Genomic DNA, 144,179 nt, shown 5'->3' with positions numbered 1-144,179 from the left:
TTTTAGACAATCGTCCTATGTTGACCTTTTGGCCTGTGTTGACCTCAAAAATAATTGGTGGTTGAATTCAGTGACCTGATGTGCAAAACCTCTTCAAATTTCAAGTCTCTTCTTCTTCTTCTTCTTCTTCTTCTTCTTCTTCTTCTTCTTCTTCTTCTTCTTCTTCTTCTTCTTCTTCTTCTTCTTCTTCTTCTTCTTCTTCTTCTTCTTTCGGCTGCTCCCATTAGGGGTTGCCACAGCGGATCATCCGTTATGATCCGCATAATGATTTGGCACAGGTTTTATGCCGGATGCCCTTTCTGACGCAACCCTGGTCGCCTCTTATGGCACAGGGATAAGGTACACCTATTCTAATCGGGGCATACCCTCTTCAAATTTCAAGTCTATGGGATGAAAATTGAGGATTTTAGAAATACCACCTCAGTTGTTGACCTTGAGCCTATGTTGACCTTTTGGTCGATGTTGACCTCAAACATAATTTGCTGGTTGAATTCAGTGACCTTAAATATAAATCCTCTTCAAATTTCAAGTCAAATGGATGAAAATTGAGGATTTTTGGAAATCTCACCTAAGTTGTTCACCTTTGGCCGATGTTGACCTTTTGATATTTTGACCTCAAACAATAGGCTTCTTCCTTATGACACTCCACCATTGGGTGAAGTTTCATGAATATCAGTTTAAAATTGTGTCCTGTAGGTGATTGTCAAACAGACAAACAAGAAAAAGACATCGTGCAGAGCACGAAACTTGCAAAATCCACCCCTTCTCCAAAGGTTGCCAGAGACACATCAAATTGTCCATTTCAAGATTAAAATTGACAATCTTAATCAAAGCTCAGGTAAATCGGATGAAAATTAATGATTTTTCAGATTGAAATTGATGATTTTATATGTTTGACCTTGAGTTGACCTTTGACCTCAAAAATAGTTCGTCTCCAAATTCAGTGATGCACGATGCACTTTCTGCTTAATTTTCACGTTAATCGGATGAAAATTGACGATTTTTCACAGGAAAATTTATGATTTTAGAAGTTTGACCGAGTTGACCTTTTGACTTCAAAAATAGTTGCTTTCCCAATTCAGTGATGGACTATGCAAATCCTGTTCAACTTTCAAGATAATAGGATGTAAATGGACTTTTTCAGTTGAAAAAAAGATTTTTAAAGTTTGACCTTGAGTTGACCTTTTGATCTCAAAAATAGTTGCTTTCCCAATTCAGTAATGTACTATGCAAATGCTGTTTTAATTGTCAAGTGAATTGGATGAAAAATGACTATTTTAGAAAGTTGACCAAGATGACCTTTGACCTAAATCAATAGGTTTCTTAGTTGAGATTACCTCTTCAACTCGGTCAAGTTTCATGATGACCGGTTTAGAATTGTGACTTGTCGGTGATGGACAGACAGAAAAACAAAATCGACTGACCAATATACTTGAACATCTTCGATTTTGCAAGTAACAAGACGACGATGTCATGCAGAGCACGAGACTTGCAAAATCCACCCCCCTCTCCAAAGGTTGCCATGGATACATCAAATTGTCCATTTCATCAAGATTAAAATTGACAATCTTAATCAAAGCTCAGGTCAATCGGATGAAAATTTATTATTTTTCAGATTGAAATTGATGATTTTATAAGTTTGACCTTCAAACTTTTGACCTCAAAAATAGTTCGTTTCTAAAATCAGTGATGCACTATGCAATTGCTGCTTAATTTTCAGGTTAATCAGATGAATATTAATGATTTTTCAGAGGAAATTTGATGATTTTAAAAGTTTGACCTTGAGTTGACCCTTGGCCTCAAAAATAGTTGCTTTCCCAATTCATTGATTGACTATGCAAATCCTGTTCAACTTTCAAGTAAAAAGGATGTAAATTGACTTTCAGTTGAAAATTGATGATCATTTCGGGATAAAATGGTCCACAAAAAAAAAAAATTGATGATGTCATCGGCCATGCGATTAGACAGCCATATCGTCAAAAAAAAATAATTAAAAAAAACCTTCAAAAATACTATCTAGAACGGCTGGACAGATCAAGGGGAAACTTCACACAAATGTTCCCCAAGCCTTGGGTGTACAAGTTTGTTGAGGAATAATTGAAAGGAAACATGGTTTGGCAGCCATATTGGATTGAAGAAAAATATTAAATCATATTTTCTCTGAAACTGCTTAATCAATCGATGTGAAACTTCACAGTTCTGATCTTGAAGTGATGGGGAATAAATGTTTTAAATTTCAACTTAACCGGACACATGTCTGGCAGCCAGGATTATTTAATTTTTTGATCTGAGTTCTTTTTTTATTTTTATTGATAATTTCTTTATGTTTTTTAGTGAGGCTCACTTGGCTGTGTTGGATGGGTTGAGGGTGGAGGAGTAGCAGCTGAAATGTGAATCCTATCCAGGGTCCTCCTGATGATTTCATCCTTGCTTTTTGCTTGTTTGGGTTCCTTCTGATGACTCCTTTGCAGGACTGTACCTATTTGGTCTTCCATTTCATTTGGATTTAATTTATTGTGATCCCATTCCAAAGTCAATTGAATAATAATAAACGTCATGGGCCAGGGTCAGGGCCAGGTGTCCAATCAAAGCGGGATGTCTTGGTACCCGGTCATCACTGCCAGCAGTTACAAAGCGGCAGTTCGAGTTATGTCTCATATTAATTACGTAACACACCAGTACACAAATACCACACAAAACAAGTCCTGGCGAGGGTCTCCAATCTCCGATTGCTTTTTTTCTTGTTATTATTGCCATGACTATTGCGAGTCAAAGATTATTCGAAAAACAAGAGCTTTCTAATAGAAATGTCATAGAACCCAGGCAAGACAGCTCAGAGACAAGTGCACATATCTCTTAAGCTGTCCTGCAGGCAGCCATGAGAGGCAGGCTCGAACGATCACTAATTGGATCCCATTGAGAGTTGGTATTGTCGGTTGTCTATTTGCTTGCAGAGATTCAGCAAGTCATGATTTTTTTTTCGACTCTCGTTTACTCATTAATATGCTGATGTGAAACCTTTTAGCTGCTCATTGTGACATTCTCTTATTATATGACAGGACATGACATTGATAAGTTTATGACAGTAGTTAATAAACCATCAGTTCATTGTTACCTTTGTCATTAGCACCCACACACAAAGCGAAAAGCAGTGTTAAGCAATCAGTTTATGATCGAGGAACAGCTTGTTTATATTGAATGTTATATTTTGAATACTAATCGCAACATCAATCAGAAAACAAACCTGCTGTTAAGGCCTAAGTCACATTTGCTCTATGGCTCGGATACGGCGGCCGTACCCCCCCTGAATTGACAGAAACGTGCGGCGGCCGCAGAGTTTCTGAGGTGGCCTCAGGGTGGCCCTACGCCATATGGCTATGTTTTACATGCCATAGGGGTCGCCGTGGAATTATAGCGCGGAGTTATAACTTTTTTCATTTCTATGTTGGCCGTAACAATTCGACAAGCCAAGCTGTGACATAGATGTGTTCCACGTCGACCGTACGTAGGGCGTACGGTGGGCTTGCGTTATTCGTGCGGCTGCCGTAGGCTCTTATCAATGAAAAATGAATTTTGCCAACCCCCCAAAAATTACGGCGGCCGCACTATTTCCACAGTCGCCGTAGGGTAGTCCTAAGGCATCCCTGTGTTCAACGTACGGTGGCCTTGCGGTCTGTGTGACTACCTGCGGGCAACGCAGGGTTGACGCACGGTTCCCCTACGCCCGCCGTGCGTCCTACGTACGGCCTCCGTGGCAGTCTGCGTCGACCGTGCGCTACCGCGAGAGATCGGAGTATAGGTGTTTGCCTATACTCTGAACTGGTATATTCAGTTATATATATTATAGTAAGAGTATATTCAGTTATATATACTGGTATATTCCGAACTGTTATTTTTATTTCAGTAAAAAAAGAACTGGTATATATACCCACTCGTTACCATCCGTCTGGCCGCACATTCACCTTAGGGCCCCCCTGCGGTCCCCTTGCGGGCACCTTGACTCTACCTTGCATCTGCCTTGAAAATTCTATGGCCGCCGCAGGGACGCTCTAAGGTCACCGTGCGACATCAAATCAAAGACCGTACGGCACCCCCACGTTTTCGGTCTCCACAATTTCTAAATACGCCGTGCGGCTCCCCGAAAAATAAAAACATATGTGACTGTTACATTGTGTGACCGTGGAAATACTGTGGCCGCCCTATAATTGCTAGTGGCCGTAGATTTTGTAGACCCTACGGCCGCCGTGCCAAATGTGACTTAGGCCTTAACAGTACTTTGTCTCTGAATTTGGCCCGATCGCACATGCACAAAGACGAATGAGATGTTTTTACTCTGTCTGCCTGTCTGGCAGTCAAATAAAATTGAAAATCATTCCGAACAGGAAACTTACTGTTTTTAATGACCTCATAAAGGACACAAACAATAGGCATGAATAACGAATGCAATGTGTTGGGCAGGGTGGTGTAATTGACTGTAAAAATGGTGAAATGGTGGTAAATTCTGGAATTATTTTATTTATACAACTTTTACAATCTTTATTTTATTTTAATTAAATTAAACTAGTACGTGCCCATAAAAAATAAATAAATATTCAAACCGAGCAAGAAACAACAACCACACAGGCCGTTTCTTCGCTCTCGCGTGCCCATACGTGCGTGGCCCGGAAGTTCGCATATCGCAGTCACGATTATTCGCAATTTAGTTTTAATGGCCAGTTTTTCAATTAGCGCCAACTTATTTTGCCTTTACGCAATGTCGTTGCAAGGAAAAACAAAAAGAGAAGAGAAGAGAGAAGAAAAAAAATTTACTTCCTGGTTCGGAGCATACCAGCTCACTCTGATGTTACCGAAATTTATGCACCGTCTAATATGAAAACGATCATAACTTGGGGCATTGTGTTATCTATTAATGCGCATAAGAACTCGAGAAACTATTAGAATACACGAAGTCATCACTCTCCGGAAGTCCATATGTTGTAACCCGTAATGGGGAGCGCGGCTGAGCTTCCCTTCCCCCATCGGCCACGCCCACGCAACAACATGTCTTGTCATTGATTTGGTAAATAAATGGCCATAACTTGGGAGGCACTTGTTCGATTAATATCAAACTGTGAAAAGGCACATCCTCAGGTCCCCAGCAATATACCTGGCAAGTTTCAATTAGATCGGACCAGTGGTTGTCGAGAAACAGCGGTCACACACACACACACACACACACACACACACACACACACACACACACACACACACACACACACACACACACACACACACACACACACACACACACACACACACACACACACACACACACACACACACACACACATTGCTGGAATTATAGATAGATTATATACTTGAACTCTGAAGAACACAAATCCCGAAGGGTGGTCCATAACACGGCTTCAATAATGTTAAACTTCCAGGTTTTTGTTTTTAACAATCTTTACTATCATTATTTTATTTAAATTGAAGGATATATTTGAACACTGTGTGGGGTATCGTGTTCTACGAACTCTCAAGTTGTTTATGATAAACAAAACTGCCTGTATCAAACCATCATGTAAATTTGTCATGAAATCACATTTCCTGAAGAGTCAAAACCAGACTAACTGACTCGGCAAACTCATGAGATTAATGGCTAACACACCTCAAAAAGACCTTTCATAGTTACACAACTTTAATTAAAGTAGCCCATAAGCCTCCTTTAATATTGAGAAATTTATATATTTTATGTCACTGACATATTTTGCCAACATAGTAGACCATAGCCTAACTTTAATATCTTAAAATAGACACATTATTATAACATACCAAAAACTGTCAAAGCAAAACGAAAATAGATTGCATGATAAACAAACAGAAATAATGTGTTGTGCACTTGGGGATGGTTTGTTGACATTGTTTATTGTGTGATCTGTCTCTCTATGGGCAGGTTTCAACTCGCTCGTTGGGGGTTTGATGGGGTTCAGCATGCTGGCGAGTGCGGAGATATATGCCTCCAATCCAAATGTCTGGTACATCGACGGCGCAATTGGCCTGATCATTGCAATTGTCATCCTTGCTTATGGCATCAGGTAGATTTGAGTTGTTTCCTTATATTCAGATCATTACTGAAAAGGTCTAACACTGTACCCAACTTCCCTTCCCTCCATCTTCTCCCTTGTGGGCTTATCTCCAAGCTGGCTTTAAAAAGCAATCCAAGACGAGATCTATAAATTCCTGTCTATGTTTTCCTTGTTCCTGCACCCAATCTACCCCTGGCAAATAAAAGATCCCGAATAATCAGTAGTCTTCCTGAATTATTCATGAACCCTTCTATAATGCTCTTCCCTCACACAAGCAGTCCAATGAAATCATCCTCGAGTACATTAACATTCTTAACTTCCATAATCTCAACCCACACACAATCCTCCACATCAATATCCTCCTTAATGTCACCCCTTTTCTTTGGAGACAATATTTTTCCAGATTTTTACACCTCGTATCTTATTACCCTCACTGAAGGAGAGGGTATTGCGTTTGGGTCCATTTGTTTATCTGTTTCTTTGTTTGTCCGCACAGAACTTTCGTGTTTTTCTCTGCAACTGCTTGTCGGGTCGAGACGAAATTTTCTCCATCGGTGCGACTCCTCATGTAAAATGATTGTCATAATTATGACGTCATAGGTCACGTGGTGTGATGGCCATGTTGGAAAAATGGAAAAACTTTGGACCTCTGTATCTTCGAAACCGCACCGAGGAAAGAAATTAAAATTTGGCACATAGCAAGTACTCCTCATTGGGGAATGTGATTTTTTTTTCTTTTGACATCAAAGGTGCCTTCATCATGACATAATTACACATGTACAACGCTACATCTGATTGGTATGAAAAATTTTGAGGGTCATCTAGGGATAAAATGGTCTGCAGAAATTCTTTTGATGGCATCATCGGTCATGTGATTCGGCAGCCATATTGTTTTTTTTTTTGTTTTTTTTAAACCTTCAAAAATCTTCCCTGAAATGGCTTAACAGATTGAGGCAAAACTTTACACATATTACTGCCTATCCACGAGGAACAAAAGATTCACACATATGACATCATAGGTCACATGGTTTGGCATCCATATTGGATTTACCCAAAAACCTATAAAAAAATCTTCTCCAGAACGGCTGTCCAGATCAAGGGGAAACTTCACACAAATGTTTCCCAAACCTTGGCTGAACAAGTTTGTTAAGGAATAATTGACAGGTCACATGGTTTGGCAGCCACATTGGAATGAAGAAAATATTAAATAATGTTTTCTCTTCCGCTAAATCAATCGACATGAAACTTCACAATTATGATCTGGCGGTGATGGGGAATACGTTTTAAATTTTACCTTCATCAGACACATGGTCTGGCAGCTAGAGTTATTTAATATTTTTTGATGTGGGTTCTTTTTTAAAATTTTTATTTTTGAATAAGGCTCACTTGGCTGTGCCTGGATGTGTTTGAGGGTGGAGGAGTAGCATCTGACATGCAAATCCAATGCAGGTTCCTCCTGATGACTTCATCTTCGCTGTTTGCTTGTTTGGGTTCCTTCTGATTTCTCCAATGTAGGACTGTACCTATTTGGTCTTCCATTTGATTTGAATTGAATTAATTTTAATCCCATTCTAAAATCAATGGAATAATTATGAAAAACGTCACGGGTCAACGTCAGGTGTCCAATCAAAGCGGGACGTCTTGGTACCCAGTCATCACTGCCAGCAGTTAAAAGTAGCAGTTCTAATTATGTCTCTTATTAATTACCAAACACACCAGCACAGAAACGCCACGCAAAATATACCACCAAAACTACACAAACACCACACAACACACGACACAAAACAAGTCCAAGCAAAGGTCTGCAATCTCTGATTGCTCTTTTTCTTCTTGTTCTTGTGCTCTCCTCCAGTTGCTCTCCTCATTAAACCATGTCTCATTTATTGCAACTATACTAAACTTCTCACTTCAGGTTCAAGCTCTTCCATCTTGTTATTTAACACTTTTGTATGTTTAATTGTATTTAACACTTTGTAACAACATTCCAACACTTTTGTGTGTTCATTTTACAAATTAAAATCACATGACTTCATGAATAGTCAAATATGGAGTAGTTGGTGCACACAATTTTAGTGGAATCTAAAACGTGCTATGGTAGCAAACTTAGGAAAGCTTTCAATTTTTGAAATAGAGTTCATAACACTCAAACATAAATTAATTCCATTATTTTAACTCGACACAATTGCACAAACACTGGACTACCTTTTTTTTTTTCCATGTGTGAAGAGCTACGCTTTGTTATGATTGTTGGGGTGACAAAATTAGTGAGCTATTTGATATATTTATTTTGTTTATAGTATATAGACAAAAACTTTACTTTACATAATTAACTCCACCACAGGTGGACAGAGGTTTTGTTTTCAACCCAGTCTGTCTGTCTGTGACCAGGATATCTCAAAAAGTTAGGGACGGATTTGAACGAAACTTGGTAGACAGACAGGTTGTGCATGTGACGAGGACGAGTCAATTTGATTTTGGTGAAGATCCAGATCCGGATCTTGAAAAGAGAATTTTTAAGTGATTCTTCACCATTGAGAGATAGGGCCAAAAATGATACATCGCGTGATATTTCAAAAAGTTGTACATTAATTTGGTAGGTGACAAGAACAAGCTGACTAGATTTTGGTGAAGGTCCGGAAGCAGATCCAGCCAATCAATGGGATACAAAACATAAACTGTTTAGCTTGGCAGAGGTATGCACTCAACCAAGGGCCGTTCTAGTTTGCTTAGTGTGTTTCCTGTCCAAGATTCGAGCAAATTTGTCCGATACACTGTATCTTATTTTGTCTGAATATTTCCATTTAGTGATTGAAAACTAATATGCAAGATGCTTCAAATTTTAATTGTTCTCTCCAGCAAGCAGGAAGCGGGTATTCCTACTGCAACAATCTGGACTACATCTTAAATCTAACTGGTTCTCTCCAGAGTGCCGCTCATCGATTTATTTTCAAAGGATGAATATTCTATTCACAATCTTAACATAGTCGGGTCAATTTATGACAAACAACCACCAAACCCACAACAAATTGCAACAAAAGGTTTCTCAGTGGTTTTCATTCCTACTGGATATACTGATCAATAGAAAAAAAGTCTACCAAAATCTGACATCCAGAAATGTGCAAAACAGTCATTTTCAAGATGGCTGCCACCAGGCTTTGAAATAACTAAAACAGCTATAACTTCTTCAATAATTGTGATAAAAACATAATTGTTGGTTCTGGTCCATGGTTTTAATGGATCAGCAATCCACTGGTGTCCATAAAATTTAGATCTGATCAGTATTTAACCTGAACTCCAAGATGGCGGCAAAAAATGTATTCGTCCTTGCTAACGGGTGACATCTCTCTTGAAAGTCTTGAAGAATCAGCTGCAATTGTGAAGATCACTGATGAACTTGAAAAAAAGAAATCTGAACTTGCTGCACAATCCAAAACGAGTAAGCTGCGGCTGGGTTATCAGAAAATGCTCCATACTGCTCGGGCAATGATCAAGGCAGATCGCACTGAGTCTTGGAAGGATCACTTGCAAGCTGTTGCTGATGCCTTGCCAATATTTGCAGCAGCTGGACACGACAACTACCAGAAGTCCGCTTATCTCTACGTACAAGAAATGAGTGAACTGGAGAGCAAACACCCAGATGTGTATGAGAAGTTTCAAAATGGCTTCCATGTGATCCGGCGAACAAACCAGTCTTGGGCAGGCCTCAGCTGTGATCAAGTCATCGAACAAACACTCATGAGATCAACAAAGAGTACCGGTGGCTTGACTCATGGCAGTAAGATGACAGAGGAACACCTAGCATTGTGGACAATGTCAGTCTCCATAACATCTGAGGTCAACGTCGCCATGCAGGACTTCAATGATCTCACATACGCAACAAGCGAACAGCATAAAGAAGCAACTGGTGCCAGAATTGAAAGACATGCATTCGACCTCTCGAAGATAAGCACAAAGCTGAATGCATTTTCACCTTTCTCCTCTGATCCTACATTGAGGAATATCATAAATGGTATCGTGGCAAGCGAAGACGTCAACGTGCATGAATATGAAGCTGTTGGGAACAAAATCATCGAGAGAATGATTGGACTACCTGTGTTTTCCTTCTACATCAAGAGGACAGAGAAAGCAAAGACCCTGGAAAATTCTAATGCTCTCCAGGTTGCTTCTCACAGAACCATCGACTCCAGTGTGCCATTCCAGCGATTCCTGGTGGTATCCCAGATAGGTGATTTGTCACTTGAGGACGTGATGAGTTTTGAGCTCAGTCCATACCCTCCATCCCTCTTTGAGGACAACAAGATCTTGAGGAAGGCCAACAAACCTCAACTCGCTCAAGCCATCAATGACCACTGTACCAAGGCACTGGCATGTGAAGGAGTACCTAACACTACACCTTCAGCACACCTTAAGACTGAAAGGTATGTTCTTGATGGTGGATCCTTGCTGTACAAGCTCAAGTGGAAGAAGGGAGATACATATGGCAAAATAGCCAGAGCATATGCGCACTTCACAACAAAACGCTATGGGACAGCAACTGTTGTCTTTGATGGCTATGGTGCAGGCCCTTCGATAAAGGATAACACTCAGCAGAGACGGGGACAAGCCAACAGCTATCCGACTGTGAACTTCACCGGAGAAACTGACTTTGACGGAAAGAGAGATGAATTCCTATATGTCGGCAGTAACAAGCAACAGCTGATCACCTTAATAGGTGATCAGCTGAAGAAAGTGGGCTGCACAGTTATTCAGGCAGAAGGGGACGCTGATGTGGAGATTGCCAAGACATCCGTAAACAGCACAATTCTGCATTCCACCACATTAATCGGAGAGGACACAGATTTGTTGATGCTTTTGCTCCATTACTGTATTCCAGATGGAAAACCACTATATTTCAGATCAGACAACCAGTCAAGAAGCAATCTGAAAGTATATGACATCAATCGGATGAAGCATCTTCTTGGGAATAAGTTGTGCACTCAACTATTATTCCTGCACGCCTTCACAGGATGCGATTCAACATCTCGTGTGTATGGCATTGGGAAAAAATCAGTCTTTCAGAAACTCGTGGAAGATGATCAAGGCCTCCAGTTGTGTGCAGATATGTTCACTTTGAGAGGCATCAGCCACGCTGAAATAAAGAAACTTGGCAGCCAAGCGATGGCCGTTATATTTGGTGGGGAGAGCACAAGTTCTCTGGCAGCCATGCGTTACAAGATATTCACAAAGAAGGTCGCTGCTGCTAAGTCTTTCATTACACCTGAACGTCTTCCCCCAACGGAATCTGCCACCAAGTTTCATTGTCTCCGAGTGTACTACCAGGTCATGGTTTGGACGGGGATGGAGGGTGACCTCGATCCTCTGGACTGGAGCTGGGGACTTGAAGACAATCGATTTGTACCTATCATGACTGCCATGAATGCTGCACCAGACACTCTTCTGAAGATGATACACTGCAACTGCACCACAGCTTGTGATACACCCCGTTGCAGCTGCAGAAAGAATGGGCTTCCGTGTACGTCTGCATGTGGATCATGCCAAGTGACATTTTGTGACAATCCACTAAATCAAGCCTCTGAGGAACTAGATGAGAGGATAGTGATGAGGACTGAAATTGTAACCTAAACTGCCATTATGTAATGTTTACAAATAAATGTTTCAGTGGCACCAGGTGTTCAGTGATTTTGGTTCAGATGGAAAATTTATTGATTTTTGCACTCTTGAATTTTGCCACCATCTTGGATTTCATGTTAAATACTGATCAGATCTAAATTTTATTGACACCAGTGGATTGCTGATCCATTAAAACCATGGGCCAGAACCAACAATTATGTTTTTATCACAATTATTGAAGAAGTTATAGCTGTTTTAGTTATTTCAAAGCCCGGTGGCAGCCATCTTGAAAATGACTGTTTTAACCCATTTCGGGATGTCAGATTTTGGTAGACTTTTTTTTTCTGTTGATCAGTATATACAGTAGGAATGAAAACCACTGAAAAACCTTTTGTTGCAATTTGTTGTGGGTGAGGTGGTATTTTTACCTGACTAACAAGCAAAATATGCTGGGTACATGTGTGCAAATTTGTGGAATAGGAAATAAGATCCCACAAATACATGTGGGCTTTGAGCTTCATCTGCCACATGTCCTGCAATGTTACACATCTGGTTGGGTAGGTGAAATGAGTGATGTTTTGTATTGGGAGAGTGCTGGCAAATGAGTAAGGGGGAGCCTCACTCTTCGAGCCATGCTGGAATAAAAGACTGTAAGCCTTCAGGAGGAATGATCAGTGAGAATCTAGCACCAACAAAGACCAGACCATGTGAAGCAGCAACATGGAGCAGGCTGGATCATTGTGGGGCGCAATGAGAACACAATTGAATGTGGTTGAATCTCGGCAGGTATTTGACTCCGAGGCCCAAACCTAATCCCGGCAGTGCTCAAGGCAATATCCAGTGTTCTTGCAACACAGAGAAGCTTTTTGTCATGTGGCATGTCAATGCAAGACAGCATGACAAACACGGCTCTATACACGATCAGAAATAGATCACTTTCTCACCTCGTTAGAGAAACAAGTTTTTAATTTTAATATTTTGTTTTATCCTCACACAAGATTAAGTGCATATGGTTACCAAGGCATCGTTTATTAGGCTATGGTTATAATCCTGGATGGGTCGCCACTCCAATAAAGGATACTCAACGAAGAGTGCTTTCCAGCTATCCTACATCTAATCCAGCACTCTGCATTTATATTTTGGCAACTGTTTTTTTTTCTTTTTATAAGATACTCCTAATTGCCAGCATTTGCAGAGTTGCAAAGCAAATGATGCCAGGTACTGATTTTTTAGGTTGTGCTCTTAAACATTTCTGTGTTCTCATCATCTCTGCATTCTGTCTATTTGCAGGTTACTGTTTGATGTGGTTCCTCGTGTTTGGAGAGTTCGACACTATGAAAACATTGCTTAATAGCTCTATTTTTAAAAATTTGATATTATAAAATAATATTTTTTATTGCAAATGCATATTATATGAATCAATCGATACAATTCCAAACATTGGAAGGAAGAGCAGATTTTTATGTAGTCCATCTATGTTAAGGCACTGGGGTTAGATTACTATTAAACAAGTAAAAAAAAGACATAAAATGTCAGAGCCCACATTGTTTTCGTAATTTTGCTGCATGGAGTTAAAGGGCTAGCCCATATTTATTTACAACTGAAATGGCCGCCAATCTACCAGTCGGCCATCTTTGATCAGATTGCAAAATAAAGTGAGGCGAACGTGTGCGCCATCATGTATTGTGCTTTTGCCAAGTTTGAATAAAATCAGACCATGCACGTCTTAGAAATGGTTTGCTGGGTGTGCGCTGCCACTCGCCACGTCGCCACAGGACGAATCCCCCTTACCTGTGGCTAATATTTTAAACCACCCATTAGCCACTGTGGCTTATCCATGTTTTAGTGTTTTTTTTTTTTTTTACCAGTTTTAGACGAATTTTGGGTGATTTTAGCACAGAATTCAACCTTCGTTGAGACGGCCGAGACGGCTGCCATTTTGTATGTTTTGATTGCGGGAATCACGCGTGATTTCGTACAAGCTTATATATACTAACTTTAGTAGTTTTAAACTAGTTTCTAGTTTAAAAAATCGACCGAAATTACACATGATTCCCATGATTCTCATCTCAAAATTTTATTTTAATTTTTTTGAAATTATTATTTTTATTTTTTTCCCGGAATGATTCGGCGCTACTCGGCGCTACATGCTTCGTTGGGTCAGTGGTTGCCAGGTGAGTTTTGTCACAATCAGTAGTAGGACGAGTTTGTTTGGATGAGAGAGTTTATTTGGATGAGTGAGTTTGATGTGTGAGATTGGTTGGATGAGTGAGTTTGATGTGTGAGATTGATTGGATGAGTGAAGTTGTTGGGTGAGATTGGTTGGATGAGTGAGTTTGACTGGCATGAGGTTGGTCCACAACCACCCCCATCCCCCACTACCACCTCCTAAAGGCACAATGACCATACCCCCCCCCACACACACATACCATCACCACCACCACCACCACCATCCCTCACAATCACCACCTTCCCTGTTGGTCGTTCATTCAACCAATCTCACACGTCAAACTCACTCATCCAACCAATCTGAACAATCCAACTCACTCATCCAACCAACCTCACCCATCAAACTCACACATCTGCCTTAACATTAACTTATTATTTCATATTGCTAAAAGAAAACTTTTGAATAAAATATGTGGCTATTTCCTTTCTCCTGTGGCTAATCATTCTAAACCTGGATTAGCCACAGTGGCTCATTCCTTTTGAAAGCCAGAGCACACCCAGGTTGGGGACAAGTAACAAAATGGCCACCAGTCAGCCATCTTGGATCTGATCTTGGAAAGGAAAAAAAAATGACGTGCATATGTAAGCCATTATTCTTTATCTGTGTGCTAAGTTTGAACACCATCAGTAAATGCATGTCTGAGAAATGGCTGAAGACGTGTTCAACATCAGGGTTTTTTTTAACGACTAAAATGACCACCCGTCGGCCATCTTTGATTGCATCTCAAAACAAAATGATGTGCATATGTATGCTATAATGTGTTGTCTTTGTGCCAAATACGAATAAAATTGGTCCATACATGTCCGAGATATGGTTGCGGATGCACGCACGCACACGAAAATCGAGACCAAATCCAAAAACATGTTTTGGACCATTTCTAACGGGGGCTAATAAAGTGACGATAACTGCAGGTTTTGGATGTCAAACTGTTGAACTTGTCATCTGGTATCAAACTATATAAGGCAAAAGTTTTTTTTCTTCATCACATCTCTGAGCACGTCCACAGATCAAAAATAACTATCAAGCTTGCCAAGAAACATGTGGATAGACCACTGATGAAGAAAGCAATGCTTTGTTGGTGATATAAAAGCTTAGAGGATAGTCAAAGTTGAAATATTTCTCACACACACACACACACACACACACACCTTTCGGAATGCAAAAAACTTCTCAGAACAACTTTACAGACAATGGCACAACAAAGTACGTGAAGCGATTCATTGGCATATCTGCAAAAAATTTCAACATCCCAGTTCCAGAAAACTCATGGAAACACGAATCAAGGGCAATCATTGAAAATAAGGACGTCATGCTAATGTACGACCTGATGACCCCATCGAGCGTGAACATAGAAAACAAAGCCTTGTGACCAGACACCGTTCTCAGGAACAAATGAAAAGACGGCATTGCTGATTGAGAAATCAGTGCCCAGCGATTTTGGCTGAAATAATGCAAAAATCAAGAAAACTAACAAGTACCAAATACTCTTCTTCTTCTTTCGGCTGCTCCCGTTAGGGGTCGCCACAGCGGATCATCCGTGTGATCCGCATAGTGATTTGGCACATGTTTTACGCCGGATGCCCTTCCTGACGCAACCCTGGTCGCCTCTTACGACACAGGGATATGGTACACCTATTTTAACCGGGGTATACACCGGCCCAGTATACTGGTAGTATACTGGTACTCATTTCGCCGACCTCGGAAGGATGACAGGCTGAGTCAACCCCCTGGTGTATTAATTCAGTGGCCTAACGGGGCTTGAACTCAGGACCTTTTGGATCCCAAGCCGCTGCCCTAACCACTGCGCCAACACCAGGCTGGTTGTTACCAGGCCAACAAGTACCAAATACCAGGACCTCAAAAATGAGATCAAGAGATCTTGGAAGCTGAAGGGGGTCAAAAATTGCATCATTGATAATTGGAGCAACAGCAATAATAAAGAACCACTTCACTGAGATTTTGAAAACCATCCCTGGGAATATTGTTGTTGATTCGGCGGAGCTTAACAGCACTGCAGTCTCAGGGGTTATATCGCCGGCTTGTCCAGCATAGGTCTCAGGTCACGCGCCTAAGATCACGATACCAAAGTACCCCTGTGCCTTGCCAGTTGGGGATATACACCCCGGCTACAGACTGGGTTTGATCAGAGACCGAGCGAAGTCTGCCGCAGTCCGTAGCCAGTTTGGTTTTAAATACAAATGGAGCGATTGTTCTTCAGCGCGACACGAAAAAATTCAGGGCGGCAAATTTTGTATGAATCAGCCACATTTATTGGGGAAACATCGAGGAACACGACACAAGCAAAGCATTCACGATAATGTTATAATTAATTGATAACCCGTTCTTATCTCGGGAGCTATGGATACGGGTTTCGCAGGGGGACCCAAGCAAAATAAGCCTTCGGCCATGACAACATGCATACAAGACACGGAGTACTTGGTGGTGCCTCATGGACGAGAGGAAAAGTGTTGAAGGCACGAATGCGGCTCGTGGCAAGCCGATGTCGCTGGATTCGAGCACCGAGCCCGAGCATGCAGCGTGGCAAGATGGCGGCGACGTCCTATTGGCCCCGCTAACGCATGCATCGTGGCAAAATGGCCGCGACATCCTCCTATCGGCACAGCCCACGCATGCGGCGTCGGTGCGTCCAGCCCCTGTGAGGTCGACGGCACAAGAGAGAAAGATCTATGGTGTGTTCCAGCTGGTTCTTCACAAGGTGCAGTATGCAAATCCAGGCCTGGCCTGTACACCAGATTAGGCCAAATCTGGGTGTTGGACCCTGCAGGTGGATCGATAGGACGAAAAGACGTGGTCGAGCTGTGCAGGGAGTAAGGACAGTCAGAGGCTTTGTGGTTGGATTCAGGATGAACCTGTGGATGACCTGCATGCTGGATCCATGGCCACGGAGGAACAACTCGTCAAGTCACTCCTCATAAAGCAGATCGCAGACAGGACAAGACAGTAAGTTCCTCTTGCCTTTCGGGGCGGGCTTTTCGGACCACCTCCGGGGACCCGCGATTGGTCCATCGTTCGAGTTTGCAGCAGCTCTCCGCCAATGGGTTGCTGGCACGTCTTGTTGACTGACTCTGTTGTAGCAGAGCATTTACAAAATTTACAAGCATAAATGCAGCAAAGCATTTACATTGCTTATGATCTTAAAGGGGAATATAATTTCAACTTTTGGGCGAACCACGTGCTTTCCAAGTAACACCTTCAAAGCCGGCTGTGTACAGAGGCACTTAATGTATGAATTCCAAGACAATTATTACAATCCACAGATGAATACATATCTCATCACACATTCTGCCAGCGAACAGAACCTGCACTGCCGTGAACCAGACACTTCTCAGGTGAATTTCAAACAAAATGACCAAATTTTCTGGATTTTAATTAAATACTCGAGTCATTTAAATAATTTAATTAAATAAATTTAATTTAATTAAATACTCCAGAAGGCGACCGACAGCAGCAGAGGACGTGTTCTCATCAATTGGGAGGGTATAGAATAACCGCTGCCCCTCAGTTCCTCAGCAGTGTATAAAGTAATGCTCGCTTACTCGCAGCAGAAAGTGTGACGCCATTTCCCGCCAACATGAAGTTCTCGAACATGCGCATCCTGAGGTAAAAGGTCTCGAAGGTTCATCCAGACTCGGTGAGGATACAGCAGGTGGTGAAAGAGAAAGGTTCGCCATGTTCGTCTCCGATATGTTGTGTTACAAAGTGAACCCATACGTGGAGACGATGAAACACCATTTATTCCACCAACAGCGACCTCACTCGGCCGGACACGATACTGGAGGGAACACGGACATTGGAGCGTGAGGTGATGAACAACGTGGTCACGTGACGGTGTTGAGGATCAACCTCTCTCTGAGAGAACACACGGTGGAACCTGGTGAGAAAACGGGTCCACAATAATGAGGATCACTCGGTACCGACAGATTTCGGTTTGAATCTGTAATTAGTTCAGGATTCCGCAGATAACTCGCCTCCTCTCCACGACAATACCACGTGACATCACGTACGTCCATCAACGGCTTGTGTCGGCACACTGGTCGTCCTTGTCTGTCCGTGAAGGAGGGTTGGTCTGGGCGTGTGTGAACCAATCATTGTTGTCTATTTATTATGTACGGTTCCTCGCGAGTGACGTCAGCACCTCTGTTGACGGTGACGCGCCAGTGTCGTCACAATGTGCAGTGCGAAGTTTCCTTGGTTACCGACACGTTGACTCCACGTCTCTTCGTGGGTTCTGTTTTTCCTTTCATCTGGACATTGGAGCCGCAGTTTGGATCGTTTGTGATCGTTTCCCATTTAAACGACATCTCTGGATCTTCAACTTCTGTGAGTGTCCATGTTTGAGGGGGTTTGAGGGCTTTGCTGTGGTTCTTGAAGTGACGCTGAACATGCTTCGTGGACATTTTGTCACACAATGTGATAACGTCGTTATATATATATATATATATATATATATATATATATATATATATATATATATATATATATATATATATATATATATATATATATATATATATATATATATATATATACATACTTGCAGAGTACCCGCCATCCTACGGGCGGTCATTATGACACATGAAATGAAAAGCACAAAAAATGTACAATGCAAACAATTTCGTGTTGCCTCCAATTGTTGTTTTATTTATTCTTCGTATTGATCATCATCCATAAGACTTCAGGGTGTACTACATTGTTAATAAGAGTATTTCCTGACACCCAAGGATTTGCATGAATTTTGATATAGCCACTATTTCCCACTCTACTCATGAGTCATGACGACATCGAGCTGGCCATTGCTGAAAAAGTCACTTTTCAAATATAGTCCAACTTTTTTCAATGTTTGTCCCTGGGCCTTATTCGCGGTCATACGAAAACACAGACGGACAGGAAATTGTTTTCTTTGCATTTGGAATGGAAATAGGTCCTCTGATGGTACTATTGGTATCCGAGGGATGAACAGTCTATTCCCAGTATGGGGTCCGGAAGATAGTCGTGCATCTATGATGTTAGGAAGTAGGTTCTGTACGATATGTCGGCTTCCATTACAATGTCCGTTTTTTGGGTCAAAATTCGGTAGTAACATAATTGGTGCCATAATTTTCAACCGTAATTCATGAGGTGGCATTCCAGATGCAGAGATAGAGTTCAGAAACTCACATGGATATTGATGCGCGTTCTCAACATCAATGATGTTGTCACTACTCAAATAAATTTTTTCCTCGCCTGGAAATTCACGAAGTATGATTGTATTTATTTATGTGATGGCATCACTGGTTGGGCACAGTATAGTCTTGCTACACAGCCATGTAGGATCTCGATAGCGATGAGCGAGGTCATCGAAAATGAAATCGATGAGAGATTTTATATTTTGAAGGAAGTACTTTTCCTCGATTTGCACTTTGAATTCTCCGACGTGTGAGAGGATAGGTGGGTAGTCGACCCTCGCCAATCTGAAGGATAGTATTCGCGAATTCATTATCGAAGCCGGCGTTTTGAACTCGCATATTGACCGTCAAATGATAAACATGGACGTGTTTCCAAAGCACAGATTGCTTAATCGTGGCTCGGATAGTGTGTGCCCGTCCGCCGCGTCTGATCACTGGAAGTATCTGCCGTCAGTCTCCAGAGAAGATAATGGTTATTCTGCCGAATGGTTTATCGACTCCTCGGACATCTCGGAATGTTCTGTCAGCTGCTTCGATGATACATCTATCACACATAGAAACCTCATCAATAACTAAGAGATGACATTTCTGAATGAGTATACCAGTACTGCCCCTTTTAGTGATGCTACATACAGAATTTTCCTTCAATGATAATGGCACCTTACACCGCGAATGAAGAGTACGGCCATTAGGGAGCAGTGTCGCCGCAATTCTGCTCATCGTTATGGCGAGAGCAACCTTACCTTCAGATCTGACTCGAGCTAAGAGTAACGTCAGCAAGAAGGTTTTCCCAGTACCCCCTGGGGCAGCGTTTCTCAACCTTTGATGGCCCATGGTCCCCCTACCGAGTCGCTTAACATTCGTGGTCTCCTGCCCTTCAATAAAAGATGCAGATTTCGTTTTATAAAATTTATTTACTCAGTCTTAAAAAATAAATCAAAGTAAACATTTTTCTAAGCAATACAATCAATGAGACTCTTGCTGTTGGGCTTGTCTGACGAGGCCTCTTATGTCCGGCTCCGTCTTGGACACAGCAAGGCGAATATCATTCCCAACGTCAAGACGGTTTCTGGACTTCGTTTTAATGGTCGCAAGGTCAGAAAATCCAGATTCGCAAAGATATGTTGTGGCGAATTGAATGAGCATCACGGATGCCTTCTTGCTGAGTAGTGCATACGCATCCTCAACAGACAACCAGAAAGTGGAGTGGTCTTCTTTGTTACTGAAGACCAGCTTCATTGCTTTTGAAACCTTCAACTCTGCCAGCTCCTCTGCTTCATCTTCAGTAGGTTCAATTTTGGCGTTAAACGGGTCTTTGTGCCATGGTACATCCAACGGTGCATCGTCGAAATACGATTTGAACTCGGCGGAGAGATTTATGAGATGTCTAGTGATGCAATATTTGATGCCGACGGGAAGCTCAATCCTCTGCGTCTGCAGGTGTTCGTCCAAGAAAGGAAACGAGGCAGTGGACCCGGTCTTGATTAATGCCTGCCAGACTTCCATTCTAGCAGACAGTCCGGCAAGCTTGTCTTGAACGTCACTGACTGTCACATCACGGCCTTTCAAGGACTGGTTCATTTCGTTGAGTCGGCCGAATATATCGGCCAGGTAGGCGAGCATCATGACGAACTCTTCATTGTCGAAGTGGACATGGACGTTGTTTTCGTTGTCTCGCAGGAAGATTTCCACCTCAACCCGGAGTTCATACAGCCGAGAGAGGCATTTCCCCCTCGATAGCCAACGGACTTTGGTGTGGAACAGAAGTCCAACATGTTCCGCTCCCATTTTGTTGGCCAGGAGTTGGAAGAGCCGATGATTTTTGGCCTTTGCACGAATGAAGTTGATCACTTTGACAGCGACGTCCATGACTTCCAGCAAGCGAGGCGGAAGAGTCTTTGACGCAAGAGCGTATCGGTGTGGCGAACAGTGGGAGGACGTCACATGGGGCCATTCGTTCTTCACAAGCGTGAAGAACCCTCCTCTGACGCAGACCATCGCTGGGGCACTATCAGTACAAATGTGCTTGAAATTCTGCCAACCGAGTCCATTAGCTTCAAAAAAAAAAAGAGTCCACAATAGCTTTGATATCTGCAGCTGTCGTTGTGGTTGGTAGGGTATTGCAGAACAAGAACTCTTCCTTCATCTTTCCCTTTCTCTCGTAGCGAGCAAAGGTGATCAACTGGCTCTCCAGGGCGGTGTTGGTAGACTCGTCTAATTGAAGGCGAGCCTGGAGCATGCTTTGTTTGATTTCGGAGCAAACTTGACGGCACACATCAGCGGCCATGTCATCAATCCGTCGTCGGATCGTGTCATTAGAGAGCGAAACTTGCTGGATCTTCTTTTTCGCCTCTGGTCCGATCATCAATTCCACCATTTTCTCTGAACATGGCTTGATAAGGTCCTCAGCAATAGTGTGCGGCTTCTTGCACTTCGCAATTCGGTATGCCACTTCGTAGCTGGATTGAAGAGCAGGTTTTTCTTCTGGCCGGAATCCAAATTTGGGAAGTGTCGCTTCACGGTCATATCGTGATCGTTTCGCAGACAGAGCGTCGATATTATCTTCCTTCCTTCCGGGATGCATCTTGTCGCGATGGTTTGAAAGTTTGGAAGGACGTAGTGATGCATTTGACATCACGACCGAGCAGTGCAGACATTGCGCGCAGTCCACGCCATCTCGACTGACATTCGTGAATCCAAACTTGACATCGCTGTCATTCCATTTTCGAACCTTCGACATCTGAGAAAAAAAATGAAAAAACAAAATTCTAACGTTTTTTAAACATTGGTTTACTATGAATGCTCTGTGGGCTCCGCCTTCTCTTTTAAAATCGTGGTTAAACTCATCTACCCTTTTTACTTTGACCGGAGACTCGTCACCTTAATTGTACATTACAAGCTTCTGCATCCTGAATCGCAGTTTTTCGGCGTCCGCTCATGGCCCCCCGGTCGAAGGCCGATGGCCCCCTTGGGGGGCCACGGGCCCCCGGTTGAGAAACGCTGCCCTGGGGCATCTACACTGAATAGCCGACCCTGGTTAGAATCCACAGAGTCCATAACAGTGCTGAAGATGATTCGTTGTTCGTTATTCAGTAACTGCATGTTCACAGATACATAGTCGTTTTGTTCCTGGACATCATAGTTAGTTTCCTCACTCACAACTTGGACTGGCTCCAATTGCTCCGCTATTACTGGATCAGGCTCTTGAATGTGGAAGTCTCTTTCAATATCTAATCCATGCCGAACTAAAATCATCTGCATCATCAACAGTGTTGTGTGGATCATAGGCTCTGTTTTTTTTTTTTTGTAGACCTTGTCGAGGCTCGTATGAGAGCTAACACACAATGCACATCGAGGGGGGCATGAGACAGGAGGGGAGGGAGTGGGAAGGACAAAATAGTGGGGAACAGAGACATTTGGAGATCTGTGGAAGGGAGAGGGATGGGATGGAGAACATGGGGAATAGAAGATTGACATCACAGGGGCTTTCAGGAAGGAAAGCAGGGAATTTGAAGGAGGTGGGCTTGGGTGGATTATCGGGGGTAAAAAAGATCCAGGATTTGGATGGGAGATGATAAGAGGTGGTGGTGAACAGCCGTTTTGAAGGCCTGGAGGGAAGAATGGGAATGAATCGAGTGAGGGAGTTTATTCAAAAGGCGGGGAAAAAGAGGAATGAAAGAGTGAAGGTGAGCAGTGATTCGTGATTTTGGTTGTTTTACCAGAAGGGGGTTGTTGGCGGACCTTGAGCGCCCTGCGGAAATGTGGTGGGGACAAATCGCAGAGAGAGCAGGGGTGGCGAGGGTGGAGAGGAGACAGTAGAAGACAGAAAGACCACCGACCAACCTGCGGTGATTGAGTGAGAGGCCCAAAGACATCCTCATTGCGGGAGATGCCAATGATCCGAAATGCCTTGATTTCTACAGCGTGAAGCCGAGAAAGGTGGGAGGCAGGAGCACCAGCCCAGAGGGGAGAGCATTACTCTATCAGGCTGGGAACGAAAGCTTTGTAAGTGGTCAGGAGCTCAGGTGGGGCGAGGAAGGACTTTGCACGACGGAGGATTCCCAGTCGGCGACTGGCTTTGGAGGCGAGGTTTGAAATGTGGATTTCCCAGGAAAGGTCATGGCAGATAGTGAGACGCAGAAGCTTGAAAGAAAGGACTTCTTCCAGTGGATTGTTGAGAAAGTGGATGGGGGGGGGGGGGGAGGGTTTCTAAACGGTCCTTTTGAAGAGACATAGTGAGAGTGTGAGATTTGTCCGGATTGAAAGACATAACATGTTCCACGTGTTGGACCAGTTTGTGATTTTATCCAGATCAGTAGTGAGCGAAGAAGCTGCTGCTTGCTGGTCTGAGGAATGACAGATGGTACGGCAGAGGGTGGAGTCATCAGCAAAGAGATATAGAGGATTTTCCAGAGAGTCGGAGAGATCATTGATGAAAACCAGAAAAAGAACAGGGCCCAGAACGCTACCTTGTGGAACTCCAGCCTGGACAGGAAGGGGGGATGAAAGAACTCTATTTAGGGACACATGTTGACTGCGACAGGAGAGGAAGTTTGCGAGCCATGAGTGGAGATTGCCTTGGATACCATAGGTAGAGAGTTTGGTGAGCAGGGCAGGGTGCCAGACTGTGTCAAAAGCACGTGATATGTCCAGGGATACGGCTCTGATTTCCTGTGTGGTATAGAGGACCTCCATCCATTGTTGGGAGAGCAGAAGCAGAATATCCAGGGTAGAGTGACCTGGTCTGAAACCAAATTGATGATCAGAAATTAAGCCATTGGAGAAAAGGAAGGATTTGATATCTGAAGCGATGATGGATTCCATAACCTTGCTGATGATTGGGAGAAGGCTGATTGGTCTGTAGTTGCAGGGATCTGTTTTTGCACCTTTTTATGCAGGGCAGTGATGTTTGCTGATTTCCAAGCAGATGGCAGATGGCCTTGAGCAAATGAGAGGGTGAATAGAACAGAGAGAGGGCGACCAAGAGCAGAAGAGCAGGCTTTGAGGACACGTGGGCTGATGCCGTCTGGACCGGTTGCAGAATCTGTTGGTTGATTTACACCATATTTTTGAAGAAGGTCTTCCATGAGAAGAAGCTTGTGTTTATTCCAAAATTCATTTGGATTTGATGGTCGGACAAAGATGAGTATTTTAGCGAACACCTCGCGAAGAGTTGAACCGAACCGTGCAGAGGCAGATTCCTCCATTGCCTTGTCGACTTCTGAGTCATCATCTAATAACCCCAAGGCAAGGCAGGCAAGTTGATAGGTCGGATAAACTACACCGTTGTGAGTACGAAGGTCTTCATAAGATGTGGGTCGAGCAACTATGTGTAGTAACATCCGCAAATAGGACAACTCGCTCTGTTTGGAAGAGAGGTTGATAACCGGAATGCGACCAATCGTGTCCGAGTAAACCTTTTTATGATCATTCATCTCAGACTCTTCATCACGGTTCAGTCTTGTCACATGAGCTCGCCTCTTCCAGGTATTTCCGGACCATGTAAAGTACTTGAAAATGTTTGGATATGTGATGTTCAGTTCACTATTTCGATTTAGTTTGAAAAACTCTGTCAACTTGGTCTTTGGCGGGCCATTGGATCGAAGAGTGTTTACTTCACCAGGCTGGAATGGCACGGTCTATTCATTGTCCAGATGTATAGGTAGTTTTTGTACAGATGGTTGCATTTGTTGAATGGGAAACTCATACAGTCTCCAGTCGGCTTCAGATGCACTGATGTACCGAGCATCCACAAAACGTTCAATTTGATCATTGGTTTTGTCCTTCTCCTGTCCATTGGCCAATCTGATAGTCACGCCATCACTTCCTTTTGTAACATATTTGTTGATGTACTTTACACTGGAGACGGAATTGACGATTTCTACGTTTATGTGAGCTGAGTATTTTAGAGACAGAAACGGGTTGAAAGGGACTCCCCAGCTATTTTCAACGATGACGTCTTGACCTCTTATTTTATTAGTATGCGTCCGACCGCCGTCATTGGGGGATCGCTGTCGATACGTGGGATAAGTAGATTGTGACACTGCAGTACGGTCCACAAACCGCTTTGGGAAGTCTTTTTCGCAATGTCGGTGGTCTCCTTGACCCACCATGCACGGAGAGGCTTGGTTTAGTTCCCCGCATGGACCGTGGATATCATTACGGGTGATTATATCATATAATATTGAGTTGGTTTGAGGATCCAGAATTTCTGCACACAATCTTATCAATGCCATCTAGTTCACATGGTTTGTCTTCATCCGCGAGTATCGCCAGGATATGACAGTGGGGAAGACCACGCTTCTGATCCTCCTTCATACCGAAATAACCCTGAATTCTTCCTAGTATTCCACTTTTCAGGTCGTTAATCAAGTCCTTCAGTTTCAGGTGAAAAACTCTAGCACATATATCTGGCCGGTCACTTGGTTGCTCCCCTGGGAACAACGAAGCGGTTATTTCAGGCCACGACAGATTGGGAGTAAAAGTAATGAAAAGGTCCGGCTTTCCCAGTGAACGAACAATAGCCATAGCATCCTGGAACGCGTCGGCGTACCATCGGGGAGAACCGTAAATAGATGGTGGTAAGATGATCTTCGTTCCAGCATTCAGTTCGTCATGATGGTCCACTGCGTCCAAAAGTCCCCGATTATTTTTCAGCTCGAATAGTTCTCTTATTTAGGCGTGCCCATCTTCATCGAGCTATTTCAGCTTTGACATATTGATCACATGCATATTGCTGAGTGAGTCGGCGACACTTTATTACCTGATTGAAGTGGTCGTATCTCACTTGTAAACGGTATCGAGCAAATTCAGTTGGTGAGACACTACCACGACCGGTCCGATGTGGGATATTGTGCTTGTATCCTTCTTCTCTATAAGGAAACATCAAAACATAATGAAGAGGATCATAGCTTCTGTGTAGTTCCGTAATGGCCTGCAGTGTTTCATGACGCTGATGAAGAAGGACATTGAGGTGATCCATGTGTTCACCAGGTAATATTACAGACACTTCACTGGCCTCTGCCAAATTATAGCGTCGAAAGTGTTCATCAGATGGTCACTTCTTGGCATCGATAACCATCTTGATTGAGTTGTCAATGTTAGTCAACTCAATGGCAGATTTGAGAGAATAAATGTCAGGATTTCTTTGTCGGAGTAAATTCTGTAGTTCAGTCAGTATTCCAGCATCAAGCATTGCGTTATGTCATAATCTGTTGTACAATTCATCACTATCATGAAACCAAATTTGTGCAAATTTGGGATGATCATCATCATTTGGGAGCAATGATCCAATGCGATGATAAATTTTACCCTGCAATTTTACAACAGGGCTGAATCCTGGCATACTATGTTCATGTATGCCTTTCGATGCCATTGCCAAAGAATTGTTATATTTGTCGTATATGGTCAATGAAATTTTTCCGAATCAACAAATCCTTCAATTTGTTGGGACAGTTCTCAAGCAAATCAATTGCAATCTTGCCTTTTTCACAACAGAAGCCAGGTCGCTCCACTGGCCAGCACAGAGCTTTACAGAAGTCACACTTGTGGCCATTATCAAGGTTTGGAAGAATGTGTTGTTTCTTCACGTACAATGACTCGTTAAACAAATGGGTGTCTATTGCTGCACACCGTCTGTTCTTGGGTTGATTGTTTTTTGTTTGACCTTACATCCAGCTTGTCGTGCCATTCTTTTTCGCTTGCTATCTGGAGTGGTGGTTGAAAGACATATTTTCTTGGGTGGCATTGTTGAATTCTGAAAAAGATTGCACATTGTTAAATTACTTCCTTCGCTCTAGTGTCCTTCCACAATTCTTCGCCAAAGACAATTTGTATTTAATTTGAATTTGACACATGGGCGATTTTACGTGATTTTCGACGAAAATTTCACCTTTTTCTCTGACCTCTCCTCGGATAGAAACGGAAGTAAAGTTTCAACAACTTCCAGCATAATATATAATAATATAAAGCGAGAGCAGAGCTGTGATGGGTTCAATCATAAAAAATTAAATGGCAGATTTATATTTTTTTGGTCAATAATAAAACATGTATAAATGGGATATAAGAAGAAGACAGCCAGAATGAGGTTTCATAATACACCTATAATATGTGCAGGTGGTGTAAGAATAGCTGGACATCAACACCGTGTTGACCCGTTCAGCCGTTTCAGAGTCTATAGCAGACATAATGGATGAATTATAGTATGTGTGTGTAAGATGAGATGATGATTATGATGATGATGATGATGCAATGTTTCTTGTTCCATTTTTTGTGTCAATTGCACCTTCTGAGGTCGTCAGCATGTGCAAAAGAGGGTTTTACATTGCAGACACTGTTTTCTCGGAGTGGCATTACACCTCTCAGCGGTGACGTCACACGTCGCCATGCAAATGAATGTAAAAATTAGAAAATCGCCAAAAATTCCCAAACCTGTCCGTCTGGCGCGATCTCACATGGCCTATGATGTACATCTGACCACAGAGCAACCGCATGCCGAAAGTGGCGACAATCCGTTCAGCCGTTTCGGAGTCTTTAGCGGACATAATCGGTGAATTATAGTATGATACTTGCAAAGTACCTGTCTTCGACGGGTAATTCATAAATGAAAGCATATGTCAGTGACTCACAGTTTCTGTGGAGTCAATTTTGTTACGAACGGGTCTCTTCGGTCGTCTCCTGAAGCACATTTTTAAAAACAACGTTCCTCGTTTTCTTGTCTGGGGCATGCACGTGCAGCTTTGATCTTGATCCTTGAAGTACTTCAGTGGGTCTTCCAAGTCCTGAAGTGGGGTTTCCAAGTCCATAAAAGTGACTTACCGGTATGTAGTCAGATCTTGCAAGCTCACAAACTGATTTTCAGGAACAATTTCACTTGATGGTCAGCTAAAAAGGAGAGTGAATAACTTTACTTTTATTTTACTTTATTTGGAGCAGGAAGACACCTCCAAACAGGGTGGGTAGCTGTACAATTTTTGCTCAGTCGTGACTGATGACTGAGTTTGTGAGTCAGTTGATAAAGAAAAAATAATCTTAGCTTGACAATTTGAGGATGGTAGTATAATTTGAGTCAATTGGACAATTTGAAGTTGATTACAGGCTGAGAGTGATTGGATCAGAAAAGTATGCTGGTAAGCAAACCACCTGCATCTTTCATTCTACTTTTCAAATGCAAAACTACCGAATATAACACTATCTTTTTGCACTGTTGACTGTTCAAATCAAGAGCAAACCTAACGTGCATCTTTTTTGCACTGTTCAAATGTTATGCAAATCTGCATCTTTGTTTCACTGTTTAAATGTTTTGCACTGTTGAACAGTAGCTTGCTGGCTTTCAGGATAAGGCTGAAAGGAAGGCAAGCTAGATAGCAATCTTTGTTCAGTTTTGGCTTTTCAGTTTTGGTTTTTTTCTTCTGTTGTCTACAAATAAAGGTGTGTAAGGGATGGTTATGAAGTGCAAGTCAGGAAAGAAAAAAAAAATTACTCACCTGAATGAATGCGAGGAAACCTCATTGCTCGTTCCATCGATAAAAGAAACATTTTTCCGTCGATAATCACAATTCTCAATGAACATGGTAGGTGGTTTTACTTTCTTATTCAATGAAAGTGGTAACGGTTCTACTTCCTTCTTAAGAGCATTGGGTGTGTCCTGCCCATTTTCACCCCCAAAATTCACAATAGATAACAGTTAGTTCATAACGAAAAGTACATCTAGCCACCTTCCCGATAGGAAATTAAATACCTGCCAATTTTCAGGAGGATACGATTTGATTTGACGTCGCAAAACGGGAACAAAATTCGGCGTTTCTCTCTTATTGTATATATTGTATGGATGTATATATATATATATATATATATATATATATATATATATATATATATATATATATATATATATATATATATATATATATATATATATATATATCTGACTGTGTGTATATAATGTACAGGATTTAAAATGACGTCCGTTTGATGATGTGAGTGCTGTAAACAGTCAAAGGATGAGTACGTGTAAGCAAGGGGGTGCTCTGCACAAAATGGCTTGATCAGAATCAAGGGTGAAACTTTAATATCAGTGAAAACGAAGATAAAACTTGTTAATAGACAAGAAGTGGGTTTATTCGTTTTAAAATCGAACCGTTTCAGATCCACCTGTCCTTGGTATGTAAGTGAATGGGTATCATCACGAGGGAGGTTCATTGTGATCTCTTGAAGAATCGTCCGTGAAGTGGTGAACGTGGTGTCTGTGTTTGCTTCATCCAGGATGGCTTCATATAAAACCAGATCAATGGTGAAACATTGGACGTTCATGGGACGATAAGGGGTTCAATCCCGTAAATTCGATGGAAAGTTTTCAAAATTCAACTTAAGCCTTCAATGGCACACCTGCACTCCGATCCACCTCCAAGGCTTTCACCCACAGTTCAATGGAGTAATGTTTCCCTCTGGGCTGGCTCCCCTGCTTCATGCCGAACTCAGCTTGTTGCCATGGAAACCACGGCCTTCACCCACAGCTCCATGGAGTACTGTTTCCCTCTGGGCTGGCTCCCTTGCCTCACATTGAGCTCAGCTTGGCGCCATAGAAACCAAGGCATTCAAAATTATTGGAATCTCCCGCGTTGAAGTTTAATCTGCACACCTATCTTTCTCACTTCGCCATCGCAGACAACTCCGTGGTCTCTCGGTCTTCTCCCACCTACTTTCTGGTCTTGCACATGGAAATATTGCGGGAGTGGGGGGGGGGGGATTCAGCTGTAGTTCTATCACTCCTCCTCATCATCATCAAGACACATTTAAATGCATCCGTCGGCATAAACAAAGTCTGTATCCATCTTGCGAGCTAAGGATACAACACATTAAACTAGAACGGCATTCGGTCGAGCGCACACCTCTGACAGGCTGAACAGTTCACGAGTATCTATGATACTAATCTTTCAATAATCTTGTCTGTATTCGTTTATGATTGTCTGATTTATTCTCAAGAGTGTGTCAAGACATGGGGGAAATAACAGCGCACCAAACAGTGGCCCTCTATATATTGCTCGTTTTTAAAATTATTATTATTTTATTTTTTATACACTCGATCCAGGCCTGCGAACATCGAAAAGCGATCCGCACCCCAGGCATCGATCTGGCTGCATGGGACCTGCCGCACTTCGGTGGTTTGACTGGTTTAACTCTGGATCTCAAAGCGACAACCAAGTGGCTGTACACGAAACTGGTGTCTTCTGAAGTTTCATCACAGTTCAAAGAAATGATGAACGTTCCAATGAGCAAGAGTGCACATCCGTACTTGGAGGGATAAAAACCCAAAGCTGTTGACGACATAATCGAGTGCATCACACAGAACATGATGAACCATTTTCAAGTCAATTTGATCGACATGCCTCATATAGCAACATGACATGCAGCAACTGAAGTCATTCTTCTTCTTCTTTTGTGTGGTCCGATCGTCACTCATTCAAGATATAAACCTGGCAGATGTCACCCATTGTCGGGATTGATGATCAAATTGTGCAAGAGTGTTCCAGCCTCCTACCAACTGGTACATGGCACACTCTTCCACTGAGTGTTCTGCAGTTTGGGGCTCTCCACGATCACAGCTTGCTGTGTCAGCCAGGTTTCAGGTATACGTGCAAGCCTTAAAGAATCCAATGCCTGTACGCAGTCTGTTCAGGCATCGCCATTCCTTTCTTGGAAGTCTGCAGCCAGCTGGAGAAGTGGAAATGGGTGGCAGATGCTGCAGTCTGCCTTCAGATAGCCTCCTTTTCCAATCTGAGAGGAGCCACTGTCGGCTGCTCTCTTGAGCTGTCAGCTTCAATGTACGACTGGACTGCCCTGCTGAATGAAAGGTTTCCGACTATTGAGTCGTTGAGTTTGCAGTGGTTTGTGCATCTTGTTGTGGAAGGGATGAACTTCAGTCAAAAGCTTTCAGAGTGAATTTTTATAAGATAGGCCCAAAATGGTAACATTTGAAGATTGATGTCTTAAGATATTTTTCAAATTTTTATCCCATGTTGTGTGTGGTCTAAAACTCAGCCAAATTTTTGATGTGATTGACCCATTCCCCACCGTTTGGGCCACACCCAATGTTTGGAGATTTTGACACCCTTGAAATTTTTTTTCCATTTTCAAAGTGAATTATTTCGAATAACCATCAATTTCCCAAGGAAATTCCTTTACAAACTTATTTTATGGTTTGGGTACTATAATATTTTGAACAAAAATCTTTGGGATCTGGATGGTTGTGGATAGTGGTACCACCTATAATCCCTTTCGGCAAACATTCACTTCAGACTTTCTCTGGCCATATTTTTAATAACCATCAAGGTCCCATGGATTTTATTTGTGCATAAGATGGTACAAGTACTGTACTATCCTAAGAAAGAAAAACATTAATGGGACCTTGGTGGTTATGGCAGGAAAGGGGGTCTCAAGACCACTTCGGGCTATATGAAGCCCTTTTTCGAGCCACGCCCACTCCCATAACCATCCTGATATTTTGAAACTAATATTATCATATGAAAGTTCCATATCTATACGAACAAAACCAATAGTAAAATCCATGGGACCTTTTAAAAACAAAGAATAAAACAGGTCCAAAGTTCCCTTGTTTGACAGATAATGTACATATCGATGTACGTATATGTACACGACATGTACATTGTACATGGTCTGCCTCTGTCACCAATTTCCATCACTTGCTACAGAAGTCCACTATATTCCATTACTGATTCAAGAGTAAAGTACTTTCACTAAATGTCTTATCTGTTTTTGGGCCATCCATCCTAAAATTCTGTTTGTTTCCTTTAACCCCATGCTGTTTTGAATGTGGCCGAGATCAGTAGAAAAATGTTTTCTCGATGTGAATCTTTTACTTTCCAAAAAGTTTGAAGAAAATCCATGAAATATTTCGATACAATTTACGTAACTCTTGGGTAGGATGGTTTGTAAGAAATACAGTATTTTTAGGATGGTCCGTGGGAATCTGTCCACATTTTTTCTCTGCTAAACCTTTGATGTACGCCTTGGCATCTTCATAATCTTTCTTTTGGAAGATCAGCTGGTATCGATTGTTGATAACTGTTGGCGGATGCATCTTGCACAGAACTGTTGAAATTGGGTGTTCTTCGATCTCTGGTGTGCTGGGCCAAATTAATAATTCCTTTCCACACAAATGAAGGAATGAAACCTTGACAGCCTCTCCATTCTCCAGAATTCAGTGATGCTATACTGGTGAGCGAGTGAGCACTTTGTGGCAGAAATGGGCCGCAAATACCATGATTTCCGTTGTTGAAAATGCAAGATCTATATGCCATGGCTGAATGATGTCCCCTGAAACAAAGAGATGCATTTCCTGTCGAGCAAAAGTATGTGTTTGGAGAAGTCGGCCTAAACTTTTATTGGTGCCTCAATGAAAGGATTGTTTTCGATAAGATTTTATTTAGCCTATGTTTTTTGAGAATGGACTGAATATGAACAGCAGGAAGCAATGTTCAAATCACCCCATTTTACTACTGGCTTTCATTCAACAAACCAAAATATAAATAAATCAACGAAACATGAACTCGACTCAGCCATGCTATTCCTGACACCATGGCATTAGTATGACCTACATTCATAATGTCTAATGATAGAACTATGCTAATTTCACATAGGAACAGACAGTAAACACATGGTATCCTGGATTGAATTGATGCTGGATTTAAAAACGGCTAATCCCAGATAACCTTTGACCATTTATGAGCAGACAAATGTGGGAAATTGTAACTTACCAGGTATGATATAGAAGGATTGGGGGGGATATAAATTCAGCTTTCTTTTTTTACATGTTCTTTCATCTTGCCAAGACAATGAAAAGGAAATGACAAATGGCATGATGGGGAAAAAGTCATGTAAGGCGGCAAATACAAAATAAAAGAAATCACCTTGCGTCTCATAATTACGTGGCTTCAAGGTAAAGATTGTATACAAAAGACAAAATTTGCTCAAAACAGCATTTATTTCATGGTACATACATATTTTACAGTTTCAAATGGAATCAGCAATGGAATATAGTGGACTTCTGTAGCAAGTGATGGAAATTGGTGACAGAGGCAGACCATGTACATGTCATGTACATCGCTATGTACATTATTTGTCAAACAAGGCAACTTTGGACCTGTTTTATACTTTGTTTTTAAAAGGTCCCATGGATTTTACTATTGGTTTTGTTGGTGTAGATATGGAACTTTCATTTGATAATATTAGTTTTAAAATATGAGGATGGTTTTGGGAGTGGGTGTGGCTCGAAAAAGGGCTTCGTATAGCCCGAAGTGGTCTTGAGACCCCCTGTACTGCCATAACCACCAAGGTCCCATGAATGTTTTACTTTCAGAGGATAGTACAGTACTTTTACTATCTTATGCACTAATAAAATACATGGGACCTTGATGGTTATTAAAAATATGGCCAGAGAAAGTCTGAAGTGAATGTTTGCCAAAAGGGATTAGAGGTGGCGCCATTCTCCATAACCATCCAGATCCCATAGATTTTTGTACAAAATATTTTAGCACCCAAACCATATAAGTTTGTGAAGGAATTTCTTTGGGGAACTGATGGTTATTCTAAATAATTCACTTTGAAAATGGGAAAAAATTTCAAGGGTGTCAAAATCTCCAAAATTTGGGTGTGGCCCAAACGGCGGGGAATGGGTCAATCACATCAAAAATTTGGCTTTCTGAGTTTTGGACCACACAACCTAGGATAAAAATTTGAAAAATATCTGAAGACATCAATGTTCATGGGTGGGCCTATCTTATAAAAAATTCACTCTTAAGTGCAGTATGTCTGTTTGCTGCTTCTCGCCTTCGGTTGTAAGGCGGGATGCCAGCGAGGAGAGGTAGGTGGTGGGTGGGTGTCGGTCTGAGGCAGGCATTGGTGATAGGCATCTTCGGGCATAATTGAGCTGGACATCCACTTTCCTTGTGTGCATGCTTCTACCCCAAGCAGCAGCATAGTACTCTGCTGGAGCATGCACCAATGCTGGTGTAGGTTGAGCATAGGGTTATGAAATCTGGTCCCCAGTCATTGCTTGCTAATTTCCTTAGCAGGTTGACACTTGATGCCAGTTTTCAAGTTACATTCTCCGAATGGTTGTAGAAAGTAAGTAAGGGTGATGTGACTCAGTGGAGCATCAGCTGTGCAGAAATCCAGTGTGGATATCGCAAGAAACACCGATACGACATCAATGCCTATCGAAGATTTAATGATGGTCATTTTCAGATTCTGTCATGTTATTCTGCATCGGGAGTGAGACCTTAATGAATCAAACACTACCATTTTCTTATATATGTTGAGTTCCTCTGTTGGTCACATATGAGACAACTCCCAATTCATTGCCAAAGCATACAATTTTAACATGTAAAGAAGAAAATAAGAATAAACAAGAGCGAAGTCAATGGAACGCCATCGCAATTCCTTACACTTCCCACCGAAAGCAAAGTTGAAAGTTGACAAAAGGTTCTACCAGGAATGACCCAATATTAAATTTTGAGTTGAAAAAAAAATTCTGTTTTAACCCTTGTAACCCCAAGTCCCCTCCTCTGGGGTATGAACTGGGGTCAAATCCAAAAAATTGTTGCATATTTCATGCACCACCAATGTTGATTGAATATGCAAGGTTCCATTAAAAAAGAGCCCGTAATTGCATTTTTTGGTATTTCAATTTTTGATCCCACCCCAGGAGCGAGTAAAAAAATGATAATGCTCTTGCACCTTCTTGCCATGTGGTGATCATAACTACCAAGTTTGGTAAATTTATCCACAACCGTTTCGGGCTAGGCGATAGCATGATGGACAGACAGACAAACAGACAGACAGAGGCAATTTCAATATCCCCCTGCTTTTTTTTCAAAAGGCATGGAGATAACCCTCAAAAAGAGATAAAAGATGACCAGATAAAAATGCCCAGCATTCCATGCTCAAAGTTTGAAACCAATTTAAAAAGTCTCAAGGATTAATTATGCAGTTGTGGCAATAGGATTGCTTCTCATGTCAAACTCGGCTGCCCATTGCAGCGTTTTTTTTGTTTGTTTGTTTCTTTTTTGTATACATTGTTGAGGCTCGTGTAACAGCCAGCTAACACACAGTACATATAACAAGGCAGGAGACAAGAGGGGTGGGAGAGGGAAGCATAAAACAGTGGGGAACAGAGACATTGAGAGATCTGTGGAAGGGAGCGGGATGGGGCGGGGTACATGGGGTAAACAAGATGGACACCACAGGGACTTTCAGAAAGGAAAACATAGACTTTGAAGGTGGTGGGATGGGTGGATTAACGCGGTAGAAAAGATCAAGGTTTTGGATGGGGGAAGATATGAGATGGTGGTGAACAGCTGTTTGGAATACCTTGAGGGAGCAGTGGGATTGATGAGTGTGTGGGAGTTTGTTCCAGAGACAGGAAAAAAGAGGAATGAAAGGGGTAAAGTGAGCAGTGATTCTTGATTTTGGCAGTTTCACCAGACCTTGAGTGCCCTGTGGAAAGATAAGGGGGACAGAGCAGGGAAGTAAGGCCAGAGAGGAGACGGCAGAAAATAGAGGCGACAGAGAGGGAGAGAGTGAGAGAGAGGCACAGAGGAAGGGAGGGAGAGAGAGAGGCACAGAGGAAGGGAGAGAGAGAGAGAGAGGGAGAGAGAGAAAGAGAGAGAGAGAGGGAGAGAGATAGAGATAGAGAGAGAGAGAGAGAGAGAGAGAGAGAGAGAGAGAGAGAGAGAGAGAGAGAGAGAGAGAGAGAGAGAGAGAGAGAGAGAGAGAGAGAGAGAGAGAGAGAGAGAGAGAGGAGGGACAGGGAGAGATAGAGAGGGGAGGGACAGGGAGAGAGGATGACAGAAAGAGAGAGAGGGGGGACACACAGAGAGAGAGAGAGAGAGAGAGAGAGAGAGAGGAGAGAGGACAGAGAGAGAGAGGAGAGAGGACAGAGAGAGAGAGGAGAGAGGACAGAGAGAGAGAGGAGAGAGGACAGAGAGAGAGAGGAGAGAGGACAGAGAGAGAGAGAGGAGAGAGGACAGAGAGAGAGAGGAGAGAGGACAGAGAGAGAGAGGAGAGAGACAGGAGAGAGAGGAGAGAGACAGGAGAGAGAGTCCCAGAGACTCAGTTTCATCACGGGAGATACCAATTATCCCAAACACCTTGGTTTCCACAGCGTGAGGCTGAGCGAGGTGTGAGGCAGGGGCACCACTCCAGAAGGGAGAGCAGTACTCCATCAGGCAGCAGATGAAATCTTTGTCTGTCGTCAGGATTTCAGGTGTGCTGAGGACAGGACTTTGCATAACAGAGGCTGCCCGGTCGGTGACTGGCTTTGGGGCCAGCTTGGAAATGTGGCTTTCCCAAGAAAGATCATGGTGGATAGTGAGGCCCAAAAGCTTGAATGAAAGGACTTCTTTAAGGGGATTGCTGAGAAAGTAGGGGGGGGGGGGTTCCAGAAGGTCCTTTCAGAGAGACAGTGAGATTTGTCAAGACTGAAAGACATGTTCCAAGTGTTTGACCAGCTTGTGATTTTATCCAGCTCTGCAAAGAGTGAAGAGGCTGCTGCTTGCCGATCAGAGGGATGAGAGATGGTTCAGCAGAGGGTGGAGTCATGTATTCAGCAAAGAGTCGGAAAGAGTTCCTGTATTCAGCAAAGAGAAAGAGGATTTTCCAGAGTCGGAGAGATCATCGATGAAAACCAGAAAAGCACAGGGCCCTGAACACTGCCTTGAGGAACTCCAGCCTGGACAGCAAGAGGAGATGAGAGAGAGGGCTATGAAGAGTCAAGCATTGACTGTGATAGGAGAGGAAGTCCACTAGCCACGAGTGGAGATTGCCTTGGATACCATAGGAAGAGAGTTTGGTGACCAGTGTGGGATGCCAGACTGTATCGAAAACTTGCGATATGGCTTTGTTCTCATGTCTGGCATTAACGACCTCCATCCATTGTTGGGAAAACATAAACAGCATGTCTAGGCTAGAGTGACCTGGTCTGAATCTAAATTCATGATCGGAAATCAAGCCATTGGAGAAGAGAAAGGATTTGATGTCGGAAGTGATGATGGATTCCAAGACTTTGCTGATGATTGGGAGCAAGCCGATTGATTTTTTGTTGCAGGGATATGTTTTTGCACATTTTTCATGCAGATCGGTAATGTTTGCCGATTTCCAAGCAGATGGAAGATGACCTTGAGCAAATGAGAGGGTGAATCGAACAGAGAGAGGGTGAGAAAGAGCAGAAGAGCAGGTTTTTCAGATAAGTGGGTCAAGGTCTTCGCCGTTGGGACCGGTTGCAGAATGAGTTGAAGTTTCAAAGCAAGCTCTCCACCTGATCAGGAGAAAAGGGCACAGAGTCCTGGAACAGCTGGGTGCGACTGGGTAAGGTGGATTCAGAAAGCGATGGGTTTGGGACAAGATTTAAAAGCAAACACAGAGTTTAGGCATTCAGTGTGCACTGTGAGCTGTGCAGCCATTTGAGGAAAGGGAGGGGATGTAGGGCGAACATACTCCAGAAGGTGACCGACAGCAGCAGAGTTCGTGTCCCCATCATTTGGGAGGGTAGAGAATAAATGCTGCCCTTCAGTTCCTCGGCACCCCGGTGTGTACGCCGGTCAGAATAGGTACACCGTATCCCTGCGTGTCGTAAAAGGCGACTAAAAGGGTTGGCGTCAGGAAGGGCATCCAGCCATAAAAACATCGCCTCAAAAGGAAACCATGATGAGTACAACTAATGGGCAGGGTACAGCCCGAAGTACCCCGTGGGGGTCCTCACCCCCTCTCGTTAAAACTCAAGGTGGGGAACCCGATCGAAGCAAGGGAGGAAATTTTTCCATTTATGATGACCAATCGTCTGATGCCCCACGTGGAGATCGGTTTCTGAGGTTTGGTACATGGAATGTAGGGACAATGACAGGGAGATCTGGAGAAGTGGTTGAAACATTGGTCAGAAGAAGAGTGGACATATGTTGTGTGCAGGAGACACGGTGGAAGGGAAGTGGTGTGAGAATGGTGAAGGAAAGGCAGGGGAAGAAGTACAAGTTTATGTGGCAAGGGTGCCCGGAAGGTGTGCATGGTGTTGGTGTAATGTTTTCTGAGTTTGTAGACAGTGTAGTGAGTGTGACTAGAGTGAGTGAAAGGTTGATGATGGTGAGAATTGTGATCGGAAATCTCTTCGTGAACGTCATCTCGGGATATGCCCCGCAGGTCAGTCGAAGCGATGAAGAGAAGAACATGTACTGGTGTGCGATGGAGAAGTTGATGGAAAATGTGAAAGATGAGGAAGTTGTTGTGGTTGGAGGAGACTTGAATGGACATGTGGGAAGGAGTCCAGATGGTTTTGAGGGAGTCCATGGGGGTTATGGATATGGTGTGAGAAATGGAGAAGGTGAAAGGATCTTGGAGTTTGCTGATGGAGCCTATTTGTTGTTCTGTAATACTCAATTCCAGAAAGCGGATAATAAGCTTATTACATACACGTCAGGTGGGTCGATGGCAACCATTGACTACCTGATGGTGCGTCAGCGAGATAGGGGAAACCTCCAGGACACAAAGGTGATCCCAGGGGAGGAGACTGTTTCGCAGCACCACCTGGTTGTCTGCGATATAAGGGTGAAAGGTGCGCGGATAATTCGGCGGGTGAAGTACCAACCGAGGATGAAGGTGTGGAGGTTGAAAGAGGCGACAGTGAAGGAAGCATTAAGAGAGAGGCTGAGTATGGTTTAAGATGATGTGGTTGAGCTTGAAAGTGGTTGGATGTCAATGAAAGATAGTCTATTGGGAGCCGTTGGTGAGGTATGTGGATGGACAAAAGGACCACCGAGGCACTCGGAAACCTGGTGGTGGGGTGATGAAGTTGGAAAGACGATTGAAGAGAAGAGGAAGAAGTTCAAGGAATGGCAAAAGGCAAAGGATACGGTGGAAGAAGAGGCAGCACATGAAAGTTATAAGGAAGCCAAGAAGGCTGCAAAGAAAGAGGTTGCAAAGGCGCAGGAGGCCCATAGGAAAATGTTCGGAGAACGCTTGGATTCGGAGGAGGGTAAGAGAGCGGTATTCAGGATTGCAAAGCAGATAGCGAGAGAGAGATTTGATGTGACAGGGGTGAGTTGCTTGAAGGATGAAGTGGGACAAATTGTTGCAGACTCAGATGGAATTAAAGGAAGATGGAAGAGATATATGGAAAGGCTGTTGAATGTAGAAAATGAATGGGATAGCAACATCGAGAGTAACCCGGTTTTAGGACCAGCAGAGAAGATAACTGAGAAGGAAGTTGAGGAAGCTATAAGAGCAATGAAGAGTAGAAAAGCAGGAGGGCCGACGGGAGTTGTGGGAGATAAGTTGAAGGCAGCGGGATGTTGGGGTGTGAAGAGAATGACAGAGATCTGTAATCTGGTGGTGAAAGAAGGCCGCATTCCAGTGGATTGGGAACTGAGTACCCTCGTCCCTCTGTACAAGGGGAAAGGTGACCCTCTGGACTGTGGCTCCAAAAGAGCAATAAAGTTATTGGAGCATGGAATGAAGGTATTGGAAAGGGTGTTGGAGAAGAGGATAAGGAAGAAGGTAAAGATTGACGAAATGCAGTTTGGATTTATGCCAGGAAGAGGAACGACGGATGCAATTTTTATTGTAAGGCAGTTGCAGGAGAAGTACATGGAGAAGAGGAAGAAGTTGTTTTTTGGGTTTGTTGATCTGGAGAAAGCATTTGATAGGGTTCCACGTGAAGTAATGACATGGGCATTGAGGAAGTTAGGAGTGGAGGAATGGTTGATCAGAGTAGTGATGGCCATGTACGAGAGAGCACGCACAGCTGTAAGGACGAAGGATGGGAACAGTGGTGAGTTTGAGGTGAGGGTAGGAGTGCATCAGGGTGTCGGTACTAAGTCCACTTCTATTTGTAGTTGTGATGGAGGTGCTGGCTCGGAGGGTAAAGGAGGGTTTACCGTGGAGCTGCTGTATGCAGATGATCTGGTGTTGATTGCAGAGAGTATGGATGGACTGAAGGAGAAGATGAACAAGTGGAAGGAATGTATGGAGGCAAAAGGTTTGAAGGTGAATATCGGAAAGACGAAGGTGATGGCAAGTGGTAAAGCATGTGGTGAGGTGGAAAGGACTGGGAAGTGGCCGTGTGCTGTGTGCAGGAAGGGTGTCGGAGTGAACTCCATTCAGTGTACAATGTGTGCTGAATGGGTTCATCAAAAATGTAGTGGGGTGAGAGGGTCATTAACCAGTGTGGCAGCTTCATTCAAGTGTAAGGTGTGCATCGAGGGAGCAGCAGATGAAGGAATTGTTGAGTTGGATCTTGGAGATGGTGTGAAGCTGGAAGAGGTGAAAACATTTTGCTATCTCGGAGACATGCTGAATGGAGAAGGTGGATCAGACTCTTCGACCGTTGCTAGAGTGAGATGTGCATGGAAGAAGTTTCAGGAACTGAGTGGCGTGCTGACGAAGAGGGGAGTGTCGTTGAAGCTGAAGGGAAAGGTGTATGCTACATGTGCGAGGAGTACGATGCTTTATGGGAGTGAGACATAGGTACTGAACATGGAGCAGCAACAAAAGCTGGAAAGGGTGGAAATGTGAATGGTTCGGTGGATGTGTGGAGTATCGTTGAGAGAGAGGAAGACAAATGATAACTTGCGGAAGATGATGGGAATAGAGTCTGTGATGGAGGTTGTGAAGAGAAACAGGTTGAGATGGTTGGGTCATGTGTTGAGGAAGGATGAAAGTGACTGGGTGAGAGGAGTGTTGGAAATGAGTGCAGTCGGAAGTTGAGGACGGGGAAGACCGAGAAAAACTTGGCTAAATGTGGTGGAAGAGGAAATGTGGGCAAGGGGATTAAGAAGGGGAGATGCAGAAAACAGGGTAAAGTGGAGAAGATTGTCATGGGGCCCGCAAGGCTAACCCCTGCTTTAGCGGGGAAAATGGCCTTTAAGTGTGTGTGTGTGTGTGTGTGTGTGTGTGTGTGTGTGTGTGTGTGTGTGTGTGTGTGTGTGTGTGTGTGTGTGTGTGTGTGTGTGTGTGTGTGTGTGTGTGTGTGTGCGTGCTTCAGTTCCTCGGCAGTGTAATAAGTAAAGCGCGGTTACTCGCATCAGAAAGTGTGTCGTCATTTTCCGCCAACATGAAGTTCTCGAACATACGCATCCTCGTGAGGTCCGTTAGATCGCTATTAACATAATATTGTGCACTTCCGGATATAAGCACCAAACTTGGCAGGTGGTGAGATATGATCATAATAAATAAATCCAGAAGGGGAGCCAATCGAAAAATTGCCATATTCCAAGATGGCCGCTGATGTGGATTTTTCACCTTGAACCTCGTAGTGATCGTTGTAGAACTCTTGCTGGTTGATTGTGGAATCTTATTTAACTTGCAGGGCTTAACATCGAGCCGATTCGGTTTTAAATGTATCCCTCGTACACTTCACAGCTTAGTACAAACAGAACCCCCATTTGTTGCAATATTATTTGGTTCTATTTTATTTATCTTAATTGAGTTAACCATTAAACCAACCCGATTAATTCACTTTCCACAGCTTAAGTACATTACATCAGAGAGTTTTGTTATTATTACTTGGTACTTGGTCAGTCCCAAGGAGTACAGGCCACTGAGATGCCATACATCACACGTGCTTGCACTAAAACAAGATTACATTTCAAGGCATTTATACTTTCATGGGAGAGTGGTGGGGATTGTTAACCCTAACTGCAGTACGTGTCTTCTAGGTGAGAAGCACACGACGTACATTTCAAGGCAAAGGTTTGCTGTTATCAGCCCCGGTCACACCGCTCCACAACAAGACATTTTATCAACATTTAGGGCAAAGGACTCTTGGCCAAAAGGAAAGGGGGCACTTATAGCATAGTCTGAAATCTCATTTGACAGCCAATTCGACTTGTAGCAAACATTTATATTTTTTAAAACACCAGCGCAATTACAATTTAGAATACATTTAAGATAATTATTTCCTCCACACCGCCAAACTCACTTTCGAACCATCATAACTCGCACAAATGAATGAAAATTATATTTCTGATTCGGTCAAACCCCACCAAATCAAGCTCGAGGATTCCGAATATGACACAAACTGACCTCACATGACCCCTTGGCCGCCATTTTCCAACATGTCCACCAAACTCGCCACATCAGGACGTGAGGCGACATTCAAAATCCGACTGAACGATATTATGGAGAAATTATAGTAGCATTACAGAACATGTCTTTCCGCGTAAATAGGCACCAAAATTTGAAAATCGGTTGATAAGTGGGCAAGTTACAGTAATTTGTGTACTGTATCCACAAGAAGTAATTTAATTGAAATGCGATTGTGTTGACTAAATTCCTATGAAGTCCTTCCACAGTTAAAATTTTCCATAACCACACTGCCCCATGGGTACACGTGGTTTACGAATCAACCACTAATGGCCTTTTAAAATCAGTAAAATTTATGAGTCGAGATTACATCATCACTCGGTAAAATCACTTTTTTATTTTCCTATTTTTTTCATTTTTTACCTTTGTATTCTCTTATTACCATAAAAAAAAACATGGAATGAACTAATTTTGCGTTTAACACACTAACCGAACATTTTTGGTTCACTCGGAATTTACTCGGTTTAAGTAAATCCTTCCATATAAAACAGGTTCCTTTGTGATATGTGGGATATCTTTTCTGGAAAATTGCCACAAAATATTTTTAATGGAAATTCCAAATAGAAAATGTGTCCAAAAACGAGGTCAAACACATTTTCAAGCCCATACACAAAAGTATGCGCCCAAAACAATGGACTTCAATGAAATGAGACTTACTGTCATTGAATGAGACAAAAAGTCACTTTCACTTCACATCGGTGAAGTTCCGGACTTTCACTGCATCCTGCAACAGTACCTTCATACATTGGTCGAATATCAACAAGACATTCTTGCCATCAGACTGTTCAGTGCAGTCATGAAAGTGTTCCAGGATCCGTTCCTTAAGTCTGGCTCGGTGGACGGATGTTGAAATACCTTGGTTGCTCAGACGAGTAGTATACAGGCTATGTAATTCTGACAACTTGAATATTTCAGTACCGGACGCTGATGAGGTATATATGTGATCCATTAGCTCGACGAACGCTGCACTTTCACCCATGCACTGGTCAATGTCCACGGTAGGAGGTTTCTTCCTTAGATGTGACCGATACCGGTTATTGAGGTTAACAAGGCAGGCAGTGTGGTACTTCCCGTCCATCGCTATTAAATCCCCTCCTCCGGACAGTCTTCTGAGCAAACTATCGTCTGTTAACTCAGCGGCGATCATTCTCACTCTCCTGTCCGCCTCCATCGTACTGAAATTACTCAGTGTTCCACCGTTCAAGCAGAAAAAGCAGACGTCTATTGCAATGCGCTGACGTTTAGGGTTGCTTGGTTCTGGATCACCAGTTGTACACCATGTCACTGGTCTCTTGTGTGGCCTGTTTCGTTCCCTGTCCAGCTTGGTGTTGTTGAACTTGAGGTAGCACGTTTTGTGCCACGATGCTCCATTATCGACGGAAGCAGACAGATCATTGAGGTCGAATCTAACGTTGCAGGGCAAGCATTGCAGTTTCCTGAACTCGCCAACATTTTGGAGGAAATTCACATAGGTTTTCTCAGCAGCGTCTGGACCTTGTGTCCTTTGTGGGGCATTTGAGAGACTCAGACGTTTTCTGCTGGCAGATGATACACTTCTTCCATTGGATGTCAGCGACGAGACTCGGAATCTGGAAGTGTAATCAGTAATTTCTTCAGTCCATAGCCCAAACACAATATGGTAGACATGTCATGTACTACACAATATGTACTATGTTCTTTCTAAATCTTATCATGGACCCCAATCCTTCACTGACTACCATCATCTACCTTAGTCCTGCACTGACGACCACCATCTACCTCAGTCCCCTTTCTACCACCATCATCCACCGCAGTCCCCCACCCAACCACCATCATCCACAGCAGTCCCCCAGCCAACCACCATTTTCCACAGCAGTGCCCCAGCCTACCACCATTATCCACCGCAGTCTCCCAGCCAACCACCATCATTTACAGCAGTGCGTCAGCCAACCACCATCATCCACCGCAGTCCCCCAGCCTACCACCATCATTTACAGCAGTCCCCCAGCCAACCACCAGCATCCACCGCATCCCCCACCCAACCACCATCATCTACAGCAGTGTGCCAGCCAACCACCATTATCCACCGCAGTCTCCCAGCCAACCACCATCACCTACAGCAGTGCGCCAGCCAACCACCATTATCCACCGCCGTCTCCCAGCCAACCACCATCATCTACAACAGTGCGCCAGCCAAGCACCATCATCCACCGCAGTCCCCCAGCCAACCACCATTTCCACAGCAGTGCCCCAGCCTACCACCATTATCCACCGCAGTCTCCCAGCCAACCACCATTATCCACTGCAGTCTCCCAGCCAACCACCATCATCTACAGCAGTGCGCCAGCCAACCACCATTATCCACCGCAGTCTCCCAGCCAACCACCATCATCTACAGCAGTGCGCCAGCCAAGCACCATCATCCACCGCAGTCCCCCAGCCAACCACCATTTTCCACAGCAGTGCCCCAGCCTACCACCATTATCCACCGCAGTCTCCCAGCCAACCACCATCATTTACAGCAGTGCGTCAGCCAACCACCATCATCCACCGCAGTCCCCCAGCCTACCACCATCATTTACAGCAGTCCCCCAGCCAACCACCAGCATCCACCGCATCCCCCACCCAACCACCATCATCCACAGCAGTCCCCCAGCCAACCACCATGATCCACTGCAGTCTCCCAGCCAACCACCATCATCTACAGCAGTGTGCCAGCCAACCACCATTATCCACCGCAGTCTCCCAGCCAACCACCATCATCTACAGCAGTGCGCCAGCCAAGCACCATCATCCACCGCATCCCCCACCCAACCACCATCATCCACAGCAGTCCCCCAGCCAACCACCATGATCCACTGCAGTCTCCCAGCCAACCACCATCATCTACAGCAGTGTGCCAGCCAACCACCATTATCCACCGCAGTCTCCCAGCCAACCACCATCATCTACAGCAGTGCGCCAGCCAAGCACCATCATCCACCGCAGTCCCCCAGCCAACCACCATTTCCACAGCAGTGCCCCAGCCTACCACCATTATCCACCGCAGTCTCCCAGCCAACCACCATTATCCACTGCAGTCTCCCAGCCAACCACCATCATCTACAGCAGTGCACCAGCCAACCACCATTATCCACCGCAGTCTCCCAGCCAACCACCATCATCTACAGCAGTGCGCCAGCCAAGCACCATCATCCACCGCAGTCCCCCAGCCAACCACCATTTTCCACAGCAGTGCCCCAGCCTACCACCATTATCCACCGCAGTCTCCCAGCCAACCACCATTATCCACCGCAGTCTCCCAGCCAACCACCATTATCCACCGCAGTCTCCCAGCCAACCACCTTTGTGCACCGCAGTCTCCCAGCCAACCACCATCATCTACAGCAGTCCCCCAGCCAACCACCATTATCCACTGCAGTCTCCCAGCCAACCACCATCATCTACAGCAGTCCCCCAGCCAACCACCATTATCCACTGCAGTCTCCCAGCCAACCATCATCATCTACAGCAGTCCCCCAGCCAACCACCATTATCCACTGCAGTCTCCCAGCCAACCACCATCATCTACAGCAGTCCCCCAGCCAACCACCATTATCGACTGCAGTCTCCCAGCCAAGCACCATTATCCACCGCAGTCTCCCATCCATCCTCCATTATCCACCTCAGTCTCCCAGCCAACCACCATTATCCACCGCAGTCTCCCAGCCATCCACCATCATCTACAGCAGTCCCCCAGCCAAGCACCATTATCCACCGCAGTCCCCCAGCCAACCACCATCATCCACCACAGTTCCCCAGCCTACCACCATTATCCACCGCAGTCTCCCAGCCAACCACCATCATCTACAGCAGTGCGCCAGCCAACCACCATTATCCACCGCAGTCTCCCAGCCAACCACCATCATTTACAGCAGTGCGCCAGCCAACCACCATCATCCACCGCAGTCCCCCAGCCTACCACCATTATCCACCGCAGTCTCCCAGCCAACCACCATCATTTACAGCAGTGCGCCAGCCAACCACCATCATCCACCGCAGTGCCCCAGCCTATCACCATTATCCACCGCAGTCTCCCAGCCAACCACCATCATTTACAGCAGTGCGCCAGCCAACCACCATCATCCACCGCAGTCCCCCAGCCTACCACCATCATTTACAGCAGTCCCCCAGCCAACCACCAGCATCCACCGCATCCCCCACCCAACCACCATCATCCACAGCAGTCCCCCAGCCAACCACCATTTTCCACAGCAGTGCCCCAGCCAAACACCATTATCCACCGCAGTCTCCCAGCCAACCACCATCATTGACAGCAGTGCGCCAGCCAACCACTATTATCCACCGCAGTCTCCCAGCCAACCACCATCATCTACAGCAGTGTGCCAGCCAACCACCATTATCCACCACAGTCTCCCAGCCAACCACCATCATCTACAGCAGTGTGCCAGCCAACCACCATTATCCACCGCAGTCTCCCAGCCAACCACCATCATCTACAGCAGTGCGCCAGCCAAGCACCATCATCCACCGCAGTCCCCCAGCCAACCACCATTTTCCACAGCAGTGCCCCAGCCTACCACCATTATCCACCGCAGTCTCCCAGCCAACCACCATTATCCACCGCAGTCTCCCAGCCAACCACCATCATCTACAGCAGTGCGCCAGCCAAGCACCATCATTTACAGCAGTCCCCCAGCCAACCACCAGCATCCACCGCAGTCCCCCACCCAACCACCATCATCCACAGCAGTCCCCCAGCCAACCACCATTTTCCACAGCAGTGCCCCAGCCTAACACCATTATCCACCGCAGTCTCCCAGCCAACCACCATCATTGACAGCAGTGCGCCAGCCAACCACCATTATCCACCGCAGTCTCCCAGCCAACCACCATCATCTACAGCAGTGCGCCAGCCAACCACCATTATCCACCGCAGTCTCCCAGCCAACCACCATCATCTACAGCAGTGCGCCAGCCAAGCACCATCATCCACCGCAGTCCCCCAGCCAACCACCATTTTCCACAGCAGTGCCCCATCCTACCACCATTATCCACCGCAGTCTCCCAGCCAAGCACCATCATCCACAGCAGTCCCCCAGCCAACCACCATCATCCACCGCAGTGCCCCAGCCTATCACCATTATCCACCGCAGTCTCCCAGGCAACCACCATCATTTACAGCAGTGCGCCAGCCAACCACCATCATCCACCGCAGTCCCCCAGCCTACCACCATCATTTACAGCAGTCCCCCAGCCAACCACCAGCATCCACCGCATCCCCCACCCAACCACCATCATCCACCGCAGTCCCCCACCCAACCACCATCATCCACCGCAGTCCCCCACCCAACCACCATCATCCACAGCAGTCCCCCAGCCAACCACCATTTTCCACAGCAGTGCGCCAGCCAACCACCATTATCCACTGCAGTCTCCCAGCCAACCACCATCATCTACAGCAGTGTGCCAGCCAACCACCATTATCCACCGCAGTCTCCCAGCCAACCACCATCATCTACAGCAGTGCGCCAGCCAACCACCATTATCCACCGCCGTCTCCCAGCCAACCACCATCATCTACAGCAGTGCGCCAGCCAAGCACCATCATCCACCGCAGTCCCCCAGCCAACCACCATTTCCACAGCAGTGCCCCAGCCTACCACCATTATCCACCGCAGTCTCCCAGCCAACCACCATTATCCACTGCAGTCTCCCAGCCAACCACCATCATCTACAGCAGTGCGCCAGCCAACCACCATTATCCACCGCAGTCTCCCAGCCAACCACCATCATCTACAGCAGTGCGCCAGCCAAGCACCATCATCCACCGCAGTCCCCCAGCCAACCACCATTTTCCACAGCAGTGCCCCAGCCTACCACCATTGTCCACCGCAGTCTCCCAGCCAACCACCATCATTTACAGCAGTGCGTCAGCCAACCACCATCATCCACCGCAGTCCCCCAGCCTACCACCATCATTTACAGCAGTCCCCCAGCCAACCACCAGCATCCACCGCATCCCCCACCCAACCACCATCATCCACAGCAGTCCCCCAGCCAACCACCATTTTCCACAGCAGTGCCCCAGCCAAACACCATTACCCACCGCAGTCTCCCAGCCAACCACCATCATTGACAGCAGTGCGCCAGCCAACCACCATTATCCACTGCAGTCTCCCAGCCAACCACCATCATCTACAGCAGTGTGCCAGCCAACCACCATTATCCACCGCAGTCTCCCAGCCAACCACCATCCTCTACAGCAGTGCGCCAGCCAAGCACCATCATCCACCGCAGTCCCCCAGCCAACCACCATTTCCACAGCAGTGCCCCAGCCTACCACCATTATCCACCGCAGTCTCCCAGCCAACCACCATTATCCACTGCAGTCTCCCAGCCAACCACCATCATCTACAGCAGTGCGCCAGCCAACCACCATTATCCACCGCAGTCTCCCAGCCAACCACCATCATCTACAGCAGTGCGCCAGCCAAGCACCATCATCCACCGCAGTCCCCCAGCCAACCACCATTTTCCACAGCAGTGCCCCAGCCTACCACCATTATCCACCGCAGTCTCCCAGCCAACCACCATTATCCACCGCAGTCTCCCAGCCAACCACCATTATCCACCGCAGTCTCCCAGCCAACCACCATCATCTACAGCATTCCCCCAGCCAACCACCATTATCCACCGCAGTCTCCCAGCCAACCACCATCATCTACAGCAGTCCCCCAGCCAACCACCATTATCCACTGCAGTCTCCCAGCCAACCATCATCATCTACAGCAGTCCCCCAGCCAACCACCATTATCCACTGCAGTCTCCCAGCCAACCACCATCATCTACAGCAGTCCCCCAGCCAACCACCATTATCCACTGCAGTCTCCCAGCCAACCACCATTATCCACCGCAGTCTCCCAGCCAACCACCATTATCCACCGCAGTCTCCCAGCCAACCACCATTATCCACCGCAGTCTCCCAGCCAACCACCATCATCTACAGCAGTCCCCCAGCCAACCACCATTATCCACTGCAGTCTCCCAGCCAACCATCATCATCCACCGCAGTCCTCCAGCCAAGCACCATTATCCACCGCAGTCCCCCAGCCAACCACCATCATCCACAGCAGTGCCCAAGCCAACCACCATCATCCACCGCAGTCCCCCAGCTTACCACCATTATCCACCGCAGTCTCCCAGCCAACCACCATCATCAACAGCAGTCCCCCAGCCAAGCACCATCATCCACAGCAGTCCCCCAGCCAACCACCATCATCCACCGCAGTGCCCCAGCCTATCACCATTATCCACCGCAGTCTCCCAGGCAACCACCATCATTTACAGCAGTGCGCCAGCCAACCACCATCATCCACCGCAGTCCCCCAGCCTACCACCATCATTTACAGCAGTCCCCCAGCCAACCACCAGCATCCACCGCATCCCCCACCCAACCACCATCATCCACCACAGTCCCCCACCCAACCACCATCATCCACCGCAGTCCCCCACCCAACCACCATCATCCACAGCAGTCCCCCAGCCAACCACCATTTTCCACAGCAGTGCCCCCGCCAAACACCATTATCCACCGCAGTCTCCCACGCAACCACCATCATCTACAGCAGTGCGCCAGCCAACCACCATTATCCACCGCAGTCTCCCAGCCAACCACCATCATCTACAGCAGTGCGCCAGCCAACCACCATTATCCACCGCAGTCTCCCAGCCAACCACCATCATCTACAGCAGTGTGCCAGCCAACCACCATTATCCACCGCAGTCTCCCAGCCAACCACCATCATCTACAGCAGTGCGCCAGCCAAGCACCATCATCCACTGCAGTCCCCCAGCCAACCACCATTTTCCACAGCAGTGCTCCAGCCTACCACCATTATCCACCACAGTCTCCCAGCCAACCACCATTATCCACCGCAGTCTCCCAGCCAACCACCATCATCTACAGCAGTCCCCCAGCCAACCACCATCATCCACCGCAGTCTCCCAGCCAACCACCATCATCTACAGCAGTGCGCCAGCCAAGCACCATCATTTACAGCAGTCCCCCAGCCAACCACCAGCATCCACCGCAGTCCCCCACCCAACCACCATCATCCACAGCAGTCCCCCAGCCAACCACCATTTTCCACAGCAGTGCCCCAGCCTAACACCATTACCCACCGCAGTCTCCCAGCCAACCACCATCATTGACAGCAGTGCGCCAGCCAACCACCATTATCCACCGCAGTCTCCCAGCCAACCACCATCATCTACAGCAGTGCGCCAGCCAACCACCATTATCCACCGCAGTCTCCCAGCCAACCACCATCATCTACAGCAGTGCGCCAGCCAAGCACCATCATCCACCGCAGTCCCCCAGCCAACCACCATTTTCCACAGCAGTGCCCCATCCTACCACCATTATCCACCGCAGTCTCCCAGCCAACCACCATTATCCACTGCAGTCTCCCAGCCAACCACCATCATCTACAGCAGTGCGCCAGCCAACCACCATTATCCACCGCAGTCTCCCAGCCAACCACCATCATCTACAGCAGTGCGCCAGCCAAGCACCATCATCCACCGCAGTCCCCCAGCCAACCACCATTTTCCACAGCAGTGCCCCATCCTACCACCATTATCCACCGCAGTCTCCCAGCCAACCACCATTATCCACTGCAGTCTCCCAGCCAACCACCATCATCTACAGCAGTGCGCCAGCCAACCACCATTATCCACAGCAGTCTCCCAGCCAACCACCATCATCTACAGCAGTGCGCCAGCCAAGCACCATCATCCACCGCAGTCCCCCAGCCAAGCACCATCATCCACCGCAGTCCCCCAGCCAACCACCATTTTCCACAGCAGTGCCCCATCCTACCACCATTATCCACCGCAGTCTCCCAGCCAACGACCATTATCCACTGCAGTCTCCCAGCCAACCACCATCATCTGCAGCAGTGCGCCAGCCAACCACCATTATCCACAGCAGTCTCCCTGCCAACCACCATCATCCACCGCAGTCCCCCAGCCAAGCACCATCATCCACCGCAGTCCCCCAGCCAAGCACCATCATCCACCGCAGTCCCCCAGCCAACCACCATTTTCCACAGCAGTGCCCCAGCCTACCACCATTATCCACCGCAGTCTCCCAGCCAACCACCATTATCCACTGCAGTCTCCCAGCCAACCACCATCATCTACAGCAGTGCGCCAGCCAACCACCATTATCCACAGCAGTCTCCCAGCCAACCACCATTATCCACTGCAGTCTCCCAGCCAACCACCATTATCCACTGCTGTCTCCCAGCCAACCACCATCATCTACAGCAGTGCCCCATCCTACCACCATTATCCACCGCAGTCTCCCAGCCAACCACCATTATCCACTGCAGTCTCCCAGCCAACCACCATCATCTACAGCAGTGCGCCAGCCAAGCACCATTCTCCACTGCAGTCTCCCAGCCAATCACCATCATCTACAGCAGTGCGCCAGCCAACCACCATTATCCACAGCAGTCTCCCTGCCAACCACCATCATCCACCGCAGTCCCCCAGCCAAGCACCATCATCCACCGCAGTCCCCCAGCCAACCACCATTTTCCACAGCAGTGCCCCAGCCTACCACCATTATCCACCGCAGTCTCCCAGCCAACCACCATCATCCACCGCAGTCCCCCAGCCAGCCACCATTATCCAGCGCAGTCTCCCAGCCGACCACCATCATCCACAGCAATCCCCCAGCCAACCACCATCATCTACAGAAATCCCCCAGCCAACCACCATTATCCACCGCAGTCTCCCAGCCAACCACCATCATCTACAGCAGTCCCCCAGCCAACCACCATTATCCACCGCAGTCTCCCAGCCAACCACCATCATCTACAGCAGTCCCCCAGCCAACCACCATTATCCACTGCAGTCTCCCAGCCAACCATCATCATCTACAGCAGTCCCCCAGCCAACCACCATTATCCACTGCAGTCTCCCAGCCAACCACCATCATCTACAGCAGTCCCCCAGCCAACCACCATTATCCACTGCAGTCTCCCAGCCAACCACCATTATCCACCGCAGTCTCCCAGCCAACCACCATTATCCACCGCAGTCTCCCAGCCAACCACCATTATCCACCGCAGTCTCCCAGCCAACCACCATCATCTACAGCAGTCCCCCAGCCAACCACCATTATCCACTGCAGTCTCCCAGCCAACCATCATCATCCACCGCAGTCCTCCAGCCAAGCACCATTATCCACCGCAGTCCCCCAGCCAACCACCATCATCCACAGCAGTGCCCAAGCCAACCACCATCATCCACCGCAGTCCCCCAGCTTACCACCATTATCCACCGCAGTCTCCCAGCCAACCACCATCATCAACAGCAGTCCCCCAGCCAAGCACCATCATCCACAGCAGTCCCCCAGCCAACCACCATCATCCACCGCAGTGCCCCAGCCTATCACCATTATCCACCGCAGTCTCCCAGGCAACCACCATCATTTACAGCAGTGCGCCAGCCAACCACCATCATCCACCGCAGTCCCCCAGCCTACCACCATCATTTACAGCAGTCCCCCAGCCAACCACCAGCATCCACCGCAGCCCCCACCCCACCCCCACCACCCCCCACAGTCCCCCCCCCACCCACCATCATCCACCGCAGTCCCCCACCCAACCACCATCATCCACAGCAGTCCCCAGCCAACCACCATTTTCCACAGCAGTGCCCCAGCCAAACACCATTATCCACCGCAGTCTCCCAGCCAACCACCATCATCTACAGCAGTGCGCCAGCCAACCACCATTATCCACCGCAGTCTCCCAGCCAACCACCATCATCTACAGCAGTGTGCCAGCCAACCACCATTATCCACCGCAGTCTCCCAGCCAACCACCATCATCTACAGCAGTGCGCCAGCCAAGCACCATCATCCACTGCAGTCCCCCAGCCAACCACCATTTTCCACAGCAGTGCTCCAGCCTACCACCATTATCCACCACAGTCTCCCAGCCAACCACCATTATCCACCGCAGTCTCCCAGCCAACCACCATCATCTACAGCAGTCCCCCAGCCAACCACCATCATCCACCGCAGTCTCCCAGCCAACCACCATCATCTACAGCAGTGCGCCAGCCAAGCACCATCATTTACAGCAGTCCCCCAGCCAACCACCAGCATCCACCGCAGTCCCCCACCCAACCACCATCATCCACAGCAGTCCCCCAGCCAACCACCATTTTCCACAGCAGTGCCCCAGCCTAACACCATTACCCACCGCAGTCTCCCAGCCAACCACCATCATTGACAGCAGTGCGCCAGCCAACCACCATTATCCACCGCAGTCTCCCAGCCAACCACCATCATCTACAGCAGTGCGCCAGCCAACCACCATTATCCACCGCAGTCTCCCAGCCAACCACCATCATCTACAGCAGTGCGCCAGCCAAGCACCATCATCCACCGCAGTCCCCCAGCCAACCACCATTTTCCACAGCAGTGCCCCATCCTACCACCATTATCCACCGCAGTCTCCCAGCCAACCACCATTATCCACTGCAGTCTCCCAGCCAACCACCATCATCTACAGCAGTGCGCCAGCCAACCACCATTATCCACCGCAGTCTCCCAGCCAACCACCATCATCTACAGCAGTGCGCCAGCCAAGCACCATCATCCACCGCAGTCCCCCAGCCAACCACCATTTTCCACAGCAGTGCCCCATCCTACCACCATTATCCACCGCAGTCTCCCAGCCAACCACCATTATCCACTGCAGTCTCCCAGCCAACCACCATCATCTACAGCAGTGCGCCAGCCAACCACCATTATCCACAGCAGTCTCCCAGCCAACCACCATCATCTACAGCAGTGCGCCAGCCAAGCACCATCATCCACCGCAGTCCCCCAGCCAAGCACCATCATCCACCGCAGTCCCCCAGCCAACCACCATTTTCCACAGCAGTGCCCCATCCTACCACCATTATCCACCGCAGTCTCCCAGCCAACGACCATTATCCACTGCAGTCTCCCAGCCAACCACCATCATCTGCAGCAGTGCGCCAGCCAACCACCATTATCCACAGCAGTCTCCCTGCCAACCACCATCATCCACCGCAGTCCCCCAGCCAAGCACCATCATCCACCGCAGTCCCCCAGCCAAGCACCATCATCCACCGCAGTCCCCCAGCCAACCACCATTTTCCACAGCAGTGCCCCAGCCTACCACCATTATCCACCGCAGTCTCCCAGCCAACCACCATTATCCACTGCAGTCTCCCAGCCAACCACCATCATCTACAGCAGTGCGCCAGCCAACCACCATTATCCACAGCAGTCTCCCAGCCAACCACCATTATCCACTGCAGTCTCCCAGCCAACCACCATTATCCACTGCTGTCTCCCAGCCAACCACCATCATCTACAGCAGTGCCCCATCCTACCACCATTATCCACCGCAGTCTCCCAGCCAACCACCATTATCCACTGCAGTCTCCCAGCCAACCACCATCATCTACAGCAGTGCGCCAGCCAAGCACCATTCTCCACTGCAGTCTCCCAGCCAATCACCATCATCTACAGCAGTGCGCCAGCCAACCACCATTATCCACAGCAGTCTCCCTGCCAACCACCATCATCCACCGCAGTCCCCCAGCCAAGCACCATCATCCACCGCAGTCCCCCAGCCAACCACCATTTTCCACAGCAGTGCCCCAGCCTACCACCATTATCCACCGCAGTCTCCCAGCCAACCACCATCATCCACCGCAGTCCCCCAGCCAACCACCATTATCCACCGCAGTCTCCCAGCCAACCACCATCATCCACAGCAATCCCCCAGCCAACCACCATCATCTACAGAAATCCCCCAGCCAACCACCATTATCCACCACAGTCCCCCATTCTCAACCACCATCATCCACCTCGGTTCCCCAATCAAAAAATGCCACTGACATCGCATCGGACGACTGTGCTGTGTCGCGTGTCCCGATCGAAAATGAACGGGCATCAATTTGCCATATTTAGGCTAAAAACTCTCAAATAATCATTTTTTTTCGTCCAACAGATAAAATCCCTCATCCGTGATGAATCTTCCTCCATAACAGGATCAATGATGAATCCAAATCGTCGAAAAACAACCTTTTCATCTCCATTCGTTTCCTCCATTGAAATGTGAATCATTTTCAGGGTGTGTGCCCCATCCCTCCACCACAAAAAGATTAATTTACCGAGAGATTAATTAAAAAATAAGGCAATTTTTTCGATTGGCTCCTCTCCTCGATTTATTTATTATCATCATCATATGGAACCACCTGCCAAGTTTGGTGCTTATTATATCCGGAAATGCAACATAAAATTATTACTAACAGACAACACGATCCTGAGGTAAAAGGTCTCGAAGGTTCATCCAGACTCGGTGAGGATACAGCAGGTGGTGAAAGAGAAAGGTTCGCCAAGTTCGTCTCTGATATGTTGTGTTACAAAGTGAACCCACACGTGGAGACGATGAAACGCCATTTATTCCACCAACAGCGACCTCACTCGGCCGGACACAATACTGGAGGGAACACGGACATTGGAACGTGAGGTGATGAACAACGTGGTCACGTGACGGTGTTGAGGATCAACCTCTCTCTGAGAGAACACACGGTGGAACCTGGTGGGAAAACGGGTCCACAATATGAGGATCACTCGGTACCGACAGATTTCGGTTGGAATCTGTAAATTAATTCTGGATGCCCGAGATAACTCGCCTCCTCTCCACGAAATACCACGTGACATCACGAACGTCCATCAACGACTTGTGTCGACACACTGGTCGTCCTTGTCTGTCCGTGAAGGAGGGTTGGTCTGGGCGTGTGTGAACCAATCATTCTTATCTATTTATTATATACGGTTCCTCGCGAGTGACGTCAGCACCTCGGTTGGCGGTTCCTCGCGAGTGACGTCAGCACCTCGGTTGACGGTTCCTCGCGAGTGACGTCAGCACCTCGGTTGGCGGTTCCTCGCGAGTGACGTCAGCACCTCGGTTGACGGTTCCTCGCGAGTGACGTCAGCACCTCGGTTGGCGGTTCCTCGCGAGTGTCGTCACTATGTGCAGTGCGAAGTTTCCTTGGTTACCGACACGTTGACTCGACGTCTCTTCGTGGGTTCTGTTTTTCCTTTCATCTGGACATTGGAGCCGCAGTTTGGATCGTTTGTGATCGTTTCCCATTTAAACGACATCTCTGGATCTTCAACTCATGTGAGTGTCCATGTCTGAGGGGGTTTGAGGGCTTTGCTGTGGTTTTTGAAGTGACGCAGAACATGCTTCGTGGACATTTTGTCACACAATGTGATAACGTCGTTATATATATATTTCACCTCCGCCATCGAAGATGGACGGAGGTTACTGTTTTCATCCCTGTTTGTTTGTTTGTTTGTTTGTTTGTGAACAGTATTCCGGAAAAACTCCTGGACGGATTTCGACGAAGCTTGGTGGGGGGATTAGGTATGGTCCAAGGATCATGCCATTAGATTTTGGACTTGGTCTAAAGTCCAATATGGCTGCTACGGCGGCCATTTTGAAAAAAATATTTGAATTTTTGTTTTTGCATTTCTTTATGTTTTAAGTGATTTCCAACCAAAAATAAATAAATTTGTTGGAGAAAAAAAAATTTTTGCAACTTTTTTTCAAAATAATTTCGATTTTATTTGAAAAATATTTGATTTTTTTTTTTGCATTTCTACATGTTTTAAGTGATTTCCAACCCCAAAAAGTAATGTTGGAGAGAAAAAAAAACAAATTTTGCAACTTTTTTTCAAAAAAAATTCGATTTTATTTGAAAAATATTTGATTTTTTTTTTTTGCATTTCTACATGTTTTCAGTGATTTCCAACCCCAAAAAGTAATGTTAGAGAGAAAAAAACAAATTTTGCAACTTTTTTTTCAAAAAAATTTCGATTTTATTTTTTGGGCATTTCTTCATGCGTGTCGATCTTGTTTAGTTTATTCAAACGTGCTTCAGTAGAGTCTGATCCGTTTTGACCTACAATGAATAGGATATCAGGTTCACTTAAGTGACCCAGCACTATTGGCGGCGGAGGTTTTGCACTCTACCCAGTGCTCCCCCTCTAGTTATGTATGTATATATCTGACTGTCTGTGTGTATATAACTGTGTATTTAATGTACAGGATTTAAAATGACGTTCGTTTGATGATGTGAGTGCTGTAAACAGACAAAGGATGAGTAGGTGTAAACAAGGGGACGCTCTGCACGAAATGGCTTGATCGGAATCAGGGGTGAAACTTTAATAACTGTGAAAACGAAGATAAAACTTGTTAATAGACAAGAAGTGGGTTTATTCGTTTTAAAATCGAACCGATTCAGATCCACCTGTCCTTGGTTTGTAAGTGAATGGGTATCATCACGAGGGAGGTTCATTGTGATCTCTTGAACAATCGTCCCTGAAGTGGTGAACGTGGTGTTTGTGTTTGCTCCATCCAGGATGGCTTCATATAAAACCAGATCAATGGCGACGCATTGGACGTTCATGGGACGATAAGGGGTTCAATCCCGTAAATTCGATGTAAAGTTTTCAAAATTCAACTTGAGCCTTCGATGGCACACCTGTACTCCGATCCACCTACAAGGCCTTCACCCACAGCTGGACGGAGATTCGAGTCTCAAGAGTGTGTCAAGACATGGGGGAAATAACGGCGCACCAAACAGTGGCCCTCTATATATTGCTCGTTTTTTATTTAGAATTATTTTATTTTTTATACACTCGATCCCGGCCTGCGAACACCGAAAAGCGATCTGGACCCCTGGCATCGATCTGGCCGCATGGGACCTGCTGCACTTCGGTGGTTTGACTGGTTTAACTCTGGATGTCAAAGCTACAACCAAGTGGTTGTGCACAAAACTGGTGTCTTCTGAAGTTTCATCACAGTTCAAAGAAATGATAAACGTTCCAATGAGGAAGAGTACACATCCGTACTTGGAGGGATAAATACCCAAAGCTGTTGACGATGTAATTGAGTGCATCACACAGAACATGATGAACCATTTTCAAGTTAATTTGAATGACATGCCTCATCAGACAGAGTCCAGAGTCCACGACTGTGCTCCTCGCAGACAGAGTCCAGAGTCCACGACTGTGCTCCTCGCAGACAGAGTCCAGAGTCCACGACTGTGCTCCTCGCAGACAGAGTCCAGAGTCCACGACTGTGCTCCTCGCAGACAGAGTCCAGAGTCCACGACTGTGCTCCTCGCAGACAGAGTCCAGAGTCCACGACTGTGCTCCTCGCAGACAGAGTCCAGAGTCCACGACTGTGCTCCTCGCAGACAGAGTCCAGAGTCCACGACTGTGCTCCTCGCAGACAGAGTCCAGAGTCCACGACTGTGCTCCTCGCAGACAGAGTCCAGGGTCCACGACTGTGCTCCTCGCAGACAGAGTCCAGGGTCCACGACTGTGCTCCTCGCAGACAGAGTCCAGGGTCCACGACTGTGCTCCTCGCAGACAGAGTCCAGGGTCCACGACTGTGCTCCTCGCAGACAGAGTCCAGGGTCCACGACTGTGCTCCTCGCAGACAGAGTCCAGGGTCCACGACTGTGCTCCTCGCAGACAGAGTCCAGGGTCCACGACTGTGCTCCTCGCAGACAGAGTCCAGGGTCCACGACTGTGCTCCTCGCAGACAGAGTCCAGGGTCCACGACTGTGCTCCTCGCAGACAGAGTCCAGGGTCCACGACTGTGCTCCTCGCAGACAGAGTCCAGGGTCCACGACTGTGCTCCTCGCAGACAGAGTCCAGGGTCCACGACTGTGCTCCTCGCAGACAGAGTCCAGGGTCCACGACTGTGCTCCTCGCAGACAGAGTCCAGGGTCCACGACTGTGCTCCTCGCAGACAGAGTCCAGGGTCCACGACTGTGCTCTCGCAGACAGAGTCCAGGGTCCACGACTGTGCTCCTCGCAGACAGAGTCCAGGGTCCACGACTGTGCTCCTCGCAGACAGAGTCCAGGGTCCACGACTGTGCTCCTCGCAGACAGAGTCCAGGGTCCACGACTGTGCTCCTCGCAGACAGAGTCCAGGGTCCACGACTGTGCTCCTCGCAGACAGAGTCCAGGGTCCACGACTGTGCTCCTCGCAGACAGAGTCCAGGGTCCACGACTGTGCTCCTCGCAGACAGAGTCCAGGGTCCACGACTGTGCTCCTCGCAGACAGAGTCCAGGGTCCACGACTGTGCTCCTCGCAGACAGAGTCCAGGGTCCACGACTGTGCTCCTCGCAGACAGAGTCCAGGGTCCACGACTGTGCTCCTCGCAGACAGAGTCCAGGGTCCACGACTGTGCTCCTCGCAGACAGAGTCCAGGGTCCACGACTGTGCTCCTCGCAGACAGAGTCCAGGGTCCACGACTGTGCTCCTCGCAGACAGAGTCCAGGGTCCACGACTGTGCTCCTCGCAGACAGAGTCCAGGGTCCACGACTGTGCTCCTCGCAGACAGAGTCCAGGGTCCACGACTGTGCTCCTCGCAGACAGAGTCCAGGGTCCACGACTGTGCTCCTCGCAGACAGAGTCCAGGGTCCACGACTGTGCTCCTCGCAGACAGAGTCCAGGGTCCACGACTGTGCTCCTCGCAGACAGAGTCCAGGGTCCACGACTGTGCTCCTCGCAGACAGAGTCCAGGGTCCACGACTGTGCTCCTCGCAGACAGAGTCCAGGGTCCACGACTGTGCTCCTCGCAGACAGAGTCCAGGGTCCACGACTGTGCTCCTCGCAGACAGAGTCCAGGGTCCACGACTGTGCTCCTCGCAGACAGAGTCCAGGGTCCACGACTGTGCTCCTCGCAGACAGAGTCCAGGGTCCACGACTGTGCTCCTCGCAGACAGAGTCCAGGGTCCACGACTGTGCTCCTCGCAGACAGAGTCCAGGGTCCACGACTGTGCTCCTCGCAGACAGAGTCCAGGGTCCACGACTGTGCTCCTCGCAGACAGAGTCCAGGGTCCACGACTGTGCTCCTCGCAGACAGAGTCCAGGGTCCACGACTGTGCTCCTCGCAGACAGAGTCCAGGGTCCACGACTGTGCTCCTCGCAGACAGGGTCCAGGGTCCACGACTGTGCTCCTCGCAGACAGGGTCCAGGGTCCACGACTGTGCTCCTCGCAGACAGGGTCCAGGGTCCACGACTGTGCTCCTCGCAGACAGGGTCCAGGGTCCACGACTGTGCTCCTCGCAGACAGGGTCCAGGGTCCACGACTGTGCTCCTCGCAGACAGGGTCCAGGGTCCACGACTGTGCTCCTCGCAGACAGGGTCCAGGGTCCACGACTGTGCTCCTCGCAGACAGGGTCCAGGGTCCACGACTGTGCTCCTCGCAGACAGGGTCCAGGGTCCACGACTGTGCTCCTCGCAGACAGGGTCCAGGGTCCACGACTGTGCTCCTCGCAGACAGGGTCCAGGGTCCACGACTGTGCTCCTCGCAGACAGGGTCCAGGGTCCACGACTGTGCTCCTCGCAGACAGGGTCCAGGGTCCACGACTGTGCTCCTCGCAGACAGGGTCCAGGGTCCACGACTGTGCTCCTCGCAGACAGGGTCCAGGGTCCACGACTGTGCTCCTCGCAGACAGGGTCCAGGGTCCACGACTGTGCTCCTCGCAGACAGGGTCCAGGGTCCACGACTGTGCTCCTCGCAGACAGGGTCCAGGGTCCACGACTGTGCTCCTCGCAGACAGGGTCCAGGGTCCACGACTGTGCTCCTCGCAGACAGGGTCCAGGGTCCACGACTGTGCTCCTCGCAGACAGGGTCCAGGGTCCACGACTGTGCTCCTCGCAGACAGGGTCCAGGGTCCACGACTGTGCTCCTCGCAGACAGGGTCCAGGGTCCACGACTGTGCTCCTCGCAGACAGGGTCCAGGGTCCACGACTGTGCTCCTCGCAGACAGGGTCCAGGGTCCACGACTGTGCTCCTCGCAGACAGGGTCCAGGGTCCACGACTGTGCTCCTCGCAGACAGGGTCCAGGGTCCACGACTGTGCTCCTCGCAGACAGGGTCCAGGGTCCACGACTGTGCTCCTCGCAGACAGGGTCCAGGGTCCACGACTGTGCTCCTCGCAGACAGGGTCCAGGGTCCACGACTGTGCTCCTCGCAGACAGGGTCCAGGGTCCACGACTGTGCTCCTCGCAGACAGGGTCCAGGGTCCACGACTGTGCTCCTCGCAGACAGGGTCCAGGGTCCACGACTGTGCTCCTCGCAGACAGGGTCCAGGGTCCACGACTGTGCTCCTCGCAGACAGGGTCCAGGGTCCACGACTGTGCTCCTCGCAGACAGGGTCCAGGGTCCACGACTGTGCTCCTCGCAGACAGGGTCCAGGGTCCACGACTGTGCTCCTCGCAGACAGGGTCCAGGGTCCACGACTGTGCTCCTCGCAGACAGGGTCCAGGGTCCACGACTGTGCTCCTCGCAGACAGGGTCCAGGGTCCACGACTGTGCTCCTCGCAGACAGGGTCCAGGGTCCACGACTGTGCTCCTCGCAGACAGGGTCCAGGGTCCACGACTGTGCTCCTCGCAGACAGGGTCCAGGGTCCACGACTGTGCTCCTCGCAGACAGGGTCCAGGGTCCACGACTGTGCTCCTCGCAGACAGGGTCCAGGGTCCACGACTGTGCTCCTCGCAGACAGGGTCCAGGGTCCACGACTGTGCTCCTCGCAGACAGGGTCCAGGGTCCACGACTGTGCTCCTCGCAGACAGGGTCCAGGGTCCACGACTGTGCTCCTCGCAGACAGGGTCCAGGGTCCACGACTGTGCTCCTCGCAGACAGGGTCCAGGGTCCACGACTGTGCTCCTCGCAGACAGGGTCCAGGGTCCACGACTGTGCTCCTCGCAGACAGGGTCCAGGGTCCACGACTGTGCTCCTCGCAGACAGGGTCCACGGTCCACGACTGTGCTCCTCGCAGACAGGGTCCAGGGTCCACGACTGTGCTCCTCGCAGACAGAGTCCAGAGTCCAGGGTCCACGACTGTGCTCCTCGCAGACAGAGTCCAGAGTCCAGGGTCCACGACTGTGCTCCTCGCAGACAGAGTCCAGAGTCCAGGGTCCACGACTGTGCTCCTCGCAGACAGAGTCCAGAGTCCAGGGTCCACGACTGTGCTCCTCGCAGACAGAGTCCAGAGTCCAGGGTCCACGACTGTGCTCCTCGCAGACAGAGTCCAGAGTCCAGGGTCCACGACTGTGCTCCTCGCAGACAGAGTCCAGAGTCCAGAGTCCACGACTGTGCTCCTCGCAGACAGAGTCCAGAGTCCAGAGTCCACGACTGTGCTCCTCGCAGACAGAGTCCAGAGTCCAGAGTCCACGACTGTGCTCCTCGCAGACAGAGTCCAGAGTCCAGAGTCCACGACTGTGCTCCTCGCAGACAGAGTCCAGAGTCCAGAGTCCACGACTGTGCTCCTCGCAGACAGAGTCCAGAGTCCAGAGTCCACGACTGTGCTCCTCGCAGACAGAGTCCAGAGTCCAGAGTCCAGAGTCCACGACTGTGCTCCTCGCAGACAGAGTCCAGAGTCCAGAGTCCAGAGTCCACGACTGTGCTCCTCGCAGACAGAGTCCAGAGTCCAGAGTCCAGAGTCCACGACTGTGCTCCTCGCAGACAGAGTCCAGAGTCCAGAGTCCAGAGTCCACGACTGTGCTCCTCGCAGACAGAGTCCAGAGTCCAGAGTCCAGAGTCCACGACTGTGCTCCTCGCAGACAGAGTCCAGAGTCCAGAGTCCAGAGTCCACGACTGTGCTCCTCGCAGACAGAGTCCAGAGTCCAGAGTCCACGACTGTGCTCCTCGCAGACAGAGTCCAGAGTCCAGAGTCCACGACTGTGCTCCTCGCAGACAGAGTCCAGAGTCCAGAGTCCACGACTGTGCTCCTCGCAGACAGAGTCCAGAGTCCAGAGTCCACGACTGTGCTCCTCGCAGACAGAGTCCAGAGTCCAGAGTCCACGACTGTGCTCCTCGCAGACAGAGTCCAGAGTCCAGAGTCCACGACTGTGCTCCTCGCAGACAGAGTCCAGAGTCCAGAGTCCAGAGTCCACGACTGTGCTCCTCGCAGACAGAGTCCAGAGTCCAGAGTCCAGAGTCCACGACTGTGCTCCTCGCAGACAGAGTCCAGAGTCCAGAGTCCAGAGTCCACGACTGTGCTCCTCGCAGACAGAGTCCAGAGTCCAGAGTCCAGAGTCCACGACTGTGCTCCTCGCAGACAGAGTCCAGAGTCCAGAGTCCAGAGTCCACGACTGTGCTCCTCGCAGACAGAGTCCAGAGTCCAGAGTCCAGAGTCCACGACTGTGCTCCTCGCAGACAGAGTCCAGAGTCCAGAGTCCAGAGTCCACGACTGTGCTCCTCGCAGACAGAGTCCAGAGTCCAGAGTCCAGAGTCCACGACTGTGCTCCTCGCAGACAGAGTCCAGAGTCCAGAGTCCAGAGTCCACGACTGTGCTCCTCGCAGACAGAGTCCAGAGTCCAGAGTCCAGAGTCCACGACTGTGCTCCTCGCAGACAGAGTCCAGAGTCCAGAGTCCAGAGTCCACGACTGTGCTCCTCGCAGACAGAGTCCAGAGTCCAGAGTCCAGAGTCCACGACTGTGCTCCTCGCAGACAGAGTCCAGAGTCCAGAGTCCAGAGTCCACGACTGTGCTCCTCGCAGACAGAGTCCAGAGTCCAGAGTCCAGAGTCCACGACTGTGCTCCTCGCAGACAGAGTCCAGAGTCCAGAGTCCAGAGTCCACGACTGTGCTCCTCGCAGACAGAGTCCAGGACCAAAAACTATATATTGCATGATATTTGAAAAACGTATTGGGCCGGATATGTTCATGTAGATCAGGCACTGAGTGGCGGAGGTATTCGCTCCACCGAGTACCCTCCTACTTTTATGTGACTCTGCTTTATAAAGGTTATGCGGCTTGTTTTTGTGAGTTTCAAAGCAAAATATATTTGACAACACCCAATTTCTGAGCTGTTTTCCATATTAATTTGTTTTCTAAATTACAGAGCCAAATTTTTTCCACCCATCACATGATGATTGGCAGCTGTTTATAAACAATAATGTTTATGCACATCTCCTTGAAATGTCTACAATGCAACGTTTAAAAAATTTGTTTTTTGAAATGTCCCCAAAAGAAGGGTGAAAGTGACTCAATGTTTTTTGGTTGGTAACAGTTCATATTCTAGTCTGAAATTACACTGACTCCAATCAGCCGATTCCCCATAAACTTGCAGATATCGACTAGGCAGTAATATACTGTGTGTGTGTGTGTGTGTGTGTGTGTGTGTGTGTGTGTGTGTGTGTGTGTGTGTGTGTGTGTGTGTGTGTGTGTGTGTGTGTGTGTGTGTGTGTGTGTGTGTGTGTGTGTTCATGTGTGTGTGTGTGTTTTGTTCAGAAAGCATAATGTATTCTCTCTGTTAGCTCCACCACCCCCACCCAGTGTGACCACTCCTTGGATTTTTCACAAGATCTTGGCTATCGTTGTTCACCTTGGCGTCTTGGTTTTCGATAGGTTTTCTTGACGTGTAGGTTTTCTATTATCATCACTTTTCCGAAACCTTGTGAATTCTTGACTTTTTTCATTGGCTCAGCTTGGCATTTATGAAAATGAGGAGTGGTCACACTGCCCCCATCCCTCTCTCTCTTTGCCCCATCCTCGCTCCACCCCCTCCTAATACAGCACAGCACCCTCCTATTCCTCTCTCTCCCACGCCTCTATCTCTCTCTCTTTATCTCTGGACGTATACAAATGGAGGTTATGTCCAGATGGAGGTTATCGCCATACATGTCCAGACATTGGTTATATCCGGACGTACCCTTCCCTCACACTGCCTTACCTTCCCGTCCCATCATGCTGCCTTGCCTTCCCCTCCCCTCATGCTGCCTTCCCTTCCCCTCCCCTCATGCTGCGTTTCCTTCCCCTCCCCTCATGCTGCCTTCACCTCCCCTACCACTCCTCTCTGCTGTTGTGGCAGTTTTGGCACCTCAAGACAGAAAAACCTTGAGTTCAATTTAAGCTGTTTAATCAGGAGTAAATATCAGACAGACTCGCGAGAGGAAACCTCACCTGGAGCAGTGTCTCAGGCAAAAACTTAATTGTACATGGCGTATTGCAAAATTATATTTATGTATATATGTATGTGTATATATGTATGTATATATATATATATATATATATATATATATATATATATATATATATATATATATATATATATATATATATATATATATATATATATATATATACAGGGTGTCCCAAAAAAATGTACTCACTCTTCAAATGATAAAAAAAATGCATTGTTTATTGACTTAGAAACAAGATCAATGGTTAAATGTATAAATGCATGTTAACAATTGTTCAAACTGACGACCATCATGTTCCAAACACAGCAGATAATGCGGACCAATGGATTCAACAGCATTACGAATTATTTCATTTGGAACTGCAACACATTGTCTTTCAATTTGTCATTGTCCTCGCTTGTTAAAGGACAATTTGTCATTGTCCTTTCATTGTCCTCGCTCCCCCACCTCTTCTCGGTCTCCTTCCCTCATCTGTCTTTTCCCTACCCCCCTCTCTATGCTCCCCTATTTCCTCCCCCACACCCCCCCCCACACCCTTTTGTATCTCTGTTTGCAAAGCTACGGGTGGTATTTGCTAGTTTGTAATAAGTTGTGAACTTAAGAAAACTGTTCTTTTCCAGGAGAGCAAAGATGAACGAGTCTCCGGGATCTCAAGACGTTCATCAGAACGAGGTTCTCGGATCTCAAGATGTCAATCTGAAGCAGTCACCACCACATGCTCAACCAAAGAAGAAGAAAAAACGTCTTTGCCTGTGTTTCAAGTAAATCATTTTATTTTCCCCCCTCTTCACTTTTTAAAACTTGTTTTTGGTTATGTCTACCTCAGAAAGTGTACAAGGAATTGACTTTTCAATCTTTTTCAACTTAGGCACATGTTGAAAAGAAATTTCACATGCCGTGTAAGTAAGATAAAATATATTTTCGGGATGTCGTTACAAGAATTGTACGAACAATGGAAAGGGTATTCCTTAAAGAAAATTGAAGCGTATGCCATCTTCCATCTTCTTCGAAGCCGGCTTACATCACCTTTGTCAGCCAATCTTGCTTCTTTTGTTTGGCACGAGGCAAAATGACTTTCACTTTTCCGTAAACCTGTGTTGGGTGCTTTGGTTTGAACCTCTGCTTAAACTCATCAATTTATACATTTTCTTGTTCAGATTCAACATCATTGTAAGGCATAGTATCAAGTTGTTTAAACTTTATATGAGAAAATGATGATTTCCAATACCGGCTGCAACCATGTGGTGCTGTTTGATACACATTGATCTCAAAAGAATTGGGGGGCTTCTCCCCACCTTGAACTCCCTCCCCCAGATATCCAGATAGAAACCATACTTGTGTTACCCTTGGGCAACATGCAAAATTTGGTTGTAGTTTTTTTTGGGTGTGTTTTATTGCCCCTCCCCTCCCCTCATGCTGCCTTCCCTTCCCCTCATGCTGCCTCCGTTCTCCTCCTGCTGCCTTCCTTTCCCCTTATGATGCCTTTCCTTCCCATCACACTGCCTTCCCTCCACTTCCCCTCATGCTTAACTCTTCCCAAACTCCCTCCCCTCTCCACCCCCCCCCCCCACGGACATCTCCGGCAGTCTCTGCATGCTGCATTAACGTGCTGTTTTCACTTACCCCATTTTGTTCAATCTTATAGTACCCCCCCCCTTCTCCACAAGGCCCCCAACCAAACGCTAGTCCAGAACCCCATCCCCTCATGCTCACCTCCTCCTAAACCCCGTTTCCCTCCCCATGTCCTCCACTCCTCTCTCCCCCATCCTCTTCGCTCACCCCTCCCTCCCGCCTCCTCTCTCTCCCTCCCGTCTGTCCTCTCTCTCCCCACTCCCTCCTTACCCTTCATCTTCTCTCCCACCGCTCTCCCTCCCTCTCTCCCACCCCACCCCTCCCTCTCTCCCACCCCACCCCTCCCTCTCTCCCACATCTCCCCCCATCTCATTTGCCAACACCCCCCCTCTGCGAAAGGGACTGTTGAGGACTGCCGGTTTGGTTTTGAATTTAAAATGACTTCTCCAGAGTGTAGCATGAATGAATCAGATTCAGAGTGAGCCAACCGGAGGTGTGCTTTGGTCGCCACATGTGTGATTATGCGTCCCAGGTAGTTAGCGTGTGTTTTAAATACTCCCACCCAGTTTTGTATGTTTTATTTTGGACGTGTTTTATTGCCCTTCCCCTCATCTCACACTGCATTCCTTTCCTCTCATGCTGCCTTCCCTCACCTATCCTCATACTTAAGGCCCAATCACACCTTGACGTTTTAGCCAGCAATGGCAACGTATTAAATGTATGTAAAACGCTGGCTTACGTTGAACTTTTGATGCTTTTTTTTTTTAAAGATTCGGACGTATTCATAACGAGTTGGTCGTATGCATAACGTATTAGTAACGGACACAGAACGTTTCGTTGTGTTATAGATAACTTATACCAACGAATGCTGAACCTGTTGTCGGCCTTCACAACCTATGCCCAACGATAGTCTAACTTATGCATAGCGCGCTGCCCGCATCGCCGACGATCACGTGGCATAGCCTATTAAAAGGCTGCTGCACAACGATTCAAATCATAACCGCCGCAGAAATGGAAGTGTCAACATCAGTCACACCTTGGCGATCTTGCCAGCGTATGCCGACCTCTGAAAAATGCGTCGAAAACGCTGGCGCACGTCGAATACGGTATGGGTGAGTTTGGTATACGTGAATAGAACGCTAAAGTACGCTATCATACGTCGTAGTAAGTGGAATACGTCTTGTAATTTTAAACATGTTGAAAATTTTACGACGTAGTTGCCGTATGACACACGCTCCGCATGCGATGGGAATAAGTTGTACGCACGATATGCGATCGTTGACACACGTCGACACACGTTTCTTGAAAGGTACCCATAAGTCGAAACACGTCAAGGTAATGGTTAGCGTCAGTGTTCCAGACTCCCGGTTTTTTTTTTCTTCGGTATGACGGTGTTCAGTGTACAGTGCGGTTATGATTTAAATCGTTGAGCGGCAGCCTATTAATTATATTATATTATAACCACACTAGAAATCGAAGTGTCAAAATCACCATCATACCGAAGGAAGGAAGAAAAAAAAATAAAAAATAAAACCAGGGAGTCTGGAACACTGACGCTAACCATTACCTTGATGTGTTTCGACTTATGAGCACCTTACAAGTAACGTGTGTCGATGTGTGTCACCGATCGCGTAATGTGAGTAAAACACGTTACTCATAGGTTAGAAATAAGTTTCGGGTACGCTAAACATTACCTCGACGTGTTTTGACTTATGAGTAACTCACAAGTAACGTGTGTCGACGTGTGTCAACGATCGCGTGACGTGCCTACAATTTATGGCCAGCGTTATGCGGAACGTGTGAGTCATATGCTGGCATAAGTTTTAAAATTTCAAGCATGGAAAATTTTAGGCCAACCGAAAAGTACAACGTTTAAAGCCAGCGTACTACGACGTATGGCAGTGTTTTTCAGCGTGCTATCAATGTTATCAAAACTTACCCATAACGTATTCGACGTGTACGAGCGTTTTAGACAAATTTTCCAAAAATCGGCATAAGCTGGCTAAAACGTCAAGGTGTGACTGGGCCTTTACCTCTTCCCAAACCCCTTCCCTTCTGTACCTCCACGGGCATCTCCAGGTGGTTTCCGTGTGCTGTCTTAATGCACTATGTTTTGTTAAATCCTGTACTACCCCCCCCCCCCCTTTCTCCGCAAGTCTCCTAACCAAACGCACATCCAGAACCCCATCCCCTCCTGCTCACCTCCCCCCAGTCTAATTCCCCACTCCCCAACTTCCCCCTTCCTCTCTCCTCTCTCCCCACTTCCCTTTCCTCCTCACCTCCACCCCCTCTCCCGGAGTGTATGGCAATTTTTGGTGAGGCGTCGTTCTCCATACCTTCCTTTCCTCGCTCGCTCTTCTCCCCTTCCGAGATCCCTCCTCATTCCCCCACCTCACTCCCTCCCTCCTTTCTCCCTCCCCTCCCCTTTCCCTTCCCTCCTATTTCTCCTTCCTCTCTCTCTCTCTTCCTCCACTCCTTCCTCTTTCTCCCCCACCACCCCCCCGCCCTTTAATATCCCCACCTGCAAAGCGATGGGTTGCATTTGCTGCACCATTTGAATGAATTTGAATTCATTCAAATGTTACAGCAAAATGAATTTGCTCATTTGCAATCAGTTGTGAAATCAAGAAAACTGTTTTTTTCCAGGAAAAGAAAGACGACCAAGCCTCCCGGTTCTCAAGATGTTGATCTGTTCCACTCTATTGATTCTCAAGTTGTTAGTGTGCACAATTCTGCTGGTTCTCAAGATGTTGATCTGTACCACTCTTTCGGTTCTCAAGATAGAAATCGGAACCAGTCATCACCACATGCTATACCAAACAAAAAGAAAAAAAGTCTTTGCCAGCGTTTCAAGTAAATCATTTTATTCCTCCCCCCCCCTTCACTTTATAAAACTTGTTTTTGGCTATATCTCCTTCAGAAAATGTATCATAAACTGACTTTTCAATCTTTTTCAACTTAGGCACATATTCAGGAGTCATGAAATGAAGGGAAAGCCGAGTGACGACGTTTCACATGTCATGTAAGTAAGAGAAAATATCTTTATTTCCAAACCGGCTCCCACCACGTGGTGCTGTATGATACACATTTATCGAGAGAGACTTGTGGGCTTCTCCCCACCTAGCTATCTGTCAATATTTATTTGTTCCTTATGCACGGCCACATCTTTAAGTTATAAACTCCAAACTCGGGGTACAATATACCTGGTGTTGTCTTAATGGCAGGAGTGGTGGGTTTGAGATCCAAGAGTCCTGAGTTCAAATCCTGTTTGTCTGTTGAATTAATGCCAGGTGGGGTTGACCCAATTGCATTTTTCCTTGAACATTGTTTCTTGTTTATGACTTTTTTTTTAACTCCAGCTTAAGAAAATCTTTCTACTTTTGCAGGGATGCTGAGCCTCAAATGACAAAACGATCTTTTAAGGAAGAGCCGCTTTCTGGTGAGTTTTGAAAATTAATCTTTTCTTAAAATAAATTAGTGATTTCATTGACAAGTATTTTTGCATTTACAGTGAGACCCCTACATTGTATGTCATTCCCAGGTTTGTAAACCTGCAGTTAAATTTAATTCATGTTTTAACATTTTTCATTTGGGAAATAATTTCATTTTGATTTGCTTATTGCAAAATTTAATTTTTGAAATGTCAAAGGAAATGTGAACAGACATTTAAAACAAAGGAGGGAGGGATGTGGTGACTACGTTTTATCGCGTGGGTATTTTTATGATGTCGTAATACATCGGTGGAATTACTTGAGTGATGAGTACGCCTGCGTGCTTAATGGCGGTACATCCACTTAAGCGCAAATTGTCTGCGGAATAAACTTATTGTCTCCTGAGAATCTGCCTCTGAGTTGTCACACTGTTCATGTACTCGGCAAAAATCCAGTACAGGGATTATACTAAAACCGAGAAGGGCAATCGGTAGAGCGCATACCTAGGCGAAGCTGATTAGTTTGTTTTGTTTCCCACTGATAAGCTGGATCTGCATTCGGACCTGAACTAAAATTTAATTGGATTGTTCTTGTCACCTAACCAATTCATCTCCCAAGTTTCGTCTGAATCCTGCCATAGCTTTATGAGACATCGTGCAATGTATCGTTTTTGCCAAATCACTCGATGGTGAAGAATCACTTTAATATTCTCGGATTCGGATCTTCACCAACATCGAATCAATTCTTCCATGTTACATACTCAACGTGCCGACCAAGTTTCTTCCGAATCCGTCCACAAGTTTTTGAGAGATCCTATTCACAAAGAGACAGACAGACAAAGAAAGGGAGAGGTGTGAAAACATAACCTCCGTCCATCTGTGATGGTGGAGGTAACAATGATGCCGAGATGTTGCTTTCAAATCCACACGCTCAGCATGTCGGCAGCCGACTAGCACTGTGATGACGTTGTTGGGTCTTTTCCATTTTCGGGTTTGTTCCATCGTTGCCTCATTGGAGAAACGTTGCCATGGCCTCCTGTTAAGGACGTGGCATGCAGAGTGGCTGTGCCCGAGTACGCACCTCACTTAATGAGCGTTTGGGCCACGTGGCCCCAGTCTCTCTGGGTTTATCGCTGAGGCTGTGACCGATCTGTTGAACTTGGCTCTGACTGCGGTATCGCTGTGTCGGGGCCTGTCCGACCTTTGGGAGTGGTGGAGTCGGGTGTGGTCGTGGAGGGAGGACGACCGAGGCCCAGGGGGAAGAGCGGCTCAGTGGGTGCGGTTCACCCAGCAGTGCTCGGAGTGGGATCACCAATGGGCGAACGGGGTGCTTCAGATGCTGGAGTGGGATGCACTCGTTCTCTTGTTGATGTACGGGGGCACGTGGTCCTGGGTTCAAGGCCAGTGGTTGCTGCTGCTCTGCGTCTGCAGGGCCTGGGCACGTGGACCGCAGTGGTGCTCGCTCTGTGTACCCTGGGCGTTTTGTGAGTCCTGTGCCTGGACATTTTTTTTTGTTATAATTTAAAATGTCTCTTTTTGCTTTCTGGCTAACTTGCATTTTCATTCTATACATTTGTTTCATCCAATTTTATATGATTATTATTCTTTCTCTCTGTATATAAATTTTAAAGTTTGATTTATTATTGTAAACTTGACAAATATCAGTCTTCGGACTGCCTTGTCGAGTGTTCGAAGTTCTCAACAAACCAAAATTAATGAATGAAAACCCAGAGGCAAGCTGTGCAGGAGTTCTGGAGGCAGAGTTATCAGCAGATCTCTGATGCAATCCGGTATAAGAACTCCTCAAGCTCCATAACCGTGGCTCTCTCAAAGGGAAAGGGAGCGTGCCTTGTAATGACATGTAAACAGAGGAAAAGAACATTAAAATCTTAGTCAGATATTTGAATAGGGGAGGATGAAACAGTAGGGTATGGAAAAATAAAGACCTCACTAACCAACCTCGAGCCAGGCCAGCAATGAGTTTACCCTGTGATGAAGTTCGCTAAAACAGAGCATGATCAATTGATCCAGCAATGAGTAGGCCTGAAACCAGCCCTCATTAGGGTGCATCAAACGCCCCCTTTTTTGCGAAAGTTTGAAAAACATAATGGCGATAGGACAGATGTGTTCGAATACATGAAAAAACATTTCTCATTTTTTTTCAGAATTTTCGGTCATCATCTTGAGGGTCCACATCGGGGTCAAAGTTCAGGCACGCAGCTCCTGCGCATTTTTCAGAATAAGTGTTATTTTTCACTGTATAATGATCAAAACTTGTATCTGGTGGTGAAATAATTCTGACATTTCAATGTACTGCTCCTTTGGTGATGTTCCAGTGATATAGAGCCAATCAAATTTTCTGGGAAATTTACCGGAGAAGCGGGAAACTGGTGATTTTCCCAGAAAAATACAACAAAATAGTAACAAATGCCTCGGTTCTGTCAAATTTACGGCTTTATGACCCAGAATTATGTGTACTCATATAATATCATTAATGATCAAGTTTCAAGCGTTTCCGGAGATTCGGATTCTCTTTCCTGTCATTCTCAGTGACTTGTTGCACATTCTGAAAGTGTTCTTCAGACCACGCTGCACCGAGACAGTCTGTTCCGAGTTTTATTAGACGTTCAGCTGCATCATTAGTTACATCGAGTGCTTTGGTTTTAGATTTTGAATCCACATTGGCTGGAAGTGTTGCCCACTCACTCACTTCATACGTTAAGAATGAATCGTCCAGTTCAAGTTCTCGGAACACAAACCAAGAATCAACCGAGACAAAGTCAGATCGGCTAGATGTCAAGTGAATGTCCTTGGGGAAGTGAGGCTTTCCGAAGTCTGTACCAAAGCGCCCAATAGGCAATAGTCCAAGTTCCTCTCTATCAGGCTTGACAGAGATGATATGGTCAGCCAGTCGACGCTTATCTGTACTTGGAACTTCCTAACTGGATAAGGCTAAGGGCACAAACTCAGCTGTTGAGTACCAAAGATGACGCTGTAGAGCTTTGATAGCGGATGCAGAAACATCAGGGTCCACAGATCCATAGCGTATGAGATCTTTATACAGACACAAATCGTTGTATGGCGCATGTACACAATCCTCCGGGAAAACACAATTTCCGGGAAAAATACCATTTTCTTGGAAACTTTGTCAACAAATTACAAGCCAACCTTGTTACAAACATCACCAAAGGAGCAGTACATTGAAATGTTAGAATTATTTCACCACCAGACACAAGTTTTGATCACTATACAGTGAAAAATAACACTTATTCTGAAAAATGCGCAGGAGCTGCGTGCCTGAACTTTGACCCCGATGTGGACCCCCAAGATGATGACCGAAAATTCTGAAAAAAAAAATGAGAAATGTTTTTTCATGTATTCGAACATATTTGTCCCATCGCCATTATGTTTTTCAAACTTTCGCAAAAAAGGGGGCGTTTGATGCACCATAGCCCTCATGGTCCTCTTTGTCCTTTCCAGACGAGACCTCCTGGTCTGCCCTCCATCTTCTATCCAGGTCCTCTTCTTTTGTTCACACTGCATGCCGCAAGCTCTGGTGTGCCCTTTCTTTCTCTATCTCCAAAAACACAGGGTGATACAAGCTCATGTCGATTCCAATCTCCTTCAGAAAGACCCAAAATAATGTCTGCCTCTCAAAACTCCTTCGTGTTCCTCCTCTTGCTCAGGTTCCTCCTCTTCCTCAGGTTCCTCCTCTTCCTCATGGCAGAATTCTCTTCTGAGCCATCCTGCCCACTGGGCAGCTCCAAAAAAAAAAATGCGTTGCCTCTTCCGGCTCTAAAGCACATTCTGCCACCATGGCTGGGACACTCTGGCCAGAGAGATCGTAATTGGCCAAGCCACACACATGTCACATGTGTGCCTCTGCATTTAGAAAGTCCTCACCCAGCCCCACCCACAAGCAAGAGGTGCATACGCTTATAAAATGACTCTGACTATCCAGTCTATAAATTACATCCACTGCCTCCTCATCATCACTTGTCACAAACGACTTACTCTTACAGGTCCCTGTTACATGGAAATGTAACCTACTCGCAACACACCATACTACACTTACCACAGCCTAGCTATGGATCCCCACACCTTCGACGGAACAATGCATTTAACTTGAACCTCTGTGGTAAAACTGTTATTTGTTCTTGGATCATCGTTATACATTCCATTCCTTTGACTATAATCGGGGTTTGCGTTTGTTCCTGTTAACATATGATCAACCACTTCCACTTCGTGAGTTCCAATACAGTGTACAAACGAGCACTATCAAACAATTTCCAGAAGAAATAATTTACAAGGATCGTGTTTGTTTTCTTCACAGTAGTCGTGAATGTAAATTTACACAACAAATTATCAGCGAGATTTACATCAGTTTGTTGATGATTTATTTCAAAGCTCTTTGTCCCGTTTGTATTCTCATGTGTTTCAGCTATGGCATTTACCTTGAAGTAATCCCCTTTTTAGTAGAGCTTGAGATGATAATGGTACCGTCCAAATCGTAGATGCTATCAATCACTTCCATACTTGTTACGCTCACCTCTCCACACGTCGTTGCAGAGATTGACGTCACAGATTTGCTGTGTTGTCATGATTTACACCAATCATAATACAAACATTTATTTTCTCCATATTTATTTATAATATTAGTGATATCATGTTTATTTGAAATTTATTTGTGAAATAAATAGGTCCAAGTGATCTTAATGGTCAAGGGTTGAAGCTGTGTAATCTGTCTGAAGGGTGTAAAGGGTCTAAATAGTGTTAAGGTCCAAGAGGTCGAATGGGTCTCTGGGGTATTTTGAGTCCTCGGGGGACTTTTGGGTCATTGAGATCTTTTGGGTCCTTGGGACGTTTTGGTAATCAGGGTCTTTTGGGTCGTCGGGGTATTTAGGGTCTTCAGGGTCTTCGGGAATTAACGTTCAAACAGGACATGATTAATAGGCATGTAGTCTTCACGGATTGTGGATGGTTTCAGGGCTTCTCCGCTTTACCGCCACACCGCCTCACCGCCTCACCTCCTCACAACCTCACTATGCTTTTCGTGAATATATAAATATATATATGAAATTAATATATTCAGTATCTATATATATAATAAATATATACAGTATATATATATATGCATATAATAAATATATACAGTATATATCATAAATATATACAGTACATATATATATATATATCATAAATATATACTGCATATATATATATATATATATATATATATATATATATATATGTATATATATATATATATATATATATATATATATATATATATATATATATATATATATATATATATATATATATATATATATACTGTATATCGATAGTTTAAAAAAAAAATTAGAACTTTTGAAACCCTGATCCTATTATTTGCAGTATTTTCTGCCTTTCTTGGGGAGATGGTTGTTTTATCTTCCTTAATTTATTTGATTACTTGTAATTTCCCCCTACTTGCATTCCAATCGAAGTTGGGGTTTAAAGGTTTATCAAGGTCTTAAGAGTGTAAAGTGTCAAAAGAGTCTTAAAAGGGACGAAAAAAGGACAAAGGACTGTCTTCTCTCTCTTATCTCTACCGAAACTGTGTCCTCCCCTCCTTTATTTCCTGTTTTTGAATGCAAGATGGCATTGATGACATTAAGAGGTTAAATTATTGTAAAAGTCAAATTAAATTAAGAAGTTGAGGTTGAAGAACAATTGAACTATTTTTATTACCAGTTTGGAGCGGCGCACTTTGTGCGCCTCACCACATGTCACTGCGGAAGCATAGACATATTTGACCTTGCCTGCTTTCTCGGGGAGTGAGGGAAGGGGGGGAAATGGGGGGTGGGTTAGTGGGGGTGATGGTGGATCAGGGGTTGTTTGGGAATGGGGGAATGTTGAATGGGGATGGAGTGCTCACCAGATGGTTAGGGAGGTCGGCCAAACATATTTTGTGCTCTGACTGAATGTTTAATGTAAATCAGAAGAAAGAGCCCAATACAAATGAATAAATAGGAACTGAGCACAAATTTATATTTGTTTTAAATTTTCATTTGAGCAGGGAGGGAAGGTCAACACAAATTTATCAAAAACTGGAATGGAAATTCAAACGACCAGCCTTACAGAGCAGACGTGCCCCCGAAGCACCACTGCCCTTGGACTTCCGGCCGGGCTTTCACATCTTATATTTTCTTTTACCCATATCTCAGTCTCGATTAATCAAGTCAAAGTAACAAAAATTTTAACACTGATGAATACAGGTGAGTCACTAATGTGTTTCTTAGCTTATCTTTTTATATAAAAGCAACATGGCAGAACTTGTTGCAGAAAATTTGAAGAAGAAGACATTTTGGTCACAAATAGACATACATACATAACTATATCTCACCACTTGGATAGAAATGTTAAAAGGGCTCCATTATTTTTTGCGCATTGATGTCATGAATCACTATGCCGTGTTACAAAACGATTCATTGATATCGCCTCAGAGGAGTAGGAGAATTTAAAAAAATCTTAATGGGTCCACTGACTGACTGATGGACATTGTTATGGCTTTAACAGCTCATCTTGACTTTTTCATGGATGAGCTAAAAACAATTTGGGTGATAGATCAGTGAAGAACATATTGTTTTCAAAAAGAAAAATGCACCTTTTGAGGCGTGATTGCGAAGAAGAATGATGACAGCAAGTTGGAAAGAATGAAAATCCATTTACAATGACTAGTGTAACTGTAGTGAAGAAACATCCATTGTGTAATATTTAGTTTAATTGAGTATCACCTCAACCAATATAAAACAATAATGATTGGCAATATTGATGGAAGAGGAGGAAGGCAAAACATAAAGTGGACAGACAAGATGATGGAATAGATGAGGAAGTCAAAGATAAAGCTACTGAAAAAAACATTTGAATGGCATTCCATAACAGGCAACCTCTGGACCACAGATGGTACCTGATGATGGTCAGAGCAAACAAATTTTAATGATGAGATGATCAAGTGCGTTGGAAAACCTGTCTCGTAGTGTGGACCATGAGGGTTGTTGTTGTTTTAAACAGGAACATCAATTACATGTCCAGGACAGCCATTGCTACGATCACAAAATGAAAGAATATATCCCACGGAGATGGATGGGAAGGAGAGACATCAGTTAATCTGGCAAATTGGAGGGGGGAGGGGGAACATATCTGTATTGAAGATAACAACTGTATAAGGCAAAATATGACTTTGGAGAAGAGAAAGTGAAACATCTTTTGTGATCACATAGAAATAATCAAAATTGTTGAGCATTGTATGTCAACCATGTTTTTGTTTTGTTTTGTTTCTCTTCCATGAGCGAGGCTTGTGGAAGAGCGAGGTTTAACTGACAGTGGACTTTCAGGGCAACAATTGGGCAAATCAACAAGGGAATGAACAAACAGGAATAGGACAGAGTGCAGTGGAGAAAACACTGAGACAAAGTAAGCAATAGGGTTGGGTTCGGAAGGGCTAATGGGGTGAATAAGGTTCATGGTCTGGAGGAGGGATGATATGAGATGTTAGCACACTGCTTGCTTTAAACCGTGGAGGGAAGAGTGGCAAAGAACTGACTCTGGAAGGCAGTTGTATAGATGGTGGATGTGAGGAACAAAAGAGTTGAAGTGATCAGTGAACTTAGATTTTGAAAGTTTAACCAGGAGAGGGTGACTGGAAAAATGCGTGAATTCTGGAGTTGCTCGAGAAGGTCGGAGGATTGAGAGAGCCGAGGGAGCAATTTTGTAGAGGAGACGGGGGTGGGAGGAACAGACCACAGACCTGCATGCGATATCAAAGCAGCAAACTCTCTGCTTGGAACTCTCTCATGGAGATATCAATATATTTGAGCTTTAAATTGCACAGATTCGGAGAGAGAGTGAGATGGAGAGATGGAGATGTTGGGATGTGGAGCACCAGCCAATAAGCCAAGGGAGAGCAGTCTCCATTGAGATACGGACAAAAGCCTCATCGACGGTGTAGCTCTGTTTTTCCAAGGAAAGACTTGGATCGATGGAGGATGTCCAGTCTGCAGTTGGCTTTGGTGGTCAGCTTTGTTACATGGTTGACCCAGGAGAGGTTGTGACTGATAGTGAGCTTTAGAAGTTCCAGAGACTGAATTTCTTCCAGTAGCTGATCGTGGTTATAGATAAGTGAGTTAGCTAGATCCTTCCACAGCGACATTGTGACACACATATATCTTCCATGATTGAAGAATTTGTTCCATTTTAAGACCAGCGTCTAATCTATTATAGATTGGCAGAGTGGTGCAGCTGCATTTTTCTTATTGGGGGATGAGAGGGGTGGGGGGGAGGTCCATGATCCTATTCTGTACATATCTCAGTTTTTATCATGTGCATATTTATTAATGTTACAAAATTTGTCTTTTTTGTGTGTTTCTCAGAATCAAAGGTGAAAGCTTACCTTGAATGCAACTCTGGTTTGCTGGATGCGTACATTTGCTCTCATGCGAATGTGATGGATGAGGTCCTTTCGACGTACCCCGATGTGCTGAGTCAGCACGTGTTAAAATATGTCCCGAGTCTGGACTTAATGTTGTGGCTTGGGGAGAAGAAAAGTGAGTACTTTGGTGGAAATTTACACGAAATTTACTTCTACCTCCATAACTTCCAGTTTCTTATCTAATTCGAATTTAAACTTATCTACTTTTTCTGCTGCCACAACCTTTCCAGGGAGGCCATTCCAGGCATTAACTACTCTCTGTTATTAAATTAACTCTCTTATTCTCTACTCTCAGGCTGTGGCCCCTGGTCCTATCATGGTCTACGTTGTTAAATAATTCATCTGCACTTATTTTATTGATAACTTTCATTATCTTAAACATCTCAATCATATCTCCTCCTTTCGAGTGTATAAAGCCCTGGTCTCCTTCAGCCGCTCCTCATAGCTGAGTCCAGCTCGGCCCGGAATCAATCGAGTAGCCCTGCGCTGAACCCTCTCTATGGCATGTGTCCTTCCTGAGTTGTAGTGACCAAAACTGCACAAAATACTCGAGACATGGCCCTCACTAAATTCCTGAACAACGTTAACACCACCTCTTTTGATTTATAAATGATCCTCCTCCGAATACAACCGAAAACCCTGTTTGCTTTACCTATAGCTGCCTGATAGTGTGCTGCCTGCTTACCTCCCATATCTATAACCACCCCGAGACCCTTCTCCTGTGTGACACGCTCCAAAATGACCCCTCTCATCCTATAATCTCTATTTTCATTGTTCTTTCCCAACCCCAACACCTTACACTTGCTCAGGTTAAATTCCATCTGCCAATCTTTTGCCCAATCTATGCAAGGATTAATACTTTCCTATATCTGATCACCATCCCCTCTGCTATCCACCTTACCTCCAAGCTTTGTGTCAGCTGCAAATTTGGAAAGCTTACTCTTAACTCCATTATCCAAATCATTGATGAAAATCGTAATGGTCCGAGTACTGATCGCTGAGGTACACCACAACTTACATCCTTCCAGCAAGACATTCTCCCACTCACAGCCAATCTTTGCTTCCTACCACAAAGCCAGTTTGCAATCCAATTCGTAACCTGACCAGCCACTCCATATATATATATATATATATATATATATATATATATATATATATATATATATATATATATATATATATATATATATATATATATATATACCATTCTGTCTGTCTCCGTCCCTCACATGGCCACATCCTCTGAGTTACAAACGCCAAACTCGGGGTACAAATGCAACTTTGTGTTGGGGGTAACATCGGCTATGTGTCCACGGCCTCCTGTGGGGATCAAATTGCTCAATTTGCTTTATTTTTTTGCTGATCAACGCTGTTTCAGATACATTTGCCTTTTTTCTGCCACAATTATTCCTTTATCCTTTTCCTGAACAGAATCACCCATTCCTAAATTGATCTGTGTATGACAGGGTTGGACAGACAGAGCAAATTTACTTCTCAACTGTACAGTCTGATTTGATTCTCATCCAGACCATACACTATCGAATGAAGAGCTAGTCTTGCTCCTGAGGGGTCATGTCATCACTGTTGTTTTTTTTTTTTTGTCCAATGAAGATTTGATGCTAGAAACATCAGCTTCCCCTCGCTTATAGCAGAAGCTATCAAAGCTCGATTAATGTCCTTCCTGGTGATTCCATCCATGGTTCATAAAATCAAATTGACGCTCCGCAGGTGGGGCATTTGGTTCCTCGTGTGCAGGCACTCCGCTGAACCTTGTGGTGGGCGCCCCGTCTGAGAGCATTAGCTTGGGGGCCTTAAACATCCCTCCGAATGTTTCATGAAGAGTTGGTAAGATATTGCCGACATCCTGAACAAATGACAGATTCTTTCCTTTCCCAACTCAAATCATGTCAGGCCGAGCCCACACACACACACACACACACACACACACACACACACACACACACACACACACACACACACACACACACACACACACACACACACACACACACACACACACACACACACACACACACACACACACACACACACACACACACACACACACACACACACACACACACACACACACACACACACACACACACACACACACACACACACACACACACACACACGTCTGAACACAATGGTATTCTGTACAATGATAATTTTTTTCTGCTACAATATCTGTTTTATCTTGAAATCCCATCATCTTTCCAGTTTTTATTGAAGTGAGTTGTGAACTCAATGAGGGTGATGACATCGATTTGAAGATAAACAAGGGCTTTGAGGAGGGTTCCTCGGGAGGCAAGAAATTGGATCACCTCCATTCTGGTGAAAAAGTGAGTCCATTTAATAGATAAATGTAATTACAATGAATAAATAAAGTATAATTTGTGCCATGATGGCTGTGTCAGAAATCTCACCAAATATAATGAGTAAAACGATCTTGAGGCTAAGTTCATGGGGCTTCTTAATTCCTATCATTGTAATTTTTTTCTATTCCACCCCCCCTCCCCCAACCCCCCACTTCTCATCTTCTCATCCCTCTCCCCTCCCACCTCCCACCACCACATCCACTCATTCACTCATTATACTTCAATTCTATTTTTCTTCCTCTAGATGCTTGTTTCTTCATCCCTGATGGGTGATGTTGGCAGAAGCGAGTCTCCTGGTTCTCAGGATATTAGTCTGAGCGAGTCCTCTGATTCTCAAGAGATTCCACTGAAACGCTATCCTGGTGTACTCGACGTTCGTCCGAAATGCTACATCCGTTTTCCTGACGTTCCTCTTAAACCCTGTCTAAGTTTGCTTGACATTCGTGTGAACCACTCTCCTGATTCTCAAGATATTCCCACCACTCTGAACCAGTCACCACCACAGACGACACCAAAGGAAAAGAAGAAAAGTCTTTGGAAGCGTTTCAAGTAAATAATTATATTTTCCTCCTTCTACACTTTCTAAAATGTTTTTGGATATATCTATCTCAGAAAATGTACAAGATATTTACTTTTCAATCTTTTTCGACGTAGGGACATGTTCAGGAGAACAAAAAACAAGAAGCCTGGTGACGACCTTTCACATGTCAAGTAAGTAAGACAACATATATTTTCAGGATGTTGTTAAATAAATTGTGCTAACAGTAGAAAGGGTATTCCTTTAAAGGAATTGAAGATAATGTTGTTGTATCTCATGCCATCTTCCATCGTCTTCAAAGTCAGCTCACATCACCTTTGTCAGCCAATCTTGCTACTTATATATGGCATGAGACAAAATCACTTTCACTTCACTGTAAAGCTGTGTTGGGTGCTTTGGTGTGAAGCTATTCTTAAAATTGATGAATTTAAACATTTTGTCACTCAGATTTTAACATCATTGCAATGTATAGTATCAAATGGTTCAAACTTTCTTTGAAAAAGAAAACTAGCAGAGTCTATCCGTTGCTTTGCTGATGCACCAATTAGTCATCCTGTTTGCCAAAAATGTTTTGTGAGAAGGAGAAGGGAAGGAAGACAAATTTATCTGTGCAAAGAGTGCTTCAATCCCTACTCTACACCCACCCCCGCCTGAGTAAATCCACGGCCACAAAGCCGATGTGAACCCCCACACAAAGTTCTGTTTGCATCCTGAGTACTTAGATTGGAGTTTATAACTTAAAAGATGAGAGAGAGAGAGAGAGAGAGAGAGAGAGAGAGAGAGAGAGAGAGAGAGAGAGAGAGAGAGAGAGAGAGAGAGAGAGAGAGAGAGAGAGAGAGAGAGAGAACGAGAGAGAACGAGAGAGAACGAGAGAGAACGAGAGAGAACGAGAGAGAACGAGAGAGAACGAGAGAGAACGAGAGAGAACGAGAGAGAACGAGAGAGAACATACATAAATGTGCAAGTGGTCTTCAGCTCTAAATGGTCAAGGGTCTCATTTCTCTGAATGGTGCTACGGTCTGAGGGGTCTCAAAGGACTGAAGTGATGCAAAGGTCGATAGGTTCTTGGGGTTAAAGGGTATAAAACATCTAAAGGGTGAAGGGATCTAAAGGTGTCTAAAGTGTTAAAACTGTCTTAAAGGTAAAAGATGTCTTTAGGGTCTTGAAGGGTCTTTTGGGTCTTTTGAGTCTTCAGGGTCCTTGGCATGCTATCTTTTGAGTTCTTGTGGTCTTATGAGTCTTTTGGGTGTTCTGGATCCTCTGGGTCTTTTGGGTCATTTGGGTAATTTGGTTCTTTGTGGTGCTTTGAGAACTTGAGGACTTTTAGGTCATATGAGTCTTCTGGTTCTTCTGGGGACTTTTGAGTCTTCTGGGTCTTTTGAGTCCTTGGGGACTTTTGGGTTATCTGGGTGTTTTGTGTCCTCCGGGGCTTTTGTGTCCTCAGGGTCTTATGGGTCCTCGGCATATTTTTGGATCCGAAGGGTCTTGGGGGTCTGAAATGGGATACAACAGTTGAAAGGGTCTCAGCAATCTAAAGGTTTGAAAAATACATTCCAACAGTATGTAATTAATTGACATCCGTGTGTGAAGTCAGGGTGCAATTGACGTTCAAACAGTACGTAATTAATAGACATGATGTCACATGGCTTCGTGGACGGACTGACCATGTTTTTCGGTTTTCCTTTAAAATTACAAAACATTTCCATTGGATTGTGATTGTGTGGGAAGAGAAACGTGAATTAGTAACATTGTCGGCAAAGGAAATTTGGATGTTGTAATACCCACTTCCACCACCACCAGGTGGCGCTACACGACACTCATTTACACAGATATAATTCATGCTTCCACTATCCCCCACATCCCCACAGGAGGCCGTGGACACATAGCCGATGTTACCCCCCACACAAAGTTCTGTTTGCATCCTGAGTACCGAGATTGGAGTTTATAACTTAAAAGATGAGAGAGAGAGAGAGAGAGAGAGAGAGAGAGAGAGAGAGAGAGAGAGAGAGAGAGAGAGAGAGAGAGAGAGAGAGAGAGAGAGAGAGAGAGAGATATATATATATATATATATATATATATATATATATATATATATATATATATATATATATATATATATATATATATATATATATATATATATATATATATATATATATATATATATATATATATATATATATATATATATATATATATATATATATTCATATATATATATATATATATATATATATATTCATATATATATATATATATTCATATATATATATATATATATTCATATATATATATATATATATATATATTCATATATATATATATATATATATTCATATATATATATATATATATATATATATATATATATATATATATATATACACACACACACATGTATATGTATGTATATATATACACATGTATATGTATGTATATATATTTGTTTATTTATTTTTCTTTTTCTACTTCCCCTCAGGGGAGGGAGGGAGCATTGGCTTGGTTAAAAACACGCAACGTTAACCACATAACACCTCTTGACAAGACTCCCACCAACAGTACTCCGTACACATGCACACAATCACCCATCAGTGCTCAAACTCCATAAATCATATATATATATATATATATATATATATATATATATATATATATATATATATATATATATATATATATATATATATATATATATATATATATATATATATGGAGTGGCTGGTCAGGTAGGTAATTGGATTGCAAACTGGCTTCGTGGGAGGAAGCAAGGATTGGCTCTGAGTGGGGGAATGTCTTGCTGGGAGGATGTAAGTTGTGGTGTACCTCAGGGATCAGTACTCGGACCATTAGTATTTATATCAATGATTTGGATAATGGAGTTAAGAATAGTCTTTCCAAATTTACAGATGACACAAAGCTTGGAGGCGAGGTGAATAGCAGAGGGGGTGGTGATCAGATTCAGGAAAGTGTTGATACTTGTATAGATTGGGCAAAAAATTGGCAGATGGAATTTAACCTGAGCAAGTGTAAGGTGTTGGGGATGTGGAGGAACAATGAAAATAGAGATTACAGGATGCAAGGGGTAATTTTGGAGTACGTCACACAGGAGAAGGATCTGGGGGTGGTAATTGATGTGGGAGGGAATCAGGTAGCACAGTGCCAGGCAGCTATAGGTAAAGCAAATGGGGTTTAAGGTTTTATTCGGAGGGGGATCATTCACAAATCAAAAGACTTGGTGTTAACATTGTGCAGGAATTTGGTGAGGCCACATGTGGAATAGTGTGTGCAGTTCTGGTCACCACAATTCAGGAAGGACATCAATGCCAGAGAGATGGTTCAGCGCAGGATGGCTCGATTGATTCCGGGCCACGCTAGACTCAGCTATGAGTGGCTGAAGGAGACAGGGCTTTATATACAAGAAAGGAGGTAGTTACGAGGAGATATGATGGAGATGTTTAAAGTCATGAAAGTTATCGATAAAATAAGTGCAGATTAATTATTTAACAGAGTAGATAGTGACAGGACCAGGGACTATAGTTTGAGAGTGAAGAAGAGGAGAGTTAAGACGGTAGCAAGGCAGGGGACTTTCACTCAGAGAGTAGTTCATGCATGGAATGGTCTCCCTGGAAAGGTCGTGGCAGCAGAAATAGTTGACAAGTTTAAATTAGAATCAGATAGCGACCTGGAAGTTATGGAGGTAGAAGGGTATGAGGATATTGACAGGACTTTTCAGTAGTTTGAGCACTGATGGGTGATTGTGTGCATGTGTATGGAGTACTGTTGGTGGGAGTCTTGTCAAGAGGTGTTATGTGGTTAATGTTGTGTGTTTTTAACCAAGCCCATGCCCCCTCCCCTGAGGGGAAGAAGAAAAAGAAAAACAAATAATTACAAAAAATAAAAAATAAAAAAGAAGATACAAAAATGTAAAAATAATAATAATATACAGTATATAATTAATTTAATTTGGGGGGGGCATTTTCTTCTTTGGGTCTTGTGTGGTTGAAGTTGTCTGGTGCTTGTGCAGGCATGATGGGCTGAATGGCCTCCATATGTGTTGGATTTCCTTGTATTTCTTGCATTCCTTGTGTGCGCGCGCGCACACACACACACACACACACACACACACACACACACACACACACACACACACACACACACACACACACACACACACACACACACACACACACACACACACACACACACACACACGGATTGTTTCTTGTTTATGACTTTTTCAACTCCAGCTTTACAAAATCTTTCTAATGTTTGCAGGGGTGCTGAGCCTCTCGTGACAAAACAATCTTCGAAGGATGAGCAGCTCACTGGTGAGTTTGAATCTGAATCTTTTCTTTAAATGAATGAATTATCTCCGTCACAAGTATTTGGCATGTTTTTGGATGTTTGAGCACATGTAAGAAAAGGAGGAGGAGGAGGAGGAGGAGGAGGAGGAGAATGGGACCATACTCTGTGCAGAGCGTTGGTGCTGCCTAAGCAGTCTCCTTGGCTATTGGGCACAATCCTGGACGGGTCGCCACTCCGACACAGGATACCAGCATGCTGGCACTCATTTTGCTGACCTCGGGAGGATGACAGGCCGAGTTAACCCCACCTGGTATTAATTCAACAGCTGAGCAGGATTTACACTCAGGACCATAGGATCCAAAGCCCACCACCCTAACCATTAAGCCAACATCAGGCACTTGTAAGAGAGACCTGAAAATGGTTGTTGTTTTATTCCCATTTCAATTTGCCGGCGGTGGCTGCTCGTTCCTCACGACAATGTCACAAACGACTTTCCTCTCACCACAGCAACCATTCTCATGCGTGCTTTGGTCATTTTGTTTTGATCCTCCAGCAATGCCATGGCAGTGTTTTAACAGCTTTACACCTCGCTTCCATTCCTGACAGTTCCCCACTGGGAATACCTTCTGACAATCAACGTCACTACACTCTCTCTGATACGTCAAAAGCTTTCCCTCCAAAAGTTCCCTTCTGCCGTTCTTCATGTAAACGAAAACCTGTACTCAAATATGACCCACCTGTCACATGATGTGTTGGTGCGTTGCCTTTTGTAGTTGTAGCTTGTGAACCACTTGATTGGCATATAATGACTTATTACGATGGTGACCTGCATTGTATGCTCTTCTATTTCCATGAAAAGGGAAGGAATTCTGAATGTAACTCCAGAACTTATTTTTATTGACATTGTGTGCACTGCTCAGATTGTGGTTTATCGTCATTGAGGTATTGTCCACAAGATACCTCTTCATCTTCCTCTTCTCAAATGGCTTGATTTCCGATCATCAATTTGTTTTCAGACCAGGTCACTCTACCCTGGATATGCTGCCTCTGCTCTCCCAACAATGGATGGAGGTCCTCAATGCCAGACATGGAATCAGAGCCATCTCCCTCGACATATCACGTGCTTTTGACACGGTCTGGCATCCTGCCCTGCTCACCAAACTCTCTTCCTGTGGTATGCAAGGCCATCTCCACTCATGGCTCGCAGACTTCCGCTCCTGTCGCAGCCAACGTGTGGCCCTAAATGGAGTTCTCTCATCCCCTCTTCCTGTCCAGGCTGGAGTTCCTAAAGGCAGCATTCTGGGACCTGTTCTTTTTCTGGTTTTCATCAATGATCTCTGATTCTCTGGAAAATCCTCTTTAATTCAATGCTGATGACTCCACCCTCTGCCGTACCATCTGTTATCCTTCAGACCGGCAAGCCGCAGCTTCTTCGCTCTCTGCAGATCTGGATAAAATCACAAACTGGTTTAACACGTGGAACATGTCTTTCAATCCTGACAAATCTCACACTCTCACTCTGTCTCTCTGAAAGGACCATTTAGAACCCCCCCCCCATCTATTTTCTCAACAATCCCCTTGAAGAAGTCCTTTCATTCAAGCTTCTGGGTCTCACTATCTGCCATGATCTTTCCTGGGAACGCCAAATTTCCAACCTGGCTTTCAAAGCCAGTCGTCGACTGGGAATCCTCCGTCGTGCAAAATCCTTCCTCAGCCCACCTGAGCTCCTGATCACAAACAAAGCTTTCGTCCGCAGCCTGAGGGAGTACTGTTCCCCCCTCTGCACGGTGCTCCTGCCTCTCACCTTTCTCGGCTTCATGCTGTGAAAACTAAGGCATTCAGCATCATTGGCAACTCCCACGTTGAGGCTTTGGCTTTGGACCTCTCACTGTCTCACCGAAGGCAGGTCGGTGGTCTTTCTGTTTTCTACCCTCTCCTCTCCGGTCTCGCCCCCCCCTCCCCCGCTCTGTCTGCGATATGTCCCCTCCATATTTCCGCAGGGTGCTCAATATCCGCCAACAACCCTCTTCTGGTAAAACTAACAAAATCACGAATCACTGCTCACCTTCACTCTTTCATTCCTCTTTTTCCCCGCCTTTGGAATGAACTCCCACACTCTGTTCAATCCCATTCTTCCCTCCAGGCCTTCAAAACAGCTGTTCAGCACCATCTCTTATCGTCCCCCATCCAATTCCTCGATCTTTTCTACCCCCTTTAATCCACCACAAAACCACCTCCTTCAAATTCCCTGCTTTCCTTCCTGAAAGTCCCTGTAATGTCCATCTTATATTCCCCATGTTCCCCGCCCTATCCCTCTCCCTTCCACAGATCTCCTAATGTCTCTGTTCCTCACTGTTTTGTCCTTCCCTCTCCTGTCCCTCTTCTCTCATGCCCCCCTTGCTGTGTGTTGTGTGTTTGCTCTCATCCGAGCCTCGACAAGGTATACAAAAAACAATTGCTGTATGCATGTGCCCGTTGCATTGTACGTTATTACCAGGTTTGTAAACCTGCAGTTAAGCTTAATTCATGTTTTTACATTTTCCAGTTGGGAAATAATTTCATTTTTGATTTGCTTGTTGTAAAATGTAATTTTTGAAACGCTAAAGCAAATTTTCGGAGACATTTTTTAACTGGAAGGGCACTCGGCAGAGTGCATACCTCCGCCACGCAATACCTGATCCACGAGAACATATCGGGCCCAACACATTTTTGAAATAACATTCTCTGTATCGTTTTTCGACCCGATCTCTCAAAGACGAAGAATCACTTATATTATCAGATCCGGATCCGCATTTGGATCTTCACCAAAATTGAATCAATTGTTTCTTGTCACACACCCAACATGTCCACCAAGTTTCATCCGAATCCGTCCACAGCTGTCTGAATGTTGCAAATCGACTCAGGTGGGAATGTTTTTCCAGAACCCTGGTTATTTTTTTTTTGAGGGGAGCGATTGAGGCAACCGCCAGTTCCCTCTGCACCGCCCAAATATCGGTATATGTCAGAAACATGTTGCTTGCTTGGACCAATATTGGGATAACTCCCATTGGGACAACTCCGCTGGTGTTTATTAATGTTCTGAAATTTCTCTTTTTTTTGTTTGTGTTTCTCAGATGCAATGGTGGAGGCTTACTTTGAAGATCACCGTCCTTTCATGGTTGAATACTTTCACTCTCATGTCGAGCTTGTGCACACGTTCCTTTGTCGCAGCTCTTCGTTCCTGGAAGAGCATGTGCAAAAATATGTCTCCTGTCAGAAACTGGAGTCGTGGCTAACTGAGAAGAAAGGTGAGTCCGAAAGGTAGACTGTTAGGCTGAGGATCAATGGACTTTGGAAAGACTGTGCAATGATCATGTTAGTCCACCAGACAATATTTTGTTTTCATGATATTTCATCTTTGTCTCCAATGTAACAGCTTTCTATTATTATTATTATTATCATTATTTTTCTTCGAGTTTCTCCTCATAATGCAAACCTATCCTGGAAGTGTTTTCATTGTTCTTGCCAGCCAGCACTGCTTTACATAGCAGAATGTGGTTTTTATAATATGTTGGCATTGCTTTGTCTGATTATAAAAACATGAACCCTTTAATTATCGATAATAAAACCTCAATTTGCTTTATTTTTTGCCGATCAACACAGTTTCACATGCATTTGCTTTACCCCCCCCCGCCCCCCCACAATTATTGCTTTATCCTTTTCCTGAACAGAATCACCCATTCCTAAATTGATCTGTGCACGACAGGGTTGTGCAGGCAGAGCAAATTTACTTCTCAACTGGACAGTCTGCTTTGATTCTCATCCAGACCATACACTATCGAATGAAGAGCTAGTCTTGCTCCTGAGGGGTCGTTTTTTGGTCCACCGTTGTTTATTTTGGTCCAATGAAGATTTGATGTCAGAAACGTCAGCTTCCCCTCGCTTATAGCAGTACCAAGCATAGCTCGATTAATCTCCTTCCTGGTGATTCCATCCAGCGAATCATGATACATGAAATCATTACATGTGGAGATTCATAAAATCAAATTGATGCTCCGCAGGTGGGGCATTTGGTCACAAGTGTGCAGTCACTCCGCGGAACCTTGTGGTGGGTGCTCCGTCTGAGAGCATGAGCTTGGAGGCATTAAACATCCCTCTGTATGTTTCATGAAGAGTTGGCAAGATATTGCCGACACCCTGAACAAATTACAGATTCTTTCCTTTCCCAACTCAAATCATGTCAGGCCTAGCCAACCGGTTCCTGAAAGATGCGGGCCAATCTTACATGTTCTGAGTACAATTCGTCTTACTCAGGGACATGGTCTATGAACAGCTGGCTGGTCAAGAAGGAAATTTCCAAAACACACACACACACACACACACACACACACACACACACACACACACACACCCACACACACACACACACACACACACACACACACACACACACACACACACACACACACACACACACACACACACACACACACACGTCTGGACACAATTTTATTCTATCCATTGAAAAATTTTCTGCTCCAATATGTTTTACCTTGAATTCCCTTCATCTTTCCAGATTTTCTTCATGCGAATCGTGACATCAATGAGGTTGCTGATTTGAATACAAACGAGGGTGCCTCGGGAGGAAAGGTATTGAATTATCTATATTGGGGTGAAAAAGTGAGTCCATTTCATGGATAAATGTAATTACAATGAAGAACTAAAGTATAATCTGTGACATGATGGCTGTGTCAGAAATCTCACCAAATATAATGAGTAAAACCATCTTGAGGCTAAGTTCATGGGGCTTCTTAATTCCTATCATTGTAATTTTTTTCCATTCCGCCCCCCCCCTACTTCTCATCTTCTCATCCCTCTCCCCTCCTAAACCCATCCACTCATTCACTCATTATACTTCAATTCTATTTTTCTTCCTCTTCCAAATCCTGCTACGCAACTGAATTCACTTGTGGTGTGTCCAAGTGATCGTCTTCCTATTCCCCATTTTTATCCTCAGTCCATGTAAAGTTGTTGATTTCTGCCATTTAGCTCCAACGTGGACTTCTGTATAAACAGATGTAATCATTGTACATCACGATACACCAATATTACATATTTTAATCGTTTTCCCACATTACAGCCACGATGTTGCAATATGACCTTTTGTTTTCTCTTTCAGGCTACTTCGAAGACGGCAATAATTGGGAACGATGCAGCAGACGTAAGTTTTTGTGCATGTGGAGATATCTGTGTTTTGACTGCTGAACCAATGGTTTGATTTACCTCTGAACTGTCCTGATGGAACATTTTTTTTGTCTATGATAGATGCTGGTTTCTTCATCCCTGATGAGTGATGTTGGCAGAAGCGAGTCTCCTGGTTCTCAAGATATTAGTCCAAGCGAGTCTTCCGATTCTCAAGACCCTCCTCTGAAATACTGTCCTGGTTTACTTGACATTGTTCTGAGACGCCACATCCATCATCCTGACGTTCCTCTTAAACCCTGTCCTAGTTTGCTTGACGTTCATCTGATCCACTCTCCTGTTTCTGAAAGCGTTCCTCCAAAACAAACTCCTTGTTTGCTTGATGTTCATCTGAACCACTCTCCTGATTCTCAAGATATTACTCTGAACCAGTCACCACCACAGACGACACCAAAGGAAAAGAAGAAAAGTCTTTGGAAGCGTTTCAAGTGAATGATTTTCTTTTTCCCCCCTTCCACACTTTCTAAAATTTGTTTTTGGATATATCTTCGTCAGAAAATGTACAAGAAATTTATTTTTCAATCTTTTTCGACGTAGGGACATGTTCAGGAGAACAAAAAACAAGAAGAAGCCTGGTGACGACCTTTCACATGTCAAGTAAGTAAGAGAACATCTTTTCGGGATGTCGTTAAAAGAATTGCGCTAACAGTAGAAAGGGTATTCCTTTAAAGGAATTGAAGATAATGTTGTTGTATCTCATGCCATCTTCCATCGTCTTCAAAGTCAGCTCACATCACCTTTGTCAGCCAATCTTGCTACTTATATATGGCATGAGACAAAATCACTTTCACTTCACTGTAAAGCTGTGTTGGGTGCTTTGGTGTGAAGCTATTCTTAAAATTGATGAATTTAAACATTTTGTCACTCAGATTTTAACATCATTGCAATGTATAGTATCAAATGGTTCAAACTTTTTTTGAAAAAGAAAACTAGCAGAGTCTATCCGTTGCTTTGCTGATGCACCAATTAGTCGTCCTGTTTGCCAAAAATGTTTTGTAAGAAGGAGAAGGGAGGGAAGACAAATTTATCTGTGCAAAGAGTGCTTCAATCCCTACTCTACACCCCCATGTCCCTGTCCTCACGTCCCGCTCCACCCCCCCCTCCACCTTTTCCCCCTGTTCGTCCTGATGTCCCTTCCCACTGGAAATGTCACACACAATGACAGGCTTTGAAAGGCCCCTCCAGTATTTTTTGAGGGGGTGAGGCGGTGGGGGGGGGGGGTGGAGAAGGGAAGGAAAACAAATTTACCTGTTTGAAGAGTGCTCCAACCTCAGCATTGTCCAAGTAAAAAAGGAAATCGTAATATCCTCTGCTACCACCACTAGGTGGCGATACAAGGCACAGATTTACATCCACCCCTGCCTGAGTGAAGCCACGGCCACAAAGCCGATGTGAACCCCCACACAAAGTTATTTTTGCATCCTGAGTACCTACATTGGAGTTTATACTTTAAACGATATGAGAGAGAGAGAGAGAGAGAGAGAGAGAGAGAGAGAGAGAGAGAGAGAGAGAGAGAGAGAGAGAGAGAGAGAGAGAGAGAGAGAGAGAGAGAGAGAGAGAGAGAGAGAGAGAGAGAGAGAGAGAGAGAGAGAGATAGATATAGAGAGAACGAACGAGAGAGAGAGAGAGAACGAGAGAGAGAGAGAACGAGAGAGAACGAGAGAGAGAGAGAGAGAACGAGAGAGAGAGAGAGAGAGAGAGAAACATAGAAACATAGAAACATAAAAACATAAATGTGCAAGTGGTCTTAAGCTCTAAATGGTCAAGGGTCTCATCTCTCTGAAGGGTGCAAGGGGTCTGAATGCTGCTATGGTCTGAGGGGGTCTGAAAGGGCTTAAGTGGTGCAACGTTCTATAGGTTCTGAGGTTAAAAGGGTATAAAAGATCTAACGGGTGGAGGGATCTAAAGGTGTTAGGGTGTTAAAACGGTCTTAAACGTAAAATATGTCTTTGGGGTCTTGAAGGGTCTTTTGGGTCTTTTGAGACCTCAGGGTTCTTGGGGTGCTTTGGGTCTTTTGGGTAATCATGGTCTTATGAGTCTTTTGGGTCCTCGACATATTTTGTGTGTTTTGAGTCTTTTGGTCATCAGTGTCCATTGCGTCTTCTCGGTCTTATAGGTCTTTGCGGTATTTTGTGTCATCTGGGTCTTTTGAGTCTTTGGGATCTTTTCGGTCTTCATCGTCTATTCATTATTTGGGTCTTCTGGATCCTCTGGGTCTTTTGGGTCCTCCGGGTCCATTGGGTCCTCTGGGTCTTATCGGTCTTGGGGTCCTTGTATTGTGTGTCCTTTTGAATCCTTTGGGTCTTGCAGGCCTTTTGGGTCCTCAGGGTCTTTTTGGTCCTTTGGGTACTCGAGGACTTTTAGGTCCTCTGAATCTTTTTGTTCCTTTGGGTCTTTTGTCTCCTCAGGGTCTTATGGGTCCTCTGCAAATTTTAGGGTCTTAAGGGTCTTGGGGGTCTGAAATGGTATACAACAGTCGAAAGGGTCTCAGCAATCTAAAGGTTTGAAAAATACATTCCAACAATATGTAATTAATCAACATCAGTGTGTGAAGTCAGGATGCAATTGACGTTCAAACAGTGCACAATTAATAGACATGTTGTCCATGGCTTCGTGGACAGACTGACCATGTTTTTCGTTTTTCCTTGAAAATTACGAAACATTTCCATTGGATTGTGATTGTGTGGCAAGAGAAACGTGAATTAGTAACATTGTCGGCAAAGGAAATTTGGATATTGTAATACCCTCTGCCACCACCACCAGGTGGCGCTACACGACACTCATTTACACAGATAAATAATTATTCATGCTCCCCTGTCCCCCACATCCCCACAGGAGGCCGTGGACACATAGCCGATGTTACCCCCAACACAAAGTTGCATTTGTACCCCGAGTTTGGCGTTTGTAACTCAGAGGATGTGGCCATGTAAGGGACGGAGACAGACAGAATGGCGTGTATGTATATATATATATATATATATATATATATATATATATATATATATATATATATATATATATATATATATATATATATATATATATATATATATATATATATATATATATATATATATATATATATATATATATATGGAGTGGCTGGTCAGGTTGCGAATTGGATTGCAAACTGGCTTTGTGGTGGGAAGCAAAGATTGGCTGTGAGTGGGAGGATGTAAGTTGTGGTGTACCTCAGCAATCAGTACTCGGACCATTACGATTTGCATCAATGATTTGGATAATGGAGTTAAGAGTAAGCTTTCCATGTTTGCAGATGACACAAAGCTTGGAGGTAAGGTGGATAGCAGAGGGGATGGTGATCAGATATAGGAAAGTATTAATCCTTGCATAGATTGGGCAAAAGATTGGCAGATGGAATTTAACCTGAGCAAGTGTAAGGTGTTGGGGTTGGGAAGGAACAATGAAAATAGAGATTATAGGATGAGAGGGGTCATTTTTGAGCGTGTCACACAGGAGAAGGGTCTCGGGGTGGTTATAGATATGGGAGGTAAGCAGGCAGCACACTATCAGGCAGCTATAGGTAAAGCAAACAGGATTTTTGGTTGTATTCGGAGGAGGATCATTTATAAATCAAAAGAGGTGGTGTTAACGTTGTTCAGGAATTTAGTGAGGGCCATGTCTCGAGTATTTTGTGCAGTTTTGGTCACTACAACTCAGGAAGGACACATGCCATAGAGAGGGTTCAGCGCAGGGCTACTCGATTGATTCCGGGCCGAGCTGGACTCAGCTATGAGGAGCGGCTGAAGGAGACAGGGCTTTATACACTCGAAAGGAGGAGATATGATTGAGATGTTTAAGATAATGAAAGTTATCAATAAAATAAGTGCAGATGAATTATTTAACAACGTAGACCGTGATAGGACCAGGGGCCACAGCCTGAGAGTAGAGAATAAGAGAGTTAATTTAAGAACAGAGAGTCGTTAATGCCTGGAATGGCCTCCCTGGAAAGGTTGTGGCAGCAGAAAAAGTAGATAAGTTTAAATTCGAATTAGATCAGAAACTGGAAGTTATGGAGGTAGAAGGGTATGGGGATGTTGACAGGACTTTTAGGGAGTTTGACCATTGATGGGTGATTGTGTGCATGTGTCTGGAGTGTTGTTGGTTGGAGTCTTGTCAAGGGGTATTATGTGATTGATGTTGTGTGTTTTTAACCAAGCCCATGCCCCCTCCCCTGAGGGGAAGAAGAAAATGTAAGTAAGTAAGTAAATAAATCAATAAATAAATACAAAAATACAATAAAATAAAAGAAGATACAAAAACTACAAAAACTTTAAAATATAAATCATAAATAAAATATATACAATTAATTTTTAAAAATATTCCCCATTTTTTTGTTGGCTCTTGTGTAGATAAAGTAGTATGGTGTTCATGCAGGCATGATGGGCAGAATGGCCTCCACCTGTGTTAGATTTCCCTGTATTCCTTGTACGTACGTGTGTGTGTGTGTGTGTGTGTGTGTATTTATATATACATACCTACACACACACACACACACATACATACATACATACATACATACATACATACATACATATATATATATATATATATATATATATATATATATATATATATATATATATATATATATATATATATATATATATATATATATATATATATATATATATATATATATATATATATATATATATATATATATATATATATATATAGATATATATAGATATATATATATATATATATATATATATATATATATATATATATATATATATATATATATAGATATATATATACATATACATGTACACACCCACGTAGTTTGTTTCTTGTTTGTAACTTTTTCAACTCCAGCTTTACAAAATCTTTCCAATGTTTGCAGGAGTGATGAGGCTGTCGTGTCAATAAACCCTTTGAAGGAAGCACAGCTCAATGGTGAGTTTTGATTCTGAATCTTTTCTTTAAATGAATGAATTATCTCCGTCACAAGTATTTTGCATGTTTTTGGATGTTGAAGCACTTGTAAGAGAGACCTGAAAATGGTTGTTGTTTTATTCCCATTTCAATTTGCCGGCGGTGGTTGCTCGTTCCTCACGACAATGTCACAAACGACTTTCCTCTCACCACAGCAACCATTCTCATGCGTGCTGTGGTCATTTTGTTTTGATCCTCCAGCAATGCCATGGCAGTGTTTTAACAGCTTTACACCTCGCTTCCATTCCTGACAGTTCCCCACTGGGAATACCTTCTGACAATCAGCGTCACTACACTCTCTCTGGTACGTCAAAAACTGTCGCTCCAAAAGTTCCCTTCTGCCGTTCTTCATGTAAACGAAAACCTGCACTCAAATACGACCCCCTGGCACATGATGTGTTGGTGCGTTGCCTTTTGCAGTTGTAGCTTCTGAACCTCTTGATTTGGCATATTGTGACTTTTTACGATGGTGACCTGCATTATATGCTCTTCTATTTCCATGAAAAGGGAAGGAATTCTGTATGTAACCCCAGAACTTATTTTTATTGACATTGTGTGCACTGCACAGATTGTGGTTTATCGTCATCGAGGTATTGTCCACAAGATACCTCTTCATCTTCCTCTTCTCAAATGGCTTGATTTCCGATCATCAATTTGGTTTCAGACCAGGTCACTCTACCCTGGATATGCTGCTTCTGCTCTCGCAACAATGGATGGAGGTACTCGATGCCAGACATGGAATCAGAGCCATATCCCGAGACATATCGCGTGCTTTTGACATGGGCTGGCACCCTGTCCTGCTCACCAAACTCTCTTCCTATGGTATCCAAGGCCATCGCCACTCATGGCTCGCAGACTTCATCTCTTTCGCAGTCAACGTGTGGCCCGAAATGGAGTTCTCTCATCCCTCTTCCTGTCCAGGCTGGAGTACTTAAAGACAGTGTTCTGGGCCCTGTTCGTTTTTCTGGTTTTCATCAATGACCTCTCTGATTCTGTGGAAAATCCTCTTCATCTCAATGCTGATGACTCCACACCCTGTCGTACCATCTGTCATCCCTCAGATGTGCAAGCCGCAGCTTCTTCGCTCTCTGCAGATCTGGATAAAATCACAAACTTGTCTTAACACATGGAACATGTCTTTCAATCCTGACAAATCTCACACTCTCAGGATGTCTCTTTGAAAGGACAGTTTAGAACCCCCCCCCCATCTACTTTCTTAACAATCCTCCGGAAGAAGTCCTTTCATTCAAGGTTCTGGGTCACATCATCTGCCATGATCTTTCATGGGAAAGCCACATTTCCAACCTGGCCTCCAAAACCAGTCTTCGACTGGGAATCCTCCATCGTGCAAAGTCCTTTCTCAGCCCACCTGAGCTCCTGACCACAAACAAAACTTTCGTCCACAGCCTGATGGGAGTACTGCTTTCCCCTCTGGGCGGGTGCTCCTGCCTCGCACCTTCTTCGTGGAAACCATGGCATTTAGGATCATTGGTATCTCCCTCGATGAGGCTGTCTTTGGGTCTCTCACTCTCTCACCTACAGGCAGGTCGGTGGTCTTTCTGTCTTCTATCATCTCCTCTCCATAAGCCTGGTGTTGGCTTAGTGGTTAGGGCGGCGGCTTGGGATCCTAGGGTCCTGAGTTCAAGCTCCGTTTCCCGCTGAATTAAAATACACCAGGAGGTTGACTCAGCCTGTCATCCTTCCGAGGTCGGCAAAATGAGTACCAGTGTATTGGTAAGGGGGACACTGCATCAGCGGCATAGCTGTGTCCAAACCAATGATGCAACCAGCAGCCACAGGCTGCGAGCGAGATATATATATATATATATATATATATATATATATATATATATATATATATATATATATATATATATATATATATATATATATATATATATATATATATATATATATATATATATATATATATATATATATGGATATCTCCTTTCCAGTCTCGCTTTCCTTGCTCTGCCTGCGATATGACCCCACCACATTTCCGCAGTGCACTCAAGATTCGCGAATAACCCCCTTCTGGTAAAACTCCCAAAATCACGAATCACTGCTCACCTTCACTCTTTCATTCTTCTTTTTTCCTGCCTTTGGAATAAACTCCCCACTCTTTTCAATCCCATTCTTCCCTCCAGGCCTTCAAAACAGCTGTTCACCACCATCTCTTATCGTTCACCATCCAAATCCTCGATCTTTTCTACCCCCGTTAATCTACCATAAAGCCACCTCCTTAAAATTCCCTGCTTTCCTAACTGAAAGTCCCTGTAATGTCCATCTTGTAATCCCCATGCTCCCCGTCCCATCCCTCTCCCTTCCACAGATCTCCGAATTTCTCTGTCCCCCACTGTTTCGTCCTTCCCTCTCCTGCCCGTCTTCTCTTATACCCTCCCCCCCTTGGTGTGAGTTGTGTGTTCGCTCTCATATGAGCCCCAACGAGCCCTCATTCTTGTCACATACCCAACATGTCCCCCAAGTTTCATCCGAATCCGTCCTCAGCTGTCCGAATGCTGCAAATCGTCTCAGGTGGGCATGTTTTTGCAGAACCCTGGTTATTATTTTTTGGGGGAACAATTGAGGCAGCTGCCAGTTCCTTCTGCACCACTCAAATATCGGTATATGTCAGAAAAATGTTGCTTGCTTGGACCAAGATCACTCATTGGGATAACTCCGCTGGTGTTTATTAATTTTCTGAAATTTCTCTTTTTTGTTTGTGTTTCTCAGATGCAATGGTGGAGGTTCACTTTGAAGATCACCGTCCTTTCATGGTTGAATACTTTCACTCTCCCATCGAGATGGTGCGCACGTCCATTCTCCGCAGACCTATTTTTCTGGAACAGAGTAGGCAAAAACATGTCTCCTTTCAGAAATTAGAGTTGTGCTTTCCTGAGAAGAAAGGTGAGTACTAAAGGTAGACTACTAAGCTGAGTACCAGAGGCTTTGGAAAGACTGTGCAATGATCATGTCAGTCCACCAGACAATATTTTGTTTTCATGACATTTTTTCTGTCTCCAATGTAACAGCATTGTATTATTATTGTTATTATTATTCTTATTATCATTATTTTTCTTCGAGTTTCTCCTCATAATGCAAACCTATCCTGGAAGTATTTTCATTGTTCTTGCCAGCCAGCACTGCTTTGCATAGCAGAATGTGGTTTTTACCCCTCAGCCCGAATTGGGCTGAAAAAGGGGTATTGTCGTCACAGGCGTGGTCCGGGCGTCCGTCCGGGCGTCCGTCTGTCAACTTTTAGTTTCCGTCAATTTCGAGGAGAACGCCTTGCCTGATTAAATCAATTTTTGCAGGGTGTGTTGGGCTTGAGTAGAGGAAGGTTCCTTTCGAAAATGGGCGCGCTGCGATTTTCAATGTGGCCTCCATGGCAGCCATCTTGAAATTGGTTTCCGTCGATTTCGAGGAGAACGCCTTGTCCGATTAAATCCATTTTTGCAGTGTGTGTTGGGGCTGGGTAGAGGAAGGTTCCTTTTGATAATCAGTGCGATGCGATATCCAATATGGCGGCTAGGGCAGCCATCTTAAATTTGGTTTCCAGACAATAACTTGAGAACGGCTTGACAGATTGATTTTATGTTCATGGGGGTAAAACGGGGGTGGTAAGAGGAAGGTTCTTTTTGATATACAGCACAATCCGATATCCAATATGGCGGCTAGGGCAGCCATCTTGAATTTGGTTTCTGGACAATAACTTGAGAACGGCTTCACACATTGATTTTATTCTGGCGAGGTATAATGGGGTTGAGTAGAGGAAGGTTCCTTTCCAAAATGGGCATGCTGCGATTTTCACTGTGGCCGCCACGGCAGCCATCTTGAAATTGGTTTCCGTCAATTTCGCGGAGAACGCCTTATCCGATTAAATCCATTTTTGCTGGGTGTGTTGGGGTTGAGTAGAGGAAGATTCCTTTCGAAAATGGGCATGCTGCGATTTTCAATATGGCCACCATCTTGAAATTGGTTTACGTCAAGGGGCTCAGGGGTTATACCCCCTTTGCGGTGCTATTTTTATTATAATCTGTTGGCATTGCTTTGTCTGATTTTAAAACATGAATCCCTTTAATTATCGATACAATAACCTCAATTTGCTTTATTTTTTGCCGATCACCACAGTTTCAGATGCATTTGTTTTTCCCCCCACAATTATTCCTTTATCCTTTTCCTGAACAGAATCACCCATTCCTCAATTGATCTGTGTATGACAGGGTTGTGCAGACAGAGAAAATGTACTTCTCAACTGGACAGTCTGCTTTGATTCTTATCCATACAATACACTATCGAATGAAGAACTAGTCGTGCTCCTCAGGGGTTGTGTCATCACTGTTGTTGTTTTTGGTCCAATGAAGATTTGATACCAGACATCAGTTTCCCCTCGCTTATAGCAGTAGCGAGCATAGCTCGATCATCGTCCTTCCTGGTGATTCCATCCAGAGATATCATGATTCATGAAATCATTGTATGTGTAGATTCATAAAATCAAATTGATGCTCCGCAGGTGGGGCATTTGGTCACAAGTGTGCAGTCACACCATGGAACCTTGTGGTGGGTGCTCCGTTTGAGAGCATTAGCTTGGAGGCATTAAACTTCCCTCTGTATGTTTCATGAAGCGTTGGCAAGATATTGCCGACACCCTGAACAAATTAATGATTCTTTCCTTTCCCAACTCAAATCATGTCAGGCCTAGCCAACCGGTTCCTGAAAGACGTGGGCTAATCTTGCATGCTCTGAGCACAATTCGTCTTACTCAGAGACATGGTCTATGAACAGCTGGCTGGTCAAGAAGGAAATTTATGTCTAATTTCCAAAACGCACACACGCAAAAACACACACGCACACGCACGCACACACACATGTCTGAACACAATGGTGTTCTGTCCAATGAAATTTTTTTCTGTTACAATATCTGTTTTATGTTGATTTCCCTTCACCTCTCCAGCTTCTCTTAATATAAGTCAGGACATCGATGAGGATGATGACATCGATTGGAATACAAACCAGTGCTTTGAGGAGGGTGCTTCGGGAGGCAAGATGTTGGATTCCCAACAGTGTGGTACGAAAGTGAGTCCATTTAATGGATAAATGTAATTACAATGAATAAATAAAGTATAATTTGTGACATGAAGTATAATCTCACCAAATATAATGAGTAAAACCATCTTGAGGCTAAGTCCATGGGGCTTCTTAATTCCTATCATTGTAATTTTTTTCCATTCCCCCCCCCCCACCGCCCACTTCTCATCTTATCCCCTCATCCCTCTCCCCTCCTAAACCCATCCACTCATTCACTCATTATACTTCAGTCCTATTTTTCTTCCTCTTCCAAATCCTACTACGCAACTGAATTCACTTATGGTGTGTCCAAGTGATCGTCTTCATATTCCCCATTTTTATCCTCAGTCCATGTAAAGTTGTTGATTTCTGCCATTTAGCTCCAACGTGGACTTCTGTCACCACGATACACTCCTTCTGTCACCACGGACTACATCACGACACACCAATATTACATATTTTAATCGTTTTCCCACATTACAGCCAAGATGTTACAATATGACCTTTTGTTTTCTCTTTCAGGCTACTTCTCTATTGAAGAAGGCAATAAGTTGGGAGGATGCAGCAGACGTAAGTTTTTGTGTATGTGGAGATGACTGTGTTTTAACTGCTGAACCAATGGTTTAATTTACCTCTGAACTGTCCTGATGCAACTTTTGTCTGTGAAAGATGCTTGTTTATTTATCCCTGATGCTGTGAGTCTCTGTACAAGTTACAATTTTGTGGTTATAGCTTTTTGCGTAAGTTATCCGTTGTACAGGTTACAGAATGAATTTGTGTCATTTTCTTTTGTTTTTTATGTTTTTTTTTGTAGTTCCTAAAAGAACTTAAAAGGCTTCACGCACGATTTCGACACCCCAACGTTTGTAAGTGTGGATTTTACTCAAACTTATTGCACTATGATCAAAATATGTTACACATTGTTTTTCTTTGGCATGAATATTTCACTCATTACTCAACTGTTGACTTTTTAAAAAACTCAATCAAACCCAAAGTTCAAGTTTGCAAACACTCATTTAGATCCGTCTCTTTAGTCTCTGTCACAAAACGTCGGTGCTACTGAAGCAGCTTCCTGTGCAAGGATTATACTGGGTGGTTTCCCATTGTTTTTGTCCATTGTTTTTTTATTTTTTATTTTGTCCATTGGTCTTTTTCTGTCACAAATATATTTTTTGTTGTTGTTTTCGCTTATTTTGAAGGTGATGGGTGTGATGAAGGAGACGGCTTGATGAAGCATGAGGAAGTTGAGGTGAATACCCTGGTAAGCAAGATATTGGATTACCTACAGTGGGGTTAAAATGTATGAATTTGCTAAAATCGATCTTAAGGCCCAGTCACACCTTGACGTTTTAGCCAGGAATGGGAACGTATAAAAATGCACATAAAACGTTGGCGTACGCTGAAGTTTTGAGGTTTTTTAAAAAGTTTTTGTCATCTTCATAACGTGTTGGTCGTATGCATAACGTATTAGTAACGGGCACAGAACGTTTCGTTGTGTTAAAGATAACTTATACCAACAAATGCTTTGCCTGTTGTCGGCGTTCACAACCTATGTCCAACGATAGTTTAACTTCGTCATAGTGCGCTGCACGTATCGCCGACGAACTCGTGGCGTTCTCTGTTAAAAACCTGCCGCTCGCCGATTTAAATCATTACCGCCTGAAAATTGGAAGTGTCAACATCGCAGTCATACCTTGACGATTTAGCCAGCGTATGCCGACCAATGAAAAATGTGTCTAAAACGCTGGGACACGTCGAATACGGTATGGGTAAGTTGTGTATACGTTAGGAGCACGATGAAAAACAATGAAGTACGCTGGCATATTACGTGGTCCGTCTAGTACGTCGTGATATTTCAAGCATGCTGAAAATTTTACGACGTACTCGACGTATGGTTTACAAGTTCCGCACACGCTGGCATAAGTTCTCGGCACGCTCCGCAATCGTTTACACACGTCGGCCACACGTTACTTGTAAGTTACTTATAAGTCGAAACACGTCGAGGTAATGTTTAGCATAGCCGAAACTTAATTTTTAACCTCCGAGTAGCGTGCTTTGAACCTATGAGTAGCGTGCTTTGAACCTATCTGTAACGTATCTCAAAAGCACATTGGCGTATGTGGACGAATTTGATTGACGTCTTCCGGACGACCACAGAACTTACTGAACGTGTTTCTAACTTACAGCTACCGTATAATGGCGTATCGGCAGCGTTTAGGGGAATTGGTATATACAAATGGGCTTCACAAGAGGAACCCGTCAGTGTTCCAGACTCCATGTTGAGTAGATGTCAATGTCAGTAGCAGTAGCAGTAGTAGTAGTAGTAGCAGTAGTTTGAGAGAATTTAGTGATGTCGAGGTTATTAGTCGTAGTAGTAGTTCGAGAGAATTTAGTGATGTCGATGTTAGTAGTAGTAGTTGTAGTAGCAGTAGTAGTAGTTCGAGAGAATTTAGTGATGTCGATGTTGGTAGTAGTAGTTCGAGAGAATTTAGTGATGTCGATGTTAGTAGTAGTAGTAGTAGTAGTAGTGGTAGTAGTTCGAGAGAATTTAATGATGTCGACGTTATTAGTCGTAGTTCGAGAGAATTTAGTGATGTCGATGTTGGTAGTAGTAGTAGTAGTAGTAGTAGTAGTACTTTCGAGTAACGTGTTGCAAAGTGTGAACAACGTTCGTGTAGCGTGCTTACAAAACGTTACTCATAGGTTAGAAATAAGTTTCGGGTACGCTAAACATTACCTCGACGTGTTTCGACTTATGAGTAACTTACAAGTAACGTGTTTCAACGTGTGTCAACGATCGCATAACGTGCCTTCAACTCATGGCCAGCGTAGCGGAACGAGCGAGTCATACGCCGGCATACGTCGTAAAATTTCAAGCATGAAAAAATTCGAGGAAAACCCAAAAGTTCAACGTTTTTAAAGCCAGCGTACTACCACTTATGGCAGTGTTTTTCAGCGTGGTCTTAACATATACAAAACGTACCCATAACGTATTCGACGTGTACCAGCGTTTTACAAAAAATTTCCAAAAATCGGCATAAGCTGGCTAAAACGTCAAGGTGTGACTGGGCCTTTAAGCTTTCTCAATTCACAAATTCAAACACAAATTTGTCACAATATTGGAGATAGGCACCCATATTCTTTTAATTTATTACACTGTACTGTGGTTATTAGTGATTGACACCACAATCATTATTGAGTTGATGTGAAATAATCATTCAATCACAGCTGTATTATTTCTCATTTATTCCATTAGCATTGTTGTGAAGCTCTGTTTTTGCCTTTATCAGGTTGGGGACTGGAGGATCATCGCCAAAATCGCAAGAGGATTTTTTGGATTTGTATACAAAGCAACGAACATCAACTCTTCAGTGAAGGTATAAGCTGGTGGAATACTTCCTGTCTTCCATTCACTTTCTGGGAGCTGGAACAGCTCGTGGAAGAATTAGATAAACACAGTGGAGGGACTTGATGGAGGGACACATGGAGAAATAAAAAAAGGGATGGGATGATTCTCCTGAATCTGAATTTGTCTCCTTTATTTCTGTAAAGATGAAAGATACCTTCTATTTAGACTTACGGGCCCCACATCATTCCTGTGGAGGATTCCATCGTAAATGTAATTACAATGAACAAACTAGAATGGCACTCAGCCGAGCACCCACCTGCACCAGGCTGAATGGTTTACATCTTGGATCCCACTGATTGGCCGGATATGCATTCGGAGTTCAACCAAAATCGAATCGGCTTGTTCTTGTCACCTAACCAACTCATCCGCCAAGTTTTATCATAATCCGTTCGCAACTTTTTAAAATATCGTGCTATATATCGTTTTTGACCCGATCTCTCAATGGTGAAGAATCACTTGAACAATTAAAAAAATTATTGTTTCTGGATCAGCATTCGGATTTTCATCAAAATCGAATAAATTTGTCCTCGCACTCCAAACCCGTACACCACATTTCGTCCGGATCTGTCCACAACTTTTTTGAGATATCCTGCTCACAGACAGACAAACAAATAAGAAAGATGTGCACAGCACGATACTCGGAAATCCCAAAAGGAAATTTGATCTTAAAAAATTATGGTGGTTGAATTCAATGGCCAAATACGCCAATCCTCTTCAAATTTCAAGTCAATCAGATGAAAATTGACAATTTTTAGAAATTTGGCCAATGTTGACTTCAAAAATAATTGGTGCCGAATTCAGTGACCTGATTTGCAAATCCTCTTCAAATTCCAAGTCAATTGGATGGAAATTGAGGATTTTAATAATTTCACCCATGTTGTTGATCTTTTCACTTCAAAAATCAATGGGCTTCTTGCTTATGACAAACTTGACTGGTGAAGTTTTGTGAAGATTGGTTTTAAATTGTGACCGAGAGGCGATTGACAAACAGAAACAAACAGACACAGACAGACAGACAGAATAACAAAATCGACTGACCAATTTTATATATTTTTAATCGTTTTCCTACATTACAACTAAGATGTTACAATATGACCTTTTGTTTTCTCTTTCAGGCTACTTTGAAGAAGGCAATGAAGTTGGAGAAGGCAGAAGGCGTAAGTTAGTGTGAATGTGGAGATAACTGTATTTTATCTGCTGAACCAATGGTTTAATTTACCTCTGAATCTTTTGTCTGTGATAAATATTTGTCTGTTGGCCCCTGATGCTGTGAGTACCTCTGTGTTACAACTTTGTGGTTACAGCTATGGGGTAAGTTAACCTTTGTGCAGGTTATATCATGAATCTGTTTGATTTTCTTTTCTTCTTTTTCTTATTTTGTAGCTCTTGAAGGAAGCTGACATAATGAAGAGGCTTGATCATAAAAACATTGGTAAGTATTGATATCTTGCCATTGGAAGGGTCACACAAAATTTGCATGCTCATCATGTTGTTTGAAGGTGTTTGACTTTGAATGAGTTTCTTATGCCATCTTAACTTGTGCTCCACTATCTTGTTTCCCCACAGTGAAGTTGATTAATGTACAGGAATATCAGCAATGTAACCAAGTGGTCCTCATCATGGAGTATATGACTGGAGGTGAGGTTTCTAAAGTCATTTTGCTGAAAATCTACTGTTTGTGTCCATCGAGTTCACTTTTACTTGAGCAGAGAAATAATTTAGTCATTGGGAAATATGAATTATGATGTCCTGGTTGTTGGGACTTTTTAGGTTCATGCAGTGCTGTATATAAAGACAGTTTGGTCAACTGAAAAATAGGCACCATGTTTGCTCCCCAGTGAGCCGCGACCCATTGTGCACGCAGGACAAGAAAGATGGGAGCCGATACACATACTCATACTAATATGTTTATTGTTGCAGATCTCTGCAATTTACGAGTATGAATCTTTGTGATATCATGAATCGACACATTTTGTACCCTTTGAATTCCATCCAAAGATGATATTTTTAGTACTCTTCCTGTAATCACCGATTGAATTCAGGACACGCCGGCTGGCTTTCGGCTCCGGTTAAATTCAGAGGCTTTTCTCCCATTTGTGCAACTGCCCTGCAGAATCTATTCAATCACATTCTCCCTTCCAAGAGATCGAGCAGGCGATGTTCAACCATCTCGTGTCATCGTCCATCCTTTCCTCATTTTTTTGTATCTTCATTAACCCTCTTCTCAGTCTACCTCCTCATTTCCAGTTTCCTATACCTACTCTCTCTCTCCGCTCTCTCCGCTCTCTCCGCTCTCTCTCCTCTCTCTCCTCTCTCTCCTCTCTCACCTCTCCCCTCTCACCTCTCGCCTCTCCCCTCTCCCCTCTCCCCTGTCCCCTCCGCTCGTCTCTCTCTCTCTCCCCTCCGCTCTCTCTCCTCCGCTCTGTGTCTCTCCTCTCTCCCCTCTCCCCTCTCCCCTCTCCCCTCTCCCCTCTTCCCTCTTCCCTCTTCCCTCTTCTCTCTCTCTCTCTCTCTCTCTCTCTCTCTCTCTCTCTCTCTCTCTCTCTCTCTCTCTCTCTCTCTCTCTCTCTCTCTCCTCTGCTCTCTCTCTCCCCTCTGCTCTCTCTCTCTCCCTCCACTCTCTCTCTCCTCCGCTCTTCCTGTTTATTTGCTCCCTTCTTGTGTCCAACTGTGGCCTTTTATCACCTTGTTTTTCTACGACCTTCAATTTTGCAAGCAAAATTTATCCTTGTTTGTTTATCGTTTTCTGTACTCGTTCCTTTACTTTATTGTTCCTCTACTCATGTTTTCTTAAAAATGAATAATCTCATTGCTTTGCCTTTGTATGTTTCTGTCTGTTCGATGTGTGCAGATCCACTCTCTCACCGACTTGCTTTCCAGAAGAATTTTTCTCCAAATCTAGCATTAGGTATCATGAAGCAGGTGAGCTGCAAGGGCTTTCGGCCTCAGTGTGATGTTGATGTGTTTTGAAATATGACAGAAAGCATTGAATTCGAAATTGTAAAATCTTCAAAATCACATTCTGTATCCATGTTTTGATATTTTTTCTCCCCCTTCCAGATGGCTTCTGCTTTTGCATATATGCACAGCAAAAACATTGTGCATAGAGATATCAAGGTAACCAACTACACCAGTGTAGACCGTGATACGTTCTGTGTAACACTACAATGAAAACCATTTTATGTGCAGCACAGCAAGGAAGGAGTGGGGGTAGGAAGTTGAGGGGGCAGTAAATAACAAAATTTACATTGTTGGGTAATGACCCAAGTTGTTGGGTAATGTATGAAGGTTGAGGGGGTCGGGGTGGGGTGCTATCACATATCTACCCTTTCATTTTTATTACACGATTAGTTAGAGTAGACCTCCAATATAGCATGAAGGGAAGATATCAAAATGAAATACCGGTTCGAGTTTGGGTGCAGTCTGTGCAAAACAACCACCCACTGTCGCAGTGTGTACTTAATTTTAAGCTCACCTGGAACGCAGTTCTTATGGGATGGCGCGTCGTCCGTCCCTCTGTCTGTAAACATTTGTGACTTCTTCTCTGAAGCTGCACACACAATTTTGATGAAACTTGACCACAACCTTCATCACCCAGTATGTATCAAAGTTTGTTCACGACATTTAAAAGAATTGGGTCCAAGGGATTTTTCGGGAGGGGGGGGGGTTGTCTCCCCAAATATTTATTTGCTTTCTTCTCCGAAACCACCCACACAATTTCGATAAAACTTGACCACAACCTTTATCATCTAGGATGTACAAAAGTTTGTTCACGGCATTAAAATAAAAATCTATAGGTATTTACTTTCTTCCTCATTAGTGGGTCCCTGGTTATCTTATCCAGCCGCTTCCAGGTGAGCACCCAGGGGTATTGCCCCTATGTTATACAGTGCCTTCAGAAAGTATTCACACCCCTCGACTTTTGTCACATTTTGTTGTGTTACAGCCTGAATTTAAAATTCATCAACTTGAACTTTTTTGTCACCAATCCACACAAAAGACCCCATAATGACAAAGTGAAAATGTATTTTTCGACATTTTTACAAATGAATTTAAAATGAAAAGCTGAAATGTGTTGTTTCCATAAGTATTCAACCCCTTTGCTATGACACTCCAAATTGAGTTCAGGTACATCCAATTTCCTTTGATCATCCTTGAGATGTCTCCACAATTTCATTGGAGTCCACCTGTGGCCAATTCATATGATTGGACATGATTTATAAAGAAACACACCTTTCTATATCAGATCCCACAGTTGACTGTGCATGTCAGAGCAGAAACTCTGCCATGAAGTCCAAGAAACTGTCCATCAAACTCTGAGATAGAATTGTGAGGAGGCACAGATGTAGGGAATGGTACAAAACAATTTCTAGAGTGTTGAGAGTTCCCAAGAGCACAGTGAGCTCCATCAGTAGGACATGGAAAGAATATGAAACCACCCAGACACTTCCTATAGCCGGTCGTCCTTGGTCACAAGAATGACCTTGGTCAGGGAGGTGACCAAGAACACAATGACCACCCTGACAGAATGACAGAGTTGCTTGGATGAGATCGGCCAACCTGCCAGAAGGACAACAGTCTCTGCAGCACTTACAAATCTAGGCTTGATGGGGGAGTGTCCAGACGGAGGCCACTCCTGAGAAGAATGCACATGATCGCACGCCTGGAGTTTGCAAAAAGTTACGTGAAAGACTCTGCGAGCATGCGAGCATGAATACTTATTGACACAAGACATTTCAGCTTTTCATTTTTTATTTGTAAAAATTTTAAAAACACGTTTTCAATTTGTCATTAATCGAGTATTTTGTGTGGATCGGTGACAAAAAAAATCTCAATTTAATTTATTTTATATCCAGCCTTGTAACACAACAAGATATGACAAAAGTCGAGGGGTGTGAATACTTTCTGAATGCACTATATCTCTATTCACGGTGACATTGTGAAGATGTTATTGCACATTTTGTCCTTGATGGTTCCCATTTCTGTGATACTGATTGCAATCTGTGACACGTCTCTCCTCGAACTCTCAAAAATTGCCTTCCTGACATCCGCAAGCCTCATTCTACAATCTCAAACTTGTTGAAACAAAATCCACTTACACACGCTACGTTATGGTCACCTGTCCACTAATATTGTTCTTCCTCAACGTTTTACACCATGTTTGCGTTATTACCTAATGAGAGATCTCACTCTCCACTCCTCCTCATGTGATTATCTATGAAATGGATTGAAAAGCATTGCTGGACTAGATTGAGAAATTTCTCATCTGCTGTTCCACTGTTCCTGAACCCAATCTATTCATGGCAAATTAAAATCGCCCCCAATCAGTACTCTTCCCTTACCACATGCCTTTCGGAATTCTTAATAAACCTTTCTTCCACTGCACCAGGAGCCTCGTATACGTACCTAACTATTCTTCCATTCCTAATATCAATCCACACAGAACCCTCCACATTAATTTCTTTCTTCATATCACCCCTTTCTCTTGATATAACACAGTACTGCATTGTTATTTACCTCGATTGCTACAACTCCTGGTATTTTATCTTTCCTGTCACACATCGACATCTTGCAACTTTCTCGTCCTTTCCTATCGCTAAACCCAGTCTCACTTCCTGCAACTCTACTGTTCGTACTCTTCGCTGTCCACTCTGGCTTCGAGCTCCTCCATATTATAGTCGACTTGACGTTTCTATCTGTTCAATACCAAACCTATAAATGTCCTTTCCTATGAATTTTTAATGTTTATTTGGAATCATATGAGGTCCCAGAACAATTCGAGCTTGGTTGCCCAAATGGCAACTTTGGGCAATTCTGGTAATTTGCATAATCCAAGATGGCTACCGATCACCATCTCGAACATTTTATTTTTTACCTGCTCGTCCTAAAATGGTGTGTAATACCTCTTTTCAGGTTTTTTTGTTATGTATGTAGAATCCATTTCTGATGTTATTCTTACGATTACAGGTCTATCTCACTCGTTGAAGGTCAGATAAAGGTTAAATTTGATCTCGGGGTGGACAGCGAATTGAATCAACTTGATGAACATTAACGATTCACTTTATTCATGTTTTCTTCATGTGAAAAATATCACTAAAAGCTGGTATTCACAATTACATAAGTGTAGAATTATACAATAAGACGATAATTGTCATCTTCCCCAACTGAATCAGATTTGTGTATGCTCCCACTCATAATCGGGATCAGAAAGACCATCCTCATCCTCCTGGCCTTCGCTCTCCTGATTGGCACCCTCATCAAAATTCTCTTTCCCAACATCCTGATCTACATCATCCTCCTGATCTACATCATCCTCATAATCCTCCTCCGTATCGACGTACTCCTCATCTGTAGTTTGAACATCTCGTCTCTTTGAGTGTGGATTGCAGCAGCCATCTTCACCAGAGCAATTACAGTATGACGAACGTGAAAGATGTTCTTTGTGGCAGCCACACGCTTCAGTGATGCACTTCTTACTCTGTGCCCTACATTGACACCGGATCTCGTCAATTAGCCCTGGCGGTGCCGGGCCCCTTTAGCAGTGACAGGAACAGGGATATTATCCTGAATCTCCCATCCAAATTTTGTGAGATCAGCTGAATCATCAGGTGGAGCTTGGTGGTCTGCTGCTTTCCACAACATCACTTGTAAATGAGCCCTCAACACGTGTTGTGACAAGTAGGTCGTTGTTGGAGGAAGGGCCATCACTTTGGGACTTTTCTTCTTTTTGGTGAATAGCGTAAAGCAAGCAGATTCCATCGAAGTTCCCGGTACCTGACCATGATACTGTGCCTCAGTTACGGATAAGTCATCTGCGCCGTGACAACGCAGAGCAACTTCCCGACTCCACACATCATTTCGATCATCACAATAGTGTAATACAACAGCCTTGAAGGGTGGAACATCCTTGACATCCTTTCTTTCGCACTGTACCACTCTATCCCATCCATCGGGATGTTTAGGATTTTCAGGCTCACAAGATGCAGCACAAAACAAACATTGTTTCTTAAAATGAAACTCTTTTACTTGTGATCGTCTGATTCTGGCAGTTGGTGGTTCTTCGTTGTCTATAGAACCCTCCTTCCTCTTCTTATCCACAACTTTTTTGACATGATACTTGGAGGTGAATGAGCAGTGGCAGCCTTGATGAACTTCTACTAATGCCTCATCACCTTGCGAATCCAAAACATACTGCATTCTCGTAAGGGTTTCATCATCATGCTGCTCTGTTGCACATTCAATAAGTCTTGTTACTGCTTGTAGCTTGAATGTTCTTACTCGTACAGACTTGCTGCAGGTCAGGAGAAAGCATTTCCCAGTATCAGGCGCTGTATCGGTCATCTCGAATCATGCGAAATAAACACTAAAATTAGGAAGAAAATTGCACAAATGCATGCAAACTTTCAGCTATAACATTAAATATATATATATATATATATATATATATATATATATATATATATATATATATATATATATATATATATAATATTATGTAATATTATAATATTATAATATTTTTCATTGCCATTTCGTTGAAACATCCAATGGTTGTCCACACAGAGGTCAAATGTAACCTTGACCTGAACTTTTGCACGTGAGATTGACATGCAATCAAAAAAATAATATCTGAAATGGATTCTACACACCTGAAACCCTAAAACAGATGTATTACACACCATTCTAGGATTAGCGAGTCAGATGCTAAATTATCGAGATGGCGTTTGGTGGCCATCTTGGATTATGCAAATTACCAGAGTTGCCTGATGTTGCCATTTGGGCAACCAAGCTCAAATTGTTCTAGGTACCCATATGAATATAAATCGACGAAAAAAACTTCATCGGAAAGAGCATTTCTACGTTTAGGAAATGACAAATCGACTATTATTGTATAAAATCCTGACATCGGCATCGGATGTTTTTTGGGGGGGTTTTCTTTCTTCACTTTTCTCTTCCTGGAATTTTTTTTTCTGTCTGCCTTTCTCGTTCAAATTTGTATGTTTCTTTTAACATGTTGTATTATCAAAGATTTGATGTTTTTAAATTAGATTAATTTCTGTTTGTTCTCCAGCTTGGCAACATGCTTTGCAACGATCAGTTGGAGGTGAAGATAATCGACCTTGGCCTTGCTTTCGTTTCCACGCAAAGTAAACAACTTTATGACTTAAGAGGAACACAGGGTTATATGGCACCAGAGATCTTCTTCCACAATAGCTATACAGGTCCCCCAGCTGACGTATGGTCACTTGGAATCCTCTTCACCCAATTACTTATTGGACTGGAATTTGATGGACTTCAGATTATTAAAGTGAGTATTGTTCATCATGGTGTCATGATCGTTATCACAAAGACATGTCATCATTATTATGCACAGATTTGTTTTTTTTTCAACATAACCGCTCTTTCTAATTCTTATTTTGAAAGCAGAATCTGTACAGGAGATTGACAGTGCCAGCTGAGAGTGTCAGGGTATGATGCTAAGTGTGTTGTAAGTGAATGAAGGGGGTGTGAGAGTGTGGTGTGAAGGGGATCCTGATACTGAGGGTCTGGTGAGTGAAGAGTAGGGGCTGTGAAAGTGTGGTGTGAAGGAGATGCTGAGGGTGTGGTGAGTGAAGGGAGTGCTGAGGGATAGGTTGTCGTATTTCTGATGGTTTGGTGGTATTTCCTGTGGGTTTCGTGTTGTTTGGCTTGTTCAGCAGACACCATTATGGACACATTACTCATGGTGATGCTTTCGGTGTTGAGATCTGTTGTTGATGTTGATGTTGAGTGGAGATTTTGCTGGATATTCCGGTTTGGATGCCTGATATATTTTCTTCTCCTCTGTGGAATGAAACAAGTGATTGTTTCATCATTCACTTGTATTATCTATTGTAATTCTTGTTTGTTACATTTCGTTTTGACTGCCAAAGATTTGAGTTGTCACAAATTTATTTAATAAACCCATAGACTTAATATCCAATGATTGAGTTGAGAGCATTTGTTTTTTGGCTTATGAAGAAAACTTCTGTATTGTACGCCATAATTTATTTGATGAATCAAAATGTATTTTATTCGTTTCGAGTCAAGTCTTGGTTATTGCATCAGGGAGTTCTTGTTTGGAACGCGCTTATTATGTAAATGTAAGTATTTGATTGCGAGGAGGGGTCCAGATTCTGTCACAAATACATTTGTTTTGCTTCTTCACAGATGTCAGATGACTGCACAGCCTACAAAGTGGTGTACAATCCACCGCCATCTGCAAGTGAATCATTGGCTTCCCTTCTGACAGCGATGCTTCATGAGAAACCTGTGGAAAGACTCACTATGGAGGTGGGGGTTTAATACCGTTTTCTAACTGCAGCATTTGATTTGCATGAACAAGTATGTTCACAAATGCTGGGGTTACTGACCTGCTATTGTGGAGCAAAATGGTATTGCTCACTCGTGGAGGCATTTCCTGATCATGTTTATATTTGATTCCAACACATTGTTTTGCAGGAGATTTACAACCACGAGTGCTTCAGATCAAAGTTCCCCTGTAATTTTGAAGGTAAGCAGCCCTCATTTTTCAACTCTTTTAATATCTTCCGTTGGTATTGTTTCTCCGCAAGATGGAGCCTCATGGAAGAGCAAGGTGAAAGAGAGCAATTACTGATAATAGGGTAGCAGGGTAACTATTGGACAAAATAAACATGAACTTCCGGTTCTGGGTCTGAGTGTGTTCGACTTTGATTGCACAATGCCTCTTTCCAGTTTATAAAAGTTAAGTTTTCAGACCCGATCTGTCGTGTCTCTCAACCTTTTCATCCATGTGTTGTTATGTTTTTGCTTAATATTTCTGTGTTTAACTGTATCTTCTTGTGACATTTTGTCCCTGTGAATGTCTGGCCTACTCACCAAGGAAAATATCATGAAGATGGGGAAACAGCAGTCTGAGATGGTGGTGAACAACAGTCAGGAAGACCTGGAGAGAAGAATGAAATTTAAGAGTGAAGAAGAAGAAAGCAGTACGCGAGTTGAATTTCAGAGAAAATGGAGCAACAGCTTGGTTTGCATCAATGGGAGGACGAAATTCGTCCTGAGGAAATGCCCCGCTGAGTGCGGTGAGAAAAGCGGCAACATTGTTGTGGCGTCGCCAAGCACAAATACAAAGCAAGACAACGAACCGAGTTGACAAGAAATGTTGAGAGTTCCTTCTGACAATCATTGCAGTCCCCAGTGATGGAACTCTACTCCAAACAACAGGTCAGGATGACTGGAATGTAATTCTTAGGTACGTTTGGGCACCAAATCCGAACCCAAAGCTGAACCTAGTTCTGTCTAGTAACTGTCCCATACCTGTCCTCTTCTTAAAGGAAAATTCCTCCCAGCGTGTGACGTTCTTTCTGCAGGTGGAAAAACATTTCACAATCTTTCCTTTCTTTCCAGGTGGTTCCGATAATTGACTCCATTCTACTGATGTTGAACTCCGACAATCAAAACTTTTTTTTACTTTTCTGTCTGGATACTTTCTTGTCTGTTCTTTTCCAGATACTGCTGTTGTTTGAGGGCAGCCATGATGCAGGCTGGTGGCTGTCAGAGAAATATCTCCTCAATGTAACCTCTCCTACCCCTCTCAAATGTCTGATAATCTTGTCTTACTTTCCAGGTGACCTCATTAAATGCCTCCATGACTGCAGATCCGGAGGAACGACAATCATCGAAACATCTCACTTTCCAATCTGCTCCTCTTTTTTCTGCTCTTTTCTGGATATTTCTTTGAGAGCTGCCAGGATGCAGGCTGGTGACTGTCAGAGAAATATCTCCTCAATGTGACCTATCCTTTTTCCTCTCAAATGTCTGACAATCTTGCCATACTTTCCAGGTGACTTCATTGAATGCCTCCATGACTGCAGATCCGGAGGAACGACAATCATCGAAACATCTCACTTTCCAATCTGCTCCTCTTTTTCTGCTCTTTTCTGGATATTTCTTTGAGAGCTGCCAGGATGCAGGCTGGTGACTGTCAGAGAAATATCTCCTCAATGTGACCTATCCTTTTTCCTCTCAAATGTCTGACAATCTTGCCATACTTTCCAGGTGACTTCATTGAATGCCTCCATGACTGCAGATCCGGAGGAACGATAATCATCGAAACATCTCACTTTCCAATCTGCTCCTCTTTTTCTGCTCTTTTCTGGATATTTCTTTGAATGCTGCCATGATGCAGGCTGGTAGCTGTAAGAGAAATATCTCCTCAATGTGGCCCCGCACTAACTTCACCGACAATCTTCCTCCCATTTTTCTTTTATGGGTAGAACTTGGGCAAATGTTTTGGCTTAAGTGTTTTGGATTTGTCCACCCTTTCGTACCTAAGATTTCCAGTCATTGTGTTGTTGTTCAGTCTGCTGCCCTGCCATTCTGGTTCAGGGGGTCACAGCTTAAACCAATGAAGCCATTGTCGCTCCTGTGTGAAGTGGGGCCATCGCCGTGAAATATAAAACACACAGGAAAAGGCGCTCTGTGCTGAGGTGCGGCGGTGATGGTCATTTTTTAACCCTCGACCAGGCAAAGATCCCCAGGGGGTTAAACAGCACGGTAAGTATGCACGGCAGTTGAGTACTTCCCCCGAGTATGAGGTGGATCATCTGGTGGGGATGGTCACCCAAGTGTAGACAGTCACCCAACCAGTAGGGATCTAACCAGTGACATTCATTTTGAGGCCACTCTGGTTAGACCCCTACCTATAGAGTGACCATCCCTGTCATGTCAGTCATGACATTTGTTGGTTATTAAAGATTAATAATCCCATTAATGTTCTGGGCAGAGCTTGTAGCGAAGGTTCTGGGCGCAGATCAGAATCGATGCAGATGCCTTCTGGGAAGCCAAAAGCTTTGGCACTCTGTGAAGCTTGGGCCCTTTGCGAAGCTTTCATCATGTCGTGAAGCTTACTATGTTGCGAGGTTCATACTTGGAAAGCTTACATCGTGTCGTGAAGCTTACTGCATTGTGAAGTCCATGCCTGTGAAGCTTACATCGTGTCGTGAAGCTTACTGCGTTGTGAGGTTCATATCAAGCCACGAGGCCATCGGTGTGACCAGGCCCATGCTACGTTTTATCTACATCCAAGCGCTACTCATTGAGGAGGATTAAAGTGGTCAGTATATCTCTCTATGTAGCTGATTGGAAGACTTTATGTAGTAAGAAAGATTGGAATGTATTTTGTGTGTGTTTTCATGTCATCGCATTGCTCGTTGCGGACATTTGTGTCATTTGCATAACATGCTTCAACGCCATTTGAAGTCTGTTTGCTGTTCGTTTGATTTATTGTATTTGATTTATAGTGGAACTGCAATGCATTTCTGATGTATTGTTGTCACAAAACAACATCATTCCTTTACAGTTTCACGGAGCCTTTGGGAGCCTTTGGAAGCTCTTCGGAGCTTTCAGGGAGCTTTACAAAGCTTCATTGGGAATGAATAAATGGCCGAAGGCTTCTGCATGAACACTAATCCTTGTGTCTATATCTGCGTACGACATCCAACAAACCTGCGATACTACGATTACGAAACCCCGAACGGCAGATAAGCGATTGCTGTGGCTTTCTTGGTGTTGCTGCTGTGGCTGTGGCTTGCTGCTGTTATAATCCCCATCTTCATTTTGATTATTACCTGTTGTTCCTCCCCATTTATAAGCTATAATTTAGTCCAGTATACTTTATTCTACCAAAGTTAAATGACAAGAGTAGATTTTGAAGAGTGACGTCATAATTTTGTTGCACAATGTAGCAATCAAGTGGTCATTATATGTAAATTATGCTGTAGTATTACGTATATAGTGTGCATTGTGTGTTGTTGGCATAAATGTTTCTGAATTGAGGAGAATGGACTTTTAAAATAAAATATAAGACTTTATGACCCGTGATTTTCTCGAATGTCATAGCCAACGTGTGGCATTCAGCGGATTCCTTTCATCTCCTCTCCTTATCAAGGCTGGAGTGCCCCAAGTCAGTGTTCTGGGCCCAGTCGTATTCCTAATCTTCATCATTGAACTCTCTGACTCTCTGGACAATCCTCTTTATCTATTTTCTGATGACTCCACCCTCTGTCATGACGTCTCTCATCCTTCGGACAGGCAGGCTGCAGATTTGTTTGGATAATTCACTCGGTTTCGAGACCACGTTCAGTTCGTGTTCGCGGGCCTGCTGTCGGAGCTGAACCCAAAGCGCAAAGCTGGATGGCTGGGCACGTGGATTGGTACTCATGGCTGTGAGGTTTATAAAATGTTCACATGGGAGGAGACTGAGAAAGATGATGCCGACAAGAAACTCGATCATTTTGAAACGTATGTGTGACCGAGAAAGAACAAGCGGATCGCCCGGCACCGGCTCAAGCAGCAGAAACAAAAGAGTGGGGAGACCTTTTTTAACATTGTAAAGCACCTGAGGATTATGCTCATGGACTGCGAGTTTGCCAATCCCGCGGACATTCTAATAGATGTGATCATTGATGGCATTTTTTAATCCAAGGGTGCAAGAAAGGTTACTGGATCAAGGTAAAGGACTGTCAAAGCTAAGACTCTGGAGATTGGACAACAGTTTGAGTTGTCTCGTATGCAAATCCGCATCGTGCGGAATAAAGATAACTACAAATATGGAGGGTCAGCTATCACAGCTCAGAGCAAATCGCATCCCAAGCCTTGTGCCTCGTCATCGCAGCTGCAAGCATTGAAAGCATGCGGTCGGTCGATGTGGCAAGGATGAGCGGCATTTGTGGAACCAAGGGAAATGTCCTGCAGTAGGCTCTGCCTGTTCCTATTGCAAATGCCTGAACCATTGGATGTTGGTCTGCTATAGGTGACAGCAACTGGGCAAAATGCTCCTCGTCGATGCTGGCCAAAACAAGGAAGAACTACCTGAAGACAATTCGGAGGTTCTTGGGAGATACAAGGTTGACAACATCGGCATTCTAGCAGATGACAAATGGTCCTAGACTGTCAGAGTCAATGGCATTATGAACATTACCTTCCGTATTGATACAGGGGCAAGGTGCAATATACTTACATTCAGGGATTTTCAAAGACTACCAGTTAATACTGAACTTCACAAGTCTAAGTGAACCCTAAGAACTTGCTCCAACCACATCATTGGACCAATTGCTTCCACGGATCTTTCCCTGGAATTTGAGGGGAGGTCCGTAATAGCTTCATGCGAGCTGGTCAATCTGGATCAGGAGAACGTGATATCAGGGGAGACCGCTGAGAACCTTGGCCTCATTGCTCGACTGAGTTCCCTGGCAGGGATTCAGTCAGTGGATGATGAATCGGTTCCCCCAGAGCTACGAGATTTTCCCGACATCATCGGTACTTCAGGTACCCTACCAGGGGTCTACCGAATCAAAATACACACAACAGCCAATGGGGTTGGACATGCTGCACATTGGCAACCCGCTGCGCTAATCCCTAGGATCATAAATGAATTTAACAAGATAGTAGATAACGGTTTCATAACTCCAGTGGAGGAGCCAACCGAGTGGGTCAGTTCAATGGTAGCTGCAGTTCGCAATGGCAAGCTAAGAATATGTTTGGATCCTCGAGATCTTAACAAGGCCATTAAATGTGAACATTATCCCATGAAGACGGTGGAAGAGGTGGTCTCCAATATTCGAAAAGCCAACTTATTCTCAGTATTGGATGAAAAGAGTGGGTTTCCACACATTTTCCTGCATGAGGAGTCATCAAAACTGATGACCTTAAATACACCGATGGGTCGTTTTGGTTGGCTGCGGCTACCATTTGGGTTGAAATGTGCCCCAGAAATATTTCAGCGTATAATGGATCAAATGTTGGATGGCATTATTGGAGCCACAGCGATCATGGATGATATCTTGATTGCAGGACGAGATTGAGATCATCACGACAGCATTTTAAAGCAAGTCATGGAATGGGCTGCATCCCAGAACCTCAAATTGAACATGCAAAAATACAAAGTTCGCCAAAAGGAGGTTTAGTGTGTCGGGCATCTACTTACTGCAGACAGACCTCTCAAGTCTGACTTCTCAAGAACTGAAGCCCCGTAATATGCTTATTCTACGGAATAATGAAGAGGTGTGACGTTTCCTTGGATTAGCTGCTTTCCTGGCTAAATTTATTCCTCAACTGAGTGAAGTCAATATACCACTTCAAGCTTTACTGAGAGCTGATAGTATTTTTGACTGGCAACCTGTACAGAGCCAAGCTTTCCATAAACCATTGGATCTCTGCTGTCAGCAGCCTGTACTGAGATACTATGACGTGAAGGTACCAGTGGAGATCCATGCGGATGCAAGTCAAAGCGGTCTCGGTGGCGTCTTAATACACGAGGGGAAGCCGGTTGCATACACTTCGCGATCCCTCTCGGGGGTGGAACAACGGTATGCTCATATTGAAAAAGAAATGCTTGCAATCCTCCACGCCTGTATGAAATTCCACTGTCACATATTTGGCAAGACAGTGACTGCATTTATTGATCACAAACCACCTCAAGAGATTTTCAAAAAAACCTCTTCTCTCCGCTCCCATGTGCCTGCAGAGAATGCTGTTACGTCTGCAGTGGTACGATCTCGAGGTAGTGTATAAAAGTGGCAAAGACATGCAGCGCCCAGATACACTGTCTCGTGCTTTTCAGACTCACCAGTTGTCGGGACAAGAAGTCAATCTGGAGCAGATTTCCATGTTAGACTTCATCTCCATCACCAAGGAGAGGTATGTCCTGCTACAGGAACAGACACGACGAGAGTTACAACTTCTGTTGGATGTGAGCTACACTGGATGGCCCAGCTATCGAAATGAAGTGCCATTCCATTGAGACCATACTGGGATTGAAAGAGTGAGTTAGGTGTCTCTGATGGAATTATCTGTAAAGGTATGCATATAGTAGTACCACCTAGTCTCTGTCAGCACATGCTCTCCATCATACACAACTCTCATCTTAGTATTGTAAAGTGCAAACAGCTTGCTTGGGAAGTGCTCTATTAGCCAACAATGAACCGACAGATCGAAGAGGCAGTGAAAAACTGCACTACATGTGCAGATGCAAAATAAGCTTTCTTTGGGACCGCTCATACGGACATAGTTTCCAGATTTACCGTTCAACCAGGTCGCCGTGGACCTATTAGAGTTTGAGTCAAAACATTACATTTTGGTTGTCGATTATTATTCGAAATTTCTAGAGGAATGTGAGCTCAAGGATACGAGAAGCCGCACAATTATTGATGCTCTAAAATCCATCTTTGGTACACATGGTATACCTGAGGGTCTTAGGAGCAACAATGCATCTTTGTTAGTGTCCAAAGAGTTCAAATCGTTCTGTTTTTTGATTACGGCATTAACCAAACTACTTCCAGCTCTCGATTTGCTCATGCAAACGGTGAAGCTGAGAGAGCAGTGCAAACTGCAAAAAAATTGTTGGAAGAAAGTGGAGGACAAACATCTGGCTTTGTTAGACAACCGCACCACTCCCTTAGAAGAACTACACTTGTCCCCTGCACAGCTGTTGATGGATAGGAGGCCACGTAACAAGCTGCCTGCAAAGCGCAGCTTACTTGTACCAAAATCCAACAGCTTTCATGAGGTTAAACGGCATTTTGACATGGAAAAGATGAAGCAAAAGTTCTATCATGATCGAGTAGCACGAGAATGGCCACCTTTTCAGGGTGAGAAAGTCCGTATGGAACCTCTTCCTGGCACTAGAAAATGGGTTCCTGGTGAAATCGTACAAAAACACGAGTCCCCTCTGTCGCACGTGCTCCAAGCAGGAAACCATTATGTTGTTCCGCAGGAATCGCCAACATCTCTGATCTTCAAACAAGTTGGCCAACCACACTGGCTATGTGTCTGAGCCAGAGATGGGAAACACAGACGATGATGAACACAGTGATACTTCCTCCCCTTCTCTTTTACTAGCAATGGTGATCACTGCAATGTTTCTCCTTTGCCCCCTTCCCCTTCTAATACATCTCCTTTCCCCCCCCCCTTTTTCCCCCCACTGTTGTGCTGGATGAACAGCTCCACGAGCCTGTTCCTTCTACTACTCGCTCAATACTCAAGTGCATACCAAGAACTCCTCATGGGGAATCAGTTTGATTTTTTTTTCTGACGTCATAGGTGCTCTTGTTATGACATCATAATTTCATATGTAGAATGCCACGTCCGATCAGTTTGAAAATTTTTGAGGGTCATCTATGGATAAAATGGTCCACAGGAAAAAAAAATCATGACGTCATCGGTCACGTGATTCGGCAGCCATATTGTTTAATAAAAAACAACCTTTAAAAATATTCTTCTCTGAAGTGGCTGAACAAATTGAGCCGAAACTTTACATGTATTACCGCCTGTCCATGAGGAACAAAAGATTCAGACATATGATATTATAGGTTCACATGGTTTGGCTGCCATATTGGATTTACCCTAAAACCTATAAAAATACACCACTCAAAAGAAGTCCTGGCGAGGGTCTGCAATCTATGATCACTCTTTTTCCTGTTGTTATTATTATTCCTACTATGTGTGTTCATAGAAATTGTTCATTTGTTGATTGCAAGTGAAATCCAATCTTTAAATTGTTTTTCATTTATTTATTTTGCATTCTGAAGGAGAGGAGATGTAATGTAAAGCAGTTCCTGCTCCATGTCGTGTGATTGGTTCCGGGTTTTGGAAATACGATGAATACTCTTGCGGCTCGATCTGGATCACATGCGTGATCTCACGAGACCAGCGACGCTGTTTGGGCCTGCAATAAACTAGTTCTCTTACAGCTGTTTTGCAGAAGATTTTTGAAGGTTTTTATGTTGAAAACAATATGGCTGCCAAACCACATGACAGATGATGTCATCATTTTTTTCCCCCATACAATTTAGTCCAAGATGACCCTCAAAAAATTTCATACTAATCTGTAGACCCCCTCAGTCCCCGATTATTGGTTCACGAGGAAGTGACCACGATATTTGTTATGGGTGTGTGTCTGTCTGTCTGTCTGTCCCAAGCATTGCTCTGTGGGTTTTGATCCGATCTTGATAAAATTAGGGTGCGAGGTTTATATCATGATCTAGTTGTGTTTTCCGGAGAATGGGCGTGCTGCGCCCATTATGGGTGGAGCCACGCCCAAAAAAACATGTGTTTTTAGGGGGTAGCCGGTTTCAAGTTACATCTTCTCCGAGGGGGTTTGTCGAATATGGCAGGGGTTTTGGTATTTCGTTATCCCAATAGCACCTCCATAGCCCCACGGAGCTCGATTTTTCATTTTCGTCCCAAGGTCAAGGTCACAAGGTCACGAACTTAGAAAATGTCAAAAAAAAATCTAAATTGGGCATCGAGCTCCGAGGGGTTTCAACTGTTTCGAATGAAAGTTGGTATGCAAGTAGTGCTCTTCGAGTAGAACAACTTTCATCATTTATGTTTTTCCCAATTCCTGCCAGTATGCCCGTGGCGTCCCCTCGTGAACCATCACCGTCTCCAGACTTGTCATTATTATTATTATTTTTTTATACGTCGTTGACAAACTTTGGTACATCACGGGTGATTAAGGTTATGGTCAAGTTATCGGGGGGGGGGGGGTGGGGGTTCATGCATACAATCACCCATTCATGTTGAACTACCTTGAAGCCCTGCCAACATCCCTATATTCATCTATCTCCATAACCTCTAAGTTCCTATCTAATTCTAATTTAAACTTCTCTGCTGTTTCTGCTGCCACTTCCTTTCCAGGGAGGCCATTCCATGCATTATCTCCTCTCTGAGTAAAAGTCCCCTTCCTTACTGCCGTCTTAGCTCTCCTCTTCTTCACTGTCAGGCAGTCAGGTTATGTACAGCCCCTGGTCCTATCACTTTGGACTCTGTTGAATAATTTGTCTGCACTTGTTAATTGCCAGAATCCTTCGGATTTCGGCAATTATGTTGGTCGGTTGTGCGTGTCATTCTCTGTGTCTGTCTGTTTGTTTGTTTGTTTACTCTGCAGCAGCCACACCGTTTCAGCGATCATGACCAAACTGGGTACAGACGTCGGCCATGGTCCAACTTAGACAATTGTCGTTTTTGGTGAATCTAGGTCAAAGGTCAAGGTCACCGAGAAACAGAAATTCTTATTTTCGCAATAACGTCCGCTAAAATGGTCGTATCGACTTCAAACCAAATAAAAAATGTGCATCTTCCCATTCTGCATCCAACCATATGTCTCATCGGGGTGTCACACCAACACCCTTCTAAACCAAATAAAAAATGTGCATCTTCCCATTCTGCATCCAACCATATGTCTCATCGGGGTGTCACACCAACACCCTTCTTAGCGGTCGGGGGGTCGAATGTCAGGGGGGGTCGTGTCAAAACTTTCAAATTGGGATAAAAACGCCATTTCAAGTCCGATTGACTTCCAAGTTATGATCATGACCAAACTAAGTGCTATAACTAACTCATTAAACAGTCGCACTATCGACTTGTAAGAACCAAATTGATTTCCAGAGATCATGGAGATATGACAAAGTTATTCCGGCAATTCCTTGCTCAACGAGCTATTTCATTTTGTTTGTTGGTTCGCAGGTGCCAGCAGTGACCACAATTGTCGTGTCTGTCTGTTTGTGACTCTCCAGAGAATAGCTCCGTGATGTTTGATGCAATCTTAATGAAACTTGGACACAGCAAGATATCATGGTCAAGTTGTGTTGTTTTAGCAGCGTCTCGCGTAGCAAACGATTTGCTCACTGAGAGCTCGGCCTTCTTCTTCTTCTTCTTCTTCTTCTTACAAACCTTAATCTCTCGGATTCGGCTCTTGTATATACAAGATCCGGATCTCCTTAAATACTGACCACATGTACACATCCTCACATAGACGGTGCCTTTTGAGAGCGTCTATCATGAACTTTTAAATATATTCGGACATTTGCTTTAAAGTTTCGAAAGGTTCACGTTACTATTTAAAGATTATTCCATTTATCGTATTGTAATTTCGTAAATACATTATTTATTTCGTAAATACACGATATATCGTAAATGCGTAAATACATTATGACGGGGTTTCGCTATTGGCCTAATCAAGGCACGTGACGAAATATCGGGAGTTGTTTTTTTTTTTTAATTTTTTAAAAAAATATATATTTTTAGCCGACAAAACCTTTAGGACGATGCTCTTGGACACATTTGTCCTTGTTGTACGAGGGGCGTCCCACGCCCCTTGTGAGCGGAGCCACGCCCCTTGTGAGCGGAGCCACGCCCACTTCAACTTATTTATTTATTTTTTGTCGATTTTTTTTCTCGCAATTTCATTTCCTAGAAGCCGTGCGTAATGTCCATAAGTAGAACATATAAAAAAATCCGATTTGATTTGGTCAATTTTGACGGAAGAGATCGGTTTTTACGGTAGAGCTTCCTCAAAAGCTTCCATGAACTCAATTGTACCTATCGTGGAATTGTTCAATAATGTCTGCGAAACATCGTCGCTTTCTGGCTCGTACCCTCCATTGGTTATCTTGAACATCTCCATCATTATGTCCCCTCGAAATAACCTCATTGACATTCTCTATCGCGTCTGTAGACACCCGAAATCGTGCTGCTACCGAGTATGTTAATGTATATTATTCGTCGATTTTAGTTCCTCATGTTTGACCGCGTTCGCTTTTATCCGATCGCTAAATTATTCAGACATCATCTGAAGGTGTATATAGACGTTTTTCTGTGGTGATGCTGGGCTACCACCTCCGCGATGGTGACAAAAACATTATTTTACAGTTATGGCGAGTTGTGAATTTAAGACATTTTTTGTTAACTTCAACGGCGTACGTACATTTTTCTACATCTGATAGACGACATTAAAGTTTTAACAGAAACGAGTTAATAAAATTAACTTCACAGTGGAGGACGCACTGCGCATGCGCACAGGCTTTCCCGCGTTCTTCAAAACAGGTGAGCGAGAAAAGTGACGCCAATACCTTTTAATTAATTTTAACCAGGTTTTGTCATCAGATTCTGCCTGTACGAATCGACGGACGTTGCGCACACAACGTCGGGGAGCAGTTATTTCAATGTTCGTGCTTGGCCGGAATATCGCCGTTGCGGAATAGGTCCAAACAGCTTGTTCTTGAGGACATATTGTGAAGCCTTGTCAGTGTAATTTCCCTGGAAGTTCGTTCGGGTCGCAACATTGTGGAGTTCCCACGTGGCTGCATATCCCGTTTTGGAGAAACTGTTCCCTTTCAAGTCGGCCGGTTCATGCAGCACACCTTGCCGGGCACTTTCGACATCTTGTGATGCGACAGCGGAAGATAATAAAGGATTAAAGCGAATGGCGTTTCAGGTTTTATTCACGTGGGTATAAATTACAAGTCGAAATAAATGGTAGCGTTAACACTGTGGAGTGTAGAGGAATTCAACGAGGCCTCGTCTCCAATAATCTATACGGTTTTAGTCACGATGTCTGAGGAAGGACGTCGTTGTCATGGAGATCAGGATTCGGCCAAGAAAGAGGAATTCAGCGAGGCCTCATCTCGAATAATCTGTACGGTTTTAGTCACGATGTCTGAGGAAGGCCGTCGTTGTCATGGAGATCAGGATTCGGCCAAGAAAGAGGAATTCAGCGAGGCCTCATCTCGAATAATCTGTACGGTTTTGGTCACCACGTCTGAGGAAGGCCGTCGTTGTCATGGAGATCAGGATTCGGCCAAGAAAGAGGAATTCAGCGAGGCCTCATCTCGAATAATCTGTACGGTTTTGGTCACGATGTCTGAGGAAGGCCGTCGTTGTCATGGAGATCAGGATTCGGCCAAGAAAGAGGAATTCAGCGAGGCCTCATCTCGAATAATCTGTACGGTTTTGGTCACGATGTCTGAGGAAGGCCGTCGTTGTCATGGAGATCAGGATTCGGCCAAGAAAGAGGAATTCAGCGAGGCCTCATCAAGAATAATCTGTACGGTTTTGGTCACGATGTCTGAGGAAGGCCGTCGTTGTCATGGAGATCAGGATTCGGCCAAGAAAGAGGAATTCAGCGAGGCCTCATCTCGAATAATCTGTACGGTTTTGGTCACGATGTCTGAGGAAGGCCGTCGTTGTCATGGAGATCAAGATTCGGCCAAGAAAGAGGAATTCAGCGAGGCCTCATCAAGAATAATCTGTACGGTTTTGGTCACGATGTCTGAGGAAGGCCGTCGTTGTCATGGAGATCAGAATTCGGCCAAGAAAGAGGAATTCAGCGAGGCTTCATCTAGAATAATCTGTACGGTTTTGGTCACGATGTCTGAGGAAGGCCGTCGTTGTCATGGAGATCAGGATTCGGCCAAGAAAGAGGAATTCAGCGAGGCTTCATCTAGAATAATCTGTACGGTTTTGGTCACCACGTCTGAGGAAGGACATGTTCCACGTGTTGGACCAGTTTGTGATTTTATCCAGATCTGCAGTGAGCGAAGAATCCACAGCTTGCCGGTCTGAGGGATGACAGGTGGTACGGCAGAGGGTGGAGTAATCAGCAAAGAGATAAAGAGGATTTTCCAGAGAGTCGGAGATCATTGATGAAAACCAGAAAAAGAACAGGGCCCAGAATGCTACTTTGAGGAACTCCAGCCTGGACAGGAAGAGGGGATGAAAGAACTCCATTTAGGGCCACACGTTGACTGCGACAGGAGAGGAAGTCTGCGAGCCATGAGTGGAGATGGCCTTGGATACCATGGGAAGAGAGTTTGGTGAGTAGTGCAGGGTGCCAGACTGTGTCAAAAGCACGTGATATGTCCAGGGATGTGGCGCTGATTTCATCTCCGGCAATGACAACCTCCATCCATTGTTGGGAGAGCAGAAGCAGCATATCCAGGGTAGAGTGACCAGGTCTGAAACAAAATTGATGATCGGAAATCAAGCCATTGGAGAAGAGGAAGGATTTCATGTCTGAGGCGATGATGGATTCCCTAACCTTGCTGATGATTGGGAGAAGGCTGATTGGTCTGTAGTTACAGGGATCTGTTTTTGCACCTTTTTTATGCATGGCAGTGATGTTAGCAGATTTCCAAGTAGATGGCAGATGACCTTGAGCAAATGAGAGGGTGAATAGAACAGAGAGAGGGTGAGCAAGAGCAGAAGAAGCAGGTTTTTGGAACACGTGGGCTGATGCCGTCTGGACCGGTTGCAGAATCTGAGTCGAGGTTTGACAGCAAGCTCTCCACCTTGTCAGGAGAAAAGGACACGAGTCCAGGGACAGTTGGGTGCGACTGGGTAAGGTGGGTGCAGAAAGCAATGGGTTTCATTCACAAGATTTAGATGCAAACACCGAGTTAGCGCATTCAGCTTTATCACGTGTGGAATCAGCATTGCGGCCATTTGAGGTAAGGGAGGGGATGGAGGGGGAACATACACCAGAAACAGATTTGATTAGATTCCACCAGGATGTAGTGGAGGGAGAGAGGTTTGAGGGTTCAGACTTCAGATTAGAAAGATGTTGTTTTTCTGGTTCTCCTGAAGGTCGACACACTTGTTCCGAGCTTTCTGGAAGGAACTGGGATTATCTTCAGTTGTGTTTGTTTTCCACGAAGCAAAGGCAAGTTGTTTCAGGACAACTGCCTCGCCACAAGCTTCAGTGATCCATGGGCAGAAGGGAGGGGAGGACAACTGAAGACGAGAGGGATAAATCTGTGCATGAGGGAGAGCGAGAGAGAGAGCAAGTTTCTTTGAATGAATTCCCAGGACGAGTTGACGTCGGATGAGGTTGAGATGGGAGACTAGTTGAGAAGTTTGATGACTGCTTGGAGACCCTGCCAGTCAGCCTGAGTGTAATGCCAGACTCAACGGCGCTGAGGTGGTTCTCTAATAACAGCCAGAGATGTTGACTTTCACAAGCACGTGGCCACAAGAACTGATTGGAGCGGAGGAAGAACAGCAGATATTTTCAGGGAAATTTGTCAAAATCAGATCCGGACGAGATGGAGTACCGTTGGTTGAGAACCGGGTCTAGAAGTGGACCGATTGACTCAGTCCCACTGAGTCGCAGAAGTCTTTTGCTGAAGTGCCATGGCAGGTGAGAGAGGTGCCCACACCCAGCCAACTGGCATGATGACAATTGACGTCACCACACATGAGGAAGAGAGAGTTCGGATGAGAGGATAGAAGTTGGTCAATGTTTTCGGAAAGTGAGGTGGAAATGGAGTCATCACTGTTCGGTGGACGGTACAGCACACATCTTAACATGAGGTAGGAGTGGAGGGGAAGCCGTAGCCAGAAGTATTCCTGGAAGTGTGGGGGAGTGAGGGCAGTGCATGGAGGGTGAGGAATAGAGTCTTTGAAGAGAGCAACTCCTCCTTCAGGACGAGGCTCAGGTCTGTCATACCGGAGGAGGGAGTAACCAGAGAGAGATACTCGGGAGTCAGAGATGTCTTGAGAGAGGAAAGTTTCTGTTGGGCATATTCTGTCTGGTTTGTGAGTGGTTTGATGACAGTTTATACCTGGTTCTGGATTCGAACCCTGCCTAGACAGCTTCGAGGTGAGTGTGCGTACTTCGAGACAATCCTGCCAGCCCTGTGTGTCATTGATTCACCTTTGTCACTGTAGTTGCAATCAATACGGCTTTAGAAAATAAATAATTTGATTTCCCCCTTTGACTGAACAATTTACATTTCGAGATGCATTGATTGGTCCTTTAATTGAGCAGCTAGACTGTGTAAATCAGTTGATTACCCTTTTAGTTTGGTGGGTTAAACTGGTTAAAAAAATGTTAATTACCGCTTTCTGTTTATTGAATCGTTTCACAGGGCAAGTGAGTTGATGAATACTTCAGTGTGTTTTTTTTTTTTTTTTTTTGCATGAACAAACCTGTTTGAGTTGTTTATAATGAAGTTTCCCTTATTGCTGCATGTTTCTCAGTTCTCACAGTATACCTGAGTAATGTGACGAGTTGTCAAAATTGGTGTTATTCCTTCTTTCAGGATATTCCACCATGCGAAGGGAAAGTGCGAGAACTTCCATTGGAAAGGAAGACGCTTCACCCAGGGATGTTCTCCTCCAAGCAGCCCACAACAAAGAACATGAGACGTTGCGGGAACTGGTGTTGTGCCATGTGAGTTGCCTTGCGTTGTTTTGTTCGAGTTATTCCGACTCCCTATTTTCCTGCAAGTCATCATTTGTGATGCTTCCTTAGTCCCTACAGTCTTGTCATTCTGTTTTCCCTTTGCTCCATTTTATGTCCCATCGACACCTGGATTCAAAAAAAAAAATTACCACGTGAGAGGTAACTTGAATAAGTCCAAAAAAGTAGTTCCGTTTTCTCAACTGACCTTAAGTGTGTCTGTGTCAGTCGTTGGTTGTTATCTCCATATGTGGATTTCAGAAGGTGGAACGGATCCTTCCCGGTACTCGAAGTGTCCACCTTCGTTTTGGTGAAGGATCGTGATTGATGGCCTAAGTTCTGAAGTTGTGGTGTTCTCAGTTTTGTGCTGAGGGCTCTTTTCAGGATCGTCACTGAGCTCCAGACAGCCTCCAACTGTAGTTCGTTTGTGGTGATGTTTGTGGGATCTTTGTGAGGCTCTTCTTTATCAATTCCCATTGCTCCATTTATCACTGGTACAATTTTGGCGCTCTTCAGCTGCCAGGATCTTTTCACTTCATTCTTGAGATTTTGGTGTTTGGTCGTGTTCTTGGTTTCTGTGTTGTTTTTAGACCAAAATCATTGGGTACTGAAACCTCGATTAACAATGCCTTCTTTTTCCTTTTTATATCTGAGTACTATGTCACGTCGCAGTGCTTTGCTTTTCTATGCTCACGGTGGATGGGATCATCAGGTCGTATGTGAGCATCATTTCCTTGTTTTCAATGATTGCTTTTGGTTTGTGTTTCCATGAGTTTTGTGAAACTGGGATGTTAAAATTTCCACAGATGTGCCAGTGGATTACTCTACGTACCGTGTTGTGCCTTTGTGTGTACAGCTGTTCTGACATGAGCTTTTTACATCCCGATAGGAGGAGGCTCGTGTTTTCTGTTTCTACCTTGCAGAATCTACGTTTGTCCGATTGTCGCAGTCCTGCCATTTTTTAAAGCCATTCCTGTAGTGTCCTTGATCTTGGTAATTTTAATGACCAGCAGAGTACCCGCCTTGTAGGCGATCTTGTTCCAAGCAAATAACACGTTCTTCTGAAATACCTTTATTTGGGTCGTGTATCGGCAATTGACAGCTGCCTCAATCGCTCCCGGAAATAATAAAAATAATCCAGGTTACGTGCACGAAGCAAAAACGTACAGACTGCCGATGATTCAAAACACCTCACGGCACTTGAAAACGTTGGGACAGGAATACTGGACTGTAAATGGTGGGAACTTGTAGTACCCTCTCCCACCTGGAGGCAGCCCTACACGATACACATTTACATTCCTCCTCCCCCCCTGCCATGCCCCCCCCCTTCACCGTGACAAGATAAAAACACCCCTATACACTAATTGGGGTCATGCTGATCCTATGTGGCAAGTCTGGATGTAATCGACCCAGAATTGTTGGAGGAGCGCGACAAACACAAGCGAGAAGGACACTTGGTAGAGCACATACCTCCGCCACGTAATGCCTGATCCACGAGAACATATCGGGCCCAATAACTTTTTGATATGTCATGCTATACATCGTTTTTGGCCCGATCACTCAATGGTGAAGAATCACTAAAAAAATTAAATAATTCTCATATTCAGAGATCCAGATTTTCAAGATTGAATCAATTCTTCCTTGTCACACACCCAACATGCCCACAAAGTTTTGTCCGAATCCATCCACAAATTTTTGAGATATGTTATGTATCATTTTGTCCCTATCTCTCAATGGTAAAGAATCACTTAAAAAAATTCCAGCAGCCGGATCTGGATCCGTATCTTCACCAAATCTAATCGGTTTGTTCTTGTCAGACCCCGAACCTGTCCACAAAATTTCATCTGGATCCGTCCACAACTTTTTTGAGATATCCTGCACACAGACAGACAGACAGACAGACAGACAGACAGACAAGGGGTGAAAACATAACCACCTTCACCTTCATTGGCGGAGGTAACAAACAAACGCTGGTTCGTGAATTGTAGTGAGGATTCATTCTCTGTCCCAATTGAGCTGACTTTTTCATAGCCATTGTAGTGACCCTTCTTTGTCTATCCCCAGTCTGTCCAAACCTTTCTTTTCCCCCCTTCCTTGCTCTTTTATCTTTGTCCCAGTTGTCTATATACGTATATGTATCAATTTGTTGATATTTTGTCTTGGATTTTTCTTTTGTCTTTTTTTTTTTGCTGTCATTGGGGCTGTATTTGCTGCTGTTTCAGTTTGGTGCGTGACTTTTTCCATTTGCACCTGTTTTTGGAAGTTTTTCCACAAGGTGAGTGAGAGCTACCTTTTCTGGTGTGTTGCATTCATGCTGATGTACAAATTGTATTTGGTGGTCTGTTGAATTTTTCAGGCACTCTGCTAATCCGACAGTTGTCGGCTCGTCACATTGCACTTGATTGAATAAGGCCGCCACCCCCTCCTTTCTTCAACAGGTATATTCTTGTGGATAGTGAGGAGTTTCCTTGTTTTGATATCGAGTTTTTTTTTGTTTTCTGATTGGGGCCGGTTTACTATTCGGCAACTGTATTGGAACACTGGTACTGCGAGTTGGTTTATGACTGATTTTGTTGTTTGGGGAGAGGTATGTTTTCAGGATCATCCTCGTTCGACACAGGTGTTGTTTGCTAATTGTTTTGTGCATTTTTTTTTTTATGACAAATTAGGTGGCCCTCTTCTACTCCAAGGTATTTGTAAGATGCTTCATTGGCTGGCTCCTGGATTGTTGTGTCTTGATTGTTGTGTCTTGATCAACCACTGATCGTGGTTCACAATCTTTTGAGGCGCCCTCCCTCCCTTCCTGTTAGTGGGGTCTCACTTTGCTGACAAATCCTATTAACTTGTGAGCGGTGATAAATAGTGCAAATGGAATGCTCCATCTCAAGGAAAGAAAGCACCGTCACGTAATCCATCCATCCATCCATCCATCCATCCATCCATCGTGACCATGCTCTCTACAGTGTCGGTGCTGCCGAAACAGTCTCCTGGGCTATTGGGCACAATCCTGGACGGGTCGCCACTCTGACGCAGGATACTCAAATTTTTCACTCATCCCAGCAAGCTGGTACTCATTTTTCCGACCTCAGAAGGATGAGAGGCTGAGTCAACCCCACCTGGTGTTAATTCAGTGGACAACAGGGCTTAAATTTAGGATTCTGAGATCCCAAGCCAGCCACCGTAACCACAAAGCCAAATACCAGGCTTACTCTCACGGACGAATTGAAGAAAATAATTGAAATCTATTTTCGGATTTAAGTCTCGGATCTGATGGACTAAATAAGTGGCGAATTCTGGACTGAAATCCTCAGATTTAAAGATCCTCACACGTATTGACTAGCCCAGCTTGCTTGAGTCATAACTTTCTCTGCCGCTGTGAGATGGCAGTACTTGTTGATCTGTAAGTTGCCTTTTCACATTTGCTGTTTCGCGGGGCTGCGACGTCATGTGTTTTGTTCAGCCAAACATCTTTTCCTTTAAAAAAAAAAAAATTAAATTCTAGCCATTTTGGATGAAGAGCACTCCTGTACGAGTAGGTTCGGTGTTTTGCACGCCATTTTGTAATCGTACGAATCCGGCCCCGATGTGAACCGCATTTTGCTGTTTCACCTTCGCTACGTCACCCTAAAGAGGTCGTGATGTTGTAAGTACATATATTTTGTGTAATGACAACATTTTTCTGCCCATCAGGTGGCTTTGATTATGGATTGATTGGCGTGCCCTGCATCTCTATCCTGATACCAGGATGAAGCTTATTGGGATGTGCTCATTACGATACCGAGTCTTATCGTATTTGCAGAGAATTATTATGAAGCTTTGTGAATTGTCAATATGTGCATCGTCTTTTGGGGCCATGCCGACGAGATGATTTAATGTCCACATATCAATTTATACATGCATCGCCGTTAGCCATGCTGACCTGTGTGCTTTGTATGCGGAACCTATTTGGTGCATATTGTTTGTTGCAGTGAATCTGCGTGGAAGAAAGGGTCAATGAATAATGACGTGGATGAAAGACGTCGCATCTGCTTCGTCGGTGATCTTTTATAGCAGCATTGAAAATCGTCCTGGGGTTATTGGCCAAGCTTGAGATGGGGTATTGCGAGCGTCTTTGAAAGATCACAAATACCCGCCACACTTATCCCTTCTCCTCGATGAGCTGCGCGAGTTGAGCAGGGAAAGTTTAAGCTGCCTCATGGTCCAGTGAGGAACGCTCGCCTGTGAGCTTCACATTTTGAAGACGGTATCGCTTCTTGAAGCGGTCAAACCATCGCCTGCGAGCACGAAAGGGACTGGGGCAACTCGTACCCGCATCACGCGTGTTTGCAGCACGACCTGCACCAACCAGATGATTGTACATGCACTTTGCCTTTTCACGATTCAGAGGTCCACTTAAAAGCACGTTTTTCTCAGCGTTGTTCTCAAACCACACATTCAATGCCTTCTCCATTGCTTCAATGTGAACGTTCCTGACCTCTGGGTGGTAACTACTTTGGTGCTGGGTACTGCACCAGCCGTGACACTTTCGCGAATCGCCTTCTCGTTATTATTATTATTATTATTTTTTAAGGTAACGGACAGTCCACTCGTTCTTGCCATAATGCCTGCCCACAGAGGCCACACTCTCACCTCTTGATCGTCTGTCAAGCAGCTACACTTTCTGTCTCAGGCTCATGACTTTATTTGCGTCTTGGGAGCAGGCGCAACTCCTGCACAGCTCTTGCGCTTAAGACCTCTGATCGAACAATGATCGCAAAAAGTCCACGAGCGTGAGGAATCGCAGCATGCCAAGCCAGCGGGACGAGAAGAAAGAACGAGACCCAGGACACGGTGCAGGGGGTTGTGGGTAGATGGAGGAGGAGTGGGTAGTGTGACCATTGTTTCTGGGGGATGGTGGTGGTGGTGGAGGGTTTATGCGCACGTGGAGGTGCTTCATGTGCGGTTGATGGCAGATGGTTTTAGAGCTGTTTTTTGCACACGGATGGAGTTTGATTAAGTTAACTCGAGTACGCATCGAGGGCACAAGACCCCCCCCCTTGATACTGCCACTCTACCGGAAACGGTAACACTCAAAGTGCGAACCTTGCCGGGATCGGTGGTACCAATCGGCGCTCATCGTTGATTAGCAACCCGCCGGTGCGTGGAGTTTAGCCGTGCTTGGCGGCCTCAGGACCGGGTGTTCGGGAGGAAATCGAGCACTTCCCCTCATGTTGAAACTTGGCCCCCACATCCATAACAGTATTATATCTCGGTGGGACCAGCTTAACACTTCGATAAAGTGAGTTTCTCCTTATGGGGGAGATCATTCGGTGGAGGTTTCTTCATTTATTCAAGTACCATGCTTTGTATCTAGAGCGTAAGTTCATTCAATGCTGGAGGGTTCGCCACTCTGATCGCAGCAGGATACTCGACTGAGTGTGAAGGAATTTGTAATTTGGTCACACTGCCGGCGATAGCTCACCTACCTACTCTTACAAAGGACACCCTGGGATCTTCAATGTCCACAAACTAATTCCAGCAGATGGGACACCCAGCTGTGAAGGGTAGGTCTGAAATGACACTCGAATTGATGTCACCCTGCATGCAAAACTCCAGCGTGACAGTTTATCATTGGGTCGAGAGTCAACCCCAGGCAACACCGTTCGGAGGGGAGTGTGTATATTACAGTCCTGCCAGCCTGTCTTGTAATTTTTAAAACTCGCATAATATTTAAACCGTTTATAACGTTCATTGTTGCCTCCATCACCGAAGGTGGACGGAAGTTGTGTTTTCACCTCAATAACTTAGAGCTATCCTGCTCACAGAAATACAGACGGATTCGGACGCAACTTGGTGGACACGTTAGGTGTGTGACAAGGATGAATTTATTTGATTTTGATGAAGATCTGGACATGAGAATTAAAAAAAAAAAAAAAAAAATTATTCACCGTGGAGAGAGATCGGGCCAAAAACTATACATAGCATTCGATTTCAAAATGTTATCAATGGATGATGACAAAACTTGGTGAATGAGTTGTGTAAGTGACAAGAGCAAGCCGATTCGATTTTGGTTCAGGTCCGAATCTGGACCCGACGTATCAGTGGGATACAACACGTGAACTGTTCAGCCAGGCGGAGGTACGTGCTCTACCGAATGTCATTCTGGCTTACACCAGTCATCATCAGGCCTTTGACCATTTCATCATAAAAATGTCATCTCCCCTCCACCAATACCAATTCAAATGTATTTGCTCTCATTTTGGCTGAACCCACAGCTTCGTTATTTATCTTGGAGAGAAAATCTTTATTTTGTGTTTTTTTTTTGTGAAAATTCCGAAACGTATCAAAAATTTAATTTTATTGTTATTATATTTTCGACTTCGTTATCGGTGTTGTACTCTTTGTACTTGCTCGCTTTGATTGTACTCACTAATTGATCACATTATTGACCATTAAAAATGCCTCCAGCCTTTTTGGTTCTGGACTAGATTGGTGGTGAAAATTGCTCTATTCTCAAGTGTTAAAACAAAGTACCGGTCCTTTAATATCATGTTAAAAATAAATAATAAATCAACTTTTTCACAAATATGCTCTGCATGATCCTTTGCAGTTCCGTGCATTGCCCTTTATTTCAGCACAAACATTTTAATGTGTGCTTTTTTTTTTCTCTCTATTTATTTTTTCTGCCCTTTCTGTTTGTTGCACGTAGAACTCGCATGAAGACATCTACAATCTCAAGGAGGTCATGGAAGAACTACCACACAAGGCACTGGATAATCTGTTTTTGGATTTGCAGCAGCTTGCACTGGACTCTTTGTTTGACTTCCCGCTGGAGTGCTGGCGCAATGCAGCAGAGAGCGGGAACGAGGCCGAAATGAACAAAGTCGTAAGTTTTCCAAAGTTATTGCATACCGATTTGATGTTTGAATGGTACTGGCCAGATAAAATGGCACTTTCTGAACAAACACCAAAACTCTAATACCAAGATTGAAAGCCTGGGCCCAGTTTGAATATTTTGCATCTTTAACGTCTTGCCCTCGCCAGAGGAGAGGCTATTGCATATGGGTCCATTTGTCTGTTTGTCTGCACGAAATGTGTTGATAGAAAGCCGCAAGCGCCACCTCGTGGTAGCCAGTTGTACACACAAATTTTTTTTTTCAACTAAATACCTTCATAAAGCACAGCATGCACAATTAGAATGGGAGTACGTCGATGAAGTATGTACTTAACTATAAAACCAGACAAAATGAAATCTTGGCTGGGGTGTGCTATCGTTGATTGCTCTTTCTGGTTTATGATTTAAATACTGCACACCATATCATCACGTTTTTGCGTTTTTACAAGCTCAAAGCTGTGTGACAAACGCCAGACTTGCACTCGTCAGTTGATTTGCGTTGTTCCCTCAAAGTGATTTGATTTTGAGATTATTGCGAATCGAAAGAAAGCATTTTGAGGGAGATAAGCGATTGTCCCCGGTGCCACCACACATTATCTGATTAATTGACTGTTTGGTGAACAGCAAACCCCACATCACTTTTACTTGGTTGTAGTATTATATGTGATGAAAGAAATAAAATTGCTCGTGCAATATCAATCCTCACCTCCTCCAATGGAAGCAAGCTCACACCCTCAACGGCAATATTTTTGGTGCACGTCACATTCTGTTTACTTCGATAAAAGCCATAAATGGAAGGTGCACGTTCTCCTCATTTCATGCCACTTTGCTTGTTATCTCATCCGAAAATAGTGTCCTGGCCAGTTGGAAATGTGCCAAACTTTCTGCCCATTGTTTGCCGTGGCCTGTCAGAGGCACATGACGCAATGATTTTCAAATTGCATTTGTGTGGTTTAAATGACCACTCAATGTGCACTGTTTCACAAGGACCCAGTCACACCTTATGAGTTATGTTAAGTCTACACTAATTCTTCTTCTTCCTCGTCTTCTTCTCTTCCCTTTTTGAGGGGGGTGGGGTCTAACAGCACCAAGTTTCTGCCCTACCTCGACCGTGATACCCCTCCACTTCCGTCTGTCGTCAGCCAACTCCCTCCATTCTCCAATCACCCCCACATTATTGATGTCACTCCTCACACAATGTTCCCATCTCAACCATGATCGACCGATATTCCTCCTGCCTTTCTTCCTCAACCTATCCACTGTCTTTGCCTGTCTCACTTCCTCCATCCGCACCCAGTGTCCAGCCTACTTCAGCCGGCTTTTTATCAATCTCCCCGTCAAGCTCATCGACACCAATCTCATCTTTCTGTTCATCCATCCTCCTTCGATCCACCCTCTTCACTTTCGCAATCATCTTAACCCATTTGTTCGCGCAGACCTGCAACCTCTGTTATAAACATTGTTGTTTAAAAAAAAACAAAAAACGAATTCTGGTTTAAAAAATAACAAAAAAATTGTAGTAGTTCTCTATGAGGCTGTGACAGTTGTTCTGGACTACCTCAAGGCACCGCCGTGAATGCACCAGTTACCCGGAGGGTAGCACGGTAGGAAATATTTACGGATACAAATATGTCCTGGCTGTAGTTATACAGGTGAATCCAGCATATGACAGGAGGCAGAAGGAGATTTAAAAAGTATTTATTAATCCCTACCATTTACCTTTATAACTCGAATTGCTACTGGTTAAAAGAAACACTCAATGATTTTAAAATCCTTAGGTTATAAAAGTACAAATGTCACAGAGGTCAATGCAGCTGTGAGTTAACTCTCAACTTTCAGGGTGGTAACTTAGTTAACCAGTTTGTAAAAAAAAATGTACCTCAGCAGGTTACAAATGATTGAAGGGACGGTTGAGAACACGTTCGAGCAATCTTGTCCAGCTGGTGTGTACTGGTTGAAATCCGACCAGCCGGTCGCTTTGCAAGTCCTCAAGGTGAGCTTGGCATCACCGAAGCAAGCAGATGAATCCAAGTCTACAGATCAAGCCGAACGATGTTGAATTCGGAAACTGCATGCTGTTAAGAACTAAAATGTGTACCGACCGCTGAAGCATGAGGATGAGGAAGGGAACAGGCTCTCTGCTGTCTCTGCAACCAGAGACGAGATGCCTGCTTGGATGTCATCTCCAAGACACCAGCAAGGCAGGAGATTTGTCAAGTTTCGACCAGCCGATCAGAGCAGCCAGCTTTGCGCGGTGAAGCTGGGTCTTGTCAAGGCTTTGGAGTCACAGAACCAGTCTTGGTTCACATGCAGCACTCTCCATTCCCTCTTTGCTGGGTGAGCCCGTTTTAATACTCAGTCTGCCACAGCTTAGCTTGTGTAGCACAGCTGATGTTCCTCTCTGATCCCATGTCCCACTCCTCCTGAAGCTGTAAGGTGAACTGTCCATTATTTATGATCCCAGCTCAAAGATCAGTCTGGGATGTGGCATCGAACAGGTCCAGATGTTTTCATTCCAAATGGTTAAGTTTGGTGCACCCGACACAATTTTAAAACCACCTATTATACTTCTTCCCCCCCCCCCCCCCAGTACATTTCTCTTTCTTTTGGGAGGACAGTCATCAAGTCATTTGGGCACTTAGCCTAAACACCTTCATTCAAGGCACATTCAAATTCCTTTCCTCAGTTCCTTGGTTATTGGGTCGGAGGCTGCATGGACACAGTATGTACTTGTTTAATTTCAGTTACTTTTTCCACAGTGCATGTTTTCCTGGACTGAAATGAAAAATTAACTTTCACACTTCAAGTACCTTTTACGTTCAGCTCAAGTATGTTACATTGATCTTTAACACCCCCCCCCACCTCGAACAAAGAAAGTTTCACCAAAGCAATAACTTTTTTACTTTTTCAAATTGATGAGCATGGCCCGTGGACGAGCAGAAGACATCTCAATGCCACTTGAGTAGGGAAACTGTCAGCTTAAGTGTTGCGTGTCACCGCACGGGGAGTGGTGCTGTGTTAATTAGGTAGGGATTAAGACCAAAATCCCCCCAGTACATGATTGCTCCCTGTGACCTTTTCCTATGTTTTTGCATTTCAAAGACCGGCGATGAAAGGGTATCACATCCTTAAAACAACAACAACCAAGCTGTACGTCCAAGCAGGCAAGAAACTCTGCCTCCAGGGGGACAACTAGCAAACCACGCCCCCAGATTGATGATTGATGGGTGGGACAACAGAGTGGAGGGAAGTTTGGTTCGGAGTGGGGCACAAGGGAGGACGGGACAGAAGTGAGTGGAAGAGATGGCGGTTGGAAGAGAAGGGCATTATGGTTGCTTCTCTTTGACATGGTGAAGAAGGCTTCACGATTCTCGTGTTCGTGCTGTGTGAATTTGTCCCCGTGCTTGGCAAGACGCTAGCCATTCCTGTTCGGCTGAGTCGTGAAGTTGTACGATGATGAGAAAGGGAGGAAGAGGAGTGCACCTCTCGGCGAACTCGGTGTTATCCCGTTGTGTGTTCAACGAGGAAGGTGGGTGATCGTTGTGAGCACACCTCGTGTAAGAGAGGAACATTCGGCATATTCGTTCATGAAAAGAAGCCGCACGGCGATTGGTGAGCCCTGACATTGAAGACCGCCTCCGAATTACCTCACCTATGTTTCCTTCCCAGAGAGTGGCTCGGTGCCATTTTGGGTGCGGTTTCCCACGCAGGATGATTCGGTTCGACCCAAAAGGTCATAAATGATCACTTCTGGACCCAAAGCTAAGCGCCCAAATAAAGGAGGGATTTTTCTTTTGTTTTACCTTTTCTCCCTGTCCGTTTTTGTAACTGTGTGTGTGGAGGCACCTCAAAATTAGATTTAGTTTACCTTCCGTTTTTATTCTTGCACTTTAAATTATTACCATTGTAAATATTTGATTTATTTTCATTAAACCTCCGTATTTATTTAAGCTGCTTGTGTTGTCTATTTATTTGTCGTGGGTTTGAGTATATAAACCCCTGTGCTGTGTGTGCTTCCGTCCTTTATGCGTCCTTGCCGCCCCAATCCCACATGCGCTGTAATCTCAAAGGAACTCGGTTGTTCACTTCCAAGGAAAATCATTCGGCTATCCGGCCCGGTCGGTGTTGACCGCCCGTCTACGACAATTGGGTCGGGGGAATTAACCTCACCGCCTGGGCCGTGACTATATACTTTGAGAAAAACTTAGCTTTTGTCATCAAACTTTCAACAAACCTTTATTATGAGAATATGGTATTGGAGAAAATAATAAATAAGATGTACACATTTTACCTTAAAAAAGTTTTGTTTTTATTACAGTTGTTTTTGTCAAGTCTAGTCTGAATACAAAGCGAAGGTGGACATGCTTTGCATTTTGGGATGCTTTCTTGTTTTACTTTTTTCTCGACTGTTGATCATCGGTGGAGATATTTCTTCACGATAATGCCGACAACCTGGCTAATCTACATTTTGATTTAAGAGGCAAGAAAATTGTTTGTGTAGAAAGGCAGAAATCAGAGGGATTGACAAATTTGCAATACTGCACTGTACTTGAATCGGAGGATATAGAAACACATTTTATGAGCGATTGACACGGAGTATTATGCTTGGTGTTGGCTTTATGGTTAGGGTTGTGGGTTTGGGTCCTAGGATCCTGAGTTCAAATCCCACTCTGCTGTTGAATTAATACCAGGTGGGGTTGACTCTGCCTGTCATCCTTCTGAGGTCAGCAAAATGAGTGCCAGCTTGCTGGTATCCTGTGTCGGAGGGGCGACCCATCCAGGATTGTACCACAAAGCCAAGGAGACTGCTTAGGCAGCACCAATGCTCTGCACACAGTATGGTCCCAATGGATGGATGCACATGGAGTATTAACTTGTAATTTTGTATAACTTTAATGTCTATGCAAATTGGTTTGACTGTGACTGCCTCCTTCAGCTCTTGGCTTTGACTTGCTTCATTTGACTGAAAACATCGGCTAAGTGACACTGAATCGGTGTCAATCCAAGAATGTCTCCCTGGACGTACCATGCGTCGTCATCGTGACTGCTGTGATAGTGTTGAGTCGATTGTGACACTCCTGATGGTATCAACATTTATTGTCGACATTACCCACTCCCATCAAAATTAATCTAAATTCCTTCATCTTGAGCTCTTCATTGAAAATAATTCCAAAATTCTTATCATGTGACTACAGTGAAAGTTGTTCACTTTCTGGTAAATATTTTGCTCAAATTTTCAACGATTTTTGGACAAGCTATTCATCCTCCGATGACTCGAAACCACCGTTGTGAGTCGCTGGAGCATGATCATCATGTTTCGTGGAAATCTCAAATTAATGAATCGTTAAAACAATGCAATTTTGATCAAGGTACATGGATATAAATGTTCCATAACGTAAAGCTTTTTTACTTTGTTGAATCAGATGGTAGCAGTGTATCGACCAAGGTGCTGCTCTTCTCTTTGCTTAATGTTTCACTTTCGTAACAAGGGACAAGTTTTGAGTGTGTTGTCTGTGTGTGTGTGTGTGTGTGTGTGTGTGTGTGTGTGTGTGTGTGTGTGTGTGTGTGTGTGTGTGTGTGTGTGTGTGTGTGTGTTGCTTTTGTATCATGTGCGGTGAATTCACCACCATTCATCCTCATCCCCCTCTTCCCGTTAGAATCAATGCATCTCCAAGCTGTACACCGTGGCTACAATTCTGTCTGTGGCAGCAGCTACTGTCTCTCCAAAAGAAGCTTCTGGCATGATGGAGACTGTTATTATGCTGCAAGGTCAGTTAACGTTTGTCTCAAGTTGTTTGGATCAGTTGTTTTTCTGATTACAACTACTGCTAATTATCCAATATCGATAATATCAATGTGCTCAGGGGTCGTGACCACCCACGGGGTGCATTCGGGCAACTTCACCTCGGGAGGTGGCAACCACACGGAGTTTGGAGCCGTTTGCGGCTTAGATTGAGCGGTTGGAGTAAATATACCATTTAATGAAATACTCATGAAATAGGACTCGTACCATAATGTTGGTGGTAGAAAACCTTTTTTCTTACTGTATACCCAAGTTATCTAAATCTTATAAACGTTTGTTGTGACGAAAATTGAAAAAATTCATCATAATGTCAGTCCGTCTCATTTGTTTGTATGTTTGTCTGTGAGGGCAATAACTTGCGAACACTTTCAGCTACTTTTGGCAAACTTTACCAGAGGATTCCAAAGGACAAAATTAATGCTGTCAATGTTTTTTTTTGACAACATCAGTCAAAAGGTTAACTTAGGTCAAAGGTCAGTAACTTTGTCAAATTTCCAAAATCCTCAATTTAAATCTGAACAGGATTTGCATATCAGGTCACTGAATTGAACCACCAATTATTTTTGACATCAACATGAGCCAAAAAAGTCAACAACTTCGGTGAAATTTCTATAATCCTCAATTTTCATCCCATTGACTTGGAAATTTGAAGAGGATTTGCGTATTTGGTCATTGAATTCAACCACCAATTATTTTTAAGGTCAAATTTGTTTTATGTATTTCGCAAGTGTTGTGCTATGCATGGCATCTTTCTTGTTACTTGCGAAAATCAAAGGTTTTACAAGTGTATTGGTTGGTCTTGTGCATTATTCTCTGTTTGTTGTGGCAAAGATTGAAAATTTTCATTATATGTCGGTATGTATGTATGTATGTATGTATGTATGTATGTATGTATGTATGCATGTTTGTCTGTGAGTGCGATAACTCATGAATGCTTTCAGCAAAGTTAGTCAAACTTTACAAGAGGATTCCGAAGGAGAAAAGTGAGGCTGTGGATGTTGTTTTTTAGACGACATATGTCAAAGTTGAAGGTGACAGTGACGTCCTTTGCATGATTTTCGTCACACTTGTCAAGCTCCCGTCTGATGCCTTCTTGTTTGCTTGTTTGTGCGTTATTCTTTCATGGCCTAGCCCTCGCACCTCGAGGACCCAAATTTTGGGTGTAGGTCCTTCAGAATCTGAGCAAGGGATTTAACTACCACACAATGGCCTTGATGTCTGTTTTGAGGCCACTATATAGTGTATATTGGGATGTGGGGGTCAGGTATTCCTTCTGCAATAGCATTGCTTCACTAGTTAATGTATTCATGCGCTTTGAGATGATTGATGTATCTATCACCTCACGATTGTATCTCTGCTATACGAGTAATTAGCAGTAGAGGCAGTCATAATACATTTGCAATAGTCTTTGTTTATATACTTGACGTGCCGTGAGAAGTGGAGACAGTTGCAACAAATTTACAGCGAAGCAGACAGCAGTCATGGAAACTTGCACAAGGAAGTTTGACAAAGCCCACCATCCCTGTTTAGCCAATCATGCCTATTCTATATCAACACCACATTGATTTAATCGACACGTTTATAAGCTTACTTTCACTTGCTTTCACTGGGGTTTGGAGTAGAAGAGGAGTTGGTGGGAGAATTGTAGGCCAGGCACAGGGACATCACCAGTTGTGTGTTTTTGGGGGATGGAGGGGGGGGGAAGGAATGATGAGGGCTGTCTTATGAGGATTCAACAAAAATTGACAAGCAAATTAACTTTTGATTAAACCCTGAGACAAACAGCACAATCAACAT

General features: G+C 44.6%; 3 protein-coding genes across 10 annotated transcripts in view; all 3 read left to right on the top strand.

The window, feature by feature from the left end:
- The window catches only part of TMEM163 (transmembrane protein 163), a 41,293-nt gene extending 26,490 nt beyond the window's left edge, over positions 1-14,803 (top strand). For 4 of the 5 annotated variants that reach the window (XM_085875560.1, XM_085875562.1, XM_085875563.1 and 1 more), the window contains exons 9-10: positions 5,936-6,077; positions 12,969-14,803. In XM_085875560.1, the coding sequence (XP_085731686.1) occupies positions 5,936-6,077; positions 12,969-13,029 (203 nt within the window). In that variant the 3' untranslated portion in view covers positions 13,030-14,803. Of the gene's footprint in view, positions 1-5,935; positions 7,066-12,968 lie in introns of those variants that run through there. The other variant, XM_085875564.1, reaches the window with a different exon arrangement.
- A 41,429-nt stretch (positions 14,804-56,232) lies between these two features.
- On the top strand, positions 56,233-117,550 carry LOC147030958 (uncharacterized). 3 transcript variants are annotated; one of them, XR_015056587.1, is made up of 32 exons: positions 56,233-56,470; positions 65,924-66,064; positions 69,522-69,728; positions 69,838-69,897; positions 70,262-70,314; positions 78,720-78,893; positions 81,002-81,123; positions 81,404-81,708; positions 81,814-81,870; positions 85,973-86,025; positions 89,116-89,289; positions 90,558-90,631; positions 91,161-91,202; positions 91,307-91,671; positions 91,781-91,840; positions 96,111-96,163; positions 98,939-99,112; positions 101,160-101,281; positions 101,795-101,842; positions 102,087-102,138; positions 102,472-102,533; positions 104,563-104,649; positions 105,797-105,838; positions 106,065-106,113; positions 106,248-106,319; positions 107,533-107,603; positions 107,742-107,798; positions 112,753-112,989; positions 113,871-113,993; positions 114,162-114,213; positions 114,565-116,799; positions 117,046-117,550. XR_015056587.1 is itself a non-coding variant. In XM_085875557.1 (31 exons), coding segments are annotated over exons 1-31 (3,270 nt in total). In that variant the 5' UTR covers positions 56,233-56,468; the 3' UTR covers positions 117,126-117,550. The 3 variants fall into 3 exon arrangements, 2 of the variants coding, with proteins under 2 accessions (XP_085731683.1, XP_085731684.1); XM_085875557.1 differs by lacking the exon at positions 114,565-116,799; XM_085875558.1 differs by having other exon boundaries at positions 114,565-117,550.
- Positions 117,551-125,486: 7,936 nt separating this feature from the next.
- The window catches only part of NCAPG2 (non-SMC condensin II complex subunit G2), a 261,538-nt gene continuing 242,845 nt past the window's right edge, over positions 125,487-144,179 (top strand). Inside the window, exons 1-4 of one of the 2 annotated variants that reach the window (XM_085875556.1) lie at positions 125,487-125,570; positions 129,566-129,696; positions 136,394-136,570; positions 142,237-142,348. In XM_085875556.1, the coding sequence (XP_085731682.1) occupies positions 125,537-125,570; positions 129,566-129,696; positions 136,394-136,570; positions 142,237-142,348 (454 nt within the window). In that variant the 5' untranslated portion in view covers positions 125,487-125,536. Of the gene's footprint in view, positions 125,571-128,138; positions 129,124-129,565; positions 129,697-136,393; positions 136,571-142,236; positions 142,349-144,179 lie in introns of those variants that run through there. The other variant, XM_085875555.1, reaches the window with a different exon arrangement.

The sequence above is a fragment of the Eptatretus burgeri genome, chromosome 3 (genome assembly GCF_056783735.1).
Source record: "Eptatretus burgeri isolate ZD-2024b chromosome 3, Ebu_testis_v1, whole genome shotgun sequence".
Classification (NCBI taxonomy): domain Eukaryota; kingdom Metazoa; phylum Chordata; class Myxini; order Myxiniformes; family Myxinidae; genus Eptatretus; species Eptatretus burgeri.
The sequence above is the reverse complement of the archived record's forward strand: the minus strand, read 5'-3'. Positions and strand labels throughout refer to the sequence as shown.

What these genes read in the sequence shown, in the direction of transcription:
- LOC147030958 (XM_085875557.1), top strand. An exon ending in AGTCTTTGGAAGCGTTTCAA is followed by an intron (nt 91,672 to 91,780) that starts GTGAATGATTTT and finishes TTTTCGACGTAG; the next exon opens with GGACATGTTCAGGAGAACAA. An exon ending in GAAGGAAGCACAGCTCAATG is followed by an intron (nt 96,164 to 98,938) that starts GTGAGTTTTGAT and finishes TGTGTTTCTCAG; the next exon opens with ATGCAATGGTGGAGGTTCAC.